Raw genomic sequence first — 144179 nt, 5'->3', positions numbered from 1 at the left:
TGGTCAAAGTAGCAGGAAGCGGCCATCCTCTAGCCGGGACGATAGTTATTATGGACCAGGCATCGATGATATCTCGTAAGTTTCAAGCTTAGTCACCTTTTTATATGAAAAATATTTGTCAAACTCTAAACGCTTTGCCGCGCGGTATTAGCCGAGCCATCTAAGGCGCAGCAGTCATGGACTGTGCGGCTGGTCCCGGCGGAGGTTCGAGTCCTCCCTCGGGCATGGGTGTGTGTGTTTGTACTTAGGATAATTCAGGTCAAGTAGTGTGTAAGCTTAGGGACTGATGACCTTAGCAGTTAAGTCCCAAGAGATTTCAAACACATTAGAACATTTCTTAAACGCTTTTTTCTCAAAATTTTATTTTGCGGCGTGGTTGTCGCCTACACGCTACAGCTTTAATCCTGTTTTAATGAATTGTGGGATCGCTTGAAGCAACTGAATTCTCTTTATTTCATTGTAGCCATTTCTTCACGCTGATGTTTAGTACTTTTTCGGCCAAAAAAGAGGGATCCAAAAAGTGTCCATTGCTTTCAAATATCTGCAACTTCGCCATTCTTTTTTTTTTTTTTCAAATCTCTACAGTGAACTAAAATTACATCTGTAAGGATCAGGGGCGCATGTTAATTTCATGTTTCAGATAACAACAACCGGAGTTAAAGCGACAAACGTCGATCTGCCTCCTTTCAGAGCTGCCACGGAAAAGTCCCAGCTACACAGTAGCGAAACTAATACTTTTCAATAAAAACTAGCAATAAAAACTTCAATGTATGCTTTATTCATTGCAGCAAACCCCATTGGTCTACTACAGTGTTTTTCAACCTTTTTGAATACGCGACCCCTTTCAAAGTAAAAATGTTCTTCGACCCCTAGAACCATAATAAATGTATGTCAGAGATTTCAAAGGCAGCGTATGTAATTTTCTTTCTATTGATACTAAACTGATCGAGAAATCAGGTACAATGTGGAAAAAGGTCGCAGTGCTCTGTGGGCAGAGATATAATTTTATTCTTGGCCGCAGTAGAGGCCTGGGGGTGAGAAAAGGTCAGCAGGGCCACAGTCATGCGTTTACGGTCATTATAATCAGTTGTCCGGGTACGCCTTCGAGTACAGACGTGATTATTGTCTTCGTGCTTCGTTTTGAGCGAGCATGAAATGTACAAGTTTCTTAAAAGATCTGTGCAGCCCTCCAAGTCTGGTGCAAGTGACAGTGGAGGTAGCGAATCAAAATCGAAAAAAAATAGAGCTTACGACGACAGTTATCTGAAGTATGGTTTTACTGTCATAACAATAAACTTCAATGTGTAATTTGCTGCGAAGTATTGTCACTTGAGAGAATGCAACCATCAAAGCTTCTGTGTCACCTCCCAATCAAATATTCCAAGGAAGCTGATAAAGGGTTGGATTTCTTCGAAAGGAAACTGAAAACATTTAACCAGCACCAAACTACTATGATTCAGATAATAAAATAGTATGTTTTTTATTTATTTTACAGTAGTAAAGTTTCTAATTTTAATTCATTTTTCTGATTTAGCAATATTTTTTATCTCATTTTAGGTATCCAGTGTCAACGAGAAAGGCTACTAGCTAGCTACCGAGTCGCATTCCGAGTGGCTAAAGCAGGGAAGCCGCATACTTATGCGGAGAATCTTATTTTGCCAGCAGCCCTGGATATGGTTGAAATCGTATCAGGCAAGCAAGAGGGAAACAATCTAAAAAGCATACCACTGTCTAATAATACCACTGAACGCAGAAAAAACGATATGGCCGGTGACATTCGATGAATCTATTGAAGTTTCACATTGTGCTCAATTTACAGTATTTGTGCTCTTTGAAGTAGATGAGAGTGTCATGGATGACATTCTATTTTGCAAAGCACTCCCTGCGATCACTACTGGCCAGTGTTTGTGTGACATGTTTTTAGAAAGCACTCGCAACAACGAGACTGATTGGACAAAATGTATCTCCATTTGTAGTGATGGTGCTAAAGCTATGGCTGGCAGTAAAAGTGGGCCCGTCGCGACATTGAAATCAGTAATGCCAAATCTTTCTTGGACGCACTGCTTTCTTCATCGACAAGCTCTGGCAGCCATGACTTTAACTTCTGATTTAAAACATGTGTCAAAAGATGTGATCAAAGTTGTAAATTGTATTGAAGGTAAAGGGTAGCCAACTCGACTGTTTGGGATCGTTTGTGAAGACATGATTTCTATGCATCAAAATCTCCTTTATCACAGATAGGTCAGGTGGCTTTCTGAAGGAAAGGTATTGACATGAACTCTGGAACTAAAAGATGAATTCTCAATGTTCTTACAAGATTCTAAATTTGGAAATGCAAATTACTTTTGTGACCCTGTTTGGCTATTAAAATAAGCATTTTCACGGATCTTTCTAACCGTCTAAATATTTTAAAGAAAAGCCTCCAAGGGAAAGAAGAAAACATTTTAACAGCTAAGGATAAAATCAAAGGATTCCTCTCAAAACTTAGTTTGTGGTCAATGTTTTTACAAAAGATGATGTTTATGACTTTCCCTTGTATTCAGACGATTGTCGAAGAAATTGCAATGGACCAGTCTGTGGTACTGATTTCTCACATTCCTTTCAAGACACAAAGCTTGCATAATTTGGAAGAGAAACTTTCAAGTTACTTTCCAGAGCTAACTTTGACGCTGATAACGGTCATACATGGGTACTAAACCCTTTTTCAGATATGTCAGTAGAACTGGTTGATCTGAGCACAATGACGAAAGAAACAGTTGTAAATCTAGCAGCTGACAGGATGCTTAAAATGGAATTTAATTCGAGGAACACTGACGTCAACTGAATGAAGAGAAAAGAAGATTATTCACAGCTGGCAAAGCAAGCTTTGATATTGTTAGTGCCATTAGCCACTTCCTATGTTTCTGAATTAGCGTTATCTTCAATGGTGAACATAGAAATTAAGAAGAGACGTAGACTTCATCTAGAAAATGATTTGGTGATTTGTGTCTCAAAAATAGAACCACGATTTGACAAATTATTAATAAATAAACAGGAACAGCCTCATGGAAATTGTATTTTTACTGTAGTCAAGGACTAATAACCCTTGCTTACTTTCATCTGATTAAGTAGCACCTGTGGCAGATATCGCTGGTGATTCCCTGTGAATAAAAACTGTTCAAAACAAAAAAATCTTGATAAGTGTCAAGTATGATTTTTTATAATACAGATGAGAGACATTAGTCATCAGGCATCAAACTGCGGTTGTGCCAATAAAGAGCTGTGCATTTCCCTATAATCTCTGGATTGTACCATTGTTGTTATCGACTTTACTGTTGATGGTATGGCTTATGCGAGAAAGAAATAACAATCAAATAACAGAAAACGCGGAGGGAAAAAGAGCGTAATGTTTAACATCAGTGTTATGATTATGATTATTATTATTATTATTACGACAAACAAAATACATTAGACGCTCCGACAAAGACAATGCAGCCGACAATGCAGTATTCAGCTGTACTGTTAGCGACACCTCTCGTATTGCAATCATTGTATCCGATACCTCCGCTTGGGTCTCCTCGACGATGTTGCCAAATTCTCTGTGACAGTGTTGCAAGCAAGATTCATGTTACTTCATGGCCTTGAAATACTTCTACATGAATTACATTTTAGATATGGCGTCATTAACCAGCACGAATTCAATAAAGCTGTGCATTAACCAATACATAGACAGATTGCGGTATATTGATAATTTTTACTTATGGACCGTCTGACAGCAACTGAATAAAACACAATTTTAGTGCCATACGCGTTTCGCCTTTATTTTCTGCAAGACATCATCAGTGGCAGGTTGCGTGGACAATTTCTTACATATTACGATCCTGTAGCATTTTTGGTGTTGTTCTTCTTCTTATGAATGCCAATTTGCGGTTTCTTTCCCGCATTCCACAGCACTATGAACTGAACGCTTGTTTCAATGCAATGTTTTGGTTTCTGTTGCCGACTGTCAAAGATGTCAACATAGGCGGCAGATGTTTCATTCAGCTAGCCGTATTCTGCGTTTATGACTCATTTTGAAAAGAAGATAAAAACAAATGTCTTTAGATGCCTTCTTGTAAAAATCGATGTACCTTATATAAATTGTTTTAGTATTTTTCTTGAATGGAATGCATTATCCTTTTTGATGGTGAATTCCAACAGAAAAAAGTCTTGCATTACGAGTGTTTCGCAATGCAGGTAAGACTCAGAACTGAATTATCCTCGTTAAACAAGGTCCCACTCTTTAGTCAATTTGTAAACAAGAAGATCTTTTTTTGAATTTCTCACATTTACTTACTGGATCTTCTTCTTTTTACTATCGATCGGTTCCTGAAAACAGTTTTCCAGTTTTGCATTTATTTATCGTTAACACGGTGTGTTTATTATAAAATAGTCTACATTATTCTGATTTCAAAATTAATGTTGTACAAGGAATTATGTAATTTTAATAATAAATAAATACAATTTTCCATAGGCCTATGATTTGGTGTTAGAAAACTGCTACTTTTGAGATATGTAGTAGGATCGTTATTTCATTTACTTTCATTCAGTTTCAAAATTTTTATTAATTGCAAGAATATGCAGTATCTACAACAGTGGTTTGAAAAGCTCTCGGAAAGGAATAGAAAAAAAGTATTTACATCACTGAAACTTTTTTAATTTATAATGTAGTCTCCTTGTAGATTAATGCACTTGGTCCAACGATGTTCCAGTGCCTCGATCACATCTCGAAAATGAGTTTCATCCAGACCTGCAAAATAGTTGTCAACCCCGGCTATCACTTCTTCGTTTGAAGTGAATCTTCGTCTACCAAGAAAAATTTTCAGTTTTGCGAAGAGAAGGAAGTCTGACGGAGCTACATCAGGCAAATAAGACGAGTGTGGCAACAATTAGTTCGTGTAATTTTGCCATGGCCACGGCACATGTGTGCGGGCGCACTTTGTGTTGATGGAAGATGACGTTCTTCCTTGTTAAACCTGGCCCTTTTTCATGTATCCTCTGTTGCAATTTGTCCAGGGGGTTAGCATAGTAATCTCCAGTAATTGTTTTTCCAGATGGGAGATAGTCTACAAACAGAATCCCCTTCGCTTCCAACTTACGTCATGACCTTTCTCGCCAAAGGAATTATCCTTGCTTTCTTTGGTGGCGGAGAATCAGCGTGTTTCCAGTGCTGTGACTGTTGATTTGTCTCTGGGGTATTGCATAGGGGTATTGTAGAGCACCTAAGTTTCATCTGTGGCCACAATCCGGTGCAAAAAATCTTATTCATTTCTCCTAAAACCGGCGAAACATTGTTCCGATATGTCCATTCCCATGCGTCTTTGATCAAGCGTCAAAAGTCACGGCACCCATCTCATTTCTAATTCCACAGTTAAAATGTAATATACCATTTTATATGACATCTGGCAAGCACGAGCGTGAGTAGTTACACGCACTTTCAATCGGCGATCCTCCATGAACATTTTGTGCTCTTTCGCAACGATTTCTGGAGTAGTGACACATCTTGACCGACCACTGCGCGGATCATCTAAGCTGGCCCAACGTCATTTAAATGCGTTTGTCCACTAGACAACAGTTGAATATGAAGGATGAGAGTCCCCGATTGTGTTATGGAAATCGGCACGAATGTCCTTTGCTTTTATACCTTTCTTTACGAAGTACTTGATCACTGCTCAAGTCTCGATTATTTCCATCTTCGCACATCACCGCCGTGAACTACAACAGAGTCACGCCACAGCCACGGCCCTATTTCTAGAGCACCGGCGTGGCACGTGTGTGCGGGCAACAGTCCAATGAATATTACGTGAACAACTCGTTTAGCTAGCGCTGACTTCTCTTGGTGATTCCGAGAACTTCTCAAACAACCCTCGTATATTTACAAATGATGATACTAATTTTTTGTTAGATATTTTTCAACTCTTTTATAAAGCGCTATCAAAAAAACAATGATTCACTTCACGTCAGTCACCACAATTAACTACATGAAAGAAATGAGAAATTAACCAAGTGACCATCAACTACGATATTTTGGGAATCCCGATGAAGCCACAGAACTAGGAAAATAGAAACAACGTCAACATGCAGTGTGCGAATTAAAGTCTGAGTTGATCTCAGGCATTCTACATCCGCTCAGTACAAATTGCTGTACTTCGTGCCTTTTCTCAGTGCTGCCAATCCTAGCGATCTATTGTTTGGTTCGAAGCTTGTTACTGAAATGCATTCTGGTAACAGTGGTGCCAAATCTTGCAAGTGAGCTGTGTGCGTATTGTTGCAGCCATTTTGTATCGCATTTTTACATGAGCATCTTATAAATGCGCTTTCATAAACTGTTCTCGTTCCTAGTTCCATTCCGCAGAAGTGAGAAGAGACAGATGTCGTGTCGTTGTTCACTGCTGCAAGTGTTTGCGTATTTGAACTCTTCAACAGGTTTAAATTAAATTTGTATTCATTATTATAAACAAGTACTAGATCTGAACTTGAGCAAATATGCAAGGTGCTTTCACAAAACCTTGTCACTTCCGTTTGACGTTTATACCATAGCAGATGATCGTCATTAAACATACATTATCAGTCATGCTGCAACTGCTCTCTCCTGCTACCTCGATCCACTGAGCAAGTATTTGAGACCCCCTCCCCCCAAGGGGTCGCGACCTACAGGTAGAAAACACTGGTCTACTACATTGAAGTACGGAGAAAAAAAATTCCGAATTTGAGCAACATTTTCGTGCGTCACCCTGTCGTTCCCTTTTAAGCTTATAATCTGCAACAGCAATTCCCATGACTCCTTTTCACCAGTCCGATTTTCTTCTGCTGGTTTATCGATAATGTGGCTGACAAAATCCCGAAAGCTTTCGCTATTTCCCTTTTTTTTCAGTCCATATTGCAGGACTTCAACAATCTGCTTCTTTATTCTTCTGTAAAGCTTATGTATTTTCTGTAGTAAGTTAAGAATTGTTCAGAAATGGAGGAGTGACGGGAGGAGATGACTGACAAAACAATTCGAATTAGCGCTTGGTAGCCACTGACTTACAATGATAGAGTATTTGCAGGCGGACTGTCACGACAGTCACTTCGAATTACAGAGTGTAATTCTTCGATTCAGTGGCGTTTTCAAAGACACCAGAAAACCAGTATCATGCATGGAGAAATTCGATTTATCGAGGTTCGAACCAGTTAGAGTGGCTGTATTTCATATGCGTAAAAACGTTAAGCTTGTTCATCAGGTACTCCAATTCTAAGCATTAATAAGGCAAGCAGTTCTCCACATCTGTACCAACATAACAACAAATTTCTAGTCTGCTACTGGCAGTCATCACAGTCAGAGAGAAGAAACGAAGTTGACATAATAAGCACTTGGAAGTCTTCAAACCTCTCAGTCAGTTGCAACACAAAAACAAAACTATGACTGGCCAGTATATGTTCGTTCAATGGTGGCTCATTTCACTACTCATCTCAAAGGCAGGAGTAATTACGAGGAACATATTTTGATTCCAATGATAAATAGGTGCAGAGAAAAGTATTTCATCACGGTAAACGAAGCTGGAAAGCTGGGGAATGTATGAAACTCGAAGAAATTGAAACATGAAATCTATTTGTCGTTTAGTTGACTACGTAAGAAAAAGGGAAATTCTGTCTGCAGCCTAATTTCGCAATTCCATATTTGAATGTGCACCCTCGCAACATTGTAAGTTGTTTAAAACGGTTAGTTTGGAAAGTGGTTTGGCTCCACTGCAAATTGTATAATGGAACTGCATGCAGCTAGTGAAACCACGCAGGTTGTTCATTGCTCCTATCTTAATAACATAAATAATTACTTCAAGTTGCTAAGTTAATTTAAATACTTTGCTATTCATTTAGATAATGAAAACACTCTCTTATGTTGAAATTATACACCGAAAACAGCAGGTTTTTGATTTGGGCAACGACTATTAATATCCAGAGGTTACCAAAAATTAAATTGCCCACATTTGTTTCTGACAACAGCTGTTACTGTACAAGTAGCCAGCGCAAGAGACAAAAGGCGAGCCCCTGCTTTGGCAGAGAGTAATTCTTATCAATGTGGAGCTCTGTTTATTACCTTTGCATTAGAGCTAGTTGCGATTTGACACCCCAAAAGTAATGTATTGAGTGCTGATCGTGTCCGCAATTTATACAGGATGTAAAAAAAATGTACAGCACAGATTGCTGGACAAATTCCTCACACGCAGACGAAGCATTATATTACATGAATATGGATGTGGAAATGCTTTGTTTACATGCAACAACTTATTTTCTCCAACTAATTGAACGTGGGTAACTCGCAAGTACAGAACCATTGGAACGTGCAAATTGTAGTTACGTTGTGAACCGACAGTGATTTGTTTTACCTGTCCATGTTACAATGCAACGTGCGTCATTGGTTGGTTATAGGTAACATCAACTGTTCCAGCCATCAGTACGAGCGTTGTAAACACACTGGGTATTACGAAGAGTTAATTACAGACTTGGCTTGTGCAATGGCGGACTACACAAACGCAGAGGTGGCAGATGTCCATTAGATGTATGGATTAGCTGACGGCAATGGCGTTCGGGCTCAACGTTTCTACCGGAAGATATTTCCAGGTCGAAGATGCCCCGACAGGGGAATGTTTGAAGCCATTGATGGTCGACTTAGGGAACTCGGGGCATTTAAGTCTGATACTCGGAACCGGGGACGGCCTGGAAGGACGAGGACACCGCAACGGAGCCGGCAGTTCTTCACGCAGTTGACGACGACCCCAGCGTCAGTACAAGACACGCAGATGCAACACTGAATGGTGACCACATGACTGTCAGGCAGGCAGCTGGGTTTCTGCACGGGTACCCTTCTGCGAATAGTTTACTCGTCAACAATAATTTTAATGTAAGAGTGGTGTTCACATATTAGGCATCGTTTCAACGACATCAGATGGTATATTTTCAGAATCGGCATGTGTGGGCAGACGTCAATCTTCACGCAACTCTTGAAGCAAGTTATTAACAAAGTTTTTCTATCAACGTTTGGGACGGCATTGTTGGTGACTGCTGGGACGTCACTTTCTTCCACCACGCTCAACGGACAAAGTTATCAGAATTTCGTAGAGCATGTTTTACCTGATCTCTTAGCAGATGTGCCTTTAGCTGTGCGGCAAAACATGTGCTTCATGCACGTTGGAGCACCTACTCATTTTAGCATTAATGTCAGTCGACTCCTAAATAACGTATTCGGTGACGGATGGATAGGTAGAGGTGGCCCAGTTGCTTGGCCTCCACGCACTCCAGACCTAATCCCAATGGACTTTTATTGATGGGGGCCTTTGAAAGCTCTTTTGTATGGAACCCCAGTAAACGATGTTCAGGGTCTTCGTGTCCATGTGATGGAAGGCAGCGAAACTTTACGCAATGGTCCAGGGATACATCAGTGCATCCGAGATTTACGACAATGGCGGTTTGATTCATGTATCAATACCCACGGAGGCATATTGAACAACTTCTTTCAGAAAAAGTTGCATGGGGTATGCTGGCGCGTTCTGTTCGTGAGAGTTTCCCATGATTAATAAGTTGGAAAAAATGAGTTGTAACATGAAAACAATATGTTTCTGGACCCATGTCCATATCACGCAATTTCTTCGTCTACGTGTGAGGAATGTGTCCTGCAACTTGCGCCGTAAACTTTTGTTACGCCCTCTATAGGAATTCTTTTTTGTCTTCGAAATACCTTGTAGTGAGGATCCCGACGCGTTTCCTTGTAAATAAGATTTTTTTTTTCTTTTTGCGGTAATGACGAACGGAACGTCATAAACGTCACACACTGAAGTTAATGGGAGCAAACGACGTATCCAGCTACGCCTCAACGGGCAGCCACTGACAGATACATTTCTGAGGGTTGAGGTATTCTAATTCTGATACTGAGGTTTCCACTTTTCACTGAAAACAGATTTTTATGCTTGCCAATAATCACTCTCCAACGAGATCGCATGATACGCTTTTCTTCTTGAGAGTTCTCACGTGGTCAGCTGGAGTTTGCACAATATACTGCTCTGCGATCGTCCCTCCTTTCCTGTGGAAAAGTTTCGATGGACATTATAATCATTCTCGCTGTTCCACGAAGAAGATACAAAATTGAAAGGTAATGTTACCACAGAAACAGTCCAATGAAATTTAAGTCACTACTGTTACGTTATTGTCTGAGCTACATTTACTGTTTGCGTTTTAACATAAATTTTATTTCGCATTTATTGTTTGTAGGTACCGTACCACTTAGGTGTTGCAGTTTCTCATATGCAGGCATTTAGAGTAACTTTTGTTAACGATTAAACATATAACACTATTTCTGCAATTTTTGTTTTCTACAACAGTAAGACTAAAAACGAAGCCGGCCGCGGTGGTCTCGCGGTTCTAGGCGCGCAGTCCGGAACCGTGCGACTGCTGCGGTCGCAGGTTCGAATCCTGCCTCGGGCATGGATGTGTGTGATGTCCTTAGGTTAGTTAGGTTTAAGTAGTTCTAAGTTCTAGGGGACTGATGACCACAGCTGTTAAGTCCCATAGTGCTCAGAGCCACTTGAACCATTTGAAAAACGAACTTTGAAATCCGGCAGTGTGGTACCTCTTGAAAGACGTAAGTATGAAGCACCCCAAAATCTACATACAGTCTCGGTAAAATATGAAATACCATGCGTAAAACCAAATAGCCAGACATTTCCGAAACATGACACATTTTTCTTCTTTTCTTTTTTTTGCTAACAATGTGGCTTTCAGGCCTATCGCAGTTGAACACAGCGAGATTATGCGAAAAAGCGAGGCTAGTACATAGTGTCAATTTTTGGTGAAACTTGTATTTTGTGTTCCCTGAAAAATGAGACGAGATAGAAATGTTGTGATTAAAACCTGAACACTGTACTCCCAGAATATGTTCGTAGAAGTTCCTGCTAATGGCTCTAACAATACTTTTTTCCCATTTACTCCGTTACCTGGTGGCGGGTTCCGTTGTTATGGTTTCTCGAAGTATCTACAACAATTACGAGCTTGCAAGATGGTGCCGGTAATTACGTCAGAGTACTTTCCTGCTCACTTCAGACAAGCGACCAGCGAGTCTCATCATAAGCGTGGTCATTTCGCACTACACGTTAGGGAACGTAAACATATACTTTTCCAGCACCCATCAATACGTAATGAAACAGTTTCAGTCCGCAGCACCACATAAATTTCATTTTTCATTTGGCAGTTGCATGAGTTTACGTTAAAATCATTTATTGCGTTCCACAACATTTTCTTTTCAGATGGGAAACGCAATTGTACAGCGCTGCACCGCTCACCGTGAAACGCCAAGCTACCCAGCTATTTGTTTCTTTCAGCTGTGCGCTCCAGTATCGATTCTCATTATCAATTTCAGATACTCATAGCAAAACATCCTGTTTAGCTGACAATTTCTTATGTAAAAGTATGAGGAAACGTACAGTGAATTCGGTGGTACTGTAAATTTCAAATAGGAAGTCAACCTTACAAAAAGAAAAAAATAACTTACAAACTCTCGACGTTAGGAAATAACCAATATTCGATGACGGTTCAGTTAATACTGTTCTAGTTACTACGTTTTCGTTGGCATCAAGTTCTCTAGACGCACGTAAAGATTTTCTAGCTCTTCTCATGCATTGTATATCAGAGACAAATTTCCTCTTTAATGTACTGCTATATTTACAGTTTTCCATCAAACTGTGTAGATTTTTCAGCAAAACGGTACGATGTAAGGACACTAGCTACAGTAACACCTTATCCCCTTTTTAATAGGTTCTCAATTGCACAGAAAAAGGAATCGACAGTTTGCACCTAGTGGATGTCTCTAAGGACTACGATTCCAAGGTTTTTAAGTCAGGGCCTTTATTAATGAAAAGGACGACACTTCTTTTTTAAAAAAAATTGTGCGTTCCACACTAGTAGTGTTAGGTCTGAAATTGTCACACAAACTGTACATTAGAGTCTCAGTAACTCTCAATTATTTGGCTGAATGTAGAATATTTTATGATGAAATTGGACCCTCATAAGGTAAACGCATTTTATTTCACTCATTTCATGTACTTTTTCAATCAATATCTGCAGTAATACATCAAAAATTCGAGACTAAGTAAAAAGTGCCTTAGAAGCTTTGCAATGATAAAACTTGAAAGTGATCCGGATCTAAAGACACTATTTCAGTTTAATTATATGAAGATCCCATCATTTAATAAAATGCACATATTACACAAACGTTTTGAGGTGTACTCAATAATTCATAAATCGATTCATTCATTAGTACCACACTCTTGGAATATGGACTGCAATGTTATAGGCAACTGGCTGGCCTCTTCTATTGGGGACAGCTGTGTTTCAACAATGACCATTCTTACTGCGAAGCATTGTATTTTATTCATCGCTGTCTGAAATTCGGCAGACAGATGAGTTTATCCATTCTCCATATCTGCTGCAGGAATATCAGCTTCAGAATCACTTTCATCAAGAAAGCCACCTACGTCAATTTACGATTGATTTCTTCTAACAATGCTTCCTGCTTAACATCTTCCATTAGTTAAATGTCGTTCCTACGTGCCATTTTGGCACAAATATACTTTACAATCGGTGACAAAATAGCTACACGATGTGTCCTCCACGGTTACAGTGAAACCTCACAAACTATTTCTGACAAACTGATTCAGCAACAATGTCTCATAATTTCGAAAATTCGTCCTCTACTACATTTCATTCAATTGTGAATTTGCATTGGTGGCGACAGGCCGTGTGTTTGCAGCGGCACATAAACTACAGAAGATAAAGAAAAAAAAAACTATTGGGTCAGAGTGACCCTGGTGTTCACTTCTAGAGTTAAAAGTAGATGTAAGGTTTAAAATAATTACAAGCGCATCAGCTCAAAGAAAAATGTAATGCATGTCTGGTTTTAGTTGACAATTTCAGTCACACTGTTGAATCATTTAATGCAGTACTACTCGTCCTAACAAATTTTCTGTTTATTCAACTTTTCACATGTCCCTCTATAGAATAACCCTCTTTGTTTCCACTACTCACGTAATCGTCACGCTGTTCCTATTTCACCTCAGTTTCGAAGCATCCATTCTTGATGATTTTTGTTTAGTTTACCTACAGGTCACTTTTTTCTTCAGTTAGAAAACGTATCCATCTATTCCGAAGATATTATGACTCAACGCAGCTAATAAATGTACCATATAAAAAATTCAACGCAATAGCCACACAGTTCACTGTGCGGTGCTAACGTAAAAAACTACAGATCTGCTCTAGAAATCTTTGTTACATACATAAAATAATAGCCGGTAAAAAGAAATATAATGACAATATTTTTATCGTACTGTCACCCCACACTGGCACCAACCTTCAAACAATGAACGGGACTTTGATATTAATAATGTACCTCTTGTAAAGGCTTCTTTTAAGCGTCAGTACAGTAATACTACACGCGTTTGTAATTTAAAATATTTCTCGTCGTTAAATAATCAGAAGCGTATGTTCGTAACATGAGAGAAACAAATGAAAGAAAATTTAGCAAAATGTTTAAAATAATCAATTCATCAGAATTAATATCACGAAATTTAAAAAAATCGTGCCGCACAGAATCGAAATCCTTCTTTTTAATCCCCATCGACGCGCAAGTCGCCGAAGTGGTGTCAAATCGAAAGACTTGCACCAGGCGAGCGGTCTACCCGACGGGAGCCCTCGTCACACGCCATTATTATGGATGTATGTACGGAATAAACAGTAAGAAAGGCAGATTAAAACCGAGCTGTTACAAAGCCATTGGCAGTTCGTGAAAATTCCAAGATTTTAAAGCACCAAAAGGAAACACGATACCTTGTGAGTGCCATATAGATTGGAAAAATATTTTCAGGCGTCATGTTTTCACAGAAGACATCTTATCTCTTTTCCAGCTATTGAGTGTAACATTATTCATCGAGAGTACTGGACGAGGTAAGTGTGAGGAGTAACTGGATCTCCTACAGGATGAAAGATACGGAGAACAGTGTACGGGTCTGTAGAGCATAAAAAGGGTTAAACATTTTACTATTCTTCCGCTCCATACTTAGCATGGTGCACAGAGCTGTAGAGCCGAGAGCTCACGACGTAATTGCCGAGATTTTAACCGGGAAGCGTGAATCAGACGAGAAACGATTACCCTGCGTTACTCTCTCAATAAAGCAAATGAACAATTTTCTTTCCCCTTTACTGTTCCACAGCCGCAGCCCTTCAGAGTCCCAACAGCTCGGCACTGCCGCGACGGACTTCTCTTCCCTTTTAGCCTCTTCCCTCGCCCGCCCCCCTCCTCCCCCCTTTCGTTATTACGCGCCGCGTAAGACACAAACAGCGGATTAGGAGACGCAGAGAGAAGGATAACATTTTTGTGAGCGCTGTGAGTAAATGAAGTCGTGTTGTTTTTAAGTCAGAAATGAAAGAAAGAGGAGAAAATAAGAAGGGTTAGGGGTTGGAAGGGACGGTGTGGGGTGTGACAAGCAGAGACGGGTGCAGGAAGGGGCTGGAAGGCTAGGGCTCGGTTCTCCAGTCTAATCCCAAGCTGCTAAAGGGTGCCGTCGAGAAACACTGCACCAAGTGCGCATCTGCAGGCGCCGGGGATGGAACCGGCGAGTCCAGTGGATCCTCTAGCTCCGGCTGGCATCTCACTCTGTGTTGGATTCTGTCAGTTGTTGTTACGACATGTATTTCAAATTTCATCACTATCATCAGCAGCGCTACCGACTTTTGGATGTATTTCTGTCTTCAGTTATACGTTTGTAATGTGTTCATATCATTTACGTTTTTGTTCCGGCATATCGACAAGTGCCGGCACCAAGACGAAGATCGCAAGAGCAAAGAAGGCGGTGAGGCGACGTCGGCCAATAGCCAGCTGACAAAGACCGCACCGCGACAGCAGCGTCCTCTAGCCGAAGGGAATATAAGCGCCTCTCCTGCCAGCCTCGGCCGGACAGTATTAGCACAGCACTAAGACAGCATTATGACAGCAGTGACGTGTGATCCACATCAATTGCTTTCATGGACCTTGTATACAGGAAAGGACTTTGTTAGCATGCCGCCCATCGCTTGCGACACCGTTGTAAATTCAAAGTTAAATACTGTCAGTCTTCTTTTGTAATAAAACTGTTAATGTTATCTGCTTGAACTGTTGTATACCATTCCGAAAAAACGCACTATCTTTTAGGCACTCTAAACGCGATGAGTGGTCAGGACCCCACATTTGGCGACAAGGTCTTCCAACCAAACTCTGCGACTACCGGCAACGGAATTTCTTTTTCTTCATTTTTTTTTGGGCGGCTCCCAAATTCATTGTTTTGCAGGGGCGCTCATTTGTTTTAAGTTTCTTGGCGTTTTACCGGGACGCTCTTTGTTTTCAGTATCTGGTCGTTTTTGCTAATCAATGTTTTCAGGTGGGCGTTGCAGAAAATTTCTTTCCTTGCTAGTCTTGTCTGTTTGTTGCATTTGTATCTTCCTACATGATCAACCCACCTGTCCCACCCCTGCTCAGGCGCCACAGACGCCAGCGTTAGATGCCACACAGATAATGCAGATGTTTCAGTTCCAGACGCAATAGATCACCAAGTGTCTCCATACGGTGCAACAGCTACTGACCCACGCTGCGCGCCCGACAGAACGAGCACTACCTACTACGTCTGCTATACCGCCTTCTCGACCGTTTCGTGAACAAGGAGAGGAATGGCTAGAGTGGTTGTCCCAATTTGACGCCCACATACTAGCTCACAATGTACCAGGTACTGTGAAACTTCCATATCTGTTATCAACGGTAGGAAGTGCAGCATTCGTATTTAGTCAGAAGGTAACGCCAATCCGAGTGAGCTTAGTTATGATCAGGTGGTGCAAACTCAAACAAACTATTATGATCCACAAGTGAGTGTGGTAGCAACTCGGCACACTCACAAAACTCTACTCACAAGGCCCATGTCACTAATGCAATATATTCAAAGTCTGCAACGGGTATTAGCAAAACTAGCAAGCGTGCACTTTCTTCAGTGATACGGCAATTGAAGAAACGTTTTGTTCATTTACTCATCTGTGGGAAACTTGTGAAATTTTAGTTGGACATGGGTGCCTCTGTCACATTGCTAAATCGTCGCGATGTGAACTGTTAGGCTCCATACTCCTGGCTAAATCTAGCACGCAATTTTACAGCTTATAATGGACAAGACATTCCCGTTCTCGGAACATATACTTTGCCTGATATGTTGCTCGCCTAGGCGAACAGTGACTTTTACAGTGCTACAATCCCACGTATGAGAACATATTTGGTCTTGATTCATTTGATTTGTTTTGGTGTAACATTCAGGGCAACAAATTGTTAGTGTCTGCATTCCATGCAAAAGACAGTGTAGCCAGCTTGCAAAAAGAATTCCCAGAACTCTTTTCTGAAGGTTTAGGCAAAGCTAATCATTTTGTTGCACATGATAAACAGTTATTCAGTCTGTATATTGAGAAAGCAGTAAAGGAAACAAAAGAAAAATTTGGAGTAGGAATTAAAAATCCATGGAGAACAAATAAAAACTTTGAGGTTTGCCGATGACATTGTAATTCAGTCAGAGACAACAAAGGACCAACAAGAGCAGTTGAACGGAATGGACAGTATCATGAAATGAGGATATAAGATGAACATCAACAAAAGCAAAACGAGGATAATGGAATGTAGTCGAATTAAATTGGGTGATGCTGAAGGAATTAGATTACGAAATGAGACGCTTAAAGTAGTAAATGAGTTTTGATATTTGGGGAGCAAAATAACTGATGATGGTTGAAGTAGAGACGATATAAAATGTAGACTGGCAATGGCAAGGAAAGCGTTTCTGAAGAAGAAAAATGTGTTAACAGCGAATATAGATTTAAATGTCAGGAAGTCGTTTGTGAAAGTATTTGTTTGGATTGTGGCGTGTGGAAGTGAAACATGGACAATAAATAGTTTAGACAAGAAGAGAATAGAAGCTTTCGAAATGTGGTGCTACAGAAGGATGATGAAGATTAGATGGGTAGACCACATAACTAATGAGGAGGTATTGCATAGTATTGGGGAGAAGAGAAATTTGTGAAATTTGCAGCACAACTTGGCTAGAAGAAGGGATCGGTTGGTAGGACATGTTCTGAGGCATCAAGAGATCACCAGTTTAGTATTGGAGGGCAGCGTGGAGGGCAAAAATTGTAGAGGGAGGCCAAGAGATGAATACACTAAGCAGATTCAGAAGGATGTAGGTTTCGGTAGGTAATGGGAGATGAAGCAGCTTGATCAGGATAGAGTAGCATGGAGAGCTGCATCAAACCAGTCTCTGGACTGAAGACCACAACAACAATACGCTGAAAGACAATGCTCAACCAAAATTTTGCCGGGCCATAACTGTTCCTATTGCATTACGGGACAAAGTCGCTGCTGAACTTAAAGAATTGCTAGATAGCAAGATAACGGAGTTATTGCGTCCATATTAGCTAGTCAGTGGGTAAGTCCACTGGTTTTGCTCCCCAAACCTTCAGGTCTAATTCTCCTATGTCTTGACTTTAAGTCTACAGTCAACCCTCAAACTGTGGGTGACATTTATCCATAGCCACGCCCAGAGGATCTCATGGACAAATCAGGCGCTGAACGCTATTTTTCAAAAATTGATTGCGCGAGGCTTATCTTCAAATACCGCTCTAGGAAGAATCTCAAAAAGTGTGTGTAGTAAATACCCATTTGGGCTGGTTTAAATATTTGCATTTCCTTTTGGGAGTGCTTCCGCACCCGCCATTTTCCAGCGGTATTTGGAACAGCTGACTGCACAAGTGCCAAACTTTTCAAACTATTTGGACGATATTGTCGAGCGGGTTGTACACCTGAAGAACAAATTGCAAATTTGTGTGCTTTGTTTAGTGTGTTGTCTGATGCAGGACTACAGTGTAGACCGGAAAGGTGCGATTTTTTTAAACCTGAGTTACAGTATCTTGGTCATGTCATAAGCATTCAGGGTGTACATCTTCTTCAGAAGCAGTTGTTAGCCATGCGCAATTTGCCAGTTCCTTGCAATGTCACAGAATTGCATTCAGTTTTAGAGAAAACGAACTATTATATTTTATTCATACCGAATGCTGCACAAATCGCACCTCCATTGCATCGCTTGTGTCTCAAGAATGTCCTCTTTGTTTGGACAGTTGAGTGCCAAGTATATTTTCAAAAACTTAATGATGCATTGCTCAGTGATCGATGCTTAGTTCACTGTGATCCTGACAAACCATTTGTGTTGCAAGTCGATGCTTCCTCTTACGAAATCGGTGCAGTGCTTTCACACATAATTGGTGATATCGACAGGCCTGTTGATTTGGCTTCAAAAGTATTGTCCAAAGCTCATTGTAACTGTTCACAAATTGAAAAGAGGCTTTGGCTATTGTGTATGGTGTCACCAAATTCCACCAGCACCTTTTGTGGCAGAAAATTCTACTTAATAACGGGTCACAAGCCTTTGAAGTCCTTGTTTCATCCGACGAAACCGGTTCCTGTACGAACTGTCCAAAAATTGCAATGATGGGCTTTCTTGTTGTTTCAATACCAGTACGAGATTCTGTATCATCCGAAAGCTTAACATGTTAATGCAGACGCGTTTTGACGTCTTCCGATAGGCACTGATACTTACTCCGAATCTTCTGCTGCGTCTTGTTGTCACATCGATGCTCAGGAATCTGAATTGCTTTAGTCTTTTCGGCTGAACTGTAAGAAAATTGCACAGACCACGGACGCTGATCCAGATTTGGACGTTTTTCTAGCATAGTAAAGCACATCTTGGCCTCGTTCCTTGAATAGCATACAGGAACCTATAGTGCTCCGATACTTTGCCAGTCGGCATAGCCACCCTGTACAGAAAGGTGTGATTCTTGTTCAAATGACAGTGGAGAGTCACGTGTGTTGATCCCTAAATCTTTGCAACAAGAAGTGTTGCAGTTACTTCACCGAGGACAACGGGGGAGGGGGGGGGGGGGAATTGTTCGTAGAAACAGTTAGCTTGTTCAAATGACAGTGGACATTCACGTGTGCTGATCCCTAAATCTTTGCAAAAAGAAGTGTTGCAGTTACTTCACCGAGGACACGGGGAGGGGGGGGGGGGGGGTTGTTCGTAGAAACAGTTAGCGCGTCGACGCTGTACTTGGCAGGGCATGGACGCCCAAATAGAACAGGTGACGCCACCGTATCACGCATGTGTGAAAAATCAGTCTGCTCCACCACAAAAATTCTTTGCTTGGCCTAAGTCGCAATAACCACGGCAACGTGTGCACATGGACTTTGCGGGACCCTTTTGGAACCCTCACTGACTATTTGTGGTTGACTCATACAAGTAGCGCACCGTTCAATCCACAGTCAAACGGCGAAGTGGAACGTTTTGTCAGAACATTCAAGCAGCAGAAGCCAATCTTCGCTCCTCACACAACGGGGATCAAGCATTGTAACTGTTTCTCGCCTCGTGTCTTTCGCACCCACGAGATGGACCATCGCCGGTGGAATTGCTTCACGGGCGCCGCCATCGGACACTGCTCCACTTGTTTCACCCTCCTCAGCATCCGGCGCCGAAGGGAGGTCGCAAGTGTCGCTACGTGCCGCCTGATATTGTGTTTTATAGGATTTTTAGCGGCAGCAGACGGTGGGGGCGAGACGAGATAGTCCGTCAACTTGGCGCTTGTCAATATCTTCTTTCAGGTATCGATGGCTTGCAGCACCGACAACAAAATCAACTCCACCACTGTCAAGTACTCGATGATCTTTCAGTCTCTCGTCCCCCAGATTCACGGATCCAGAGGACAGCGCGGCCACAGCAGCCACCAGAGGGTGTTACCACGATACCGCGGGACAACCCCATGGAGACAGAGCCTTCGCCTCCTCTGTCTCCTCTCGCCCTACCGATGGAGTTGGACTCGCCCGCACCGCAGCAATTGCCGCCTTCTTCATCTGGTCCATGGCATCAGCAAGTGAACGCATACCCTTCTGGTTGTTTTCAGGAGGACGTTTCCGCCAGAGCGCACGCCGGATGGTGGGGTACGACCGGAAGCTTGATGTCAACTGCAGTCACAGCCCGACGTTGCCCTCTCCCCCCTCCCCCTGTCACCGTGGTCGCACTCTATACACGACGACGTTCCATCTCCTTGGGGAGGGGGGGGGGAAGGGGAGGAGGGAGGAATGTTCCGGTGTATCGACAAGCGCCGGCACGAAGACGAAGATCGGAAGTGCAAAGAAGGCGGTGAGACGACGTCGGCCAATAGCCTGCTGACAACGATCGCACCACGACAGGAGCGCCCTCTAGCAGAAGAGAATATGGCTGGACAGTATTAGCACTACTAAGAGAGCACTACGACAGCAGTGACGTGTGACCTATATCAATTGCTTGTTCAATAATGTCAGTCTTCTTTTGGAATGAAGACTATTAATGTTATTTGCTTGAATTGTTGTATAGCATCCCGAGAACATAGCATCCTTTAGGCACCCTATATGCGATGGGTGGGCAGGATCCCTCAGTTTTTGTATGTCATGAATGTGAACATCAGATAGAGAGCAAGTTATTTACTATATAACAATTTTTGGTCTTCTCGTGACACAGTCTTTGCCTCTGTGCAGTCTGGTACATTGTTAGTTTCAGTGTGATACGTTATGGACGTATTTCTAAGTGCTGTGTGGACTGTTAGATGAATAATGGGGAGTAAGGATGAATACCATATACATATTGAAACGTGAAAGGAATATACACTGAAGAACAAAAGAAACTGGCACACGTGCCTAATATCGTGTAGGGCCCTGCGAGCACGCAGAATTGCCAAATCTCTAGTAATGTCTGAATTAGTACTGGAGCGAACTCACACCATGAATCCTGCAAGGTTGTCCATAAATCCGTAAGAATACGAGGGGCTGGAGATCTGTTCTGAACAGCACGTTGCGAAGCATCCCAGATACGCTGAATAATGTTCATATCTGGGGAGTTTGGTTGTAAGCGGAAGTGTTTAAAGTGAGAGGAGTGTTCCTGGAGCCACTCTGTAGTAATTTTGGACATGTGGGATGTCACATTGTCCTGATGGAATTGCCCAAGTCCGTCGTAATTCACAATGGACATGAATGGATACGGGTGATCAGACAGGATGCTTACGTACGCATCACCTGTCATAGTCGTATCTATACGCATCAGGGGTCCTGTATCACTCTAATAGCACACGCCCCACACCGTTAAAGAGCCTCCATCAGCTTCAATAGCCCCTGCTGACATGTAGGTTCTATGGAATCATGAGGTTGTCTCCATACCCGTACACTTCCATCCACTCGTTGCAATTTGAAACGAGACTCGTCCGACTAGGCAACACGTTTCCAGCTAACAACAGTCTGATGTCGGTGTTGACTGACCCAATCGAGGTTTTTGGCTGGCGCTGAGCACTATGGGACTCAACTGCTGAGGTCATTAGTCCCCTAGAACTTAGAACTAGTTAAACCTAACTAACCTAAGGACATCACACACATCCATGCCCGAGGCAGGATTCGAACCTGCGACCGTAGCGGTCTCGCGGTTCCAGACTGCAGCGCCAGAACCGCGCGGCCACTTCGGCCGGCCCAATCGAGGTGTAAAGCTTTGTGTCGTGCAGTCATCAGCGGTACACGAGTGAGTCTTCTGCTCCGAATCCCCATATCGATGATGTTTCGTTCAATGGTTTGCACGCTGACACTTGTTGATGGCCCAGTACTGAAAACTACAGCAATTTGCTGAAAGGTTTCACTTCAGACATTTTGTCACGTTGAACGATTCTCTTCAGTCGTCGTTGGTTTCACTCTTGCAGGATCTTTTCCCGGCCGCAGCGATGTTGGAGATTATATGTTTTACCGGATTCCTGAATTTCATTGTATGCTCGTGAAATAGTTGTACACGAAAGTCCCCACTTCATCACTTCATCGGATATGCTGTGTCCCATCGCTCTTGCGCCGACTATAACACCACTTTCAAACTCATTGAAATCTTGATAACCTGCCACTGTACCAGAGGTAACCAGTCTAACAACTGCACCAGATCCTTTTTGTCTTATATAGATGTTGCCGACCGCAGCGTCGTATTCTGCCTGTTTACTTATTTCCGTATTTGAATTCGCATGCCTATACTAGTTTCTTTGGTACGTCTTTGTATATTTTGAAAAATTTTGTTACTATTATTATTTGAAGAGAAGAAGTTTGAGGTCAGAACGCAGCATTGTGAAACTAGGAATGATTATAGTCAGCTAGTTAACTTGCTCAGAGCCGAGGGAAGGGCTCCTGACTTCCTAAGTCATGCATTAGCAAAACAATTAATTAAGCTGTTTGGCCTTTATAGAAAATGTTAACATATTACTCTCTTTAAATCATTCTTCACTTTGTTAAGCGTAGTATTGTTCAGACCAAAGTTATGTGTGAAGATTACGCGAAGTTTTACTCTGTCTTTTTGAATATATATTTGATTGTAAAATCGTTGTCTGGGCATATCATTTGACAGGAATAGTTAGTCTCTCCGCCGCACTGCTTGTCATTATGCATTACCAAATGCCACAGTTTGAATATGTATTTAGAAACAGAGATCTAGATTAGGCGCTGCCTGCTTGCTGTTGGCGTTTGTGCATTCGATAACTCTGCAACGACGTTGCCAAGATGCGAGGAAAGTGGAAATTTTAATTAGGTACAGATAATTCTTTTACTTCAGTTGCGCACTTAATACAAAGTCATGCTGGTATCAGATCAGTTACTGTTCAGTTCATATTACGTCCTGTAAAAGCTGTGCAGAATTTCAGATAGAAACAAATCCTGAGAGCAGCCTACTCATTATATAACCAAAAATAATCCTGAATCGACAACCAGCTGTCATGAGAGGCGGACGAACACATATAAAAGGAGGCGAGAAGAATTTTGTCAATAGAGAAGCAGTAACAGCAGGCTGCGTCGATCAGGAGAGATATGTGACTTCGCACGTTAACAAGTCAATGGATGTCACCTCAGTGACGAATCCATCACGGACGTTTTAAGCCCTCTAGAGCTGCCCAATTCGACTGCTGATTATGTAACTGTGAAATGGAAAAAAGAATGAACAACAAAAACTAGACCTCATGTACTGGCGAACAGTAGTCGTCGAACATTGAGGAGGCTGGTTCTACAAAATCCCATGAAGTCAGCGGAAGGAATCAGTCGTGAGTTCCAGAATGCTACCATCATTGCAGATAGCACAGTCTCTGTGCCTAGACTGGGAAACACAATATACTACAATGGCCGAGCATCATCGTATAAGCTACGAATTTCTGTAGTCAATGCAGTACGACTCTTTGGGTGGCGTAAAGAGCTACGTCACTGGACAGTCGATTAATGGAAACGAGTGATTCGGATTGATGAATTACGTGATACCCTGTGGCAATCCGATGTAAGTATTTGGGTTGGGCGAACACCCAGAGAACGTTAGCTGCCTTAACGAGTAGTGCCAACAGTGAAGTACGGAGAAGGCGGCGTTGCGGAATTGTGTTTTCTGTTTCGTGGTTAGGATGTGGTCCCCTTATTGCGCTTAATAAAACGCTAAATCAAGAAGGATATGGACACATGAACACGTTTTATAGGCACTGTGTAATGCAGACACAGTTCAAAGACAATGAATGTGCCCACAGTGGTTTGTGAACATTCTTGAAATGGACATGTGTGTTCAGAGTCCCGACGTGAGCCCAGAGCAGCACCTTTGCGATGGGCTAAAATGTTGACCTCGAGCCAGACCACAGCGTTCAACACGCAACCTTCCCTGGTTTCGGTTCTTGAGGATGAATGAGTGCCATTCCTCCGCAGATATTCAAACACTTCATAGAAAGTTACCCCAGCAGATGACGATCCGTTATATTGGCGAGGAAAGGACACACTCCCATGCTAATGCTCACCCGTAGATGTCTGGTTACTCTGATCATGTAGCATATGTATGCACGTTGTTTCCGCGGAAACGCTGTCTACGCACCTTCCAATAGGTTACTGTCTTGTCATTTAAGTAGCTTCTGGGATTTAGCAAACAGTCCCTTGGCCCAAGGTCCATCTACTTGCGCCGGCCACCGTGGCCGAGCGCTTCTAAGCGCTTCAGTCCGGAACCGCGCTGCTGCTACGGTCGCAGGTTCGAATCCTGCCTCGGGCATGGATGTGTGTGATGTCCTTAGGCTAGTTAGATTTAAGTAGTTCTAAGACTAGGGGACTGATGACCCCAGATGTTAAGCCCCATAGTGCATAGAGCCATTTGAACCATATGAACTTGTGCCGTCGACTTCCAGTTTATTTTCGTTATGGTCATATGAGGAGAAAGCGGGGGAATAGCGAGCACTAATGTAAAAAGTATTGTTTTGGAACATTAATAATATTAACCTAAAACCAACTGTACTTAAGATTGCTGTGTATTCTCTACCTTTACTATACTAAATCAGTTTACACGTACAAAACAGTACAATGACGTTTAACTGCAAATATTACAAAAATGCAACCGGACGCGGTAGTCCATCCCATGAGACAATTATCCGTAGTGTAAGTAGGCTGTTTATGTTTTCTCTATGTAAGTAGGCTGTTTATGTTTTCTTATTGGCAACGTTACAAGTAGGCTGTTTATGTTTTCTTATTGGCAACGTTATGTAGCGCTCAATATGAAAATCACTGGCTGTGCTGTGTGCAGTCTGTGGCTAGTTTGCATTGTTGTCTGCCATTGTAGTGTTGGGCAGCGGCAGCTGGCTGTGAACAGCGCGTAGCGTTGCGCAGTTGGAGGTGAGCCGCCAGCAGTGGTGGATGTGTGGAGAGAGATGGCGGAGTTTTGTAATTTGTCATGAACTGCTATATTTATATATGATGATATCAAGGTAAATACATTGTTTGTTCTCTATTAATATCTTTCATTTGCTAACTATCCCTATCAGTTGTTAGTGCCTTCCATAGTTTGAATCTTTTATTTAGCTGGCAGTAGTGGCGCTCGCTGTATTGCAGTAGCTTGAGCAGCGAAGATTTTTGTGAGGTAAGAGATTTGTGAAAGGTATAGTTTAATGTTAGTCAGGGCCATTCTTTTGTAGGGAATTTTGAAAGTCAGATTGCGTTGCGCTAAAAATATTGTGTGTCAGTTTAAGCACAGTCATATATAAAATTGTTCAAAGGGAAGTTTCATATGGCGACCCTGCCAGGATACCTCACTGGAATCTTCTGATTTTTTGTTGTAGTTTGTGTAATTAGTGTAGATTTTGTTTATTGCTAGCGCGTAATTGTAGAGAAAATCTCCTTTGTAGTTGCAGACTTTCATTGTTGTACAGTAAAACAGTTGTGGCATGCATGTAGAGATATTATTTTCAGTGCTATGTTAATGTGTTCTCTTATTTTTGATCTTCAAACTGTGTTTTTCTGTGTTGTCGTGTGAAATACTGTGACAATAATGGCGTGTGAAAAACGTAATACTAGGCTCCAAAGTAAACTGAGAAATGACAGTGAAAATGAAAGCAGTGTGTTAGCGCCGCAGAGTAATGAATTAACTAATGTTCAAAGTAGTAATTTGGTAATTGCGCATAGGGAAATGGAGCGGGCGGCAAACAATGGTGTAGACAGTGAAACAGGTAGTGAACAGGGAAGCGTTATCGATCGACTGGTCGGCAACAGCTCGCCTCAGGAATCGCGAATGACAGAACACAATATCGCAAATACTGTAGATTCAGGTTTTGGGTCATCACCGTTTTCTCAAATAAGTCAAGACACATTTTCTGCTTGTCAAAACGTGAATGTTGCCGGTGCAAATGCACTGCCGAAAAGCGTAGAGAAACAGATTCCAGACACTAATACATTATTATTGCAATTAATGCAACAAATGGAACAAAATCAGAGACAAATGGGACAAAATCTTAAAAAGTTAGACACAATGGAACAACACCAGAGACAAACACAGCAACAGTTAGACACAATGGAACAACACCAGCGACAAACACAGCAACAGTTAGACGCAATGGAACAAAATCTTCACACCACGCTTGAACAAACACGTGAAGATTTAACTACTGAGTTACATAACATTGAATCGAAATGTCAAAAAGTCTGTAATGACGTAAAAACACAAATTTGTGAGCATTTTCAACCTATTTTTTCGCAGCATGAAAATGTATTACAGAATCACGAAGCAGCCATAAAAGAACTGCAAACCATTGTTCATGAAAATCACGACACCTTGCAAGCTAAAATTGACTCAGTTGCATCTACCGATTCGGTTACGCAACTTGCAAAAACTCAGGAAAACTTAAAGGACACAGTAGATACTCTGAAACTTGGTTCAGAAAAACATACAGAGGAAATAATTTCACTATCGGATAAAGTAGTTGAACTTTCAGATCAGTTCACTAACTTATCTACAAAGGTAGATGATGATCTGAATGACACAAGACCTGTAGCCTTCACTGACACTGAAGAGTGCGAACAAATTAGGAAATTCAAACAAAATCAGAATCAGATTAATACGCAACACCAAAGAGAAATCCGGGAAGTACAAGATCAGCTGACACAGTTAATACAAGAATTACGTATTTCAGAGGATACTCGCGCCCCAATACGGGAAGAGGGACACAGAAATACGGAACAGCCACAAAATAATAACACAGGGCATTTCGGAAGTTATGAAAGAAATTGGCAATGTGCACCGAATTTTGAGATGGAACGGCCGACACGACCTAACAATGACCGATATGCGACTCGCCGACATGATGATTTTGACTATAAGCTGTTCATTACTACACGTAAATTCAAAACATTTAAGAATTCTGGCAACGACATTCATCCACAAGCATGGCTCCATCAATTCTCTCATTGTTTTCCTCCCAACTGGTCATTGGAGCACAGATTAGAATTTATGTGTGGCTACTTAGAGAATGAACCAGCTGTAAGAATGCGATCGGTCATTCACGATTGCCACAGTGAAGGAGAATTTTACCATGCCTTCCTCTCAGCATATTGGTCTCAAGCCACACAAGACCGCGTAAAACATGGCATCATAATGATGAAACATTTCGAACAATCTGAATTCTCCAGTCTTATGAAATATTTTGAAGACATGTTGCACAAGAATCAGTACCTGTCAAACCCATACAGCCCCTCAGAACTTATCCGCATTTGCTTAATCAAATTACCTGAACATTTACGACATATTATTTTGGCAGGACGTTGCAAAGACGACATTGAAGCTTTTCAGGGACTGTTACAAGAACTGGAAAGTGACACTGACAATCGCGGAACACAGGAGCACAACAATTACAGATCACATCAGTCGCAATTCCGCGATGAAAGAAATAATAACTGGACGCGACAAGGCTATTCTCACAACACAAATCGTGACCGAAACAGACACCACCCGTATTACAACCGTTGGCAGAGTAGTAATAATTACAGGGAAAGATCACCTCTCCGCGGTAGTGACTATCACAGAGACAATAAGAGAAACAGACAATATGGGAACCAAAATAAATACTATCAAGGGAGACAGAATAACTTCAGACGCAACAGTTCGGCGCACAGTTACGATTCAGGGAGAAACTCTCCACCACGTGACGGACAAGGAAGAAACTACGGAATCTACCGACATGACGACAGACGATATATTCGTAACGACAGACCTGAATTGCATCAGAACTGGCGGGATTCAAACAGGGCAGGGCCCTCTCGGCAAGGCGAATTTGTGGAAGTTAGGCCTCCTAATCCCAATAACGGCGCGCGCCAACAAAGAGACAGACAATGACTCGCACAGCAGGCAGCCGCGTGCGCCCGCTGGCTCCGAGAAAAATAACATAAGACGCTAGCCTTGAGAAAAATTTTGGCATTCTTTACCGATGTATACAACATAATTGCGTTGAAGTTGAAACTCTGCGTACTAGGAAGAGTAAAGGTTTACACCACATTTCACATGTAAAACCGTTTATTGAAAGATAATCTGGTTTTTAACTTTGTCTTTGCCATATAACTTTTCACTTTACATTACTAGTATGCTGTGTTAGACTTAAGAAACTGCTAACATACAACAATGTTTGAAGTGAAATATCCAGTCAAGAACCAAGAGAACTTATTTAAACAGAAATTACGAATGCATTGTTATAATGAACAGACGACACAGTGTTGTTATTTGTACATTCTTGCTTGTTAGTTGCACGATTACGTAACGACTATCAGGCTTACATACTTAGAACATTTACCAGTACTGCTAATGAGATTTTAATGCAACATTTTGGTTACCTGAAAATACATTCTGTATTTAAAGTACTTTCTGTGAGATACCAGATGACACAGTGGTTAGTTTATGGGACAGCTACACAATTTATATCACGACGTTACTAATGTGTGACAATTTACATTGTTGCTTTTGCAGTGTATCTGTTTTATATCTGCACAGTTTTCTGAATTCTTCTAGGAAGAAAAACATGTTTTAGTAGTAACTTTTGTGGTATAGCAACAATGAGACAGCCTTTTCCGTAGCACAACAATACGTTACAGCACAGTAATTTCTTCATCACGCCAATAAGCATAATAACTACGATATCTATACGCAAAGCATTTCACTTTTGTGTATTATGAGGTAAGTACATTGCCTTCTGCAGAACTTAGCTTTCGGAGGACAATAACTACGACACTTCCACAGAGATTATCTTACAACAAGATGCACATTTAGCGCTGCAGGACACTTATTTCAGTGATTAATGTTGTACTTAAAACATTTATTTTTAAAGATTTTTGAATTACAAAGAAAGTTTGCAGTGATACATTTCATTCCATTGCTGTAATCTGTAACACCTGAGGGTATAATTACATTAATCCTCAGGGGGGTACACGCTTACTTTGTGTACCATGTGTGTGGCAACCACAAGGAACCCTAGCTAATATGGTATTTGCTTATACAACTTTACACATCGGTACCATATTTCTCTAACACACAAATTACACAGCTATCTGATCATTTAACTGAGAGATAAACATGTTTTTTACTACATCAGTGACAGATGTTTACGCAATTACACCGTTGGATAACTTCACACTTATGAAACTGTATTTTGTCTGTACTTTGTAAACTGTTCATATTTTTTCGGAATCATTGTGATACTATGAGAGCTTTGAATGATGTATTTGGTATGAGATCATGATTTTTAAAGTACGTTTGAGGCAGCTGACACTTTTGACATGAGCAGAGAATTATTTTAGGCTTAGAAATTATTGGAGGAAGTTACGACGATTTTGAGATTTGACTGAAGTGTTATGATGTTATTATTACGACGACGATGTGTATTATGTTGTTGAGGAATGTTTATTATGCTACGTATTTCTCATGATGAAATATTGAAGAAGTGTCGACGAACATGTATATGTATAATGAGGTAAGGAATAATGAGTAGTGTTTAGGGACTCTGATTTATGAAAAGGATGTTGGAAACCAAGAAACGTACTTTAAGAGTTATGAAATGTGTGTACATGTGTGAATCATGTGTGAATGTATCACAATGCCACTGAAAATTTTTTTGGACACTGTTATATTCATAGGATTTTGTTTCTACACATTTGCAAAGTAAATTCTCGACCTGTGAAATTTTGTATATATGACTGTCACTGTAGCGGAAACTGCTGTCGTAAATATTTCCGTACGAAAGTTAAGTGACCACCTGCACATAATGCGTCGTGGGCACCCAGGTGTGTCAGACGCCTGGAGAACAAGCCATTAGTGTGAGTGCCTCGTCAGAAGCACAGGTAGAAAAAAAAAGAAAGGGAAGGCCATTGTCCGCGCTACTGACATCTCCTTGTTGAAAGCATACTGTGGAGCTCGTAATTTATGATATTTACTGAAATGCCTAATGAAACGATGAGAAACATTTCACAGCTATTGCCTTGCTAGTTAGGAAAAATGCCATATGGCTTGCTTTATGTATTTATTTACACATTTTGTTTAATATCAAGTTTCTAGCTGCACTGCAGCATTGGTTAAAACAAAATTTTATAGATGTACTAATATAAATATTTTCTGTCTACAGATCGAGTATATAATAATTTTTTTCAAAAAAATGAGGGAGCACAAAGCGACATTTACCTTCACAGGAACTGCATTCATGATTTTCTTTTCAAGTACTTGGTAATTTCTTTTGTAGAATAAATTGTGATGCATCACTCTAGTGTTAAGATGTGACATAGGTATTAGACATGGCCATTTTTAGTGTAATATTTTTTTCTGCTTGAGCTATGTCATGTTTTGATATAAGTTATTACATTTGCTGCTGCTAGCTTTGCCAATCTGTATTTTTTGTCATTGCTGCTTGTGTTAATTGTTTTGTGCTGCTGCATTGCCTCGTCCCTTAGTTTAGCATCTGAGCTCAGTAGATTTAAGTTAGCTTAAGATGGGGTAGGCTATATGAGAGAACGAGATGTGATGAATTGGAAGAAATCCATTGAGAAGCTATAAGAAAATGGTTTGGCCAAAAAAAGTATTTTGAAAGAGGATATGAGTAAAAAAAGTAGGGTTTAGGGACAACAGGTTTATGTAGGATTTTCTTGGAAATAAATAATGAGGTAAGAAATATGTGAACATATAAATACAGAAAGCATGCTTTGATAGGATTTTTTTAGTGGAAACAAATTTTGAAATAAGACGAAAGATCTATGGAATGAAGTTTTAGGTTGGACTGCAGTACCAAATGTTACACTGAAAACAAACCCTGTCCTTTCCTATTGGTGTTATCCCACTATGAGTTTGTGTACCCTTGTATATTTGTTTTCTTCCTGTCTCTGTGTACTGTTTCATAGAATTTTTTTTCTCTTCTAATACTAAGCTATATTCACTATGAGGAGGAATACTGTTATCCTCAAATATAAGTTGCATTAATAATATGTTATTTTCTTTGTGAAGTTGTTTACAATTCTGTTCTGTTTCAATGTTCATGTGTGAAATTAATGTTTCGAAAACTATTCTCATTATTTTATGTATGTACTTATGTCACTATTTTTGTAACACTGATGTATATGTTTATTTCTATTCTTTTGTAAAGCCTGTACTACAGATGTTATCTGTATTATTATGTTTTTAATGATGTATTTTGTACCTTTGTTATTGTATTTTTATGTTATCAAATTGTAATTGTTACCAGTTCTTCCAATTAAGTTACATTTCACTGCACACGTTTCTGTTGGTCATAGTATATGGACAATATGTGAGAAGTAGGGACTGTTAGTGTTTGCACGTGTGTTAATAACTCAGCAAGGGACTGGATAACAGCATTGCTGGTTCTAAGGACAATTTCAAAAACTTTGTGAGTGCACAAGTGGTGGTTTATGGACTTGCTATATTATCCGCAAGACTCTTCAATGGTGATTGTGCACCTGCACAGTCACAACAGATGGCTGCTGGCTATCTCTACAAGGACTACAGTGGGTCTACATCTTTGATGATCCATCAGTATCCTTATTTCTACAAGGACTGCAGTGGGTCTGCACCTCTGATGGCCCACCAAACCCGTAATCTCTACCAGGACTACAGTGGGTCTGCTCTGTGATGACTTACCTACCAATACTCTTCAAAACTTCGAATGACTCTGCTGTGGGTTTGCTCCATTGTGGCCCATTACCTGTCAGCATGTCAAGAGCCAGCACTGTCTTTCCGTTGGAAGGACAACACTACTTCTTCAAGACTGCATGGAAATCCACTACTTCTGTGTGCATTGTCTTTTACTGCTCAGACTTTGAGAAAAGAAACGGCAGTTTCACTGTGATGAATGATCAAGACTGTCTTTATAGACTGTGAGAAAATTTGAGCTTTTGACCAACATAATATCAATAAGTGTGTGCATTTGATTTCTTTGTTATTGTAATTACGATGGTGAAAAATTTTAACAAATATGTATTGGCCACTGCCCAAAAATATTTTGTAAAATTTTTTGTGGGGAGCATGGGGGCTATGTAAGTAGGCTGTTTATGTTTTCTCTATGTAAGTAGGCTGTTTATGTTTTCTTATTGGCAACGTTACAAGTAGGCTGTTTATGTTTTCTTATTGGCAACGTTATGTAGCGCTCAATATGAAAATCACTGGCTGTGCTGTGTGCAGTCTGTGGCTAGTTTGCATTGTTGTCTGCCATTGTAGTGTTGGGCAGCGGCAGCTGGCTGTGAACAGCGCGTAGCGTTGCGCAGTTGGAGGTGAGCCGCCAGCAGTGGTGGATGTGTGGAGAGAGATGGCGGAGTTTTGTAATTTGTCATGAACTGCTATATTTATATATGATGATATCAAGGTAAATACATTGTTTGTTCTCTATTAATATCTTTCATTTGCTAACTATCCCTATCAGTTGTTAGTGCCTTCCATAGTTTGAATCTTTTATTTAGCTGGCAGTAGTGGCGCTCGCTGTATTGCAGTAGCTTGAGCAGCGAAGATTTTTGTGAGGTAAGAGATTTGTGAAAGGTATAGTTTAATGTTAGTCAGGGCCATTCTTTTGTAGGGAATTTTGAAAGTCAGATTGCGTTGCGCTAAAAATATTGTGTGTCAGTTTAAGCACAGTCATATATAAAATTGTTCAAAGGGAAGTTTCAGTAGTGGTTGGGGAATTATGCGATTGAGAAGGGACGTTTAAATATACATGAGTAATAATATCACGACAACTATCCTGGGAGTTGCTCTTAGGAAATTAGGATACTGAAAACTAGTTAAACAGTAGCACGGGGTGTTTTCATTTTCACATTTCAACAATTTTTAAAATGTTCTTTTCTTGTATAAGCAGTTATCTCAAACATAGTGTTACGTAGTCTTCCCCAGCGCAAACGGAAAACCGAACACACCTGTAGCGAAATTCTTTGTCCTTATCTACTTTTCCATGTATGCAACATAAGTCGCTACATTATTTCTTAAGTGTAGGTGGTGATTTCAATATGCCAGTAAAACAGATGTAGTAAGCACCGTCGTCATCAGATATATTGGATACATCCGATACCACAATTGACTACTGTTTGCCTATAACTTTTGGCTTTCTTTTACTTCTTTTGTGGCTGCTCAGTAGAGCAACGACATACTGCTTTCCCCCTTTTGCTCTTCACGAAGTCGGTCTGTAGCGACTGGAGCAGGCATGGCACCCTTAGTGTCGTCGCATCTGTGGTCACAGTGGACAGAAATGGGGAACGTAATGCCGACCACTGTTTCCGTATCAGCCAACAAGCTCTGCTCACCTGCTAATCATCTGTCCCTGGACTGGTTGACACATCGTTATCAAAGTTTATGATGTAACTAAATAAAACGTGACACTGGGAAAGCTACACATCAGTAATAACCAATAATTCAAATTAACTCTGAATGTATTGATCAATTAGACACAAATGTGAGACAGTCCAATCACAACCCTAAGTGATCTAGAAGCAGCCTCTTTGCTGTAGGACAAGTTATGTCGTAGAAGCTACATCAATACACAATGGATAGTAAACAAGAATGAGTCCAGTCCCGAGAAAGAACGAGAATTGCACAATGAGGCGAATACACAAACAGGGAAGATGTTAGCCACGAATTCCGAAATACTGTCACAGAGACATGGTAACAACAAACCAGTACCGCGTTTCTATTAATGGAATAGAGATGCCACACGTTCATGATGAAGAGGACTTCAATGCATAGTTAACAACCAACATAATTACTGCGACTGCTCACAAGGTAACGGAAGAAAATGCATGTCTGTAAGAATGCTGGTAACTTCTGCACTACTACTTTCGACAGAGTGAAGGCATCCAGGGTCCTGCAGCCAACATGGCAAGACTGTGTAGGTGCAACGGTTGCTGCTGCCTCAGGCTGGTGGGTTGGCATAGCCCCTTGAGGCACAACTAGAGACACCTGTCCTGGCGCCAATTCTCTGAACGTGGGAGGAATTCCTGTCCCTCCGTGACGGACCGGCTAAAACTTAAATTCTAACGAAACGAGTGTAATGCTTGCGGATTTTCGTCGTCTCGCATATTTTATAAATTAATTAAATAGTGAATGGAATCGATGGTTCTCCGTGCAAGTAAGCCATCAACTGAGTCTTTTGAATAGAAAAAATAAGTCTTATTACATAAAATATTTTATTCAGCTTAAAGACTTTTTAATTAATTTGCAGTCGAACCCGTCATTACTATCAGAGTGATCGGAATTTTCCAGACAGCTCAGGGCAGGCGTACAAATATATGCGAATATTTTTTGATCGTGCTCATATCGCATACGAGACTGGATAGGATATTCAGTTTTACTGTTTTTCAGATAAGCATTATAGCTCTAACCTTCATCGTACACACAAATGTATCGAACAATTCACTGCATAGATTAAACTGCAAGTCAAAGGTTTTCATTAATTATGATATTACAGAGGATGACACGGTGCTCCACTTTCCTCAACGTTCGTTTCAGAAGAACCGAAAAGTTGTCGGGAGTCTCCAGAGGGAGTCAAATAAAACCTCAGGTTTGAGGTTTACCATCTTTCTCACTGCATTACATCTACTGGATACTCTGCAAATTACATCTAAGTGACTGGCAGAGGGTTCATCGAACCACCTTCACAATTCCCTATTATTCCAATCTCATATAACGCGCGGAAAGAACGAACACCTATATCTTTCTGTACGAGCTCTGATTTTCCTTATTTTATCATGGTGATCGTTTCTCCCTATGTAGGTCGGTGTCAAGAAAATATTTTCGCATTCGGAGGAGAAAGTTTGTGATTGGAATTTCGTGAGAAGATTCCGTCGCAAAGAAAAACGCTTTTTTATTAATGATGTTCAGCCCAAATCCCGTATCATGTCAGTGACACTCTCTCCAATATTTCGCAATAACACAAAACATGCTGCCCTTCTTTGGACTTTTTCGATGTACTCCGTCAATCCTATTAGGTGGTTGAAGACAGATCTTTAGCTATAGGTGAAGAAATACGAAGCTTGAACAGCATTTTCGTCGTTTTTAATTACATGCATGTGGATCTATCAGTTAACTGTAAATGTAAGGTGGAAGCTGGCTTGTGGGAGAGCTAAACCTTGAAACGCTGAATTAATTTTATTCTTTGGTAACACAAAGTGCGGTAAGACTCAATTTTCTTTAATGCTTTTATATATATTCCAGACAAATCCGAGATTTTAGGAAAGTGTATTACAGTCGTTGGTTTACTTGTCCAGGTGCTGTTTACGACAGACTAAAGTCTTTTCGTAGTGTAGAAAAATTCATTCGGTTGCTATTAATTTATTTAGTAACCCATATCGTGTATAATAGTGTTAGTAATTTCGGAGGAAAGTAAATAACAATGCATATACAACGATATTGTAACAAAAAATGGATAAAGAAGATGAAAAACCTAGCCCAGCTATAAAAAGAAATGAAGTGATACATGGAATAATGTAAGATCGTTTTCTAACAATTGTATGATTTGTATTTACTGAAAGAATATGCCGAAGATTAGCTCATATTGCTGATTTTGACGCTACTAGTCGAGGCAATGAGTAATACTGGATTACCTTGTACTCCAATGACATAGATAGTATGTTCAGTAGTGGTAGGTTTCGTGGCGACCACATCTAGGTAGCGTAGCATGGCGCACAACGAAGCAGACGAGTTCTCACAAAGCTCACATTGTAATGTGAATCAACCTGCAGCTTCGAGCTCAACACATTCTATTGTATCCTAATAACCACCGCAACTTTATCAGTAACGTAACACCTGGTTTTTCAGTGATATGATGTAAACTGTTCTTTAACAGCCGGGATCGTCAATTAATTTCGTTTGGAAGACTAAAATTGCTTTTATTTGCGTCTTCTGACCGATTAGTCTGTAAGGTTCTGCACTGTTTCAGAGACACTAGAAAATTTTAATACCCTATACAGTGACAACATTCTCCTATTTTGTATAGCAGGATATACATGCTCAGTTCAGCATTATTTTCTTTCAGTACAAATGTATTACAGCTTGCTATTCTTAGCTCCATTTAAAAATGTCTCTTTATCCCTAATTCTCTAATGGATGTCGTAATTCATGTGGCATACAGTGAAACGGACGTACGAGTCAGAACTTCCTCTGTTTAAATTATAATTATCGTTATTCAGAATGGAGTGCGTACGGCTTTACATTTGTGACAACGTTAAGTCTGGCGAGCTCATCACTAATGTAGATTTAATAGGACCACATGCACGCGTCAACAGCTCATGTAATTTGTCAACAAACAGCCCGGCGTTATTAATTAACTGCCTCCTCGTCCTCTCTCATGCATCCGTCTTCACTAGATGTGTGAAGCATGGCTTTCGTAAGACATAGCCAGTGGAGATCTGTCGCATTGCACATCGATTACCCTTTTTGCTTCCATAACACCCTAGTTTCGTTTTATTTGTATGGCATCTGCATTTAAGCCACACAAAGCTCCGTACGTTATGTGACAAGTCATATCCTTTTACAAGTTCGGATTTTTTAAATGGGCAAGACTAACGGCTATTTGCACATATCCGTGTAAGGCTAAGTGTTAACAATTTTATCACAATGCTTGTATGCCAGATGTACCTGGGAGAAAGAAAAATGTTCCGTGAAAGGTCCTGATATGTTCCTTAATTTTTTTAGGAAATACTGCCAAAATTTTTACACTCACGGCCTTCTGGTTCGTGAATATCTACTTATTTGTGTACTTTTTAATAATGTGTTCTACGGCTATGAGTTCCATTTTGGTATCAATATGCTTATTCTTGCTTGCCGAAGTCGTTAGTACGATATCTGCAGAACAGTCAGGTAGCTGAAGTACTTCTTGAGCTCAGTCCCTTACAAAGCAGCAAGTGAACTATAATTTGGTTACAGTTTAAGTGAATGGAAGTACAAAATTTATTTCTGCAGGCATACAGAAAATGATTACGATTGTTGTTCAATGAATATAAAACGTAATTTAAAAAAGGCTTTAATTTAGGAACTAATCTTTTGTAATAAGCACTATGACCTAAGAAAATATTAATGTTATTGATCTCAGTCTGTTTTTCAGGTATCAGAAATGTGCACGAAAAGTACCACTTCCTCTTTAAAATGAAAATGTGTCGTAGATACAGGCTCGTTAGGTCATAAGTCATTTAATTTTATTGTGTATGAACGTGTTGGAAAACATGTTGTGCTCCAAATCCGAAATGGATAGGGAAATCAGTACCAAACCAATAACTGGAAAATGTGCATATATGAAATATATTTTGATACAAACCGAAAGATTAGAGAAACCGAGCATTTACCAGTCTAACTACTCTATAAAGCAGTCCCCCATGAACCAAGGACATTGCCGTCCGTGTGAAGGCTTGTATGTCTCAGCGATACAGACAGTCGTACCGTAGAAGCAACCACAACTGAGGAATATCTGTTGAGAGGCCAGACAGACGTGTGGCTTCTGAAGAGGGTCAACGGCCTTTTCAGTAGTTACAGCAGCAACAGTCTGGATGATTGACTGATGTGGCCTTGTAACATCAACCAAAAAAGCCTCACTGTTCTGGTACTGTGAACGGCTGAAAGCAAGGGGAAACGACAGCCGTAATTTACCCCGAGATCATGCAGCTCTATTGGATGGTTAAATTGTGATAGAATCCTCTTGAGTAAATATTCCGTAGGCCAAATAGTCCCCATTCCGGTCTCCGGGTGGAGAAAACGTCAGAAGAAATAAAACTGCCATTCTACGGATCGGAGCGTGGAATGTTGGAACCCTTAATTGGGCGATTGGGCTAGAATGTTTAAAAAGGGAAACGGATTGGTTGAAGTTTAGATATAGTGGTAATTAGTTAAGTTCGATGGAGGACGAACAGGACTTCTAGTCGGGTGAATACAGGGTTATAAACGAAGTCAAACTGGGGCAATGCAGGAGTGAGTTTAATAAAAAGAAAATAGAAATGTAAGTTACTATGAGCATTATAGTGAACGCCTTATATTAGCCAAACCAGACACAAACTCCACACATACCACAGCAGTACAACCTTAAATGCCAACTGGCTCCGCAGATGATGAAGAGATTGAAGAAACGTGCGATGAGATGACAGAAATTATTGAGATAGTTAAAGATGGAAAAAATTTAATTGTGTTGGGGGACTGGAACTCGATAGTAGGAAAAGGAAGAAAGGCAAAAACAGTAGGTAAATATGGACTAGAGAAAAAGAATTAAAGAGGCAGCCGCCTGGTAGAATTTTGCACAGAGCATAACTTAGTTTCAGAATCATAAAAGAAGGTTGTATACTAGGAAGAAACCTGGAGATACCGGAAGATTTCAGATTTATTGTATAATGGGTAGACACAAATTTAGGGACCAGATTTGAGATTGTAAGACGTTTCCAGGGGCAGCTGTGGACTCTGACCAAAGTTTCTTTGTTATGAACTGTTGATTAAAACAGAATAAATTGGAAAATGGTAGGAAATTAAGGAAATGGGACATGGATAAGTTGAATGAAACGGAGGTTCTTGAGAGCTTCAGAGGGAGCACTAGGCAACAGTTGATTGTAACAGGAGAAAGGGATACATTAAAAAACAAATGTGTAGCTTTGAGAGACTGAGTAGTGAAGACAGCAGAGGATCAAACAGGCAAAAGCCAAGGCCTAGTAGGAATCCTTGAATAACCTAACAAACATTGAATTTAACTGATGAAAGGAGAAAAGGTAAAAATGCAGCAAAAGAAACACGGGAAATGGAATACAAACGTTTAAAAAAATGAGGGTGACAGGAAGTGCAAAATCACTAACAGGAATGGCTAGAGAACAAATGTAAGGACTCAGAAGCATATTTCATTAGGGCAACGATAGATACCACCTACAGAAAAATTAAAGGGGGCTTTGGGGAAAAGAGAAGCAGCTGTATCTACATCTACATCTACATCTACATGATTACTCTGCAATTCACATTTAAGTGCTTGGCAGAGGGTTCATCGAATCACAATCATACTGTCTCCCAATTATTCCACTCCCGAACAGCGCGCGGGAAAAACGAACACCTAAACCTTTCTGTTCGAGCTCTGATTTCTCTTATTTTATTTTGATGATCATTCCTACCTATGTAGGTTGGGCTCAACAAAATATTTTTGCATTCGTAAGAGAAAGTTGGTGACTGAAATATCGTAAATAGATCTCGCCGCGACGAAAAACGTCTTTGCTTTAATGACTTCCAGCCAAACTCGCGTGTCATTTCTGCCACACTCTCTCCCCTATTACGTGATAATACAAAACGCTCTGCCCTTTTTTGCACCCTTTCGATGTCCTCTGTCAATCCCACCTGGTAAGGATCAAACACCGCGCAGCAATACTCTAACAGAGGACGAACGAGTGTAGTGTAAGCTGTCTCTTTAATGGACTTGTTGCATCTCCTTAGTGTCCTGCCAATGAAACGCAACCTTTGGCTCGCCTTCCCCAAAATATTACCTATGTGGTCCTTCCAACTGAAGTTGTTCGTAATTTTTACACCCAGGTACTTAGTTGAATTGACAGCCTTGAGAATTGCACTATTTATCGAGTAATCGAATTCCAACTGATTTCTTTTGGAACTCATCTGGATCACCTCACACTAATCATTATTTAGCGACAACTGCCACCTGGCACACCATACAGCAATCTTTTCTAAATCGCTTTGCAACTGCTACTGGTCTTCGGATGACCTTAGTGGACGGTAAATTACAGCATCATCTGCCAACAACCCAAGAGAACTGCTCAGATTGTCACACAGGTCATTTATATAATTCAGGATCAGCAGAGGTCCCAGGACGCTTCAGTGGGGAACACCTGATATCACTTCAGTTTTACTCGATGATTTGCCGTCTATTACTACGAACTGCGACCTTCCTGACAGGAAATCACGAATCCAGTCGCACAACTGAGACGATACTCCATAGCCCCGCAGATTGATTAGAAGTCGCTTGTGAGTAACGGTGTCAAAAGCTTTCCGGAAATCTACAAATACGGAATCAACTTGAGATCCCCTGTCGATAGCGGCCATTACTTTGTGCGAATAAAGAGCTAGCTGCGTTGCACAAGAACGATGTTTTCTGAAACCATGCTGATTACGTGTCAATAGATCGTTCCCTTCGAGGTGATTCATAATGTTTGAATACAGTATGTGCTCCAAAACCCTAGACGTCAATGATATATGTCTGTAGTTCGATGGATTACTCCTACTACCCTTCTTAAACACTGGTGCAACCTTCGCAATCTTCCAATCTGCAGATACAGATCTATCGGTGAGCGAGCGGTTGTATATGATTGCTAAGTAGGGAGCTATTGTATCAGCGTAATCTGAAAGAAACCTAATCGATATACAATCTGGACCTGAAGACTTGCCCGTATCAAGCGATTTGAGTTGCTTCGCAACCCCTAAGGTATCTACTTTTAAGAAACTCATGCTAGCAGCTGTTCGTGTTTCAAATTCTGGAATATTCCATTCGTCTTCCCTGGTGAAGGAATTTCGGAAAACTGCGTTCAATAACTCCGCTTTAGCGGCACAGTCATCGGTAACAGTACCATCGGCGCTGCGCAGCGAAGGTATTGACTGCGTCTTGCCGCTTTTGTACTTTACATACGACCAGAATTTCTTCGGATTTTCTACCAAATTTCGAGACAATGTTTCGTTGTGGAACCTATTAAAGGCATCTCGCATTGAAGTCCGTGCCAAATTTCGCGCGTCTGTAAATTTTAGCCAATCTTCGGGATTTCGCGTTCTTCTGAACTTCGCATGCTTTTTCCGTTGCCTCTGCAACAGCGTTCGGACCTGTTTTGAGTACCATGGGGGATCAGTTCCATCTCTTACCAATTTATGAGGTATGAATCTCTCAATTGCTGTTGCTACTATATCTTTTAATTTGAGCCACATCTCGTCTACATTTGCATAGTCAGTTCGGAAGGAATGGAGAGTGTCTCTCAGGAAGGCTTCTAGTGACACTTTATCCGCTTTTTTAAATAAAATTATTTTGCGTTTGTTTCTGGTGGATTTGGAAGAAACGGTATTGAGCCTAGCTACAACGACCTTGTGATCACTAATCCCTGTATCAGTCATGATGTTCTCTATTAGCTCTGGATTGTTTGTGGCTAAGAGGTCAAGTGTGTTTTCGCAACCATTTATAATTCGCGTGAGTTCGTGGACTAATTGCACGAAATAATTTTCGGAGAAAGCATTTAGGACAATCTCGGAAAATGTTTTCTGCCTACCACCGGTTTTGAACAAGAATTTTTGCCTACATATCGAGGGAAGGTTGAAGTCCCCACCAACTATAACCGTATGAGTGGGGTATTTATTTGTTATGAGACTCAAATTTTCTCTGAACTGCCCGCATCTCGTGGTCGTGCGGTAGCGTTCTCGCTTCCCACGCCCGGGTTCCCGGGTTCGATTCCCGGCGGGGTCAGGGATTTTCTCTGCCTCGTGATGGCTGGGTGTTGTGTGATGTCCTTAGGCTAGTTAGGTTTAAGTAGTTCTAAGTTCTAGGGGACTGATGACCATAGATGTTAAGTCCCATAGTGCTCGGAGCCATTTGAACCATTTTTTTTTTCTCTGAACTGTTCAGCAACTATATCATCGGAGTCTGGGGGTGGGTACAAGGAGCCAATTATTAACTTAGTTCGGCTGTTAAGTATAACTTCCACCCATACGAATTCGCACGGAGTATCTACTTCGACTTCACTACAAGATAAACCACTACTGACTGACACAAACACTCCACCACCAATTTTGCCTAATCAATTTTTCCTGAAAACCGTCTGAGACTTCGTAAAAATGTCTGCAGAACTTATTTCAGGCTTTAGCCAGCTTTCTGTACCTATAACGATTTCAGCTTCTGTGCTTTCTATTAGCGCTTGAAGCTCAGGGACTTTCCCAGAACAACTACAACAATTTACAACTACAATCTCGACTGTTCCTTGATCCAAGCACGTCCTGTATTTACCATGCACCCTTTGAGATTGCAGCCCACCCCGTACATTTCCGAGGCCTTCTAACCTAAAAAAACCACCCAGCCCACGCCACACGGCCTCCGCTAACCGTGTAGCCGCCAGCTGAGTGTAGTGAACTCCTGACCTATTCAGCGGAACCCGAAACCCCACCACCCTACGGCGCAAGTCAAGGAATCTGCAACCAAGACGGTCGCAAAACCGTCTGAGCCTCTGATTCAGATCCTCCACCCGGCTCTGCACCAAAGGTCCGCAGTTGGTTCTGTCAACGATGCTGCAGATGGTGAGCTCCGTCTTCATCTCGTAAACAAGACGGGCAGCCTTCACCAAATCAGATAGCCGCTGGATCAAGAGAGAATTTCCTCAGATCCAAAGCGACACACGTCATTAGTGCCGATATGTGCCACCACCTGCAGCTGGCTGCACCCTATGCTCTTCATGGCATCCGGAATGACCCTTTCCACATCGGGAATGACTCCACCCGGAATCCACATGGAGTGCACACTGGATGTCTTCCCCTCCTTAGCCGCCATGTCCCTAAGGGGCCCCATTACGCGCCTGACATTGGAGCTCCCAAAATCCAATTAGCCCACCCTCTGCGATTGCCCGGACCTTGAAGGCTGAGAATCATCCTCTGAAACAGGGCAGGCTGCTGCATCTGGCTCAGCCAGAGACAGCACCTGAAACCTGTTTGTCAGACGCACCGGGGAGGCTTTCTGATCACCCTCCAAGGACGTCTTTCGCTGCCTGCCACGCCTTGGAACGACCTCCCAATCAACCACAGGGGAGGGCTCAGCCCCACTGCGGGCAGCAACCGGGGCAACCGCAGCAGCAGACCGATCTGGGGACAGACGGGACGAGGTTGACATCTCCGTGATACCCAAGTCCGGCTTCCCACAGTGGTGCCCATTGGCAACAGCCTCAAGCTACACGACCGAAGTCTGCGCTGCCTGCAGCTGTGAGCGAAGGGATGCCAACTCAGCCCTCCTCCGAACACAGCAATCACAGTCCCTGTCCATTCTAACCGCTGTTGAACAACAGTTACTGAAACATGAGTCCGTGCCTAGATAACGCAAGCGAAACACACAGAGAATGTATGAACTAACGTGTGCAAATGCCTAACGACTGCGCTACAATCTGACTGAATTTACGATTACAGTAACTAAAACTCGAAATTACACCTCCTATACGAAACTATGTAACAAATAAGTGAGCTAGGAGTTGTAACACCATAGCTCCAATGCTGTACTGATTTATTTGGCCTTTTGTTTTGGTTTAATGTTATAACGTTGAGTTTCTGTAAATGTTGTTTGATTGAATAGATAACAGAAAATTGTATACTCCTTTCTTTGTTAAAACTTTGATGTCATGGTTGATTCTGTGCAATGTAGTATATCTGTCATTTAAATTCTTTGTCCCATTTGGAGGGAACAAAACTTACTATATATAATTGTAATTTCTGTGTGAATAATTTTTTGTAGAAATGTCAATACGTGCCGATCTTCTGTTTTATTTAACGCATTTGGTTGCCGTTATGTAACCTGCTGATCCTCACTTAGGGTTCTTAGTTATTCTGTACGTAAAAGTTGTTGTGGTTCCCCTGAGGAACGGAACTGTGTAGCGCGCGCAAATTGTGCTTGGCCTAGGTAGAAAAGGTGGAATTGAGAGTCAGTCGGGGTCGAGCTACCAAACTGTGCACTGCCATGTAAAAATTGCATATTGTGCAGGTTCCAAGAGAGGCTTTTTCTGCTACTTTCCAATGCCTCGGATGGATGGATAAATAGATGGAACGATTCTGGAATTGGTATTCATCATCGCCACCAAGAAGGCCCAGAGTCCAGCAATTCCACCTGCGAATCCACCTACCAACATTTGCCACCACGTTGCACAATCGCTGTAACGGAATACTATAATGATGTACAGTGAAGGATCAGCTTACTGGATGTTTTAGTGTTCACAAATATAAGGTAACTTATAACTGAATTTATGAACCCACCTTGATTTTTTCCCTATCACAACACCTCTCAGGTTTTTCCCTATCTGAACTATGATTACCGAATGTCCTATTTCACGGAAATAATGAACGCCTCAAAGTTAGACGTTTAATTACATAATGTTGTTTGATCTTTGATGAGAAGGAAATATTCTGGTTTACTGTGGATTTAGTGAAATTGTGGGAAGCAGTAAATGTAGTTTTGTGAAGCTTCAAAGTCACCTATTTAATCATTTACTTGAGGGTAGAAGACTGTGGTAATAAAAACAATTTGCTATTTCTTTTATAAATTAGAGTTCTTAAAATTGAGGCTTACAAAGTTTTGCTTAGTTAATGATCATAGTGCTACCTGTAGTAAATTTTAAAAGGTGAGTCAGTTTGTTGCAAATTTGTCAACATTGTGTTTCACTGTAGTAAAAGTGGAAAACTGCAATAGTAAAAAATTATATGTTCATGGTTGCTAAGTGTTTGTCTCTCTTGCGTATTGGAGGTGCATATTAATAGTATAACAGGATCCACAGTTTGTCTATTGTGCTAATGCGAGGTAACAAGTAATGGGAGGACCACTATTTATGAAAACCATAATTTCCTTATTCAAAAGACAGTGAGAAGCAACCGGTTAGTGGATTACAATTAACTTTCATTTTAAATAGTAAAGTATTTAACTGAGAGAGACTTAACCTATGTCCAATTTATGATCCAGCAGTGAATGTTAATAGTAATGTTATAAAGACCATTCAGTTTGAACAAGTCCTGAAAGTAATAGTGTGTTTCGGTATCTGTTATATTTTTGCCAATAGTTCGTGCTGCTCTAGCTGTTAGCTTCAATCTTACTGTAAACATATGTATGTGTCGGAGTTCATTGCACTCGTGTGTGACAAAGTATAGGTTGTGTATATCCGTTTAAGTTATTCATATATACTTACTTAAACGAGAACGTTAATCTTTCTCTTGCCTAATTAGCCTGGCGACCGTTTTCCTGATCCTTTAAATAGTGTAGCTAGGCGAAAATATTGTTTGTTACTGTTCGAATATTTACGTAATTCTGACTTTCATTTCCGATAAGCCATTTCCATTAGGTACAACACGGTCAACCTATCAAAATTCCTCTCAGAAGGTAACACTGCTCTGTTGCTTTATACCATAATTGTTTTAACCAGATAGTTTCACGACCTGCCTCCTACTTTAAGGTTATGGTATAACAGTAGCAGACGGTAGTGTTATAGCGTATACGACTTGCTGCTGACAGCTGCTTATCCAACGGCGGCAGGGGGCATACTGGCTGTGACCAACCGACACTGGCCGTTCAAAACAAAAAAAAAAGTATGAATATCAAGAGCTCACGTGAGAAGCCAGTCCTAAGGGAAGAAGGGAAAGCTGAATGGTGGAAGGAATGTGTAGAGGGTCCATACAAGGGAGATGAACTTGAAAGCAAAATTATAGAAAGAAAAATGTACGTAGATGAAAATGAGATGGGAGATATGATACAGTGAGATGAATTGGACAGAACTCTCAAAGTTCTAAGTTCAAACCAGAAACCGGTCGTAGACGATATTCTGTCTGAACTACTGATAGCCTTGCGAGAGCCAGCAGTGATAAAACTCTTCCATTTGCTGTGCAAGATGAATAAGACAGGCGAGATAACCCCAGACTTCAAGAAGAATGTAATAACTCCGATTTCAAAGAAACCAGTAGCAAAGTGGCGAGAAAATTACTGACCTATCATTTTAATAAGTAATGGTTGGAGAATACAAGCACGAATTCCTTACAGAAGAATGGAAAAACAGGTAGAAGCAGACATCGAGGAAGATCAGTTCGGATTCCGGAGAAATGTAGGAACAGGTGAGACAATACCGACCTTACGTCGTATCTTAGAAGATAGGTTAAAGAAAGACAAACCTACGTTTGCAGGATTTGGAGACTTAGAGAAAGCGTTTGCTAATGTTCACTGGAATACTCTCTTTGAAATTCTGAAGGTAGCACGATTAAAATACAGGCAGAGAAAGGCTGTTTACAAATTGTGAAGTAACCAGACGGCAGTTATAAGAGTCAAGGGGCATGAAAAGTAGGTTGTAGTTGAAAATGAAGTGAGACAACGTTGTAACCTATCCCCGATGTTATTCTATCTGTACATTGAACAAGCAGTACAGGAAACCAGGGAAAGATTTGGAGTAGGAATTGAAGTTCAGGTAGCAGAAATAAAAACTTCGATATTTGCCGATGACATTGTAATTCTGTCAGAGAGAGCAAAAGACTTGGAAGAACAGATGAACGGAATGGACAGTGTCCTTAAAGGAGGATATAAGATGAATATTAACGAAAGAAAAACTGGGACAATGGAATGTAGTCGAATTAAATCAGGTGATGCTAAGGAAACCAGCTTAGGAAGCGAGACACTTAAAGTAGTAGATGGGTATTGCTAGTTGGGCAGCAAAATAACTGTTGATGGCCGAAGTAGAGAGGATATAAAATGTAAACTGGCAATAGCAAGAAAAGCATTTCTGAAGAAGGGGAATGTATTAACGTCGAGCATAGGTTGAAGCGATAGAGCCTTCTCTGGAAGTATTTGTATGGGATGTAGCCATGTATGGAAGTGAGACATGGATTTTAAACAGTTTAGACAGGAAGAGAGTATAAGCTTTCGAAATGTGGTGCTACAGAAGAATGCTGAAGATTAGACGGGTCGATCAAGTAACTAACGAGAAGTACTGTAAAAAACTGAGGAGTAAAGAAATGTGTTGCACAACTGGACCAAAAAAAGGGATCAGTTGAAGGAACACATTCTGAAACATCAGTGGGTCACCAATTTAGTATTAGGGGGAAGCGGGAGGGAGGGATCGTAGAGGGAGACCTAGAAATGAATACAGTAAGCAGATTCGGAAGTCCAGAGTTGTATCGAACCAGTCCTAGGACTAAAGACCACAACAACAAAAACAACACTATAAAGCTGAACTTATCTAGGCTACAGTGAAAAGTACGTCCTGCATATGACGTAAGAAATTATTTACAAGTAATTGGCCGCTGCCCAACGGCAGGAATCATCCCAGCGATTGCCTGAAAGAGTTTAAGAAAAGTAAACGAACCTAAATCAGTATGGATGGGTGAAGACTGGAGCTTCTACCCTCCAAGTAGAAGGTAACTCAAACAAACTATGTTACCTCATTCATTTTATCGCTAGCACCCAACACTGGTTTTCAAATAAATTATTTAACAATTTAAAAGGTTAAAGCTAAACTGTTCAAATCAAATTGTGATTCACTCAAAAGTTTGTATTTATTCGAACAATTCATTAATCTGCCTTTGATAATTGATTATATTATTTTTGAGAATGGCTGCAGCAAGGAAATGGGCCAGTAATTTTTTATATCTTCTACATTGCCTTTCTCTAGTTGAAATGCACAGTTGCCTATTTTAAGTACTCTACAGATTTCCCTTCTGTGAAGGATTTTTTTTGTTATGTTTGCCAAGGAAGCTTGTAACTATGTATGAATTGTTTCAATACACATTTTGGTACTTCTTCGAAGCCTACTGAGCTTTCACTTTTTTGTACAGTTCTACTGACTTCACACTCTGTGGTTGGGGGTTACATCATTGTACTTCGTGCATAATTATTTACATATGTTTTATTTGCAAAAAACTGTATCATATCAGCACAGATGTGAATATAAAGACAAACTGACTCTCAGTCTTAAAAATAACTTGTAAGAAGTATCCTAACAACTTCTTTCCTGAAAAACACAAATAAAATTCATATAGTTAAATTGAGCTGTGTATGTGGAGACCATCAAAAGAAAATAGTTATGAATGGCAAAACGTTCGACGCAAAAACTAAACCAATTTTCAAGGACATCACCCATTATTTTTCGCTGATAAATAATGTTATGTTATATCACATACAGCTGTAAATAACTTCAAGCGATATTCATCACTGAGAGAGGGATGATTTAGTTTGTGTCACTAAGATATCTTTCTTCAGGATTGACTGTGGCTTTCAAACGCCTTTTGGCGAGGCATTTACTGATGGTGGAATGAGAATCGTGGGCAAGAGTTATTAGACTGCACATTACTTCTATAATGAGAACATCGATATTTTTATGTGAGTAATATCGTTCCTTGAGAAAATGTTTACGTATATTTTTTTGTGGAGACGATGATAATCATGATTTATCGCCGTAGCTGTTTGTCATGGTTAAGACTGTTAGTTTCACTTCAACAATAGACCTTCCTGAATAATCTATTTTCATGCAATTCTAAAATCATAATTAGGGCCGACGATGACTATGGACGTAATATTGATACATAATTACAGTTTTTGGCTTGTAATCGTAGCGCCTAATAATGGTTTTTTCATTGTGTGTAGCTGCTTGAGAATGGTCAATAGTTTGACAAAAAATAGTTTTTATAAAGAAGTAACATGCTGCTCTTTTAACAAAATTCTTATGATTAATGAAATAAGAAGGTTGTAGATAATTGTCTCCTTGAACAGCTAATACTGCATCTGTCTGAGAAACGCTGAAGGGAGCGGAAAATTCAAAATTATGGTCTAAGCTCTTAACATAAGTAACGAGTTAAACTTAAAGAGATTAAATGCTTTAAGGTGGGCGGACTACGTATTGTAAGGAATGGCGATATATCTATCTTTTTCTTGATCTGTTAAGCATCGTCGTTGTCACACTCCAGAACAGTAGACTTTAGGATGAAATTTTCCATTCCAAACGACCAGGCTTTTAGAGCTCAGGCGGACGCAGGATGTAGGCGACGAAGTCGGAGTACCGAAGAAGTGAGATCCGTATAACAAGATAGCAGACGTCGGTGGTCGTGACCGTCCCGTGGATGATGATCACATTATCTGAATTTTAATGGCCCGGAGACTGCAGATAGTCAATAAATGTAACGTGGCATTATTTAATTACTTTAAAAGGCAGCATTAGTGCTTTAATGGCCCTCCACGAGATATTGAGGGAAAAAGCCCATTAGCTGCTTAATGAGCGCAGAGAGAGTACCTCCCGGCTGGAAAGACAACGACAACGACTGTGTAAAACTGGGAAAAAACTGAGTTTCGTCAAATCTTAGCTTTTACGCTGTACCTCCGTCGTTGCCTTAGCCTTGATTCTTTAGCCAATCAAAACTTTATTGTCGTTAAATGTTTACAGTGTTAGTGCATCTTGTGTTTACATCTCCTTTCATGTATTATGCATGTTCCTTAAAATAAACAGTAACCGCCCTCCAATGCAGACAGCTCCTGTCTTTGCAGTTTGTTCTCTAGTTGTACGTTTAATTGAATAAGAACCTACTGAGAGGCAATTCCTTCCTTTTTATCTACTCAGGATCGTCGTATACTGTCCTGTTTATCATGTGGAGAGAAATGAGTGTTATTACGTTTTCCAACTCAACGTTTTGAAAGACAAGTAATAGCTATTCTTATCAACAAAAGAAAAATTTGGACACATGCGCTCTCATGAGTCTTACAGTGTTCAGTCGCAATCTACCGCCTTTCTCTCTGTACGTCGATATGTGTTCTACATTGTGGTTAGTACCACTTACATGCTGACGACGTAGACTTGTATCTACATATCTCCCGTAAGAAGATTTGTGTTGCCACAACAGCTGTGAATGTCTCTTGTTTAGTATGACGACGGGCACGTAACACTGGTCTTAAAGCAAACCCAAAGAAGACATTGGAAAATGTAGTCCCGTGCTGGTGCTTGTCAGACATCGCGTGTGTCGCTCAAGCAGGACGAGTCCTAATCTGAGTGGGAGACCTCGGTTAGCTGAGGTGGCTGATTCTGATATTAAAAAAAATACTGACGTGTAGGTGGTGGCAATGTTTTATCACTGGAGACGTTCAACTGGGCTTCCATGATACCTGTAATAGAATCGAGCTTAGTACACCTATGGCTGCACCATAAACTTTTATCCAACACAGTCAATGTGTTTTTGGACTAAAGTTCATTTTCATTGATTGCCATGATCAAATAAATGAACTGATACTAGCTGATACCTATATCATACCCACGGCTGAATATGGACTGGACCACCAGACTGATATACATTAGTTTATAACGCAGGCACAGGTATGTAGACATAAGGCATTTAATTAAGCTGTGTTGGCTTCATAGTATGGATCCTACGAAAACGCAAAACTAGAAAAACAGGCATTTGCAGTTCTTCATTACATAAATTCTCGTTTCACAATCGAAAAAATTCTGAATGTACTAATCCCTTATAGGTAAATAAACTAATTAATAAATAATATTTTTCATTTTGAGCAATACGACAAGAGACAACTGCTACCTGGTGTCTATTCTCCATAATGTGATGAGTGTAAAAGCTAAAAATTTATGTGGTTTTCATGGATATGGAATTCGAAGGTTGATGAAAATAGGTCTGAAAATATATAATTCCCCTGTGCAATGGGACATCCTCCTCTAACATTACAATTTTTATGGAAGTAGCCGATACCATGATTAATCCCAAATCTGGCTGTTTCACTGAAAGAATTTCAAAATGTATGAAAAGAAATTAAGTTGTTATAATCGATACAGTTAAAACGATTCATCTTTTAGAAATATTTGGAACTACTAAATGTCTGGCATACTTAAAATTCATATAATTAATTTCACAATCTGAAGCAAATTATTAAATTTACTTCTGGCTTAATTTACCAAATAATGATACAGAAGTTTGTTAAGTCCTCTGATTTGGAAACTGTTTGGAATACTGTAAGCACCGCAGAATGTTAGTAGTAGTGGGGATGTCTCTGATGAAAGTGAAGGTGTTTTTTAATTTTGTCTACATCATTAATGGTTTTATGAAAATGGTGATTGTGAAGTCAGTGTCGTACAGAAAAATGGGATAATAAAATGATATTCACAGCAACAAAGGAATTTCTTGAGTTATTCAGTTCAACAAGAACCTATAAAATCAAAATTTCATCCTCAAGAATGTGCCTCTAGACGCAATAACTGCAGCCAACAACAGGAAGAGAAAATAAAGATAAGTAAAAAGTTTTTCTTTGGTACATGTTCCGCCTCATGAAGCTTTCAAAAGTTTTGCACAAACAGTGAATTTTAATAGTGATGAGTGGGAGGGTAAGATTACACCCGGAAACTGTGAAAAGTTTTGCAAAACCAACTACAAGAAGAAATATAACGGCTGCAGCAGCCGATAAAACACTAATTTAACGATGTTTCCTTTTATTTTGCATAACCTTGACAGAAAATAAAAGCATTTATTATGGAGACTGTTCTACCTAGAGACTTGTGTACCTAGGAATACACGACCTTTCTTTGTCGGTACATCAGATTAATGACTGATTTTATAATCAAATGAAGTAATCCACATTAACACAGCCATAAGTAGTTCCCGCCATTTTCTACTGTTTTTATTGTTGTTACACATGACGTTGTGTGTTGCATAGCATTTGTGAATGTTTCATATTCTACACATTTACGTTCTGTATAATACGTTACAGCTATTTGCAATATGTTGTTTACACTTTAGGCACAGAATTTTATGGTGAGTAAAATTCTAAATTTTTTGAACTATTTATATAACATGTGGACATTTGAACCATACCCCGTCGGTCGTGGACTATCATCTTGTACCTTGAAGTAGAGGAACATATAGTGTTGGCCAATGAACTGAGTTTCTTTGTCTTGACAATTTAACCTGTCTTGAAATTGGAAATCTGTGTTTGTTTTCCAACAGTTTCCATTTGAAAATGTATTTAACTTGTAGCCAGTTTTTGATCATACTTCTGTTTTCCGTTACTAGTTATTGGTAGGCAGTAGAGTAAAAGACTGCAACACATAAAAATTTAATGCCGTCATTTAACGCATTAGTATTCGCGTCGAGTCAATATCACCCGAGAGTTTTTTCTTCTGTAGTTGATCTCTGATGTGGCGCGAAACAAAAGTATATTGCTATGTCATGTTGTTGTCTCTTGGGCTGAAATTAATGCTATTGTCGCTCTCACTGTTTCGTTGTTAAGTCGTGTTTCGACCCATCGCTACTACCTGTGTCGCCCCATATTCCAGCAAAGACGCGGACCACCTATGCTATTCAATACATGAAATAAGTGTACGGCATTTTTGGCCGGGAGATCCATTTTGGGATTTTCAGCAGCGTGGTGCAAGTCGTTTTACTTGACTCCTCTTTGGCGATCTGTACGTCGATGAGGATAAAATGATGAAGAGGAAACCTGTTTATTATTTATTTGCTGTTTTCTTTTATTTTGTTTTCCGTATAAAAGAAATAGCCTAATGTTGCACATGAGTTGGCATGAATATAGCACATAATACTTTAACTTATTTTTCAGGCGCTACAGTACTAACCACGGGCTATGCTGTGTAAGGGAGAAAAACCTACCTAGAATATCTTTTGAAAAGAAAAGTAATAATAACTACTAAAAGTCTATTGTCGTGTTGTTGTCTCTTGATCTGAAACTAATACTATTGTTGCTCTCAACTGTTTCGTTATCCACGCGTGTTTCAACCCATCGCAACTACCTGTGTCGCTCCATATTCCAGCAAAGAGGCCGACCACTCAAAAAATGAAATCCAGAAGGCACACACTGTTGGCATATTACAATATACAGCATTAGTACATGGATCACAAATTATGTAGTTTATAATTTTCTACTACACCACACAGCACTACCAGTACACAACACTACACTACAATTCTGTACTTTTTATTAGGACCAAGCTGGCTTATTCATTTGTCTGGGTGGTAAGGAAGTATGTAATTCTTGTCCTGCCTTTTATGCTAGGAAGGAACTAACATGTTCCCCTATTTCTGACCTTTCCCAGATTTCTTGCCATTCTCTGTCAATGCATACCCTTATTTCCTTATTCGATACGGCTCATGTGCCCGTGTTATCCTTTACTTCACCATATTCAAGCTTTTTGAGCCAATATTGTGCACTTCTCCTTCTTACAGCTACGTCTAGTGGTAGCAAGCCTAACATCGCCAGCAGCGCCTCGGTAGGTGTTGTTCTGTATGCACCTGTCAGGCGCCGGGGTATACTTGTCTGTGCTCGCCGTAGCGTCCGTGCTGTTCTCACCTTTCTGGCTCTATGAGCCCAGACGCTCGACCCGTAGCCCACACGAGCGAGTTAGATTGCCTTGTGGTACGTTCTTATTGCAGTTAGTAGTACCTGCAGACTTCTTTGGTCCATTGTTGCTACTTCATTCAAAAATCTAATGTCCCTCTATTAGACGATTTGTGCAAGTGTGCGAAAGTTCTGCTTTTCGTCGCTGTTGATTCCAAAGTACCTTTAAACTTCTTTTCTTTCAACAGGTTGGTCATTTATTCCGATTGTGGGATTTATCGAACTAGATAATGTTCCTTTCAATAACCGTTTTATGAGCTGTTATCGTTAGCCTGTTTTTTATGCATCAGCGGATTAGTCTTTTACGAACTATCCTACTGTTTTCCTCTGATTTAGCCCCTTTCTTGGCAGATACTGTAATCAGTAGACCGTCTGCACAGCCGATGCACTCTCTAGTGTTTGTCATACTGTGAAACTGGTTCAGAAATTGCTCCATGCCAACAACCGATAACTGTGGGTCACAAACAGAGCTCTGCGGGCAGTTTTAGGTGATGTCTTTCAAAGATTTTTTTCCAGCTCATTCTAATTGTACCTGCCTGTCTCTGTAGTAAGCTCCTAGACTGTTATAGAGACGTCTGGTTCAGTCCATCTGTTTCAGTTTTTTGAATAGGGCAAACCACCACATTTTATCAAACGCCCCATCTATATCAGTCACTATGTTTATAACATACTTTTCGGATGAGGTATTCACAATATTCACTGCGTGATTTATCACATCCTCTGTTGATTTACCTTTCCTGAGAACGTACTGCAGGGGGCTACTGCCTGTCTGTGGTCTCTCAGGTGGCGGCACGGAAGCTTTTCCCGCACTTTGCCTAGAGCATTTACTGAAGAAATCGGCGTGTAAGATTTCTCTTCTCTTGAGTCTTTGTCTTGCCCTCGTTTTAGTTGATAATGATATTTGACATTTTCCAGATTCCGGGCACCCGACGCTGCAAAAGACATTCGTTCAATAACACTGTTATATACGGCACAATTTGTTCCACTAGGTGAAGCAACACTTCTGCCAGTATTCTATCAGGCCCTGGTGCTTTCCTCGTCTCTAATTTCATTATTGCCAGCCTCACTTCCTCCTGGGTAAATGAAATCACAATTCTATTGTAATTACGGCGAAGACAACACACGTACATAGTCCCGAGCAGAGAAAAACCCTGAACCGACAGAGAATCGAACGTGAGGTCTCATGAGCGAAAGTAAGCAAAGTTAACAACAACACCACATCCTGCTGACTGTGTTATTCAGTATTCCAATGATTTGGAGCAACACGACGTGAGCATTCATGGATGATCACAGTCTGTCTTTTACGTACATCAACTAGTAAGTAAATTAGTTAATACCTCTTTTCTGACCAGTTGTATAAACATAATAAATATTCGCGGACGGTTTGACACATTTCATGTCGCACAAAATACAGACGGTGTGGAGATGAATGCCTTTCTTGGTCTCCTGTAATATTTACAAAGCTTCCCAACACCATTCCGAAGACATGTGGGAAATATACGGGCCTGATTTATTTCCATTTACTATGCTGTATAAGAGTCTGCTGATCTTAATTCTTTGTATTCGCTTCGGTAATAAAAGCATTAGGCATGAGAGGGAAAGGTCTGTCAGGTTAACACCTGTGTATGAACTTATCACTCCGATGCAAGACAAGTATTTTAAGCTCTCTACACTCCTGGAGAACACGAGACAGTTGACGAACAACTGATTCCATTTCGATGCTGATGTTCCTTCAGACAATGTCTCTCCAAAAGTCAAAGATGTACGGCATAAAGTTTTTTGTTACGGTAGACTCCAGAACATTTAACCTATGAATTTTGAAATGTGTGTAGGCACCCAGTCAGAAGGTCCTTTCAGAAAACGAAGCAAGCCCTCAGAAACAGTGCACGTCATATTATTCTTCTAGTATAGGTGGTACTGACAGAAATATATCTACTGGAAATTGCTACACCATGGTACCTCTTGCAAGAATTCTATTGATAAAAAGGTTGATATTTGTAGGAATATTACAAAAGAACAAACCAGTTATTATTCGATAATTTTTTCACGATAAACAAAGAACAGTAGCCTCAAGCCTACTCTGTTTTTACACTAGATGTAACATTAGTGTCCTATGTCCGAGCCAAATAGCAACCTGTTTTATTCATCTGCACCATACGTAATGATGGAAAGATCGATTAAGTTACAGGCTCTGAGACACAACCAGAAGTTACAGCCTTCTATAACAATGCAGAAGATGAAGTAGACGCTTGTGATCGGTTATAAAGTAATTATTGCGTTAGCCAAAGAACGAGAAGATGGCATTAGTAGTGTTATTTCTTTCCATTTGGAACATGTATCCGATCTGAAATGACATGTTGTTTACAAATTTAGCTCTGGTTATAAAGTTACAGGATATGAATTTCTGAAGAGTGTGGCAGAGGATTTACAAAGTGATTACATTGTTCTAAGGATGAACATTCTTATATACATGGAAATCCGCGACAAAAAAGTAAAGCTTTACCTAGTAGAGAGAGAGACCGGTGCTAGCATGCGGGGATGTGAGGAACAAGACCATCTATCACTGCCTAACGAGAGAAGATGTTGTCACATGTGCCCAAGTGCGACTGGCAGCAAGCGTTCCACAGTTGGTGTGATTTGTTCCATCCATGTATGTAAAAAGCGCGCTAAAGTGATCTAAACGTCCTGTAAAAATGATAAACAATGAACATTTTATAGTCAGTAACGTGTACAGGCATAATAATGCCTGTATCTTGAAAGGTTTCTGGAATTTCTTGTTCATAATTCAGTTACTTAGGAAGAAAGGGTGGTTAAATATCTCTGAAATACTTATTGTCATATTAAAAGGAAGAAAAACATTATTTTAAGTAATTATCTCATGGAATTATAAAGTATTGTGTTCTTCTTTGTATTTTAATGTTGGCTCAGATAGCCCGGCGCGAATATCTGCGCATTAAACCGTCACGCTACTAATTAAGATTTAGAAATGGAATAATAAAATATATTATACTTCTACTACAGGACTGACTAGATGCGAGAGCCTAAAACGTATACCATGATACGATACTCTCCCTTATTCTTGACGAGTGATAAAAGAGATTTTGCGGTAAGAGCACCACGTACTAGAAGGAAACACTGAAAATTAGGTTATACAAAATCACAGGAAAACGAAACATCTGAGATGTTTGCTTGGGAATTAGAAACCTGTTGTCTCACTTTGTACTAGCCGCTCGGTCTTAGGCGCCGGTTCGCCACCCTCCCCCCCCCCCCCCCCCCGCCCCTCCCACGTCGGAGGTTCGAGTCCTCCATTAGGCATGGGTGTGTGTATTGTCCTTAGCGTAAGTTTCTTAAAGCTAGATTAAGTAGTGTGTTAACCTACGGATCATTGACCTGAGCAGCTTGGTGCCATAGGAACTTAACATAAATTTCCAGTTTTTTCAATTTGTTCGCACTGACGAAATCATATTCCACCGAAAGAAAAGTTTACAAGGAACAAGATAAGTTAGTACGAAGGTTACAGCCAAAGTGTTGTGAATAATATATGAAATGGACAACGTAATTTCTGGAGGTTCATACTTGTAATTACATGGTTCCTCCATAAAGTGGCTAAAACACTTGGTAAACTACACTCCTGGAAATTGAAATAAGAACACCGTGAATTCATTGTCCCAGGAAGGGGAAACTTTATTGACACATTCCTGGGGTCAGATACATCACATGATCACACTGACAGAACCACAGGCACATAGACACAGGCAACAGAGCATGCACAATGTCGGCACTAGTACAGTGTATATCCACTTTTTGCAGCAATGCAGGCTGCTATACTCCCATGGAGACGGTCGTAGAGATGCTGGATGTAGTACTGTGGAACGGCTTGCCATGCCATTTCCACCTGGCGCCTCAGTTGGACCAGCGTTCGTGCTGGACGTGCAGACCGCGTGAGACGACGCTTCATCCAGTCCCAAACATGCTCAATGGGGGACAGATCCGGAGATCTTGGTGGCCAGGGTAGTTGACTTACACCTTCTAGAGCACGTTGGGTGGCACGGGATACATGCGGACGTGCATTGTCCTGTTGGAACAGCAAGTTCCCTTGCCGGTCTAGGAATGGTAGAACGATGGGTTCGATGACGGTTTGGATGTACCGTGCACTATTCAGTGTCCCCTCGACGATCACCAGTGGTGTACGGCCAGTGTAGGAGATCGCTCCCCACACCATGATGCCGGGTGTTGGCCCTGTGTGCCTCGGTCGTATGCAGTCCTGATTGTGGCGCTCACCTGCACGGCGCCAAACACGCATACGACCATCATTGGCACCAAGGCAGAAGCGACTCTCATCGCTGAAGACGACACGTCTCCATTCGTCCCTCCATTCACGCCTGTCGCGACACCACTGGAGGCGGGCTGCACGATGTTGGGGCGTGAGCGGAAGACGGCCTAACGGTGTGCGGGACCGTAGCCCAGCTTCGTGGAGACGGTTGCGAATGGTCCTCGCCGATACCCCTGGGGCAACAGTGTCCCTAATTTGCTGGGAAGTGGCGGTGCGGCCCCCTACGGCACTGCGTAGGATCCTACGGTCTTGGCGTGCATCCGTGCGTCGCTGCGGTCCGGTCCCAGGTCGACGGGCACGTGCACCTTCCGCCGACCACTGGCGACAACATCGATGTACTGTGGAGACCTCACGCCCCACGTGTTGAGCAATTCGGCGGTACGTCCACCCGGCCTCCCGCATGCCCACTATACGCCCTCGCTCAAAGTCCGTCAACTGCACATACGGTTCACGTCCACGCTGTCGCGGCATGCTACCAGTGTTAAAGACTGCGATGGAGCTCCGTATGCCACGGCAAACTGGCTGACACTGACGGCGGCGGTGCACAAATGCTGCGCAGCTAGCGCCATTCGACGGCCAACACTGCGGTTCCTGGTGTGTCCGCCGTGCCGTGCGTGTGATCATTGCTTGTACAGCCCTCTCGCAGTGTCCGGAGCAAGTATGGTGGGTCTGACACACCGGTGTCAATGTGTTCTTTTTTCCATTTCCAGGAGTGTAGTATCAAAGTAGTATATTATTGGCGACACAGTAGAATTGGTAGATTGAAAGTAATTGCTTTGAGAACTTTTTTTGTCTATTTCGTTCATCCAAAATTACCATAAATTTAACGAAATAAGTAATTATTGTAACGCCTTTGTGAAAGACTGTCACAGCGTTACCTCACATTCAGGCAACTTACGTTGTTACTGCTTCTTCAAGACAGCTGTAATATGTCCTTCAAATAGTTTATGTGCCTCCTGCGAGGAGTACTTTTCGTGCTAAACGGCACTAGACTGTGGCGCTCTACGTGATCTAAAATATGCACATCCATATACCTGGAAGGCGTTGTCGATGACTCAAATATTGTCGAGGGCTGTGAGTAATGTATCAGGAAATTAATTTTAAATTTTGGCCCCAGGCATAGAACATTAGTGTTATTGTTACTGGTGAAGAGAATAAAGACTGTAATTATCGACAGGCGTTGGCTCACTCCTTGTATTGCGTAAAGTTTGAACGTCGATGTGTCGACATCAAGTGTCTATTAGTGTTACTTTCGTCTTTAAGTGCATCTTTGATGTCAAAATAACCTTCTACACGACACAGACTGAATACTCTCGAAAGATGACGATTTTCCGAGTGATTGCCTTTAGAAATCAGTGCACTTCACTAACAAAAAATGTTGACACATGAGGGAACGAGAACCGACTTTTACGTTTTCACATTAGTTAAATTCACGATGCACCCAGTGTTGTCCATTCCAAGACGCCAGCCATCTGCCTAGTAATCTGTAATCTTAAATGTTACATGAGCGGAATATTATTACGGTGAACCAGAACACCGACAAAGGTTCAGAGGTTCTAGTAGGGAGATAAACAAGAAAAAATTATGTAGTAAACGTGGTTCTAAGAGCTATGAGCACTTGTTCAGCTTTGATACTTGTGAAACGTGTCTCTTCTAATGCAAGTTTTTTTGCATTCCGTATTTTTGGAGGAAGTAATATGTAAAAAAATTTGAAAAATGTATCTAGTAAAGATGGGCTCCAAAATGCATAGCTCCTGTTAAGTAGGGGAGGTGTTTCACAGTAACGAAGGTAAACAAGTGTTCATAACGCTTAAGGTATGCATTTTAGAGCCCATTTTTAACGGACTTTTCTTTTCTTGTTTTGGTCCATATCTCTGACCGTTTATCGGTGGGATTCACTCTGTGTACCTAATTCTGCAGGTTGGGGCAGCTGTGTGACTAGGCACCACAATATACACTCATGCTCATAAATTAAGGATAATACTAATACATGGTGAAACAACGCTCTGGTGGGTGGTTTGCGGGTTTAAATCACCTCGGGGTATGACCATGCGGTGCATTCGACCTGCAGTCGTCACACGGTGGCGCTGGCAGCAGTCTACATACACAGAGGTGAGTTGGTGCACGTCAGAGTACGGTGCAGTGAGTAAGTGTGCGGCAGACGTTTCAGACGTGGTAACGGTGACTGTTTGTTGAAAATGGCTCAAAGAACACATGCTGATGACGTTATGAGGGGTAGAATACTAGGGCGACTGTAGGCTGGTCAAACACAGCAGGTCGTAGCACGGACCCTCCGTGTGCCACAAAGTGTGATATGAAGATCATGGCAACGATTCCAGCAGACAGGAAACGTTTTCAGGCGCTACAGTACGGGACGTCCACAGTGTACAACACCACAAGAAGACCGATATCTCACCATCAGTGCCCGCAGACAGCAACGGAGTATTGCAGGTAGCCTTGCTCAGGACGTTACTGCAGCCACTGGAACAGTTATCTCGAGTCACACAATCTACAGTCGACGGAACAGACGTGGTTTATTTGTCCGGAGACCTGCAAGTTGCATTCCACTGTCGAGAACACAGTACATGGTCATTGGGACAGTGGTCCCAAGTTATGTTTACAGACGAGTCCAGGTTTAGTCTGAACAGTGATTCTCGCCGGGTTTTCATCTGGCATGGACCAGGAACCAGATACCAACCCCTTAATGTCCTTGAAAGGAACCTGTATGGAGGTCATGGTTTGATGGTGTGGGGTGGGATTAGTGCACGTACACCCCTCCATGTCTTTGACAGAGGAACTGTAACATGTCAGGTGTATCGGGACGTCATTTTGCACCAGTATGTCTGCCTTTTCAGGGTTACGGTGAGTCCCCCTTCCTCCTAATGGATGATAACGCACGGCCCCACTGAGCTACCATTGTGGAGGAGTACCTTGAAACAGAAGATACCAGGCGAATGGTGTGGCCTGCTTGTTCTCCAGACCTAAGCCCCATCGAACACGTCGACGATGCTCTCAGTCGACGTATCGCTGCACGTCTTCAAACCCCTACGACATTTCAGGAGCTCCGACAGCCACTGGTGCAGGAATGGGGGGCTATACCCCAACAGCTGCTCGACCACCTCATCCAGAGTATGACAACCCGTTGTGCGGCCTGTGAATGCGTACATGGTGATCATATCCCATACTGATGTCGGGGTACATGCGCAGAAAACAGTGGCGTTTTGTAGCACATGTGTTTCGGAACGGTTTTCTTAACTTATCACTAATACTGTGGACTTACAGATCTGTGTCGTGTGTGTTCTCTATGTGCCTACGCTCTTATCGCCAATTTTGTGTAGTGCCATGCTGAAGATATTTCACGATGCGGTTTGTGCTAAATTATTAACTACAATGTGGCAACTCTTCCATCCTCTTTTTGTCCATCTCATCCTCTCCATAATCTCTCTTTCCAACTTCTTTGCCCACAACTACCTGCCATCTCCTCCTCCTCATTCTCCCTGCCCGTCCATCTCCTCCCCATCTCTCTGCCGTACCCCACCAGCTCCCTCTGTCTGTCCTGCACCATGACCCTCCATGACCCTCCTTTCTCCCTACCCATCCCCTCCTGCCCCCTCTTTCTGTCCATTCCCTCCTCTATCCATCGCAACTTTTACCCCAGCCATGCCCATTCGTCCCACATACCACCTAAAGAAAAGGTTGATAAAGCAGGCCGATACTACTCCCACAATACACCCGTTCTGTAGTGCAGGGGCAACAATCGTTTTTAACTCTTAACATGTAGATTAACATGTAGGGTACAAGTCTATAAGGCATGCTAATACCACACCGCACACAACACACCTGTTGTGCAGGGCGGATTACATGTCAGGGGCTTAAAAACAGTGTCTTTATATATACACTGGTGTCCAAAATTAAAGCAACAACCCACTGTTTCCCCATCCTGTGTTTAATTCACGATATAATCATACAATCTGTCAACAGATGTCCATACTACCGAGTTCTGCGCAGAAGATGGTATTCTGCTCAAGGGAAGATCATTCCAACGATTACGTCAGGGCACCTATCAAACAGGATAGTGTTTCCCGTGTAGTCCCACATCCACAATCGCTGGGTACACAGTCACAGACGGTGCAGTGGGGCACAGAGAAGACACCTACCAGACTCTCTCCTGTGTAGGGCCATGGGAAGAATGGAAGCATGACAGTCGCTAACTGATTTGGCCCCATGGCTTAATGTGAATCGTCCTGTTGTTTTTCGGATGTGGCGACGGTTTATAGAGATCAAAACTGTACTCTGAAGACCAGGGTGGGCCCGACATCGTGTAACATCAGAAGGAGAGAAACGTCATTTGGCTGTAAGGGTATAACGGCATCACCTTGATTCTCAACGGTAAACGGCATATGACCTCGCAGTGTCCACTGGACGTGTTGTAACGAGGCAAACCGTGTACAGAAGGCTTTGGCAGAGCATCCTTTACTGTCGGAGACCTGCTGTATGTGTACCTCTTACGCGTCTTTACAGAAGGGAATGTCTAGAGTGGAGCTGTCAACGTGCCACCTGGACAGTCGAACTCTGGCGTTATGTTCTTTTATCAGATGAGTCCTGATGTGGTGTGGAAAGTGATTTTCGACGGATTCACATCTGGAATGCACGTGGAACGCAATGTCGGGGCCCAACCGTTGTGGACAGAGACTGATATCGAGGATGATCTCTAATGGTGTGGCCAGGGATTATGTTGACCACTCGAACACCTCTTCATGAAACTGTACGGTAAAATCAGCAAGGTTTAACGGCTGTCATGTATCGTGATGGGACCAGACGTGTGGTTGCTGCGAGGTGCTGTGGGCCCATACTTCGTATTGCTGGACGATAATGCACAACCTTATAGACCACGTGTGATTGATATTACATGCATGGAGTGGCCTGCTCACTGTCTCGATTTAAATCCTATAGAGCACGTCTGGAATTCACTAGTAACATGTGTTGCATCACGTCAGCATCCACCAATCACTCTCCAAGACTAATGATCAGCGTTGGAGGGAGAATGGGCTTTATTGCCTCACTATGAGATTGATGACTTCATTCACAGCATGCCACGTCATTTTTCAGGCCTGTATTGCTGATAGTGATGGTTACACCACATATTGAGCACATTAACAAGTTGTTGGAATGTGTGTGTAAATCTGTTAAGTAGGAAAAAACGGAGAACACTTTTGTCTACCGTTATTCGTGTTGTAGTTGTTTACATTCTGTATTATTTATACTGTTTATATCACCTGATTATACTGTTTTGAGGCAAAATAAACGCAACCTGGGAAAATCTCTGTTTCTTGCTTTAATTTTGGAGACCAGTGTATACATAAAGCTGCATGTGTGTGTAGTGTGAGCGAGTCCTGATATAGCTTTTCTCTACACTTTATCCCACATTACTACTCTCCACTTAAGATCTTCATTAATCTGGTCTGACCAGTATTCCTTGGCCGCCCAATCAGTCTTTTCCTAGTACCTCCATCTCCACATAATGATGTGGAGTTCGAGTCAGATGCCTTCATTTCACATGACCAAACCACTTCATTCTTTCCTCCATCTTAAAAGTCACCTGCAGGTCTCTACTTACATATTTGTTGCTGAGTGTTACTCTTGTTTTGTTTGCAGAGCTGTCCTAAGGAACTTCATTTCACATACCTTTGCTTGACTCTCTTCTCCCTTATTTATGACACAGGTCTCATGATTACCAGGAGATAGTTTTTGCACATGGTCTCTTTAGCTCTTAGAGGGACTCCCTTGTCTCAGACTAGGTTTCATACTTGGTGGAAGAAGCTGGATCCTATTGTTACTTCGTTCAAAATTTCTAGTTTGGCGCTTCCATAACTTGATATTACACTAGCCAGATAACTGTAACTTTTCACACATTCGACCTTCTCTCGTTCCAGTATAATGTTAGAAGGTGTGGGTTTCCTACTCATCTCGATTGCCACTATCTTGTTCCTATTCACAGTCAACTTGAATTCCTTACACTTTTGATTCCAGTCACCTCTGAACCTCCATTTCCGTCTCTCCCCAAATGGCGATGTCGTCAGTAAAAGCACTGGGAACTTCATTTTCTACTTCCTTGATTTCTTGTGATTGTTTCCATAAGTTTAATGAAGAGTAATGGAGAAAAAGAAGTGCCTTGCTGGACACCCCTCTTTGTCTTCAACCATTTTCTTATTCTTCCTCCGGCTTCTACACTGGTTTCACAACCTTCAGACAGTATCTACACATTTTGAATTAATGACTCAGGAACACTCTTTTTTCAAGCAATCCCTCATTTACCTTTTAGTACACTACCGTTCGCTTTTTCCAAATCTGGGAACTCTACTATCAGGTACTTTCCTTTTTCACAATACTCCTCCATTTACTGATGGAGGGAAAAAATGAGACCTATCATTGCCTTATTGCTTGTGAGTACATGGTGGTGTTCCTGAAATTGATTTCTAGGATTTACCTCAGTCATTTTTCTGTGGTGTTCTCCACTACCTTAAGGTAGTGTGACAGAAATCTTTTTCCTTAGTAGTTGGTGCACTTCATTTTAATTCCTTTCTTAAACAGTGGTACTATAATTACCATTTTCCAATCATCTGGCACTTTATCCTCTTTTTCACATCAGCCCCCAGAATCCGAAGAACCATTGTATTCCGTCGTTTCCAGGTGAATGAACCATATCCGCTGACAGCTCACGTATTCCTGCCGCTTTCCCACCTTTCATGGCATTTTCAGTCTGTGCCCAAAAAACTGGATCCTGTTCTTCCTCTCCTTCTATGACTTTGGTGTCACTTTCTTGTTTATTTGGCCCAATCAGCAATCTTTTTAAATGATTGTAATACATATATCAAAAAAAAGTTTTGGATCACCCCGGTACCCAGAACTCCTGAAGATAGACGTTAACTGTGGATATTGTATCACAGTTCCTTTGACTGTACAGAGATGTCACTAAACCCGCCCAAAGATCTAAACAACTGAGCAGGACCACTACCACTGCACCACTACCTCTGAAGGTCTCACTGTATAGTGATACAACATGCAGTGTGTGATTTTCATGTGCAATGAAAAGGGCGGAAATGATGTTTATGTTGATCTCTACTCTAAATTTTTTCTGTACAGGTTCCGGAGCCCTCGGAACTCAGGTGATGCAATACATTTTTTGAATATACACTCCTGGAAATGGAAAAAAGAACACATTGACACCGGTGTGTCAGACCCACCATACTTGCTCCGGACACTGCGAGAGGGCTGTACAAGCAATGATCACACGCACGGCACAGCGGACACACCAGGAACCGCGGTGTTGGCCGTCGAATAGCGCTAGCTGCGCAGCATTTGTGCACCGCCGCCGTCAGTGTCAGCCAGTTTGCCGTGGCATACGGAGCTCCATCGCAGTCTTGTAGCATGCCGCGACAGCGTGGACGTGAACCGTATGTGCAGTTGACGGACTTTGAGCGAGGGCGTATAGTGGGCATGCGGGAGGCCGGGTGGACGTACCGCCGAATTGCTCAACACGTGGGGCGTGAGGTCTCCACAGTACATCGATGTTGTCGCCAGTGGTCGGCGGAAGGTGCACGTGCCAGTCGACCTGGGACCTCGAATGGCGCTAGCTGCGCAGCATTTGTGCACCGCCGCCGTCAGTGTCAGCCAGTTTGCCGTGGCATACGGAGCTCCATCGCAGTCTTGTAGCATGCCGCGACAGCGTGGACGTGAACCCTATGTGCAGTTGACGGACTTTGAGCGAGGGCGTATAGTGGGCATGCGGGAGGCCGGGTGGACGTACCGCCGAATTGCTCAACACGTGGGGCGTGAGGTCTCCACAGTACATCGATGTTGTCGCCAGTGGTCGGCGGAAGGTGCACGTGCCAGTCGACCTGGGACCGGACCGCAGCGACGCACGGATGCACGCCAAGACCGTAGGATCCTACACAGTGCCGTAGGGGACCGCACCGCCACTTCCCAGCAAATTACGGACACTGTTGCTCCTGGGGTATCGGCGAAGACCATTCGCAACCGTCTCCATGAAGCTGGGCTACGGTCCCGCACACCGTTAGGCCGTCTTCCGCTCACGCCCCAACATCGTGCAGCCCGCCTCCAGTGGTGTCGCGACAGGCGTGAATGGAGGGACGAATGGAGACGTGTCGTCTTCAGCGATGAGAGTCGCTTCTGCCTTGGTGCCAATGATGGTCGTATGCGTGTTTGGCGCCGTGCAGGTGAGCGCCACAATCAGGACTGCATACGACCGAGGCACACAGGGCCAACACCCGGCATCATGGTGTGGGGAGCGATCCCCTACACTGGCCGTACACCACTGGTGATCGTCGAGGGGACACTGAATAGTGTACGGTACATCCAAACCGTCATCGAACCCATCGTTCTACCATTCCTAGACCGGCAAGGGAACTTGCTGTTCCAACAGGACAATGCACGTCCGCATGTATCCCGTGCCACCGAACGTGCTCTAGAAGGTGTAAGTCAACTACCCTGGCCAGCAAGATCTCCGGATCTGTCCCCCATTGAGCATGTTTGGGACTGGATGAAGCGTCGTCTCACGCGGTCTGCACGTCCAGCACGAACGCTGGTCCAACTGAGGCGCCAGGTGGAAATGGCATGGCAAGCCGTTCCACAGGACTACATCCAGCATCTCTACGATCGTCTCCATGGGAGAATAGCAGCCTGCATTGCTGCGAAAGGTGGATATACACTGTACTAGTGCCGACATTGTGCATGCTCTGTTGCCTGTGTCTATGTGCCTGTGGTTCTGTCAGTGTGATCATGTGATGTATCTGACCCCAGGAATGTGTCAATAAAGTTTCCCCTTCCTGGGACAATGAATTCACGGTGTTCTTATTTCAATTTCCAGGAGTGTATATACAGGGTCAACACAAATAAAACAGACTAACTGCAGGGACGAAATTCTGATTGAAATCGAGGAGAAAAGATCCTATGAACATGAGCCTAGAAATGAGTCGTTGCCACGTTTGATGGCGCTGATGATTGAAAGTCCTCTGACCACGTACCGTGTGTTCCTCGTTGGTTGCGGGATGTGTAATTGACGCAGCGTACTGTAAACAGCAGAATGGTCCAATATTCATATCGGGAACAAGGCGAGATTGTGTTTGTGTACAGCCAAACAGATGGAAACGTTCGAGAGGCAGCACGGCTGTAATAAAACAAGTACCCTTACAGGCACCAACCACATCACACAACACTTCAACGCTTTCTTGGCCGTTTGTGTGATCATGGGCCCTTTCAGACAGACGCACGTCAACGGAAGCGGCGTACTGTGCGTAGACCAGATTTGGAGGACCGAGTTCTATAAGATATTGAGCTGAACCCTAGGACAAGCTCCAGGCAAGAGGCCCGCCAACAAGATGTAAGCAAAAGTACGATTTTGTGTATCGCGCATGACAACCGGTACTATCCCTGTCACCTGTAACGAGGATTATCAGCTGCAGATTTCACTCTATAGAATGGACTTTTTTCGAAGGTTTTTGTATGCAATTATGGGGGTTGGGATATGACCTCCCCAATGTCCTTTCCTCCAGGACTGCAAGGTATGCAGGAGAACTTCTGTGGAGTTTGCAAGGTAGGAGATGAGCCACTGGCTGAAACAAAACTGAGAGGTGGTCACGGGAGGAATGGTGCGGGGTTCGTCCGTCTTGCTTGGATAGCACAGTCCGTAAAGCAGTTGCCGGCAAAAGACAAAGATCCCACGTTAGAAAAGGGCACGGTACACTATTATAATCTGCCAGGAAGATTCATTGTCCTGATTTCACCTCGTTAAAAGTTCTTCTCACTACGATTGTTAATACTAAGTTGATGATAGTGCTGAGAGGAGCTATAAATCTTTAATGAGTTGCCGTCAGAGCAATGAATATATGATGTTCGCCACTGATGATCGAAATTATTAGTAAATAAGATAATAGGTGAACCGTCGTAGCTTATCTGTGCTGGAGAGTGCTGCAGCAATACGATAGTGTACCTAGGAACACATGCTGTTTTCTTTTTCGATACTTCAGTTTAGTGACTGATTTTAGAATCACACGAAGGAACGTGCACCACAGACCGCGATAAGATTGTCGCCATTCAATACAGGTCCTGTAATTGTTTCACATGGCGTTATGTTTTGTGCAACAATGCTACGTACTGATAGAACCGTTTCTAAAAAATGTGGACAGATATGCAATACTTCGTCGGTCGTGCACAATCTTGTACCTTGAAACAGAAGATGCTCTTCTACCAGTGAACATGGATACTTGTATGAGGGTTGCCCAGAAAGTAATGCACGTCATTTTTTTTTCTCTACCGAAAACAATTCTACGAATGCGAAACCTTACGTATGTCTTATTTGTAGTATCATGAGTGAACACGGCAAGTCATCGCTACTTCCGATGGATAGCGTATGTGCAGGACTGTTTCAAAACGGAGTCTGTAGGCAGCTTGGGTCATTGACTTTCTTACTGCACGGAAAGAAACTGTGGTGAATATTCACAAACGCTTGTGAAAAGTCTATGGAACATCCAATGTCGACAGAACTACAGTTAGTCGCTGGGCATGGAGTGTGAGGTTTTCAGAAGGTGGTTCCGTGGAGCTCCACGATTTGCAGCGGTGGGGAGACCATCAACGGCTGTCAAAAAAAAAAACGGCTCTGAGCACTATGGGACTTAACATCTGTGGTCATCAGTCCCCTAGAACTTAGAACTAATTAAACCTAACTAACCTAAGGACATCACACACATCCATGCCCGAGGCAGGATTCGAACCTGCGACCGTAGCGGCCACGCGGTTCCAGACTGAAGCGCCTTTAACCGCACGGCCACACCGGCCGGCTCAACGGCTGTCACACCTGACGTAGACGCCTCGGATTTCCACTTGTTTGGGTCATTAAAGGACGCCTTTCGTGGAAGACATTTTCAGGACGATGAGGAAGTGAGTCACACGTTTAAGCACTGGTTCCGCAACTAAGATAAGGACTAGTACCGACAGGCCACACTCGCCCTTGTTTGGCGCTGGAGGTAGGGCATAGAACGGGATGGAGATTTCGTGGAAAAATAGTGTGTGTAGATAGAACACCATTCTTTCGTGTGTGCATTATGTTCAATAAAGAATTATTGAAGAAAAAAATGCGGTTCATTACTTTCTGGACAATCTTCGAAAATGAGCTGTTTCTTTAATTCTTAAAAATTTTACCTGTATTGATAACGGAAATTTGTATTAGTTTCCAGTAACTTCTGTTTCTAAATGTGTTCAACTTGTAGGTGGTTTTTGATAATACTTATGTTTAATTTAATTTCACTTACTGATTATTGATGTGTAGTAAACAATGTAAGAGTTAGACGAACAAATACAGTGTTGAGAAGATTTTCTCCACTGCAATGCTTTTAAATTTCATCAGAGTACTTTTTCCTAGGTACAAGACGATGTACTTGCGAATATGATTTCACACCTTGAAAAAACTTAAACTACCGGAGCTATTTCTGTAATTTCAGAAATAGACTGTAGCACATAAGTGTGAACGCCATCATTTAACAAGAAAAATACTATTCTTCTGTTATAGGGCTGGCTAGATACAACGACGTAAAAGTATACCAAGGTACTGGAACAAGACATTAAACGAAAACTTTGTTCGAGATGAGCAACTTCATGCGCTATGGCAGTGGTAATTACTAATACTGACGCCTTTATTTATCACTGAAGTATGCGATCGCTCATCAACGTGAAACAAAGTTCCGAACGCGGCTGAAACGCAACTCCACCACAGAGCGGCGCTGTATCCGCTGCGAGTGCTCTCCGGACCTGCTCGCAGTAACAGTAGGGAAAATCCTACCGTTCTGCCTGGTTAAGCTGCGTAGAAACTCGTCGAACTATGCATCGGCGTCGCTACGTATGATAGAGAATTCAATTACGAGTTCGTGAACTTGCGAACTAATTTGGCCGTAATTAGGTTGCTACGCCACAAACAATCTCGGGCGGTGGCTGGTTGCGCGGGGCGGCTGCCGCCTCTGCGGTATGCGCTATTGTCCTCGGCCGTGAGCCGGGTGGCGGGAGGCGGGGAATGGACGGATATTTCTGCCTGCAGCCGTAGTCGCTTTCCTCCGCTGTCGGCTGTCCACGCCGTTGTCCCCGACGTAACGACGCTGGCTGATAGACCGGTGATCACGAACTCTGCCTCGCATGAGGACGTCGGGTCTGAAATTGGCACAACTGCCTGCCTGTCTGTCTGTTGTGTGTCAGTTACAGAGACAGGTAGACAAAATACCTCTTACGTGTATTTGATGGTGCATCTGTGGGATATAGAAGGGCTCGCTATTGAACCCATGTTTTGTTCACCAGGTACACTTGGTGCCCAACGAAGAGGTGGCAGGAAGAGAACCCCACGCAGAAGGTGGTTGCTGTAATTGAGGTGACATTCTAACCACGAAGCAGTTACACAGGTTCGTCACACGCCTTTAAGTTCTTTTATTGGGACTACGACACAATAATGTTGGCAACACATTAACAATTACAGTGCTGTCGACGTATGTATCCGTGCAGAGGCGTCCTGCCTCCAGTTCTAACGACGTACCAGGTGACTGAATAAGAAAACCAGATTCCACTTGTTCATTATAAACAAACTATGAAAGGGTAGAAACCATTGCGCATGTAACTGCATAGAGAAAGGTTCGAAGTTTAGACACAGCTGCACTGTGGTTTGATCACAGAAACATGGCGACAGCACCACAACGGAAATCATTTTGTGTGTTGGAATTCACGCGAAGTCAATCCATTGTTTCACTGCAACGAGCATTCCGAAGTCGATTCAGTATGAAGCTGCCTCTGCACAAGCGAATTTATAACCGGCACAAAAAGTCTTGCAAGCTGTTTCCATATGCAAGGGGAAGAGCACTGGTCGGCCACCCACATCTGATGAACATATCGAGAATAGTCGAGATGCGTTCACTCGGTGCCCTGGGAAGTCCACAAGAGGGGCAGGCGAGGAACTTCAACTTCCTCAAACAACCCTGTGGGATGTTCTGAAACGAAGCCTGATGTGACGCCATACAAGTTGCAGTTACTGCAGCAATTGCATCCCGATGACCGTAACACAAGGAACGAATTTTGCGTTTCAGTTTTCCAATGTATAGCAGAGGACACTTATTTCGGACGATTCACCTTTTCGGACGAATCGCGTTTCATGTATCGGCTAACGTAAACCGCCACAGTGTAAGAATTTTAGGGTCATCAAATCCCGGCAACGTAAAATACTCACCGAAACTTATTATGTTTTGTGGACCTTTCTTTCTTGCAGAGGAAACTGTAACGAGAATTTCGTACGTGGACAACTTCACGAAGATTGCAATAATTTCATTTTTATGCATGACGACTCACAACTTCACCTTCACCTTGAGGTGGAGCGTTATGTTAAGAAGACCGTCCCACAACGTTTCATTGCTAGAGGTGTACAACAAGATCTCATTCATTGCTTTTGGTCTCCCAGGGCACCAGACCTCACACTCTGAAACTTTTTTTCTGTGAGGGTACATAAAAGTAAGAGACCTATGGCAGCTACTCTTCAAGAGCTGAGAAACCGAATTGTTGCAGCTGTCGATTCAATAAGCATGGACCCGTTGATTCGTGCGTGCAGTGGAATGGACCACCTTTTCGATATTTCTCGAATAACGCATGATGCTCATGTTGAGCATATGGTATAGTATCTGTGCGAATATAGAACTTAGAGAAGCTTCCTCCATCCAGTGACGTGTGCAATGTGTTTCTGTCGTAGTCTATCTATAATAAACAACTGCAATCTGTTCTTTGATTTTGAATCACCCTATATATAACCTGCAGGAGCGTGCCAAGAGGTGCTATAGTCGAATGAACGATCGATGGCGGTTAGCGCAAGCCGAGGTACGAAGGAGTTGCATTGTTGCCGGTTCCAAGGGATAGTTGCGATGTGTGCATACACGTGCTTTCCGCCTGAAGAAAGCGTGTATCCTGCAGATTATGTCTGTCGTTTGCTTATCTAGAACTTGTCGCTCACCACCACCATCCGAGATCGCCGTCTGCAGCAAATGGAATACAAATTCGCTAAATAAGTCTCTACGATCACTTTTAAGGCTTGCACTGGCTACAATAACCACAGCAGAGTACTCGAGTCTACTGAACACTCATTTGCTGTCGGAGAGTTCGTGACATACGTGGATAGGATAAGCCTAAACTCTCCCGAAATCCTTCGTGACTCCATATATATAAACGAGGTGTGATTGCAAAGTTTTATGAATGTATCCGCTACTGCTTACTGTTTCGGCAGGCAGGTACATAGTGGGTGGGGAATGAGTCATTGCCTTGTCTTTGAACGCTCTCTGACAGGAAACTGCGTTTCCTTTATTCAGTTCGTTGTGGCAGCTGGTTGAGTGCGCGTCTGTTAGGACTTGTGCCGGATTCTGTCAGAGTGAAAATGGAGGTAAAGATGGACCAATGAGGTTGTGGTAAATTTTGCTTTAAAACCAGGAAATCAGCTTCTGAAACTTACGAACTATTAAAAACAGCTTTTGGAGATAATTGTATGAGTCAGTCAAATGATTTTGTCTGGTTCAACAGATTTAAAAATGGCCGCGAATGATTTGAAGATGAACCACGGTACGGCCGTCCATCCACCTAAAACACGAATGAAAATATTTGAAAGTTCGATACTTAGTGCGCTATGATCGTAGCTTTCAATTAGAAAGATGGCTGATGAACTTAATTAAGTTTCTATGCATTTCAGTCAATTTCAACAGAAGATCTGGACATGCGTCAAGTGTCCGCAAAATTCATTCCAAAAGTGATGTCAAATGATCAGAGACAATACCGACTTCAAGTGTGCCAAGAACTGATTAATCGGACTAAAAATTACCCAGATTTGTTAACTAGGGTAATTACAGGTGACGAATCGTGGGCGTATGGATATGATCCTGAAAGCAAAGTGCAGTCTTCGCAATGGAAGACTCGAGGTTCACCACGGCCAAAAACAGCATGGCAACGTCGGTCGAAGGTGAAGACAATGTTGGTGATTTTTTTAGATTCTTCCGGTATTGTGCAACACGAATTTATCCCTCGAGGACAGACAATTAACCAGGAATACTACTAATGCGTCGTTGAGCGTTTGTGCGAAAAGGTGCTGAAGAAAAGGCCAACATTGTGGAAAGACAGGTGTTGGGTGCTACACTATGACAATGCTTGAGCTCATCGTGGCTCCTCCATTGTTGAATTGTTGACCAAATTCAAAACTATATTCCCCAGATTTGGCCTGTGCCTGTGCGGACTTCTACCTGTTTCCTAAACTGAAATGCTTACTGAAACGGACGCGATTTGACTCGATTGAAGACATCCAGGAAAATACGGAGAGCGTCCTTAACACACTTGAGGATAAAAATTTCCAGGAATGTTTCCAAAAATGGAAACACCGCTGGAGTCGGTGTGTTCAGTCGGAAGGGGACTATTTTGAAGCATTATAGTAGTATGTAAGTACCACCATTGTACAATTACAAGCCCATCCTTAAAACTTTTCAATCACACCTCGTACATCGTATATATACATAGAGGTTCATTTATAAAAGTGCGCTATAAAACACACGCTATACGTGGACGGTTGTCACCCAAGTCCACCTTTCTGTCTCCGTTTGCATGAAAGAAGAACAAATGCCTTTGGCAGAGTTCGCATTAACAGTAAATGCAGGCCAAACCTTGTACCCAAATTCAAAAAGGTGACACTGAATTTCGGTCAGCGGAAGTGGTATGAGAAAAGAGAAGTATGAATGCCATGCAACTGCAATGAAATCAGCTCTGGTAATAGACCGCCAAACTAATACCGAAAATTTTCAACGACATGCTACTTCGGTCAACGGAACATGTTTGTAAATCACTGAAATGGTACAAAAATTCTGTTTTCCACTCATTTTTTAAATCATTGTTGGAGATATCAGCAACCGAAATGTAACCTTAGAAAATGATTATAACTATCTAGGTCATAAGGCACATTTATTTAAATGTGATCGGTGTAGGTCATTTTATGATCATCTTCAGACCTACAGCTGTACATAATGCAGGATATGAATCGGAAGGATACATTAAAAGAGCTAAACATTACTATAAAATTACAAAACGTGGATACACACATGTTGATGGACACTGGCTGTAGAAAGAGCAGGAACTGCTGAGTGATGATAGTCAACTGCTGGAGAGAGCAGTATAATGTTTCATAAGGCCAAAGGTACAAAGACTGGGACAGTTCCACAAATGTGATGAAAGATCTTAAAAAGAATCGGTGTCCCACAGGACGGAATGATGGACAGGACTGAATTTAGACATATGGTAAAAAAACTACCGGGATTTTAAGCTGGGAGAAGAAATCAGATGATGCAGGAGACCTCTGTTAGAAGATCGGAAGAAACACTAAGTGATGGACGGAAGAGGTACTGGCAGAATAACGACCGACGGTGGCAGACGAACATGTACTCAAAATGGAAAATGATACTGACTGACGTCTCGTAGTCATCACTGGCTTAATTTGAATGTGATAGTAATAATAGTAATAATAATAATAGCAGTAGCAGTAGGAGAAATCTTCCGAAACGCGCTGTAGAAACAATAAATTAGACTACTTACAACAATATGTATTTTACATGAAATAAATGAAATATTGTTTCGTTTGCGTCCCTTGTTTCGTTTCTCTTGTTATACAGTTCAGCGAAACTCTTTAAAGTACCGTGTCGTATGGATACCAAAACTTTCATCCTTTAGCAGGATTCAGCTGTACTCTTTCGAAAGTTTGCAATCGTTATATAATTCAGTTTCGAAGCAGTTTCATTGTTATACTCAAGGATCGACATAACTGTGCATTTCTACTGTCGCAGACGGAGTATTTTAACCACAACCGTCATTTATTTCTTGAACAAGAAGCTATTAGTGTCTATCACGCATCATCTACGTACGCTCCGTTAAATGGTAGGAAATAATTGACACACAGAATCAACAGCTAGCGTTAGCTTGCTCACCAAACCACGATACAAACAATGGGTCTATTCAAATATCACGTGTGTGCGAGTAATATTTGTTTTGGCCTCTGGTTTGAGCGTAAACAGAACAGCAGCGTAGTTCAGTGTATTCAGCACGCACCTATGCTACTAACACGATCAACACCTAATGCTATGCAATGCAAATGGTATTGTGTCATTTGAATGCATGTAGGCGAAGCCAGATTGAATAGTCTGATTCAAACGAATATTGGCGAAACCAGATTGAATATTTAGTAACTAAATTCATTCTTTACACATTGGTGATGCCGCTCGTTCTGTATTTACTTAGTTACTTTAGAATGTCTAACGTTAGTTGGTTTTTAACGATGGAGGTTTAGATAAAACTGCATGAAACGCTTTTTTCTCAACACCTGTGATTCTTGATGTCACTGAAGCATCGCACCAAGAAAGGTTGCGGTGTATTACGGTACTGTGTTCCTAACCCACATGTCTTGTTAGTCTACAATCTAACATCTAACCGTAATTATTAATTTCCAGTTAAACTTTTAACACGTTTATTCCCAGAAGAGTAATTAAAGTAAAATTTGCATACTTTTCAAGAAAATCATTTTGACTGTTAAAGTGAAGATTTTCAGGCTTTTATTTATTGACAAGCTTTCATGACCGAAAATGGTAGTATAACGAAGAATAACACTTACTGCCCTGAAACTTTCCTGTATTTGTTTATCCGTATACTATCCACTGATATCGTTACAATGCTTCTTGCCATCTATTGCAGGGCTATGTAATACTGTCATCTCTCAGTAAATAAAACGTTGCACAAATGATAACAACAGTTAAAATTTGTATTGTCTCTTTGTAACCAAGTGCCACTGTCTTTATTAATATGCGATATGGTTACTGAAACAGGCCGGTTTTTCAATGCCTGCTCAGAACTAAGTCTAACGGTGAGAAAATCCAAATACTCCTCTACACTTAGGGACTCAACTAAAACCAATACGCATTTTATTACCAGCCCGAATAGTAAGGTTTGCTTCTTGTTGTAAAACCGTAGACTACATGTACGCACATACTCGCATGCATACTTTCACGCATACCGAAAGTACATCAAGCGCATGTGTTGACTTAAGTATGCGGGTATCAAAATTTAAATGTGTTTAATGTTAATTGTTAGTAATGGATGCTTTTAAAGAAGCAAATCGGGCTTTAACTGTAGATGTATAGCAGTTTATAAGACTTCTGCTTTGCCAGAATGTTTGACGTTTACGCTGTATCTCCAAAAGCAAGTGAAACTTGCTACAATCTCTATGATTCCTACTGCAAAATCTCTCCGTAAAATTTGGTTTACTTCTTCAGAATACCTCTTTTTGGTTTTTCTCTTTTTTATAACTTAACTATGACATTCACTACGGTTACTGACTGCTGTGGGTGTGACAGCATGGATAAGGATTATGTTTCGTACATTGCGGTTTGTTACTGTTTTTCTTCCATGACCAACGATATGCTCATCTGGCGTCACCGGCCAAGGTTGGATGCTGCGATATCTCTTGTCTTGTTTATAGCATGGAGGATTGCAGTGTCTGCTACAAAGGGCTTTGTTGGCGTCGAATATGAACAAATTTCGTTGAAAGTCTGTGTAGCCAAAATCTTGCTCCAGAGTGCAGTTCGTTCACAAAGTTACTGTAAATAAAAGTATTAAACGACACTGTGGGAAACCTGTGGCTGAGATTCTAGTGAAAACATAGTCTTGCATTAGTAGTGAGAATACACCCGATTACGTTCATTTGTTCGAAGCCGTGCACATTTATTTAAAATTTAACTCCACGCAAAATTCGTGTTCATAAGCTCAGAATATTTAGGTACGCAGCTTATTTGCAAACAACAGTCCGTATATACGTTGGCTCTTTCTCTAATAAGATTAAAACAACATTGTAGAACTTGTGTCCTTACATTTCTTCTACAGTAAGTATTAATTCCGCGTCCACCAGCCATTTATGTTCCTGTGCTTAACACGAACGATATCCGCCATTAAACTTTTCCTAAATATTTTCGACTCTATTCTTTTTCCTCAATATATGTTCCTATTCTACTTTTAAAATGAAAGTATATCAGCAAATATGTTGGTTTAAAGTATGTTTGACTTAAAAATAATGAATTAGATGCTGATCCATAAGTACTTTTCCATTTCATTAAAGAAATCACAATAAATTGTTTTAGATCTATAATCTATGTGTGCAAATAATAGCCTATATATGCAAACGGAAAACATCGACTAACATTTCATGACACCCACTGAAGATACCTTGCCACTACGGTGAAAAGCGTCCGGCTGCACAAGGTAAATAAAATAACTTAATGTGCAGAGTGAAAATGGAGTTTCTCTTTTGAACTACTGTAATTAATACGAAACGAATTTCGAGTAAAACAAATAGAAAACAGAGCGCAACACATAACCAGAACTGATAAGGAATCAAAAAATTGCTACAGTAGGGCAAGCCGGGACAACTTATTTATCCAACGGGCACTGAAACCCGCGGTACAGCCACGTCTGTACGGTTGTCTGCAGAGCAGGCGTAAATAATGTAACTGTAACACACTGCACAGCTACGAGGGTTGTTCGGAAAGTAAGGAACGATCGACCAGCACACCCTCATGCTTCCCCGACGGCGATGTCGTGTTTCAGCTATAATTGTCCGTGTCTCGGAGTCAAAATCGTGCGAAAATGGTTCGAGGAACATTAGAGGGACCTCTCGTTGATATCTCGGCGACCAAATTATTAAATCCTATGGAACCCATTTGCTTCTGTACCGGGTGACATTACCGCGTTCGTAAATCAGGGGCCCGTTATTTACGAGAATCAGATGACCTAGTTCCAGGCTTCTAATGCTGCATAACTCCACAAATCTGCCAGCAAATTGCCCAAGATGCTACTCCAGGCGGGTGTAAAATCAATGTGCGCAACGGAAAATACTGAACGTGAAAACCAAGATTTGGCCCTGTCTGACTACCCCTGAAGCAGATCTTAGAATTTCTTAATTGTGATATTATTACCTCCTTCTTGCTCTTTAACTTATAAATTACAACCCAAACATAAATGAATGATTAAGGGGACTAGTAACTACTAAATGATAAATGCTGTTACTGCTTATACATTTATTGTAGATTAAAATCCCTTTGTATTACAAATGTTTATATTTCCTAACTAATATTACAGATAAATTGCCCAAATCTGCCCCTTTTTATGGCTATGCGATCTAATATAAATAATGCGAGATGGCTCACATCATCTACGTACCAAACACTAGAAGATACTATTTTCAAAAATAATCTACAGTGGTATGCAACCTCAGTGGAAATAAAAACTTATGTGATCACAGATGTTTAGTCTTATAGCCCTAATAATCCCAAGCAATATCACCATGTGTACTGCAACCGGAACGTCGGAGTGACGGTTGTCGTACACGTCTGCGACGATGAAAGAACTCCGGCCACAAAATAAACACTTTCAAACACTAAGACGGTGAAAGGCAGTCCTCTGACTAGTATAATCTAATACTATCTTCTCCTCTCTGTGTTCTACGGACAGGAAACGCGAACTCCCCAGCCACAAGGACGGAATTCAGATAACATCTCTACGTTAGACAGACAGAAGAAGTTCTCTCTTTGACTGAATGCTGCGTACTCAACGACAACTCCTTACCCGGAGGCGATGTTCAGATTCGTATAAGTTCGCAATAGTAGAGTGCTTAACCTTTCTAACTATAAAATTTCCTGAGAGGAAAGACAGCAAGTCCGTCTGTACCAACAAAATATGATACTGGACGACCGTCAAACACCGCGCTCAAAACGGAAGACCTCATTCTCTCCACCAATGGCTTCCCAGCAAAGCTCGGCTCCCCTCCCTCGTAACTACAGAACACGAATCATATTCTCGCAACCACGGAATATTCTCCCTCTCTACAGATTCTTCCGAACGCCGAACAACCATATTTTAGTCGTCTGCCATCCACCGCAGAAAGTCTGTGAGGAAATACCTGTGAAAAAAAATGGAAATTAAGTCCCATGCTTCTTTACAGAGCGTAGGGGAACGATGCGGGTGACCCGCACCGCCTTACTAGGCAAGGTCCTAATGGAGGTGGTTTGTCGTTGTCTTCCTCCGACCGTAATGGGGATGAATGATGATGATGAAGACGACACAACAACACCCAGTCATCTCGAGGCAGAAAAAATCCCCGACCCCGCCGGTAATCGAACCCGTGACCCCGTGCTCGGGAAGCGAGAAGGCTACCGCGAGACCACGAGGGGCGGACGAGGAAATACCTGTACCCGTTAATTATTAATACATACAATGGCATGCTTTTCAGAGTAAATATCCTCGGAAATGACCCAGCCTGCGTGATCACCGACGTAACGCTTCCTCGTTCCACTCTTCTGCGTCCAAGATTTTCAGAGTTTCCGAAGTATTATCTGGTTGTCATTCCGGACCCACTACAACACTAGCCGGCCGCCGCCGTATTGTGCTTCAGCACTCAGGTGTCTCGACCGTCTGTTTTGGCTACTTCATGTGTCAAGCAGAACCAACACACCTGTGCAGGCTTTTCCACCCAGGGCTTGAGTTATGCCTGCCATTTCATTTCCACTGGCGTTCCAACCTCTGCTAGTACAGGCAATCATTCATTACGCCTTTTTGATAAGAAAGACACTCTGTCACCTTTCATACAATAAGCGTTAACAACTATGTACAAGGTGTACGTGACAGTGTCAGTCTTCTTTCAATATTCATATATACGATATACAACCTATCAGGTGATACATAATTGCGGTTGCAAATCATGGCAAAGTACATAGATGAGAGCCTGTAAGGTGCGAAATTATAGAATCCTTATAACTGTCGGATCGGTGATAACACAGAACCACTGATATATTTCGTTCCAGAGACGAAAAAACAAGCTATTAAGCAGGTGGTCATAATGTTTTGACCCATCAGTGAATAATGTGGATGTTTACGCGCTTCTTTTCTACCCTCACCCACCATTCCTTTGAGAGTTAGGTGGTTCTCACCTGACAGTACTTATTGCCCGACAGCAAGAGGTTTGTGTAATACGTCTGGGTGAAACCTATCCTGTGTTTTACTCGGAAATGTTGAATATATATATATATATATATATATATATATATATATATAGAGAGAGAGAGAGAGAGAGAGAGAGAGAGAGAGAGAAAAGAGACTGGAAAACTGGAGAGCATTCTCTTAAGTAAGTAAATATCAACGTTCCTAATATAAGAAGACGGGTAAAAACTTCAGGATGACACACGTGGCACCCCTGTGTTTCTTTGTGTTAGCAAATAACATTTAGGCAATTATAAATTGAAGATACTTTACTCTTATACACATATTACAAGGTCCACATGCTAGCCAATCGCTGCAGCAAAACAGGAAGGAAATTTAAAGCTTAATTTGCAGTCGACGTCTATGTCATTAGATTCGGAGTAGAAAGTCAACTCGTACGGAATAGAGACGGAAACCGGTAGTAGTCTTGTTGAAAACAATGGCTACTGAAATAATCTGAATGAAACCAATGATGAGCAAGATATCCAGGCAGCCCACTTCGACTCAAAATCAAATGCTAGACGGTCGACGTCGAGGGAACGGAAATTCAAGTACGCTGTCATATTAGGGATGGGTGAAGGAGGAATTAGCCCGTTTACCTTTCAAGCAAATAATTCCATAATTTGTCTTAAGTGATTTAGTGAAAACACGGAAAATCTAGTTTTGAAAGGCCGGTGTCGGATTTGAACCTCCGTCCTCTTGAATATAAATCCAGTGTCTCACCACTTCCCTATCACACTCACAAATAAGAAGTGGCATATATGGTACGTAGCGTGTATGGAAAGAGGGTTTATGAATGCAGTCGTCTACCAAGATGTATTTTTTACCATTAGTTTACGAACAGTACACTGTTCGGTTATTGTCTTTCGTTTTATGAATGCAAGACCGAAATAAGTTCGTTAAAACTGCATGTGACCGAATAGAGCGACAGCTTGTAAAGGAGGGTGGATGTGATACTCACCTTTTTTCCTTTGCCTCTTTCCATCTTTCTCACTTTCCTTCCCTGTGATATATGGTAGCAAGTTTCGCTGTAATCGGATCGCGCAGGCACGTTGGCCGGTGATGCTGAGCAAGCGTGAAAGAACTCTGATGGCTTAGCTGATATTTTTCTGTGGGGCAGGTGCTTTTGACGTCATACGCTAATACCGTGCTTTGACCTGAGTGAATGTGTGACGGTGTGTTGTTTTTCTGCCGTACAGGACGTGGGTCTGCCCACTGTGCCTGCACTGTAGCTAAGTTTTATGTCTGTTTTTAATTTGTTTGGTCTTCGCGCAGATTCCCATCCCTAATGCAGAGAAATAGGTGAAAGGATTGAAGGCAAATAAGTCACCAGGTTCTGATGGAATCTCAGTTAGGTTTTACAAAGACCACCCTACAACATTAGCCCCTTACTTACCTTGCGTTTACCGAGTATCTCTCACCCAGAACAGAGTCTCAAGTGACTGAAAAAAGGCGCAGGTAACGGCTTAGTATAACAAGGGTAAAAAAATGCAATCGCAAAATTAGAGACCAATATCCTTAACATCGGTTTGCTGCACAGTGATGGAACATATCCTCAGTTCGAACATAATACATTTTGCTTGAGAAAGAAAAACTTCTGTACACAAATTAGCAAGGTTTTAGAAAGTTTCGCTCATGGTGTCCTCACTTTGCCCTTTTTTCACGTGATATACTGAGAACTGTGGATGGCGAACTCCATATTCCTAGGTTTCCGTAAGACAACTGACACTTTACGACACTGCCAGCTGTTAACTGAGGCACAAGCATACGGAACATGTTTCCAGATATGTGAGTAGCTCGAAGACTTCTTAAATAACAGAACCCAGAATGTTGTTCTCGACATGTAAGTAGGCTGTTTAGGTTCTTATATTGGTAACGCCACGTAGCGCTCTGTATGAAAATCACTGGCTGTGCTGTGAGCAGTCTGTGGCTAGTTTGCATTGTTGTCTGCCATTGTAGTGTTGGGCAGCTGGATGTTGCGCAGTTGGAGGTGAGCCGCCAGCAGTGGTGGATGCGGGGAGAGAGATGGCAAAATTTTGAGAGCGGACGATCTGGACGTGTGTCCATCAGAAAGAGTAAATTTGTATTATTGGATGTCATGAACTGCTATATATATTATGACTTTGGAACACTTTTAAGGTAAATACATTATTTGTTCTCTATCAAAATCTTTCATTTGCTAACTATGCCTATCAGTAGTTAGTGCCTTCAGTAGTTTGAATCTTTTATTTAACTAGCAGTATTGGCGTTTGCTGTATTGCAGTAGTTTGAGTAACGAAGATTTTTGTGAGGTAAGTGATTTGTGAAACGTATAGGTTAATTTTGTCGGGGCCGGGGCCATTCTCTTGTAGGGATTATTGAATGTCAGATTGCGTTGCGCTAAAAAATATTGTGTGTCAGTTTAGTGTTGATCAGAATAGGTAAAGAGCGAAATGTCTGAGTGCGTTCAGTTCTGCTCAGCTGTTTGAAAATCAAATAATGTAAGAGCTTTAAGCACAGTCATGTATAATTTTTCTAAGGGAACGTCGCATATGTCGGCCCTTAGCCGAGGATACCTCACTGGAATCTTCTGATTTTTTCTTGTAGTTTGTGCAATCAGTGCAGCCTTTGTTTATTGCTAGCGCGTAATTGTAGAGAGAATTTCCTTTGTAGTTGTAGTTTTTCATTTTTGTACAGTAAAACAGTTGTGGCATGCATGTAGATTTGCACCAAGTATTTCGCAGCTGCGCTTGCAATTAACTAGATATTATTTTCAGTGCTATGTTAATGTGTGCTCTTATTTTTGCTCTTCAAATTGTGCTTTTCTGTGTTATCGTGTGGAATATTGTGACAATAATGGCGTGTGAAAAACGTAACACTAAGTTCCAAAGTAAACTGAGAAATAATAGTGACGACGAGCATAGCTTATCAGCACCACTGTGTAATGAATTAACTAATACTCAAAGTAGTAATTTGGTAATTGTGCATAGGGAACTGGAGCGGGCGGCAAATAATGGTGTAGACAATGAAACAAGTAGTGAACAGGGAAGCATTAACGATCGATCGGTCGGCAACAGCTCGCCTCAGGAATCCTAAATGACAGGACTCAATCTTGCAAATACTGTAGATTCAGGTTTTGCGTCCTCACCGTTTTCTCAAATAAGTCAAGACATATTTTCTGCTTGTCAAAATGTGAATGTTGCCGGTGCAAATGCACTGCCGAAAAGCATAGAGAAACTGATTCCAGGCACTAATACATTATTATTGCAATTAATGCAACAAATGGAACAAAATCAGAGACAATCACAGCAAAAGCTTCAAAAAGTTAGACACAATGGAACAAGAGCTTCAAAAGTTAGACTCAATGGAACATAGGCTTGAAGAAACACGTGAAGATTTAACTGCTGACTTACATAAAATCGAATCGAAATGTCAAATAGTCTGTAATGACGTAAAAACACAAATTTGTGAGCACTTCCAACCTATTTTTTTCGCGGCATGAAAATACATTACAGAATCACGAAGCAGCCATAAAAGAACTGCAAACTATTGTTCATGAAAATCATGAGACCTTGCAAGCTAAAACTGATTCAGTTGCATCTACCAATTCGGTTACGCAACTTGCAAAAACTCAGGAAAACTTAAAGGAGACAGTAGATACGATTTCAACACAAATGGACACTCTGAAATTTGGTTCAGGAAAACACACTGAGGAAATAAGTACACTATTGGAGAAAGTAGCAGAACTTTCGGATCAGTTCACTAACTTATCTGCAAAGGTAGATGACGATCTGAATGACACAAGACCTGTAGCCATCACTGACACAGAAGAGTATGAACAAATTAAGAAATTCAAACAAATTTAGAATCAAATTAATACGCAACACAAATGAGAAATCCGGGAAGTACAAGATCAGTTGGCACAAGTAATACAAAAATTACATATTTCAGGGGACAGTCGCACTCCAACACGGGAAGAGGGACTTAGAAATACGGAAAAGCCACAAAATAATAACACAGGCCATTTAGGAAATTATGAAAGAAATTGGCAAGGAGCACAGAATTTTGAGATTGAACCGCCAACACGACGTAACAATGACCGATATGCTACTCGCCGACACAATGATTTTGACTATAAGCTGTTAATTACTACACATAAATTCAAAACATTCAAGAATTATGGTAACGACATTCATCCACAAGCGTGTCTCCATCAATTCTCTCATTGTTTTCCTCCCAACTGGTCATTAGGGCACAGATTAGAATTTATGTGTGTCTACTTAGAGAATGAACCAGCTGAAAGAATGCGATCGGTCATTCATGATTGTCACAGTGAAGGATAATTTTATCATGCCTTCCTCTCAGCATATTGGTCTCAAGCTACACAAGACCGAGTAAAACATAGCATCATAATGATGAAACATTTCGAACAATCTGAATTTTCCAGTCTTGTGAAATATTTTGAAGACATGTTGCACAAGAATCAGTTCCTGTCAAACCCATACAGCCCCTCAGAACTCATCCTCATTTGCTTAATATAATTACCTGAACATTTACGACATATTATTTTGGCAGGACGTTTCAAAGACGAGATTGAAGCTTTTCAGGGACTGTTACAAGAATTGGAAATTGACACTGACAATCGCGGAAAGCGAAAACAGGAACACAACAATTACAGGTCACATCCGTCACAATTCCGAGATGAAAGAAATAACAACTGGACACGACAAGGCTATTCTCACAACGCAAATAGTGACGAAAACAGACACCTCCCATATGACAACTGTCGGCAGAATAATAGTTACAGAGAAAGATCGCACTTCCGTAGTAATGAATATGACAGAGATAACCACAGAAACGGACAATATGGGAACCAAAACAATTATTATCACGGGAGGCAGAATAACTTCAGACGCAACGGTCCACCGTGCAACGATAATTCAGGGAGAAATTCTCCACCACTTAACCGACAAGAAAGAAACAATGAGAACTACCGACATGACGACAGACGATGTAATCATTATGACAGACCTGAGCTTCACCAGAACTGGCGATATTCAAACAGGGGAGGGCCCTCTCGAAAAGGTGAATTTATAGAAGTTAGGTGTCCTAATCCTAATAACGACGCGCGCCGACAAAGAGACAGACAATGACTCGCAGCGCAGGCAGCCGCGTGCGCCGGCTGGCTCAAAGAAAAATAACATGGACGCTAACCTTGAGAAAAATTTGAGTATTCTTTACCGATGTACCATATACCACATAATAATTCCGTTGCAGTTAAAACTCTGCGTTCTAGGAAGAGAAAAGGTTTGCACCACATTTCACATGTAAAACCGTTTCTTGAATGATAATCTGCTTTTTAACGTAGTCTTTGCTATAAAATTTTTCACTTCACGTTACTGGTACTCCTTGTCTCACTTACAAATTGTTAAAATGCAACTATGTTTTAATGTGAACTATCCAGTCAAGAACCTAGGGAACTTAGACAAGTAATTATGAATGCATTGTTATAGTGAACAGACGACACAGTGCTGTTATTTGTACATTCTTGCTTGTTAGTTGCACGATTACGTAACGACTATCAGGCTTAGATACTTAGAACATATACTGGCACTGCTAATGAGATTTTAATGCAACGTTTTGGTTTACCTGAAAATACATTCTGGATTTAAAGTACTTTCTATGAGATACCAGATGACACAGTGGTTAGTTTATGTGACAGCTACACGATTTTATCACGACGCTACTAATGAGTGACCATTTACAATGTTGTTTTGTGGTGTTTCTGTTTTATATTTGCACAGTTTTTCTGAATTCTTCTGGAAAGTAAAACATGTTTTAGTAGTAACTTTTGTGGTATAGCTACAATGAGACAGCCTTTTTCGTAGCACAACAATATGTTACATTATAGTACCTTCTTGATCACGGTAAGGTACGTAATAACTACGATATCTATACGCAAAGCATTTCACTTTCGTTCATGATGAGATAAGTACATTGATTTCAGCAGAACTTTGCTTACAGAGGACGATACCTATGACACGTCCACAGAGATTATCTTACAACAAGACACACAGTTTAGCGCTACGGTACACGTATTTGAGTGATTAATTTTGTACTTAAAACATTTTATATCTATTGTCTTTCTAGTTGAGAGATTGCTTATTTTGTTTAATATCTGGTTTCCAGCTGTGTTGCAGCATTGGCTTTATAAAATAAAATTAAGTGCATTTGCTAATGTGAACACTTTCTGCCAACAGATCTATTAAATAATAATCTTATGATCCACATTCTTCGAAAAAGGAGTACTTGGAATGGAATGAACAATAAGAAGGGATTAATAACAGTAACTGCATACATAATTTTCTCTTCAGGTACTTGGTAATTTTTATGGTAGAGTAAGTTGTGGTGCACCACTTTAATTACATAGACATTTAGATGTGAATAGACATTTCCCTTATCTGGATTGTTGTCTTTAGTGTACTATTTTTTCTGCTTGAGCTTTACTATGTTTAGATATAAGTTATTGCATTTGCTGCTGATGCTTGCTAGGCATAGTGCTACTAAATTTCACTTTGTATTACTCTGTGAAGCCAGTTTTACTACTGATTTATTTTTTTGTTGCTGCTCATATTAGTTGTAATGTTGCATTTTCTCTGTTAATTTGGATTTACTGCTGCTTGCTTTGCCAATTTGCATTTTTTGTCATTGCTGTTTGTGTTAAATGTTTTGTGCTGCTGCATTGCCTCGTCCCTTAGTTTAGCATCTGAGCTCAGTAGATTTAAGTTAGCTTAAGATGGGGTAAGCTATATGAGAGAACGAGTTGTGATGCATTGGAAGAAATACATTGAGAAGCTATAAGAAAATGGTTTGGCCAAAAAAGAATTTTGAAAGAGGATGTGAACAGAATACAGAAAGCATGCTTGGATAGGATTTTTTTGGTGGAAACAAATGTTGAAACAAGACGAAAGATCTATGGAATGAAGTTTTGGGTTGCACTGCAGTACCAAATGTTACCCTGAAAACGAACCCTGTCTTTCCTTTTGTATTATTCCGCTATGTGTTTATGTATCCTTGTGTATTTGTCTTTTTCCTGTCTTTATGTGTTTAGCTAATAAGATTTATGTTGTAGAATTTTTCAAATACTATGTTATTTCCTTTGTAAAGATGTTTGGACATTATTTATTCTGTTCTGTTTTAATGATCATGTGTGAAATTAATGTTTCGAAAACTATTCTCATTATTTTGTATATTTACTTATGTCATAATTCCTGTAACACTGATGTATATGTTTATTTCTATTCTTTTGTAAAGCCTCTGTTACTACAAATGTTATGTGTACTGTTACGTTCTTTAATGATGTATTTTGTGCCTTTGTGCTTCTATTCTCATGTCGTAAATTTAAAATTGTAATTGACACCAGTTCATCAAATTAAGTAACTAGTAAGCATTCATTTCACAGCACACATTTCTGTGGGTTATAGTACATGCACAATATGTGAGAAGGTGGGACTGTTAGTGTTTGTACGTGTGTTAATAATTCAGCAAGGGACTGGTTAACAGCATTGCTAGTTCTAAGGGCAATTCCAAAAACTTCGTGAGTGCACAAGTGCACAAGTGGTGGTTATGGACTTGCTATTTTCTCCGCAAGACTCTTCGATGGTGATTGTGCACCTGCACAGTCGCAATAGATGGCTGCTGGCCATCTCTACAAGGATGATAATGGGTCTGCATCTTTGATGGCCCACCAATAACATTATCTCTACAAGGACTATAATGGGTCTGCATCTTTGATGTCCCACCAGTACCATTATCCCTACAAGGACTACAGCGGGTCTGCATCTTTGATGACCTACCAGTACCATTATTTCTACTGGGACTGCAGTGAGTCTGCACATCTGGTGGCCAACCAATACCATACTCCCTACCAGGACTACAGTGGGTCTGCTCTGTGATGACCTACCTACCAATATTCTTCAAGACTTCGAGTGACTCTGCGGTGGGTTTGCTCTGTTGTGGCCCATTACCTGTCTGCATGTCAAGAGTCAGCACTGTCTTTCCGTTGGAAGGACAACACAACTTCTTCAAGACTGCATGGAAATCCACTACTTCCGTGTGCATTTTCTTTTACTGCGGAGACTTTGAGAAAAACACTGCAATTTTACTGTGATGAACGATCAGGACTGTCTTTATAGACTGTGAAGAAATTTTAGCTTTTGACCAACATTGTATCAATAAGTGTGTGCATTTGATTTCTTTGTTATTGTAATTATAAATAATTTTTTCAGATCCGTATTGGCCACTGCCCAAAACAATTTGTAAAATTTTTTGTGGGGAGCATGGGGGCTATGTAAGTAGGCTGTTTAAGTTCTTATATTGGTAACGCCACGTAGCGCTCTGTATGAAAATCCCTGGCTGTGCAGTGTGCAGTCTGTGGCTAGTTTGCATTGTTGTCTGCCATTGTAGTGTTGGGCAGCTGGATGTTAACAGCGCGTAGCGTTGCGCAGTTGGAGGTGAGCCGCCAGCCGTGGTGGATATGGGGAGAGAGATGGCAGAATTTTGAGAGTGGACGATCTGGACGTGTGTCCATCAGAAAGAGTAAATTTGTATTATTGGATGTCATGAACTGCTATATATATTGTGACTTTGGAACACTTTTAAGGTAAATACATTGTTTGTTCTCTATCAAAATCTTTCATTTACTAACTATGCCCATCAGTAGTTAGTGCCTCCAGTAGTTTGAATCTTTTATTTAGCTAGCAGTATTGGCGCTCGCTGTATTGCAGTAGTTTGCGTAACGAAGATTTTTGTGAGGTAAGTGATTTGTGAAACATATAAGTTAATTTAGTCAGGGCCATTCTCTTGTAAGGATTATTGAAAGTCAGATTGTGTTGCGCTAAAAAATATTGTGTGTCAGTTTAGTGTTAATCAGAATAGGTAAACAGCGAAATGTCTGAGTGCGTTCGGTTCTGCTCAGCTGTTTGAAAGTCAAATAATGTAAGAGCTTTAAGCACAGTCATGTATAATCTTTCTGAGGGGACGTTTCAGACGCCGAATGCTCGTCAGACACACGGGTAACGAAGGAGTATCCTAGAGAAGTGTAATATGACCGCTGTTATTTTCGATGTACGTAAACGACCTGGCTGACAGGGCAAGCGGCTGTCTGCAGCTGATTGCCGATGATGCTGTGGTGTACAAGAAGGTTTCATCGTTGAGTGGCTGGAGGGTCACGCAAGACCAAATTTCTAGTTGGTATGATGAATGGCAGCTAGCCCTAGATGAAGAAAAATTTAAGTTAATGGAGATGTGTGGGAAAAACAAATTCATAGTGTTCGAATACAGCATTTGTATTGAGCTGCTTGAGACAATAACGTCAATTAAATATCTATATGTGAAGTTGTAAAGCAGTATAAAATTGAATGAGCATGTAAGAACTGCAGTAGAGAAGGCGAGAGAGAAATTTTGGAAAGTGACGTTCAGCTGTAAACGAGACCGCGTTTAGAACACTGAAGCAACCTATTCTTGAATACCGCTCGAGTGTTTGGGACCCGCAACAGGTTGGATGAGGACATCGGAGCTATGCAGAGGCGGACTGCTAAATTTGTTACCAGTAGGTACGGATAAAAAACATTTATTAAGTAGATGCTTCAAGATTTCAAATGGAAATTACTGGAGGGAAGACGGCGTTCTTTTCGACGAGCACTACTGAGAAAATTTAGAGAACCTATTATATGAATGTGTGGTGTCTGTTCTTCCGGGCATATCCGAAAGAAAAGACACCACACAGAATCCGCAGCTGTGATATATAATACGTAAATTGGTGGTAGAGGGGTTGGTGGGCGGGGGGGGGGGGGGGGAATGAAAGGAGAGGGAAGGGATTAAGGCATTATTAGTGTCAGCTGTATTGGGACATCACGCGGAATAAGCGGCGACGAGTAAAAATGCGCCCCAGAATGGTGTTCGAACTCAGAATCTTCTGCTGACCAGGCAGGTGCTTTAACCACTATTTTTATTACTGTCGCCTTACCATTTTCTCCGTCTCAGCCATTTTTTATTTTTTGAAAATAATGACAAAGCAAATAAAAACCTCATGTGCTCTAAAATAAAATGACGGTCTTCTTCATAATTTAAAAAAATTGTTGAAAACATAAATAAGTATACTTTTTCAACATCAGTTTTGTTTTCAGATCATATATCAACCAATATTTTTTTATTTGTTCAGATCACATAGGATACCCTCCACGCGAAAAATAATGATGTGTAATTACCATCGATAACAAAAAATCATATAGGGAATCAAATAAAACGTCTTCCTGGCAGAACAAACAAAATGGCATCCGCGTCCCACCACCTGCGCGTAGACGAGCTCTGAATCCTAAGGAAGTCAGGCATGATCCAGGCACGTCTTCGTGAAGAATATTACGTTTTGCAGTACATTGGACCGAGTCCTGGTAGTACAAAATCACACCGAAATCACCTTCTCGTACCTGGGACATCCCAGCTGCAGGGGGGGATCGAAGAAGGCACTACCTAAAAAGTTGGCATAGTACTAACGGTATCGTGGATGGTGCGTGAGGAAGGTAAAGTGATCTTGCAGGAGCATCCAAAAATCAAAAACACTCTTCTCGCCGTCATGGAACAAATAGGAGATCGAGAGGCCTTATATCCAGATTACAGCGTTGGTCTTCGTACTTGGGAAATGAGTCTCATCTGGGAACAGAAGCGATCTGGGTGTATAATGGCACGGGGAGCCATACGTAGAAGAAAGGCAAGCACCTTCTAAATCAGCTGCCACACCTCTGCAGAAGATCCACACATCAGTCGATCTTCCACCGTATCAAGTGTGTGACAACGAGGGCACAGCGGATAATCTGTCATTTTTATGGTATGTAGATAAAGTTGTGTCGAGTATTTTCCATCAAGGGCTAGATACCAGGTCGCACGAGCACTCGTGTCGAGGAGAACATGGTGCACAGAACGCCAAACCACAGGCCATGCGATCGTAGGATATGTTTCATCATTAGGCGGTAAACATCAAGTGCCGTAGCGTTCCTGTTGTTAGGCATGTCGGTGTGGACATAATTGTATTCGATGAAAAAGGTCCTGACCTGGGAGAGAGAGGAAGATATAAGGGCTAATGCAAAGGCTGCCACTCGAGAGGGAGGGGCCAGTTCGTCAATCAGGCTTCCCGATAATCTGGTTCGGTGGGTGGTGGGTCCACTATTTAATCATCGTAGTGACATAAAGTGCAGCTGCTCTCGCTTTGACGTTGACAAGGCCGAGGCCGCATTCTTGAGGAGGAAGTGTCAGCGAGGCGTAGCGGACTTTAAAGATCCGCGCTTACAAAGTAGCCGAACGCCGCCTGGAGTCTGTGTGCCATTAAAAAAATATTGATATGATATATGATCTGAAAACAAAACTGATGTTGAAAAAGTATACTTATTTATGTTTTCAGCAAATATTTCTTTTTAATTGCCTTTGGTATCGGTAAAATCTGTGCTAAATGGTGTAGTCGCGCGACTAGATGAGTGTTAACGAAATCCACCCATTGTAACATATCCAATGCTCTCAGTAGGTTGCCACGAACGTTCGTGCGGCTAGCTTGAAGCAGACGTTCATAGTTAAACGAGATCGTGCGCTGTATATTACGTGATCATCAAATATCTGAGGTTGTACACTAATGGCAATTGAGCCACACTCTCTGCTGGAAGACCTCTACCGACGAACAGTTCACACGGGTGCCCGCAACAGTCCCGTACTGATTGATCCATGCCAGTGCCTCTCGTACTTCATTCTCCGATAGAATCAAGAACACCACGTCATCTGCATAGGCGCGGCAGATGAAAGCATGCTCCCTCAGTGTGATCCCTGTCAACCGGTTCCTCAAACCGTGTAACAGTGGCTCAAGGGCGATGGCGTAAAGGACCATCGAAGGCGGTCATCCTTGATGGCCTAAACACATGATATTGATAGGGCCCGCCACACGTCCATTGACCAGCTCTCGCGACGTGGCACCTCGGAGGAGCCGCAAGACGATGTGTATAAGTGTTTGGGGGAAGGCCACCCGTCGGACTACATCTTCTGGAAAGTCGTGACTCACTCTGTCAAAGGAGTGATCGAAGTTCACTGTCACTAAGGCACCGCAACTGCGGCAGGTCTTGGCCAAGGTTTTGACGTCATGGTAATCGCTGAGTGCCGTCTGAATGTCACTGTCACCACCAAAGCACGTTTGATCCAGAGAAATGACTTGCGGGATGACGCGCCGAAGGCGAGCGGCAAGAATACGGGTGAAAATCTAAAAGTCACAATTTAACATTGTCAGCGGCCGATAATGTCCAACTCCGTGACCTCTCGATGGCTTGGAGACCGGGATAAACAGGCCTTCTAAGAATTCGGGTGGGAGGGGAAGGTCAGAATTCATCAGTTCTTCATACATCGCAGTCCAGCGTGAGCCCATGATGTCGTGGAATGTGCGGTAAAACTCCAGCGGAAACCCGTCGGGACCTGGGACTTTGTTCGCCGCTCCCTTATTAAGAACATCAGCTACGTCATCAGCCGTAATTGTCACTGTGAGCATCTCCGCAGCAGCGCCGCCAAGGGTACTTGTCAAGGAACGGAGGACATCAGTTGTTACCGCCATCTTCTGGTCCTCTGCTGCATAGAACTGTTTGTAGTTATCCACAAAGGCGTTTACGATATCATTCTCGGACGTCAATCGGCGACCGTCTGGCATGTCGAGGGCGCTGACCAGCTTTCCCAGACACCGCTGCTTCTCTCGGATAATATGATGCATGGACGGGGTTTCTCCTAATACACAATCGTGACATCTTGAGCGTAATATTGCGCCTTCAAGGCGGTGACGCATAAGAGAAATTATCTTCCCCTTGATCTGTTGAATTTCAGCCCGTCGTTGAACAGAGGGGACATGGTTTAAGAGTTCGCGGAGAATTGTGAAATAGTATTCCATGGTATGTAGTTGCCACAGCATTTTGTCGCGACCGTAATTCATCAGCGAACGAGGTTAAGCAGGCTTGATATAGTTAAGTCACCACCGGAGTGTTGAAGGATACGCTGGAAGGCGTCTCACACAGTTTTTCCACGTCGTCTCTACGACCTGCCTGCATTTCGGATCCTTCAGATGGGCGAAATTCAGCTTCCACAGGCCTCAACCGCGCCACACTTTCTGCCTCTGGAGCGAAACAGTGCAAATGTGGGCGGTATGGTCGGAGAAGGTGGTAGGCGTCAAGAGTGGCACTTACAATTATTTGGGAAACGCAGACACGGTCCAGGCGACTTTCTGAATGGCTAGTGACGAAAGTATATCCAGGTCGATCACCACGCACCCGGTCCCAAGTATCGGTGTGGTTCAGTTGATGCACGAGCAGTTCTTGGCATGTGGTGAAATTGGGGTGTTGGTTCTTCTGGAATAACACAAAACTGAAGTTGCCGCCAAGAATAATATGGTCGTAGCGGCCCACAAATAAGGGAGCGACCTGTTCTGAGTAGAATCACGACCGTCCCCGTCGCTTGGCCGTGACAGAGTGAGCTTAAACATTGATGACTCGGACACCGTGGAAAGTCACAGCAAGACCCTAGCCGATGGTACGTAAATCACGTCGCCTACCGCAATGCCTTCCGTTAAAAGAATAGCCGTCCCACTGTTACCGTCAGCACACGGCGTGAGGTAAGAAACATAGCCATAGATATTCGGAAATGTCGCTAGACGAACTTCCTGCAGAAGGGCAACATCGACGCCCTCAACATATCACGAAGCAGTTGTAGTTTTACAGGGGCCCAATGGTGTTTACACTGATGGAACCAATCCTGTAAGCTTGTCGCGGAACTGGGACTGCTGGGACGCTCATGGAGGCACGAAGAGCAGCAGCTAACAGGAAAGTTGTCCCAGCAGGCTGCACATCCCCATTTAGTAACTTTGTCGATTAGCAGTCGTGGGCTGGAGCAGCAGTATTCACTGCCGTCACAACGGGGGATGTTCCGTAGTCTACATCGTCAGGCCACGCAAACGTGCGTGGGTGATGTGCATCCCCTTAGAAAAATTTATGAATAACTGTGCTGGAAAACCCTTCGTTATTTGTTTTTTGAACAGATGAGCAAAACTGAACGTGCTCAGACATTTCTCTCTTTACTTATTCTGATCATCAATAAACTGACACATAATATTGTAGCGCAGCGCAATCTGACTTTCAATAATCCCTGCAAAAGAATGACCGTGACTAACAATAAACGAATCACGTACCTCACTAAAATCTTTGCTACTCGAACTACTGCAATACAGCGAGCACCGATACTGTCAGCTAAATAAAAGATTCTAACTACGGAAGGCACTAACTGCTGATAGGCATAGTCAGCAAATGAAAGGTTTTGATAGAGAACAAACAATAGATTTACCTCAATAATGTTCAAATGTCGGCCACACGTCCAGATCGTCCGCTCTCAAAATTCTGATATCTCTATCCCCACATCCAACACTGCTCGCAGCTCACCTCCAACTCTGCAACGCTACGTGCTGTTCACATCCAACTGCCAAACACTACAATAGCGAATATTCCAACAATGCCAACCAGCCAGTGATTTTCATACAGAACGCTATGTGGCGTTACCAACATAAAAACCTAAAGAGCCTACTTACATAGCCCCATGGTCCCCACAAAAAATTTTATAAATTGTTTTGGGCACTGGCCAATAAATATTTGTTAAAATTTTTTTTGTATTCACGCTAAAAAATATATCAAATGCACACACTTATCGATACAACGTTGGTCAAATGCAAAAATTTTCTCACAGTCCATAAAGACAGTCCTGATCATTCATCACAGTTGTAACTGAAGTTTTTATTTCTCAAAGTCTGAGCAGTAAAAGAAAATGTACACGGAAGTAGTGGATTTCCATGCAGTCTTGAAGAAGTGGTGTTGTCCTTCCAAAGTAAAGACAGTGCTAGATCTTGACATGCAGACAGGCAATGGGCCACAGGGTCGCCAAATGAAACAACCCCTTAGAACATCATAGGCGCTTGCCGACCTGGCAGTGAGCAAAAGCACGTTTAGTCATTGGCAGAGGCGCCTCTCAACGTCGGAATAAGGTAGCGCAAACCTGTCCGATCTCCCCCTTGCCGACCGGTCGCACAAAGCTGTCACTCCTGCAATTTCACGTTCGTCTCCATAAAAATGCAATCGCAGTTCTCCTTCTCCATGAGAACGCAATGCGTTGCACGAGTGTGCACACTCGAGAGGAGATCAAAAAACTTCATTGTGCTGTTCTCCGTCATCTACCCTACAGCCCCATTCCATCTGTTTGGCCCGATGAAGGATGTACTCCACGGGAAGCAATACGTGTATGGTGGGGAGTTTATAGATGCAGCAAGAAAATTTTCGAAATTTGTGGTAAGTTCCGAGGGGACCAAACTGCTGAGGTCATCGGTCCCTAGGCTTACACACTACGTAATCTAACTTAAGCTAAGTTACGCTAAGGACAAGACACACACACCCTTGCCCGAGGGAGGATTCGAACCTTCGGCGCGGGGAACCGCACCAGTCGCCCCAGACGGCGCGGCTACAGCGCGCGGCGATGCAGCAGGACGTTGGCTCCGATGTCAACCAGAAAAGTTGTACCATGCGGACATACTGGCCATCCCATAAAGGTTGCGTAAGGCCGTGACCTTGAACAGAGATAGTACCAAAAATAGGATTTTGTAGCGAAAAGAGTGAGAATAATATGGTGTACTGGAATCCTGAATGAAACTAATCTACTTTCAGAAAATAAACGTGTAACACTATTTAATACCCCCTGTATATTAACAACTACTCGTCCATATGCTTTTCATACGCGTCGATCCTTATGTGACATCTGGTGACTGAAAACCGTATTAGAATGCAAATCACTCCATTCAACAGATCTCTAAGTGCATATCGAAAACATTTTCTTAGACAACGCACGCTCCGCATTCCATCATGCACATATGATTACCCCTAATGTTTTCTGTGGTTTTACAAACCGTAGGATACAGTGGTTCTCCCTTGTCGTCAACTACCAAGGATAAAATAACTAGCGCTCTGGGATGTTTCTGCAGTGTCATTTCTTATAGTTAGCACTCCAGTCTTAGCTGCTGGGCCGGCCGCGGTGGCCATGCGGTTCTAGGCGCTGTAGTCCGGAACCGCGCGACTGCTACGGTCGCAGGTTCGAGTCCTGTCTCGGGCATGGATGTGTGTGATGTTCTTGGGTTTATTGGGTTTGGGTAGTTCTAAGTTCTAGGGTACTGATGACCTCAGATGTTAAGTCCCATAGTGCTCAGAGCCATTTGAACCATTTCTTTCAGCTGCTGGTGATTAATCCTGCTTGTATGGCTGTGGTCCGCGAAATTTTTCGGTTCCAGGCGTTTCGTCCAGAGCTGTGCTGGATATCTTCGAAGGCGCTCATGGCGATGTTGAATCTTGCCTACTGAGCGACTCACGAAGTTTTTCCCTTAATTCCTTTTTTTCCCAGTTACATTCAGTACCTTCCCAGTAGCTATTCCATCTACCTACTTAATCTGCAGCATTCCTTTATAGCGTCACGTTTCGAATGCTTGTGTTACATTCTCGTTCGAAACGCTTATCGTCCACGTTTCGCTGCCGTAGGTCTACAGTCCAGACAAAAACTTCCACATTACACTTAAATTTATGTAAGATAATAAGAAATTAAACTTTTTCAGGTACGTTTATAGTGCTACTGCTGGAATGAATTTTATATCCTCTCTACGATCGTTAGTTACTTTGCTTACTACTTTTAACATCTCATTATCAAATTTAATTCCCTCAACATCGCTTAATTTAATTCTACTATATTCCATTACACTTATTTTACGTTTGTTGATATTCATCTTACAAGACACTATCCATTTCGTTCAATTGTTCTTCCAAGTCCTTGCCGTCTCTGACTTAATTACAATATCGTTAGCAAACCAGGTTTTATTTCGTCTATATCAACATGGTGCAGAGAATGAGAGGTCGAAGAAGAAATTGAACTTCATTTATGTTACTTAAAATATTTTATTTCTGGATAGAGAAGTGTGTGTTGGTATTATCACATATTAAATTCTTTATTTATTCAATGTAAACACTCTTTGTAGTAATAATTGTGGAGCTATGTAGCACACTGTATCTTATCATTATCAAATACCTTTTATAAAATGAAAGACAGCGCTTTGGATAGCTCAGTGCCGTTAATAGACAGGGAACTGGGATGGAGTGTTGGTACGGCTCACGGTTTTTACTTACCACTAATTTCCAGAAAACTGCATATCAGACTATGAAGTTGAAATACGGTATCTCCCTTCTCCTCGCATTGGACGTTGTTTCCTTAGAATGTCCATAATTTCTTGACACTCTTATAAGAAAGAAAAGTGAATAATGGAATAATTGTAGCTCTTTATCGCTTCGATATCAGAGGAATTGTCTAACCACGATATTTCTTTTTTTTTTTGAGGGGGGGGGGGGGGGGGTATGAAGTAGTGTTCTACTGCAACCGTTCACAGCTAAAGAACTAAGAAAATTCTCCTCTACTTAATTTAGGGGAAATGGTCTGATGTGGCCGTCCACTTAGTCTCACCTCAGCGATTAACGAAGTACATGAGGTACGACGTATGGTACTTGTGTTCCCCTAGGTGAACTTTTTCATGGCAAGTTCTGAAGGGCCAGGAGCGGGAACGACATTTTTAACAGCTTTCCCTCTTGACCTCTGATCCCCACACCCTTCTTGCAGCTTTCCTACCTTTGTATCACTCTGAGGCCGCAACTAAGCCAATAACTGTTCCTCTCGCTACTACACGACTTCCAGGGCTTCACCCGCTCTCGCCACCACTCCTTAACACTGCCTCTTTCACGCCCTCCGCTTACGGTGCGCAAGGTAGGAAGCTCTGCTGCCGTTCGTTATTCCTGATCCATTGACTGAAACCCCTATCAGGCATTATTCATTTTTTCTCCCTTTCGTTCGTTAGCGCAAGGTAACGCCCCCTTGTTCTCAAGCAAAAGTCGAGGGGGAAAGGAAAACCTAAGGCGGATGCAGTGCTGAACTAAGGAGCTCGTGGGATTTGATGAGGCATGAAAGTATGTATCGCCATTAATGTCTCTGAGTCATGATTAATATAAACAACTATAGCACATTGCATTTTGGAGAAAATAGCGTTTTGTTGTTATCTGGATAACAGTTGCTCAGGAGATACTAGTTCTCTCAGATCACGTAATTTACAGGAATAGTAAATGCGCTTTTGTCTGCTTTGTTGTTTGGTATTTAAATTGAAGATAGTACGGAGCGTTTTAACTACATTTATAAAATGTTGGTGCAACACTAAACAGGTTTTCACCGGACGAACCCAGCTATACGCACGAACTAAACACAATTCACCAGATAGCCAAAAGGTTGGATACAACACACACATAATAAACAAATTGAACAAGAAATTAAGGACAAAAGAAATTAAGCAAGAACCAACCACGAATAAATTAGTAGCCGCAACAAAGAGCCAGGCACATCAACCCATGACAAACACAGAGTACACAGGAAACCAGGAACACCTTGCAAGAATCAGACCATGCCACATACTGACATACAGAACAAAAGGTTCCACAGGGTGGAGAACGCTCTGAAGAAACAACGGCTGGAAATAGTATTCCGCGAAAAAACACAGTACAGAAAAATCTAAATACTGAGAACACCTCCACAGCCAAATTTCCAAAGATGGAATCTATCACTTAACCTGTACTTAATGCCAATCTGTCTACATAGATCAAACCAGCAGAAATTTTAAACAAGGTATTCTGAACACCTCAAGGCCTTACAGAGTGACAGTAAACACTCCACTTTTGCAGATCATCTCGCACAGGAAAACCACAACCCAAACAACATTGAGAATCCTCAGAGAGAGAAACAGTGCCTATCGAAAACTTGCGATAAAGGAGAACTACCACATAATGATAAAAAAGTATGAAAATACTTGCAGCAAAGCCAGCCGGGGTGGCCGAGCGTTTGTAGGCGCTGCAGACTGGAACCGCGCGACCGCTATGGTCGCAGGTTGGAATCCTGCCTCGGGCTAACTTAGGTTAGTTAGGTTTAAGTAGTTCTAAGTTCTAGGGGACTGATGACGGCAGAAGTTAAGTTCCATACTGCTCAGAGCCATTTGAACCATTTTTCAACTTGCAGCGAAACAGTGTTTGAAACACTAACCGTATTATACAAAGACACTTTCCCATAGAAAACATAACTTTTATGTCTCTATTTAATTGTATTGCTCATTATCTGTATGTTTTATTGAGTTTTTGTGTATATCTTTGTTTAAACATTTGTAAGAAGTGTAAAATGATGCGCACTGCCATAAGCTAAATAAATACAATAAATAAATAGAAAATATACTATTCAAACATCCTCAAACATATAAAAATCTTCTTTTCAGCCACCTCCCTCCTGCTTTCCAGTTCTCTCACACTCCGTATCTCACTCTATTCCCCCCCTCTCTCTCTATGTCATTCACCGGAAACACACACACACACACACACACACACACACACACACAAACACACACACACACACACACACACACACACACACACACATGCGTGCTCCGCCTGGAGACACACTACAATAGTTTTCACCAAACATTCAAAATGAGCGCCACACTGAACATAAATAAAACAATGCGCAAGTAAGCGTTGATATTGTGAGTATGCGACTCTATGAGGAGGCCATGTGTTAGCTCAAATCCCGTTATGTGAAAATACGTGTGAGAAAAAGTGAGAGTGAAATATAAAAAATGACGTGGAAAACAATGCATACAGTCGCAGTAGGAAAAGAAAACCCAACAAAAATGCACAAGTGGACGGGAAATATACGACAGTGACATACAAAAAAACCATTCAGGAAAACTATTTCACATATAAGCACATTTCTTCACTACTATGTCAATCACATGCTATTAAAACAAAAAAGGGCTTAAAAACAAACTGATCTGTAAAAATTCGCTTACACAAGTTACGTAATAACAGGTGAGCAATCTGAACGAATTCGCCTGAACAGAATCCTCAAGATATAGTTTTTAAACCTAAAATAGAAAAAAAAATATTAATTTTGTATGATGTTCCTCAGAAATCAATGGAGACCCACAGGTGATGACACACAAGTGTCAAAACATTTCTGGTTAAATGAAAAATAAATACATTGTGTTTATCAAAAGGCGGAATTTTAAGAACCTCAAACGTAATTCGAAAACGGAAGAAAAAGTCAAAAACTTCCAGTCCTAGTAAGCTGACCATTGTCACACTTTGGAATCTGTAAATTTCTGTTTATAGCAGGGCGATTACCTGTAAGTCACTATACCACGTGTTTCAGTAAAAGTGTACATTACGGCAGATGATGAATATGTAAATACGAAACCTGCTATGGTGATTTTTCAGCAGCGTGAACCAAACCCAAATTGTGGCTTGCTACTGTACATTATAGAGTGTCCATTCCATTCAAGAGGCCGTCTAAGCCTCTTCAATTTTTTTCTAGAAATCTGATGACTGTTATCTTTCCTTCTAATATTCTTACAGCTCATCGGAGACATTGTTTCCTCGGAGTTAAACTGGAATCAGATTTATAAATACATATCTGTGCCGTGCGCCTGCTTTTAATGTAGCGTAATTCCCGCGGATATGGAATCCCTCTGGCCGCAAGAGCGCATGGAGCTTTAATGTCACCGGTAGAGGGCAGGTCGGAGGAGAAGGTAGATAAGGGCTGCGGCGACCTGGAGAAAAGGAGAAGAGCGCAAGTGAGGCGGCGTGTTGTTGTGGCCAAGGGTATGCCATGGCCCGTTGGCAAGAGTGGTGCTTTTACTCACTGCGGGTTTGGCGGAGCCGAATGTAGGTCACAGCCGTGGACATTGTTCGTAAATGCCTCTTCGGCAGGAAGCACAGTATTCGGCGAGTCCTCTGCTATTGAAGTTGCAAGCAATTTGTGTCCATTGTGGTGCCGAGTTGGAGTCCGGTGTGACCTTTGCAAGTACTGGACGCGATGGTATCTGCTGGATGGTACCCGTGGGTTTCCAACTGCGAGTAACCTTCGTAATATCTTTCTCTCAGCGCTCTCTAAGCATGCGTTTGTCAATGGGTGCGGGATTTTACGAGAAATCACGGTGAGCATCCGATTAGTGTGCACGTCACTTCGTGTCGCGTGGTGGCTATTTTGACTCCGTACCTTGGTTGCACGTTGTTTTATATATATATATATATAGGGTGTTACAAAAAGGTACGGCCAAACCTTCAGGAAACATTCCTCACACACAAATAAAGAAAAGATGTTATGTGGACATGTGACCGGAAACGCTTAATTTCCATGTCAGAGCTCATTTTAGTTTCGTCAGTATGTACTGTACTTCCTCGATTCACCACCATGATTTCATACGGGATACTCTACCTGTGCTGCTAGAACATTTGCCTTTACAAGTACGACACAACATGTGGTTCATGTACGATGGAGCTCCTGCACATTTCAGTCGAAGTGTTCGTATGCTTCTCAACAACAGATTCGGTGACCGATAGATTGGTAGAGGCGGACCAATTCCATGGCTTCCACATTCTCCTGACCTCAACCGTCTTGACTTTCATTTATGGGGGCATTTGAAAGCTCTTGTCTACGCAAACCCGGTACCAAATGTAGAGACTCTTCGTACTCGTATTGTGGAAGGCTGTGGTACAATACGCCATTCTCCAGGGCTGCATCAGCGCATCAGGGATTCCATGCGACGGAGGGTGGATGCATGTATCCCCGCTAACGGAGGACATTTTGAACATTTCCTTTAACAAAGTGTTTGAAGTCACGCTGGTACGTTCTGTTGCTTTGTGTTTCCATTCCATGATTAATGTGATTTGAACAGAAGTAATAAAATGAGCTCTAACATGGAAAGTAAGCGTTTCCAGGCACATGTCCACATAACATATTTTCTTTCTTTGTGTGTGAGGAATGTTTCCTGAAAGTTTGGCCGTACCTATTTGTAACACCCTATATATATATATATATATATATATATATATATATATATATATATATATATTCCGTGTGGGGTTGTTGGTACCCCCATCGGGCGCCTCCCCGGGTGGCGGATAGTGGAAAGCTTCCTAGATATAGGTGGTACTGGGGAAATGAAATACCCAGGGCAGACCAAAAACCAATAAACCCAGTGGTGTCTGTTCAGCATCTGGCGGCCGGTGGTCAGCGTCTGTTCCTCTAGTTGAGGCGGCTGCACAAAATCTTCTCGAACTCAAAAATCGAGTCGTATACCTGTGGTCTCAACAGAGATCACCACAAAAACTAAAATTCAACTTGAACGCACGATGGAAAAGACGACCACAGAGTCACTACCCCAGGCACCAGTCGACAGACTGGATTCACCTGATCATCGGATTCTGGGGGATCAGGGACACCATGCGGAGAAGAATCGGAGCTTCTCATAAACTCGTCACACTCTCAAAACGAAACGTAAAAATTTTATTGGTACAATTAATGTGAACACCCTCACTAAAACAGGCAAATTAAAGCAACTCACCAACGCAATGGGAAAATTTAACATGAAAATCACTGCACTGCGAGAGACAAGATTCACAGATGAAGGACACTTTAACACAGAGAATTACAGGATCTACAAGGGCAAACCTGCCATAAAAGTAAGAGACAAACTACCACTTTTCGGAACAGGATTCGCCATACACACTTCCGTACTCGACTCAGTTATTGACTTCACGTCTCCCAATGAAAGAGTCTCCCTGTTATCAGTAAAATCAGCTAATAAAACATACACTCTGATCAATGTGCACGCCCCCACAAATCACCACAATAAAATCTACCCTGAAACAATTTCTGGGAAACACTAGAAGAAACAACAAATAAAGTACCTAGGCACCATGTGAAAATCTTAGTAGGCGATTTTAATGCACAATTAGGGAAGGAAAAAAAATTCAGCGATACCACTGGACCCCACACCAAACACAGACGTACCAACAAGAATGGTGAAAAACTAATCGACTTCTGCAGAAACTTTGGACTTAAAATAATGAGTACCCAGTTTCAAAAACCTGCACATAAATTAACCACATGGAGATCACCCAGTCTTAGACAGGGTGAATACCAAATAGACCATGTCGCAATTTCCAAAGAAAACATAAAAGAAATTCAAAACATCAGAACCCGCAAAGGTGTCTTTGAATCAGATCATCATCATCTCCAAATAAAAACAAAATTCCAACCCAACAGAATGCTAAAAAGGCCACCCAAAAGTACCAAACCAGATCCGGAATATCTGCAACTGAACAAAGAAAAAATCATCATGCAAATTAATCAGGAAAAATCAACAGACTGGAAGAAACTAACAGAGAAAATTCAGGAAGCCCTCAAATTAGGACAACCCCCTCGCAACAAGAAACATCGCTGGTGGAATGCAACCTGTGATGAGGCAGTTGACAACCGAATAACAGCATGGAAAAAATTTAACAGTCACAAAACTGAAGAAAACTGGGAGAACTTTCTTAAAACCCAAAAACAGACCTCAAAAATAATTAGAAAAGAAAAACGGGGATGTGACAACAACAGACTTTCTAAAATCCAGCAGGATTTCATCAAAAATAATACGAGAAATTTTTATAAGACTTTCAGAGAAAACTTACAGGGATACCAAGCGCCTAGCTTGTGCTTCAAGAAACCCGATGGCTCTTTGGAAACCAACACGAAAAATAACTGCAAAACCTTAGCCCAATATTTCAGTTCCCTCCTCAACTGCGAACCACCCCAAGAAAAACTTCTCTTCTCCAGTATTCACACACCCAGACTCACATGCCCCGGATCTTGAAGAAATTATGGAGATAGTCAAGCAGCTGAAAAGTAATAAAGCACCAGGAGAATATGGGATCATTGCCGAGTTCTGGAAACTAAACGATCCTATACTTATGCAGAAATTACACCATATAATATCAGGCATATGGATAACGGAGCAGATACCAGAGGACTGGAAATGCGCTCTAATTCACCCGCTACACAAAAAGGGCGACAAAACAGACATGAACAATTACAGAGGAATTTCCCTGCTCCCAGTCACTTACAAAATCCTTTCCAAAGCGCTTTTAAACAGGATAGAATCCCAAGCAGATACACTAATTGGTGAATACCAGGCCGGATTCAGAAAAGGACGGTCATGTGCGGAACAGATCTGGTGCTTAAAGACAATATTACAAGTGAGGAAATGCAGAAACACAGTAGTTACATTCATCGACTTCAGGAAAGCATATGATTCAGTGGACCGTGGAACCCTCTTTAAAATCATGGAAGAATTTGGGATCGACCGAAAGACACTAAAAATCACAGAACAGACACAGGAACAACGGCCAAAGTGAAATTCATGGGCGAAGTATCAGAACCCTTCGAAATCAAATCTGGAGTCCGACAGGGGCACGGACTATCCCCAATCCTTTTCAATATTGTTCTAGAAAAGATAATCAGGGAATGGGAACCTCACGTAAAGGGTATCCAAATTGGTATCAAGAAAGAGAACCGAATTAAAGTCAAGTGCCTTGCTTTCGCTGACGATATTGCAATTATCACCAATAACAGAACAGAAGCGATTCAAGCAGTGGAAAAACTACATGAAATTTCACAAAAAACCGGACTACAGATATCTTATGAAAAAACCCAATAAATGGAAAGGCAGCCAGAAAATAAATCCCCTTTAATAACAAAATATGGTAAAATTGCACAAGTCTGCCATTTTAAATACCTCGATGAAACTATACAGTCCTCAGGATTAAACCGAATTGCCAATGAACAAAAAATCACCAAGCTCCAGAAAGCCTACAAGCTAACATGGACGCATTACAACAAGAAGTGCATTTCGACAGACGCAAAATTAAGGCACTATACAACAGTGATTCTTCCAGAAGCAATCTATTCAGCTGAAACAATGGTGATTGATGGTTATTCTAAAATTAAGGAAATAGAAAAGCAAGAAAGAAAAATTCTCAGGAAGATTTACGGTCCAATCAACAAAAATGGCATTTGGATGAAAAGACCACAAAACGAGCTCTATAGAAATATCAACATAGTAACAGATGAAATCAGAAAGCGCGGAGCCAAATTTTATACACACATCTACAGGATGGAAGACTCCAGAACAGCAAAGAAATTATTCAATATTATAACAAGGAGTAAATGTGGCACGGAATGGCTGAAAGAAGTCCAGAGGGATCTACAGCAGATAAACATAAAAAATCTCGAAGATCGCACCGAGTGCCGGCATTAAATCACAAGTGTGAAGTTTGGGGAAAGAACATCGCGTCAGCCTGGTAAAAAATGGACAGAGGAACGGAAGAAGGAGCATTCTGAGAGGATGAGGAGGTTTTGGGAAGCAAAGAAGAAAAACATCCGAAGATGAAATCATGAATTCAAGTTCAATCGCTCATATATATATATATATATATATGTGTGTGTGTGTGTGTGTGTGTGTGTGTGTGTGCGTGTGTGTGTGTGTGTGTGTGTGTGTGTTATTTATGAAGGTGTGCCGGGTACTACCTGAGTTCAGTTCTGTAAATGTGTGTGGGCTTGTGGCTGCCGCTATTCCAAATTGATTTTAATATCTAGGGGTATAGAACGCAGATGCAATTCTTCTGATTTACGAATTGTACTTTATAGTCAGTGAAAATTTTTTAATCTACCTCTCTTATTTCTGAAGCATGTTTGTAGTTACCTGTTGGCTAGTATCGCGAACTCGAGCTGTTTACTAAATTTTTGGATCTACCAAAAAAACTAAAGAAAAATTTTATGCCTCAGTAGTCAAGTCAAAGTTTTCTGCATGATTTTCGTTCTTTTCTGCATTTGTGATAAGTTTAATTTTTACTAGATAATTAATTAATCTTTGTGTTACAGGATAGGTGATGGTATCTCTTGTTAACTGTGGTCTAGTTCAAGATGGCTGTGTACCATGACTGAAATTTTTAAAGAAGGTTTCTAGTACTGTGGTTGCGGCAACGGCCGTCCTGTGTTAGTAGAAGAGGAGGAATTATTGCTACTGGAATTGCCTCTGCCACCGCCTCTATCATCATATATTTGAACCGCATTTGCCAGTCATTTTGGCTACTTCGAAGGCAATGGCGTTTTGATAATTAGTGGCAATAACCGATGGTTGTTATTTGTGACATACTCATTTCATCATATGTTTTGCTGTTTGTAATGTAAATGTATTTATCTTCGTGTAAGATTCTTTACTAAAAGAAAGTGATTTTATACTGTTGCCGTTTTGAGGTGTTTGCTATCAGCTGTGCTATTGAAACTTAGTCTTTTCAGTTCTTCAGCTAATTTTTTAAGGCTACTCTTGGATTTTTCCTTTTTAAAAATAAAATCGTTAGTGTTTTTAGTAACGTTAATAAATTCATTATGTCTCAGTACCTTTCCACTCAACACCAGCTCCCTACCGCATTTCAATGGTTTCAATGTTATCTATGGCCCTGCGTATTTAGGCCTCTTTCGTATTGGGCTTTTGTTGCACGTTTGACGTGGTACAGTCATCTTAGAAAGGTATCCTGCTTCTCTCAGAACTTTTTATTTTCGTGAACCAAAATGACTGGTCAATTTTCCTTTGTATATTACTCCGGAGATTAGTTCATGAGGACAACATCTTCGATTGGTCGGCCCATAGTTCTCACATTCACTTGTCTCTGCCTTCTTCTGTAATGCGATATTGAAACCCAATAGGAAGCTGGTGGTACATGACTGCATTTCATGAGCTTCTGACACGGACTCAAACAGCTTTTTAATTCCTTTTCCGTCTGTTAGCAGCAGTAATCTCGAAATGGTTTCGTAGACTTCTTTGTTCAGCCTCTGATTATTCTTTGCTCTGTCACACGCTGAACATGTAACTCTGTCTCTTATTTATCCCATATTAACGTCCGTTTGTGTTTCCGTTTTGCTTTGGAATAGATCGTCTCCATATTAAAGACTTTGATTAGATGCTGAAATTTTTTCTGCACTTAGAAAGAGACGACACATCCGCACCTCGAAGGCAATTATGTACAGTCACTCGGAACTAGTGTAAACTTTTTGCTACTGTCATTTCCTTCTCGTTTTCCTTGTATTTCTCTTGTATGCGTCCTCGTTTAGTCTGTTCGCATTTCCAGTACATAAAATAAATAATACTGTCGTATTACTGAATATCATCGTTAAGCTAGAACATTTTCTGTGTTAATTACGAAATTAGGCCTTTTGCATGCGCTGTAACAACGATGTTCTCTCCTCTCTTCGTTGTTTCCTAGTGTGTTGCATCCCGGTATCTTCGTGTGAACACCTCTCAGTTATTTCATTTTGGCCATTGCTCACTACCTTACACACTTTCCGAATCATCTCATAATGAACAAAGCTTTCACTATTTCACTTAACCGCATACACCTTGTTCTTCGTACTCTTGAATTTCAGACCATCTTTAATCAGTACAGTACAAATTTATGATCTACGTCCAAACTGAAGTACATTATGGTTTCCGTGATAGTTTTCTATATCTTTGTGTGACCATGATACAATCAAATTAGTAACTTGGCGCTTGCAATTATCTTTGAATCAAACGATCTTCTATTGTGCTTCAGAGAAGTGTGTTCCCTAATTCTTTATTATTTGCCGTAGAGTTTCGAATGTATCCCTGTAGAAACTTGACTGGTTTTGACTTCTGTTGCGTTGCACACAATATCTCAGTCTGTTTCCTAATATTTCTGCTTATAACGATGAGAGTGTCTACTAGCGATATTGCTATCACTCAACAATAATCGTCGTATCACAAATCTCATGCGTTGTTCCATTTTCTCAGCTAATCTGTACAACTTTTAATTTTATCACGGTTTTCTGATTGCACTTCCCTCCTAAAAACTGAAGCTTATGGCATTCACCAAGTTGGTTTGTAAGCGTTAGTTCTATTCCATTCCACTTGTGACAATCTGCTATCGAGCAAACGAGGTAGTAGTTCACTTTCGGAAAATCAGCAGACAGAATTACCCTCATGGGAAGGTTTTAGAATACTACACTGCCGTTCTACGTGTAACACAAACGCGTCATTTTGTGACACGAGATGACACTGACCTTACTTCGTAACTGTGTGAATAGCCTACATCAAGTTCTTTTGATAACCGTGATAACTGGTTGCCGTCAAATTGGAACATTTTTAGGCCTACAATTAGACTAATAGTTAACCCCTAACATCTAAGCTATCCCAGGAAAACATGAAAGAGGTATATAAGTGTCTGTACGAGGCTACCTGAAACACAGGAGAGCAGGTTGTAACATTTGCTACATCTGAGAACTCTTCAACAGCTCAGCGATTATTTATGACAGTGGACAGAACTTGCTGTTACCATCTCTGTGGCTTAGTAGCATTAAATCGTGTGTGTAGTGATGTGTGCATTTTTGTTATTGATACATTCAGTACAAAAGATAACGTACCAAGAAAATTTATTAAGGACTACGGGATTTTATTAAACGTGATGATACCGATTTGCAGCACGCTTGCTTGGTTATCGAGACTGCGTAAGATGCCTGTGTCACTAACATTGTACACTAACGTGTTTCGTTATAACAGAAGGACGATAGCGACTTAAAATAAGATGCAGACGCATAAAGTTATATAAATTATGAAAGCTTGCGACATAATTACTGTAGCGTCATGATGATGATGATGATAACATTTGCATTGTGAGGCGCTCAACTGCTCGGTTATCAGCGCCCGCTGTAGCGTCATGGAGATCGATGCTGGTTGATATCGCTATAGAGGGCACACTTGACAGGTACCAGAAGCTTACTATGTTGTCGCTTGCTCAGTTGCAGGTATGTCTCCCATCGCCATCGCTACCATAAGCACAAGCGCACCTCGCGTCGCGATAAATACGACTTTCGTAACAGAGTGCTCTAAGGCAAAGGTCGCTTTATTATCAGCGCCAAAAATAATAACCACAAATGTTGGTAATAACTGGAGCTGTGCTTCAACACTACACGATCTGCTCGAGCAGTTTACATCACAGTTCGAGTTATCTCAGGTTCTACTCAAGACTTCGATCGCCTCGCGACCTAGCGACTTCTGCTGGTACTATCTCCACGATGTTCCTTAGTGTTGTTAACGTACTATGCATTTTAATGGTAAAATTATCTGCGAAATACAGACCGCAACACCCTCTAAGGGGCAGGTCATATGCAGAAAAAAGAGTCAATAAATAAATAAAACATTGCAAATCACCCTTATCAGGTAGGAGTGATGGAAGAGATAGAGAAGACCCAAAGAAGAAAGGCGCGTTTCGTCAAGGGATCGTTCAGTCGGCGCAAGAGCGTTACAGAGGTATTCAGCAAATTCCAGTGACAGACGCTACAAGAGAGGCGTTGTGCATCACGGAGAGGATTACTCTTGACTTATCGACAGAGTGTTTTCAGGGAAGAGTTGGACCACGTACTACTTCATCCAACATAAGTCTCACGAAATGACCACTACGAAAAATTTCTAGAAGTTAGAGGCAATGACGAGATTTACATAATTATCCTTCCTACGTGCCATTCGCGAAAAAAGGGATTTGTTAGTGATTCCAGAAGTACCTTCCACCACACTTCGTCAGGTGGCTTGCGGAGTACTGATGTCGAAGTAGAATTGAGTCCAGTTCTCGAACTTTCGCTCGTCCCGCGATCTACTGACAAATGATGATACTATCTTCACGACAGCTTTGGCAGCTGTAATTTATTATCACTATCGCAATTAGATTTATTACAGCAATCATTCTTAAATAAATTTCCACCTCGTTGCATCTGAATGCTATACCATCTTGTTCGTAGTCTTATTGTAAAATCTTGTAACTTTATAGCCCGTTATTCTAAACAAGAATTAAAATGCTCAGTTTCAATCCACTCGATAAATCATTATTGTCTGTAAACCACACTAATATTATAAACGAGAAAGTAACTATGTTTGGTACGTATTCACAACTAAAGCGCAGAACCGATTTTGATGAAATGGGGTGCGAGGATAGCCCAAACTCTGACGAAGAAATACGGCTGCTTTAGAACGTAAAAAAACAAAACACTAGAAAAACAAATCATGCTGTAAGAGTGTGATACAGGGATGCAGACGGGCGCTAAGCAGACGTCGGTGGCTCGAACCGTTTATAAGTCACTAGCTGAGTACCCTGCGTTGCCCCGAGTACGTGTTCTGTCCATTTGCTCCTTGCCTTTCTGCCCATCTCCTCTTCCCTCCTCCAACTCCAACGCTTCATGTTCACTCTCTTTGTCCATTAACTCCTCCCTCCTCTCTCTGATCATTTCCCCTCATCCTCTTCCCTGTCCATTTCCTACGCCCTCTCCGTCTTTCCGTCTACTCCTCCCCCACTCTCTTCCTCTTCCTCTCTCTGCCTCTGTCCACCTCTTCCTCCCTTTGCCTGTCCATTTCCTCTTCACCACTTCCCTTTCCACGTTACCACGCTCACCCTAGTAGGACGCTGATGGTTCTAGCCCCCAAAGTATTTCTTTCTAGATTGTAAGTAATATGTGTACCAAATTTGACTCAAATCGTTCCAGGGGTTTAGGGTGAGGTTTTTGCCACTGCCTTTTCCCACGAACGCACATGTCAGATATATTTCACATATGTTTAACATATTTTAAACGTATTTTTACACATATTTCACCTGTATCTCTAGCGAATTTCCCCCAGTAGTTCCAATTTCAATCAGCTCAACGTTTATGATGTCGTATATTGTGATTCATTTGCTGTACAATGATAAAACTTTTCTGCTACATGAAAACTATTGCCTCAACCTTCGTTAATTGGGTTTGGATTTAAATGTTTTATTAAAGCTAACGCAGAAATAATCCTTAGAATGTGATCCTTAATTACCAATATTCACTTTTCCACATAATCACCAGCCAGTTGGATACATTGCTGCCAATGATGATCAATTTTTCTGAAGCGGTCATGGCAGAAGTTGACACTCTGCTTCCGCAACCACAGTCTCACAGTTCTCTAAAAGTCTTCATCATAAGCATAATGATGTCGCCGCAGATCGTCTTTCACTATCGGGAACAGATGAAAGTCACCCGGTGCTAAATCTGGACTGTATGGAGGATGCCGTACGGTGATGAGAGTCAGTCTCTGAAGTTCTTCTGTAGTGGCACGTGAAGTGTGCGGTTTGGCATTGTCATGCTGCAGGAAAGCATTTCCCTTTTCCTTTCAGACCCTTGTTAGCCGTCTTTTCAGAGTTTTTTGCGGTATGATGTAACGCTCTGAATTTATTGTTGTTCCATGATCAAGGAAATCAACATTGATAACGCCATCTGCCTCCCAGCACACTGTGGCCATGATTTTTCCAGCTGGGGACTGAGTCTTGAATTTCTTTTTCTGGGGCGAGTCTTTGTGTCGATATTCCATATACTGACGTTTCGTCTCCGAGTCGTGATGGTGTACACACGTTATGTCTCCTGTCAGTTGAATGGAGAAAGGGGTCACCTTCATTCTCGTAACCCGAGCGGAGTTCCTAGCAAATCTCAAGCCTGCGCGCTTTCGTTTCAGGAGTCAGTATCCGGGGTACCCATCGTGCACAGATCTTCCGATTGCAAAGTAAAGATGTTACCCATACGTTCTTGTAAGATGCCGATTGTGCTTGCAGTGTCTCTCTGAGTGTTACGACGATCGTCCTTAATCAATCTGTCAACATTTAGCTTGTGAAACTCTGTGGTTGCTGTCACAGGACGTCCAACTCTTTGCTCGTCACGCATGTCGGATATTCTCATCTCAACATCTTTAAACTTACTCGCCCAACGACGCACCCTACTCACATAAACACAACCACTATAAACTGGCTTTATTCTCTAATGAATCCCCTCTGTGGTGACGCCTTCAGCTGCCAAGAATTCAATGACTGCACGTTGCTTAAATCGTATTGACCGATCGTCTGCGCAGGGTTCCATGCTTTACACTGTAACTGCACAACCGTTCAATGCTAAGGCTTCCCACCAACTACAGCTGTAGAGAAGAGGCTACGTAAAAAGCGAGTATCTGCCGCATACCAATGCTGCCAACTGTTGAAAAGTTACGAAGGTGGAGGTATTACTTTTAAGTCAAACCTCGTATAAATACTGTTTGCAAAATGTGTCGCGAATACAGTTGGCGATACAGAAGTAACAAATTAAAACGCTATGCTTCATGTGGTAGTTTTACCGCATGAGCAGCGAAAATGAAGTGAACGATAACTTTCCTTTCATCATTTTGTGAGGGTCTTCCGCGAGATAAAGTTTCGTACACTTCTGAGATAATTTGAGTAGTTTAACGTAAGTCAGTAAGTGCTCTCATCATCAAACTCTGGAAGCCTAAAGTGTCGGCATTCCTCCTTTTTAACACCCGACCCCTTTGGTAGGTAGGTGGTCCTTACCCCCATAGCGATTATTTCGACACAGTAAGTGTTACGTGTACTAAGTTTGGTTGAAATCGGTCCAGAGGTTTAGGCGCAGATGTGGATCAGGTTTGTGAAATTTGAAAAATTGCTACACCACTTGGCTAGGTTGGAAAATTTTTTACGAAGTAATATTGTGGAGATACAAATCTGACGGTCAGCCAGAGAGTAGCATTTAAATCTATTACGTCGGGAAACCTTAAGAAAAGTATTATTAATATTATTTGTTCTACGATAAGTCTCATGAGCGTTTCTGATGTAGCGCATAGTTCTAAGAGAGCACAAGATGGAAAGTTACTCAAACCCAACAAGTGTCGGGGTGGTCACCAGCCCACTGGAAGTTAGATGCTGACTTGTCATGCGGCCTTAAGAGCTAGAGTGACATTAGAACAGTCACAAGTCCGTCGCGTTTCTTATTGCTTCTGACACGCTTCAACACTCACAAAGAAGGCGTCATTCAGATATTCAACGAGAAACAGAGACGTAGTAGTGCTTTTACGTGTAGAACTTGGGAGAGCCTTTAGGGAGGTTGCTTCTGCTTATGATTCATTAACTGACTAAGTTAATCATCCATTAGTCGTCTTAGGGAGAATGAATCAAAACTGTAGACACTGTAATGAGTTGAAACGGAAGAAAGAAACGGCTGGTATATGCTGCTTAGGTGGCAAAATATCTTTCATTACTAGATGAGCCAGATGAACTTGAAACACGCCCAGGAGTACAAATGGGTGGGGTACTTTTAAACTGATTTCACTCCTGGACCGTGCGTCCTGTCCTCACCACGTACCTGATAATCCCGCAGCGGTCGTACTGCTCTGCTCCACACTGCTGCTGGCTTGCCTGAAATTACATGTCGAAATATGCAAGCGAACAAGGGGAGCCACTCAACGTTAAGCACAACACTGTTCTACGTCTGGTAAGAACATCTATATTCTGAGACGATATGGAAATCACTGGTTGCACTGTTTACACTATAAATCGTAAATGTTTATCCCAACTCACAGTCTTGATGATTATCTGTCCACTTGGACTAGCGTGCGCGCACCGAACACGGCGCGGATGATTGTTGATGATGCGGAAGCCGAATGGTCGCACTGCAGTTCTTACGCTCGTCACGCATACACAGATATTTGGTACCATTAATCCTTGACACTAGTAATGATATTTTAACACTGTTCACAAGGTTAAATTTACATTTCACAGTTCTCAGTTGTACGAGCGTGCGCGTAACCGTCGCGGCGGGGCTGATTGTTGATAATGCGAAAACGCGATGATCGAACGCACGTCCTCACGCTCGCTACAAGACACTGGCACTTGTCTGCACTCTTTTATGGTAACTAATTTTTACTGATTCACATCAGTTCATTCTGGGAGACCGAACACGGCGCGGATGACTGTACTGTACGGTTATTTTTAAATTACTTCTTGATGCATTTTCCTCTAAACCATTTGCACATTTATCACTCTACTGCAGTGGCACTTGTAGCAACACTTCAACTTCCATACTAACAACGCCTCTCATATGCAGAGCTACACACTACACATCAGTTCCGTGTCCCGTGCTCGACTCTACAGGCGCGGCTGCCCGCAAAGAAACTCCGCAACCAAGCCAGCGATATGACAGTACGCTTACCTTCCTGCACGAAAAAGTTTTCGAATTGTCGAAGAGAATATCGAAATCTAGATGATTCCCTACTGCAGGGGGTTAAAGAGATGGTGTAAGGAGAGAGGAGTATACTGCCCCATCCCACGGGCATAGACTGCTTGCCACATTGTGGACCAGACGTGAGTTACACATAATCATGAACACATAAAGAACAGTTGTCAAACATGCAGAATTTTACATAATAATAGAAACCTACCTACAGTGAAACCTGTATAGCAAAACACAGTTACAATACAGTGGACAGTGGATAAACAAAGAGTTCATACAATAAGACACAAGAATATTAAGTCCCTGAGATCGAAAAGTTTACAAATACACAAGGTTAGCTATGATACACAGGTGGCTAAAAGAAAGCGATAAAAAATGTAGAAAATCAGAAGCCGTTTACTGCTACTCCCGGTAGACAATATCATTGGTGACACAATTAGGCAAAACCTAGAGAACCTTCATCAGCAATAGGCCGTCAAAATCACAGAAAAATTACTTCACTGTTCACAACACTGCATCACAAGGGAGCGGTGGGGACTGACTGTAGCGTCGATTCTGCGCCCACCGGCAGATGTGCAGTATAGTCGTTAGCTCGCCACTCTCGCCTCGCGGTAATCCGTCCATTGGCGTACAGGGAACAGGATAATGATGCTCTCAGTGTTGTCCTAGCAAAGCGTATCCAACTTACTCATAGTGTGTTCCTACTACAGTAAACATTCCAATGTTCCATATGACATAGAATAAAAAAAACATACGCTAACAAGAAGAAAAATATATGGATGTTCACTAAGTTACATTTAATTACAAAGTGAAAGGTACAAAAAATAATAGCAATCATAAAGCAGGAGTAGTAAGAAACTTCTAAATGAAAACTTTCGGATAGCACAACCTATAGACACTAGACACGAATGATCACTCAAACCATATCACTGCGTGGGTAAAAAGAAATGTAATATATATGATCTAGATTAAACAGATAGAAAGCGAAAACAAAACAAAAAAATGATATTGCAGGTGATGGGAAGACACCCTAGTTAAATCTCACTCGATTATAGTGTCCTCATAAAACCTCATAATAACCAGAAATTTATTTCAGTACTTAAGGACAACACCAAAACCAGAGTTATTGTGCGGTTCGGCCCCTGGTGGACCCTCCAGGGAACGTCTCACACCAGAATAGTGTAACCCCAGTGTTTGCGTGGTAGAGTAATAGTGTATAACACTCCCCGTCTGCTAACTACTGTACCATAACCTCTATGCTAAAAGCAGGTTGTAACATAAAACAATTTTGTAAAAGCAACTATGGCACAAAGCAACAGAGCAGTGTTACCCTCTGAGAGGAATTTTGTTAGTTTGACCGTGTCGTTCCTAACGGAGGTGGCTTATCGGAAATGAGTCAAAATTACGTAAAAATTGGAATAGTAACAAACAAAATTTTGCCTAGCTATATTGTTTACAGAATAAGGGAAACGGTCGCCAGCCTAATTAGGCAAGAGAAAGAATAACGTTCTCGTTTATGAAAGTAGGTAAAGTAACTATAACGGACAAACACAACCTAGACTAGGTCACACGCGAGTGCAATGAACTCTGACACACATATGCTTTAAGATTGAACTAACAACTGGGGCAGCACCAAAAACTATTTGCAAAATTATAACACATACAGAAAAAACACTATCACTTTCAAGGTGAGTGGTCTTTATACTGTTAATATGCACACAATAGAGCCAAACACTTGGCATACATGAGAATGTATGTATACTACAACGAAACACAATGTTGACAAAATTGCAAGAAACTGACTCACCTTTTTGAATTTACCACAGACAACAACGTGATCATTTACTTTATAAGACTCAGCCTAAAGTTAGAAGTTGGTAACAGCACTTTAAATAGCAGTTTCAATGGAAAAATTATTATTGGACAAATTGTTTTAACTCACTCTGTTACCACAATAGCTTTAAATATCCTTATACTAAGTTCAAGAGGTTTTAATTAGCATAACATTGGTCATAAAAGTTCTTTCAGTAGGGACACTCGGTGATTACTTTAGTTCAAACGGAAAGGTACCTGAGAGGTGTTATGATGAGGAGTAAAATCAAGGTAAGTAAATAAATTACGATATAAATTACCTTATATTTCAGCACACTAACAAATCCATTAGGCTGATCCTTCACTGTACATCAATATAGTATTACGTTACAGTGATTGCGCAATGTGGTGGCAACTGCATGTTGGTAGGTGGAATTGCAGGTAGAATTGCCGGACTTTATCGTATCTTCATGGCGATGATTCATACAAATTCCAGAATAGTTCCAGCTATTTATCCACCCATCCGAGGCATTGGAAAGAAGCAGTAAAAGCCTCTCTCTGAATCAGCATGATATGCACCTTTACATTGACAGTGCACAGACTGGTAGCTCCTTTCCGAATGGTGGCTCGTCTCCGACTGCTGCTCGTCTCCGACTGACTATCAGTTCCACCTTTTCCACCTATGCCAACCACTATTTGCGCGTGCTACGCATTTCCGTTCCAGAGGGGAACCACTACACCATTTACATACAAACTAACTAAGAACCCTAAGTGAGGATCAGCAGTTTACATAACAGCAACCAAATACATTAAATAAAACAAAACATTTTCACATATTGACACTTCTACAAAAATTATTCACACAAAATTACAATCATATACAGTAAGTATTGTTCCCTCCAAATGGGTCAAAGCATTTAAACGAGAGATATGTTACACAGCATACAATCAAATCATGACATCAAAGTTTGACAAAGAAAAGAGTACACAATTTTATGTTATCGATTCAAACACATTTACAAAAGATCAACAACGTGACATTAAATAAAGCAAAATAAATCCATACAGCATAGGAGCTGTGGTGTTACAAGTGGTGTACGCGTGAAGAACTTGTTTGCGCAGCAATCGCCGACATATCGTAGCTGAGGCGGAATAAGGGGAACTAGCCCGCATTTGACCTCGACACTAATCCACCGGGCAGATTCGTTCCGGGGACCGGCGCTCCTTCCCGCCCGGAAAGCCGTGCATTAGACCGCATGGCCAACCGGGCGGGCATAAAAGTCCATACATCCATACATATTGTGTGACAACTATTCCAAATTTGCTCGCCCTGCTAGCCGCGCGATCTAATGCGCTGCCTCCCTAGCGGGAAGGCGGGCGTCCCCGGCACGAATACTTCTCCCGGGGGATTAGTGTCGAGGTCCGATGTGCCGGCCAGCTTGTGGATGGTTTTTAAGGAGGTTTTCCATCTGCCTCGGCTTATTCCGCCTCAGTTACACTGTGTCGGGGATAGCTGCGCAAACATTGTCTCCACGTGCGGGTTCACCATCAATAGTCTACCACGCAAACAATTGGGCTTACACTCGTCTGGTAGAGACGTTTCCGGGAGGGGGAGGGGGGGGGGGAGGGGCACAGGTGGCCGAACCGCTCAATAACCCTGGTTTTGGTGTGTGGCGGTGGTGGGGTGGGTGGACTGCTGTGGCCTGTTATGGGGGTGAGACCGACTGAAGGCTACGGGGGAACGAAGCCTCTCTGTTGTTCTTAGGTCCCCGGTTTAAGACATAACTGCAGATTTAATAAAATGCACTGAGTGCCTGTGGAGTTAGGATGTAATAGAATCTCCTCCAGTGTTTCTCTAAACTGTCAAGCTTTTATCTGAATTACAGTTCTTATTGTGGCTACCTCATGGGTTTGCACGTACCGTTCGCACACGTTGCGCGCGAGTCAAATTCCAATTCAGCTTTCGTATAGTCTCGATACTATGTTAGGTGCTACGGCGTATCGGGATATGTGGAGACAGTTCAAAACTGACTATCGTTTGCCCAACCGAGGTATTGAATTTTTGATGTAAATAATAAAATAAGGGCTACGATTAATTGACTATGCTTGTTTAGAGTTGTTTTCAGTTCGTTCTTCAAATCTGCGTAAATTAAAGTTCCTTCGAACAGGTTTAGGAGGCTATGTTTAAGTTCATAACGCAGAATAGTTAGATACTATTTCTACATTTCTATCAGAACATAGCAATTGTTGTTCAGTAAGTGCAATGAAAAAGTCTTCTTGTTGTGTTGCGTGCGTGAATGTTCCTTGTGGTATGCTCGAGAAACTGTTTACTTTTTGTCTTTCATGTTGTTTATCACAGATTCCGAAGGTGACTCTGTATTTCGTTATACTATTATCAAATATGTTGCAATATTCTGAAGTTCACCTCTTGCGTCGTACTATAACCAGTTTTTACATCACATTTCCGAAACTAGCTTACAACTCTCTCCGATGTGTTACCAATGAGTCATCGTGACGAATTTTCTTCTCTGGTGTTCTTACTTGGTTTTTTGATGATCTCAGACAGTACACCTGTTTAACAATAATTTTTAGATTAGTGACAATAATTTGCTGATGCTGTGTGCTGTAAGACAGCTATTTCCTCCGTAACTTCGGACTCAGGCAAAGGAGTTTTTGACGTCGTGTTTACGAGATGCCTGAAAATCATAGTTTTTGTAGTCACGGTGAGACGATTATGGGTTATTAATAGTGAAATCGCACAGTATTGTCACAACTAACTTGGGAAGCATATACCCAGTCAATGATCCACGTTGCTCATCTTTCACAAATCCGTGGCAAGTTACATAAGTATCCGTACGTGAAACAGATGATACTCTAGTACGATATGATTTGGAAGCCTGAGGGAGAAAACGTGGTTCGATGTTTTACGAGCTTTCTAAATACCATTCGAGAGCAGCGGGTAGCGAGTAGCGTAATTAACGCAATCGGCTTAGGAGCTAGACTACAAAAGTTCACGTAATGCATTCGGGTCTCGTGTTTGTATTTCTAATTTTCCACCAAACACTAGCATCTCTACAATAGATTTAGCTTCTTTGATAATGAATGTCAATAACACTGATAATCATAGTGGAACAATCGAGATGCGGAGTGACAGAGATATAACAAGAAGTTATAAAGAAATGAATATTTATTTGTCGATACGTTCATTTGTGTATCGTAGTACTCACACAGTATCGCACCTGCTTCGATTAATGTAAGCTGTAATTGTTTGATATCGGAATTTCAACGGTAAACGAGATGTGTTCTATGTTCCACTTCTTTCACTTAAGCCGGCCGAAGTGGCCGTGCGGTTAAAGGCGCTGCAGTCTGGAGCCGCAAGACCGCAACGGTCGCAGGTTCGACTCCTGCCTCGGGCATGGAAGTTTGTGATGTCCTTAGGTTAGTTAGGTTTAACTAGTTCTAAGTTCTAGGGGACTAATGACCTCAGCAGTTGAGTCCCATAGTGCTCAGAGCCATTTGAACCATTTTTGAACCTTTCACTTAAGGCCGCGCGAGGCAGTCGAGCAGGCCTTGGGCGTCTTGTCATGGTCCGCGCGGCTCCTTCCGTCTAAGGTTCGAGTCCTCCCTCGGGCATGGGTGTGTATTGTCAAAAAAAAAATGGTTCAAATGGCTCTGAGCACTATGGGACTTAACATCTATGGTCATCAGGCCCCTAGAACTCACAACTACTTAAACCTAACTAACCTAAGGACATCACACAACACCCAGCCATCACGAGGCAGAGAAAATCCCTGACCCCGCCGGGAATCGAACACGGGTTCCCGGGCGCGGGAAGCGAGAACGCTACCGCACGACCACGAGCTGCGGGCGGGAGTGTATTGTCCTTAGCGTTAGTTAGCTTAAGTTGGATTAAGTAGTGCGTAAGCTTAGGGACCGACGATCTCAGCATTTTGGTCCCGTAAGACCTTACCCCAAATTTCCAAAAATTTTATTTAACTTAATCCAATGTAAAACATGATTGCGTTGCCGATAGTGAGTTGCTTAATGATACATGGAGTTCAATGAAAACACTTATCTCTCTTTTATTACACATGTTTTTTTTTATCTCTGATTTAAACAATGTTACTACGCATTATTATTTAGCAGTGTCTGCTGGTATTGAACTACTCCCTACTTCAAACTTTGGTTATTTTGGTAAGACCCTCAGGCTTAAGCGCATTTTATTAAATCATGTGGCTCTATTCATCTTTACGTTTGTCATTTTGACTTTAAGATACGTATTAAGGTCTCTAAGGGCACTACATGGCACAAATTGTATAGGAAGGAGACATTTTGCTACAGGATAATGGTCTTGTTTTAGATTATGCGAGCAAAACAGTCTAAATCACGCTTCTTATTTAACTGTGACGATCAGTTTCATCCGAATTAGGTCATCTTCACATATAAAACTTGAATACTGAATAGCACAACCATTAATTGTTTCCTATTGTGATCAGTGAAACGTGATAGATAAATACAATTAAGGGCCGAAGAAACTGGTATAGGCATGAGCATTCAAATACAGAAATATATAAACAGGGAGAATACGGCGCTGCGGTCGGCAACGCCTATATAACACAACAAGCGTATCGCGCAGTCGTCAGATCGGTTATTGCTGCAGGTTGTCAAGATTTAAGTGAGTTTGCACGTCGTGCTATAGTCGGCGCACGAGCGTAGGGAAACGGAATGTCCGAGGTAACGATGAAGTGGGGATCCTCCCGTATGGCCGTATCACGAGTGTGCCGTAAATATCAGGAATCCTATAAATAATCAAATCTCCAACATCGCTGCGGCCGGGAAAAGATCCTGCAAAGCGGCACCAACGACAACTGAAGACAATCGTTCATCGTGACAGAAGTGCAGCCCCTCCGCAAATTGCTGCAGATTTCGATGTTACGCCATCAACAAATGTTAGCGCGCCAACCATTCAACGAAGCATCATCGATACAGGCTTTCGGAACCGAGGGCCCGCTCGTGTACCCCTGATGACAACAAAGCTTTACGTCTCGCCTGGGCCCGGCAACACCGACATTGGATTGTTGGTGACTGCAAACATGTTGTCTGGTCGGACGAGTCTCGTTTCAGATTGTATCGATCTGATGGACGTGTACGGGTATGGAGACAACCTCATGAATCCATGGACCCTGAATGTCGGCAGGGCACTGTTCAAGCTGGTGGAACCTCTGTAGTGGTGTGGGACGTGTGCAGCTGGAGTGATATGATACCCACGATACGTCTAGAAACGACTTATATGAACATGTCCGAAAGAACAGACACCATTGATGACCTGCAGCTGTCTAGAACGAAATTAGAATTATGTCACTACCGTCAGCTGCTGACGGGCGTTGATATACAGTGTGGTCCATTGATAGCGACCGAGCCAAATATCTCACAAAGAACGAAACTCGTCTAGCTTGAAGTGGGAAACCAGATGGCGCTATGGTTGGTCCGCTAGATGGCGCTGCCATAGGTCAAACGGATATCTACTGCGTTTTTTTCAAATAGTAGCCCCCACTTTCATTACATATTCGTATAGTACGTAAAGAAATATAATGTTTTAGTTGGACCACTTTCTTCGCTTTTTGATAGATGGCGCTGCAATAGTCACAAACGTATAAGTACGTGGTATCACGTAACATTCCGCCAGTACGGACGGTATTTGCTTCGTGATACATTACCCGTGTTAAAATGGACCGTTTACCAATTGCGGAAAAGGTCGATATCGTGTTGATGTCTGGCTATTGTGATCAAAATGCCCAACGGGCGTGTGCTATGTATGTTGCTCGGTATCCTGGACGACATCATCCAAGTGTCCGGACCGTTCGCCGGATAGTTACGTTATTTAAGGAAACAGGAAGTGTTTAGCCACATGTGAAACGTCAACCACGACTTGCAACAAATGATGATGCCCAAGTAGATGTTTTAGCTGCTGTCGCGGCTAATCCGCACACCAGTAGCAGACAAACTGCACGAGAATCGGGAATCTCAGAAACGTCGGTGTTGAGAATGCTACATCAACATCTATTGCACCCGTACCATATTTCTATGCACCAGGACTTGCATGGCGACGACTTTGAACGTCGTGTACAGTTCTGCCACTGGGCACAAGAGAAATTACGGGACGATGACAGATTTTTTGCACACGTTCTATTTAGCGACGAAGCGTCGTTCGCCAACAGCGGTAACGTAAACCGGCATAATATGCACTATTGGGCAACGGAAAACCCACGATGGCTAAAACAATAGGAACATCAGAGACCTTGGCGGGTTAATGTATGGTGCGGCATTATGGGAGGAAGGACATTTGGCCCCAATTTTATCGATGGCAGTCTTAATGGTGCAATACATGCTGATTTCTTATGTAATGTTCTACCGATATTACTACAAGATATTCCACTGCATGACAGAATGGCGATGTAGTTCCCACCTGATGGATGTCCGGCACATAACTCGCGTGCGGTTGAAGCGGTATTGAATAGGATATTTCATGACAAGTGGATTGGTCGTCGAAACACCATACCATGGCCAGCACGTTCACCGGATCTGACGTCCCCGGATTTCTTTCTGTGGGGAAAGTTGAAGGATATTTGCTATCGTGATCCACAGACAACGCCTGACAACATGCGTCAGCGCATTGTCAGTACATGTGAGAACATTACAGAAGGTGAACTACTCGCTGTTGAGAGGAATGTCGTTACACGTATTATCAAATGCATCGAGGTTGACGGACGTCATTTTGAGCGTTTATTGCATTAATGTGGTATTTACAGGTAATCACCCTGTAACAGCATGTGTTCTCAGCATTGATAAGTTCACAAAGGTAGATGTATCACATTGGAACAACCAAAATAAAATGTTCAAACGTACCTACGTTCTGTATTTTAATTTAAAAAACCTTCCTGTTACCAGCTGTTCGTCTAAAATTGTGAGCCATATGTTTGTGACTATTACACGAATATGTAATAAAAATTGGGGGATCATATTTTTTAAAAAAACGCAGTTGATGGCCGTTTGGCCTATGGCAGCGCCATCTAGCGGGCCAACCATAGCGCCATCAGGTTTCCCACTTCAAGCTAGACAAGTTTCGTTCATTGTAGTTAATTCGTTTGACGCTTATTTCGTGAGACATTTGGCCCGGTCATGATCAATGGAACACCCTGTATATCGACTGGGACAGGTGTAAATGTGTGCCCCGACCGCGACTCGAACCCGGGATCTCCTACTTACATGACAGCCGCCCTATCCATGAGCCACCGAGGGCACAGAGGATAGAGCGACTGCAGGGACTATCTCGCGCACTCTTCCCGCGAGACCCACATTCTCACCTTGTATGTCCACTCACTACATTCGTAGTGGCCCATCCCAACACGCTCATTACTCGTGGAAGACATTCTTACCAAGTCCCGTAAGAATTCGGGGAATATGGGTGCATCCGCACAGAAGAAGAAGGTCATGGCTGGAATTGCCAGAACTATATACTTATATGAGCATGGTGTATGTTCTTTCGAACATGTCCGAAAGGACGGGGCACACATTTTCACTTGTTCCCGTTGATATATATCAACGCCTATCAGCAGGTGACGGTATTGATATCATTCTAATTTAGTTGTAGATGCGACGGTGATAGGTGACATGTACGTAAGCATCCTGTCTAATTACCTGCATCCATTCATATCCGCTGTGCATTCCGACAGACTTGGGCAATTCCAGCAGTTCAAAGTGACACTCCACACGGCCAGAATTGCTGCAGAGTGAGTGAATGAACCTCGCCTGAGTTTAAACAGTTCTGCTGGCTATCAAACTTCCCAGACATGAACATTGTTGAGCATATCTTTGATGCCTTGCATCGTGGTATTCCGAAGAGATTTCCACACCCTCGTACTCTTACAGATTTATGGATAGTCCTGTAGGATTCATGCTGTCATTTCCCTGCAACAGTACTTCAGACATTAGTCGAGTCCATGCCACGTCTTGTTGCGGCACTTCTGAGTGCTAGTGGAGGCCCTACACGATTTATATAATTAGCTCATAACAGTCATCATTCTACTAATCATGTTTCCATTTCTCTTGAAGAGGGATACTTACTTCTTCCGTCCCAGTAATGTCTTTTTGAAGTTTTCTCAAAATTTACGTATTATTTTTTCTAACTGCATTTTGTAATCATTTTATCCACATCAGTTATGTATTTCAAACTTTCTGGATTGGTATTTTATTAATTAGAAACTACCTTTTCCTCGTGTCTCTGTCCGATACCGATATCGGATATTTCTTCAGAGTCAATATTCGAAACAGCTACCGCTAGATCAAACGGTAATGTGCTAGCACGCGTTAGCTACTTCAGCAGCTTTAGTGGTAAAAGTTCTCAGCTAGCTGGAGCAAAGGAACTTGTACAGATAGTTGGGAAACACCCGTTTATTTTTTTTTTTTTAACTTAACTTATAAGTAAAGCTATGACACACGTTGTAGCGTCCCCGTATCTTCTGAAGGGATAACGTCCTCTGTAATGACATTTCCACCCCCGTGGGGATTTTGGAATATACCTAAATTCACGTAGAAGTTTCTCCACTGAGCGTGTTCGGCATTAGGGAGCTGGGATAAGCATAAAACGGTTACATGGTTTTGCTCTTGAGGTCTTGAGGTCCTCGCCTAGGACGTCAGCAGCTATTCGCGTGCTGAGAATGAATGTTAAGTAGATTAGCAGTCTCCACAATTCGACTGTAGAATCAACGGTACGGAAATGAGACTAGTAGAAATTTCCAGTCGAGATGAGGTGGTCACGAAATGTTTGAAACAGAGATAACGAAAGCGAATGCGATGCGGGATAAGAGAGAAAGTGTGTGCCGAACGACGTCGAGGTATAATGCGTGTCAAGGCCAGAGAATAAGCAAAAATTCTCCACAGAAGCATTGGAACGGTTGTTTACTTTCCTCATGAAGCAAGATGGTGATGAATTTTGGTACTGGTGATGCGCCAAAATAAAATTAAACTGCAAAGATCGATCAAACCAAAATTATTTTTAAAGGCTTCCTTTTCAGTAACGATAACTGACGTAGAATATCAAGAAAACTACAAAATTAATGTGTTCGTTATCAGCACCCCATTATTATTGCTTTACCAACAGGGGCCAACATTTCATTAGGACACCTACCAGAGGTGTCCTCTAGCTGATAAACAGTTTATGTGGGCATTGACTGAAATAAGTTGGCGAAAAGTAAAGCACCCACTAATGCTCTCTGTTAACGGCGTGGCTAATTCGAACAACGATTTTTCTTTGTTATTCAGTATGAAAATTGTTAGGAGAGTGTAAAATCACGTCGACTTTCACGTGAAGTCCGCTGAAAAGCCGCACACAAAGAAGTAATAACTAGAAGTTAAATTTGCCTCAGTACATATAAGTAAGACACATATTACACACTTGAGCCATGACGTTAAGTCCACCGTACCAGTTTGGAAAAGCAGAATAGTCATATAAATATTTACGAGACGTATTCGGAAAGTAAGGTCTGATTAGACGCGAAATGGAAACCACTATGAAAATCCGATGCAACTTTGCACAGATACGTTGGGCAGTGTCTTCAGTGTGATTGTCAATCACTTCACGTCGCTTTCTTCAGTTCAGAGCACAAAGTGATCACGTAGAAATGCCTGTAACAAGAGTGTCTCCCGCCCAATATGAGAATCTGATTTCTCCTGAAGCTATGCAGCCCACATAACGTAAATTTTATATGTTTCTTTCTTCATGACAATTCTCAGCCCCATTCTGCAGGGGCGATGAAGACGCTCCTGCATCAGTTTCGATGGGAAGTCTTTGATCACCCACAATACTGCACTTAATTTGCTCCCTCCGTTGTTCATCTCGATTGACATGAACCGCTGGCTACGAAGACAACATTTTGCCACAAACAACGAAAGGCAGACCAACGTAGCGAATTAGCGGAGAACACAGGCGGCTGCTTTATGTAACGAGTGTACTGGAAATTTTTTACAGGGCCACAACAGATGTCTAAGTTGGAGCGCCAACTATTTAGAGAGGTAGCTAGAAAAAAATAATTTTTCATTTACTAAAACATAAAATATGTAATGTAGCACCAGTCATCTTTTTAAAACCAACCAAAAATCCTGACGTACAAAAAATTCGTCTTTATCCAAACAAAAATTTAAATTTTCAAAATATTTCGTGTTTAGAAATATACTTTTTATTCTCCTCTCATTAAAATGAGTATTCAATGAACATCTCTGGAGTAGACATTCAGGAGGTTGAGAAGCAAATAAGATATTAAATTTTGAACTCAAGGACAGGTATATTGAACTTTATTCAGAAAGCGGCACATTAGTCTTGTATACTTCAACATTTGACTAAATCGTTTTTAAGTTACATGTTACACAATGGTAACTATATGCAAAGGTAACTTATAATACGTCAAGATTACTGTATGAAATGAACGTGAGCCTTATAGTACAAATTAATGGCTCTCTAGTACTTAAAAACTGCTACGTTTTGTTGGTTGTGTTGGACTGATAATTCTTATCAAATCCAAACAAGGATAAAATACCTTTTTGCTGTCGCCATTTACCGTAGACTTTGTCTTCATCGTACCGTTCACTTTAGCAACCTCATCACTCAACTCAGTCGCAATTCTGGAATATCCTTCTTCGTCATATACAACTGTAGCATACTGCCCAGCTGCCAATTTATTTTTCAACATTTTCCGATGCTGGACATCATCTTGAACATTCGAGAAAATGTCAGAATAACCACCACTGTGTCTTCGTGTTGGTGTTACTTCGGCCTGGCCTAAAGTAATCCAATATTTTGCAAAAATCTGCTCCAATGTATAGGAGTGCTAAACACTGAGCCGGCCGAAGTGGCCGTGCGGTTAAAGGCGCTGCAGTCTGGAACCGCAAGACCGCTACGGTCGCAGGTTCGAATTCTGCCTCGGGCATGGATGTATGTGATGTCCTTAGGTTAGTTAGGTTTAACTAGTTCTACGTTCTAGGGGACTAATGACCTAAGCAGTTGAGTCCCATAGTGCTCAGAGCCATTTAAACACTGAATGTTGCACAAATTACAATTTCGCAAATTATTAGCTAATATTGACAGACTACAAAATGACTCCCATTTTATTTTTAGCTTAATTGATGTGAACCCTCCAGGCAGAAATTATTGGGGTATAATTGTTGTTAAAGTGTTTATGATCAACACAGAGTCTAGTGGTGACAATGTATTAGTTCATGGAACTCACAACTTTCTAGATTGTTGTTCACACATTCTATATGCATACTGCCTTGTTTACACCATGCTATTGATGTAGTTTTAGCGGGAAAAACTTGAAACTTTTTCCTGTCAAAGTTGCCAGCAAAGGGCCAAAGTTACTCCAGCTTTCTTGTCTCTCAAAATGTCAAAAACCATAGACATAACTCATGCGTAGTCTAAATGATCGGGAAAGTTTGTACATACAATCACTGAAACACTGAGGCTCAGTGACAACTTCGTATCACTACTGTAACTACCAGAGACTTGTCAGTAAGTTGTCTCACATTAACTGAAACGAGACAGAACTCGGAGAGCTAGCGAAAACATTCATATAACTGACATTTTGTTGTTGTTTATGAGGGAAGAGACCAAACAGCGAGGTTATCGGTCCCTTCGGATTAGGGAAGGACGGAGAAGGAAGTCGGCCGTGCCCTTTCAAAGGAACCATCCCGGCATTTGCCTGGAGTGATTCAGGGAAATCACGGAAAACCTTAATCAGGATGGCCGGGCGGGGGATTGAACCGTCGTCCTCCCGAATGCGAGTCCAGTGTACTAACCACTGCGCCACTTCGCTCGGTATAACCGACAGGGCCACAGAGACTAGTTACTTTCGGATGATTCATTCGACCAAGAATAGAGGTATAAAATATATACAGAGAGCGCCGCCATATTTTGTAACGTCAGGTACACCGAACATTTCAGCTAGACAGAATGAACAGGTGCTGGAATAGCACATACTTTTCTTTATCGAAATGTAAATTAAAACTACAGTATTTTTTATCATTAACGTGGTCAGTGTATGTGCAGTGTATATTTGTACCGCAGTGATACAGTTGGAAGGTCATACTATAATTGATACCACCATATTATCGCGTGTAACATTTAGTATACTTAACTGTCGTGTTTACTAAATTTCTACATCGTACTTTCTGGATCTTCATGGGCATTTGTAATGTCAGGCAAACGACTGTATTAAAGTATGCAGCTCTACTGTATTTAGTGCATCTGAGTGTACCAACAATACAACTCTTTGTCCACAGTAAAATTACGTGTTAAACGGGCACATGAACTCTGCACGTGTATAAACTCTAATTAAACTGTTCTTTATTTTTTTGTACAGAATGCCTTTGAAAAACAACGAGCTAACACTACAGTGGGTAACAAACAAAGGCGGGAACAAGTGGCAGCCTACTCGGTAGTGTTATATACGCCCCTCTCATATTAGGTCTTTTCCGAAAAACAAAAATCCTAACAAAAAGAGAGCTGAAACATGAAAGTCGTATCTTCCATTACATCTGCTGAAAGAACCACAAAAAGCATGACACTAGACCAAAAAACTCTTGGTCGTATATCTGGAATTGTCCTCAACAGCAACGATAATTCTTAAGCCTTTGAATCGTATGTTTAATGACTGTATACGACTACTCTCGTCTGGTTTATTTCTGCTTAAATATATTTCTTTGATAGACATACACAAGGCAGAACTTCCTAGACTGACACTCGCTCGCTAAAATGTTTGATCGCGCTAAATTTTATTCAAGTTAAAGGAGTAATATCAGAAGTAGTGGTTACAATGAAAATCGCCATGATCTATAGGGTAAGACACATTGCTAATTATACCAATGCGCCTGTTCACATTAAATTCACCACAATAATTCAATAGCATGCAAATCGCAAAAATCACACTTTAGATGCCATAGCAACGAAATAACACATTTCGAATTTGGGAATTATCGCTCGAAAGTCGCCGTGTGGGCAACAAATAAAAAGAGAATCGTGACTGGCAGTAGCAATTGTTGCTGTGTGACAAACAAAACCATATGATTCCGTCCTAGCATACGATAAGATTGCTTAAAACGTCAAAAAGCATGGAGGCTAAGTTTCCAATTGACTTAAAATATGCCGGCGCCTTGTCCAATCTGCCTTGTGTATATAGATCGTTGGCAAAAAACTGAATGGACGACAAAGCAACGACTGTTAAAAAGACGAAAGAGTGTTAGAAACACTTGATTTTCCCATCACTATACAGGGCCGGCGGCCGCTGGATGTGTGCCTGGTTTCGTATTTTCTTCATTTACCAGCTTTCTTACACAGTGTGGACATTAGTAAAACCGATATGTTCCAGAGACGGATTCCTGACTGAAAATGGAGAAAGAAAGAATCTATGAAAATGTGTTCGGAAGTGGACGGTGAGCGTGCAAGAATACCAAATCGTTTCGGAACACATTAAATAGGCGAATCACATCTAAGTCACAAGAGATTTTCAAAATGGCCTCCAGGGAATGCAATGCATGCGTTCACATCTCGCATCATGGATTGCCAGACTCTTTCGCACGTTCCTGCCTCATTCCTTATAACGTCACATGGTCGTAAACACGCTGTTGAACGTTCTGCATTCGTGGCAGGTGACTTGCATAGCAACGGCTGTCGTGCAGGATACACGTAATCGTACTGTGGCTTACACATACGTTGGCGGGGTACTTGCCTGGAGCTTGCACTAGGATTCGTCTCAATATTTGTTACGGCGTAAAGTCAGCGCCGGCACGACAATAGGGAACGACAGGGAAGAGAAGGCTGTGAGAAGTCAGCCAATCGCACGCTGACCGACCTCCGATCCAGGATGACAACGCGACAGCAGCGGCCCCTAGGAGAAGGAGACTGGTGGCACCCTACTTCGATAGCAGCTTCAATGTTAGCCACTTCCTTAGTAGTCTCTACGTAGCACAGAGTTATGGCTGTCTATTCTGAAGAAGACTTATTATTTTGTATGCGCCCTTTGCTTGCAACTCTTATACCATTGTTAAGTATTGTAATTATCTTTTGGTAATAAAGCACATTAATACGAGTTGTTTGATTGTTTGCCTAGCGAACCGAGTATGCACAACAATATCCCGTAAACTTAATCAAATCAAATGGTTCAAATGGCTCTGAGAACTATGGGACTTAACATCTATGGTCATCAGTCCCCTAGAACTTAGAACTACTTAAACCTAACTAACCTAAGGACAGCACACAACACCCAGCCATCACGAGGCAGAGAAAATCCCCGACCCCGCCGGGAATCGAACCCGGGAACCTAAACTTAATCGTCCAATTTGGTATCCGTACAGCCCACCGCCTCCCTGCTTGTTCGTCTGTCTGAAAGGAAGCACCCATGATTACGTAAACGTCCAAAATGGGTTTGAAATGTCGTGTGATGTGATTGATGTCTGTGAGCGAACTTGTTTTGGTATAGCAGCACTGCCACTCGACCGTTTCTGTCGGCCTGACCGTAAACAAACACCATCTCGGCTTGCTCACGACATGAATACCGGACCATTCTGCTGCTTTCAGTACGTTGCGTCAATCGCACAGACTGCAACACATCAGGAACACACGGCACATGATCAGAGGAACTTCCAGTCGTCAGCGCCATTTACCCTGGCAACGATGCACTTCCAGACACATGTTCATTGGACTTTTTTCCTCCATTTCCAGTCAGAAATCCGTTCCTGCAGTTTGTCGGGTTTACTAACGTTCACCCTGTATACGACACGACACTGTGGCAAGAAGCTACGCGGCGATGCTCAAATGTTATTGGCCTTAGCTCCTCTCCCTAATAAGGAAGCTGCTACCGGCTGCACTCCTAGAGTCGCATGGATCATCCTAGAAGCCACCTATTGGTTCAGCAGCCCCTCCGCGTCTTCTGCACCTCACAGTTCTTTCCGCCGGCAGAGGTACGAGCGCTCCAGAGGGGCGGGCCTGTGGGCTCAAACGATAGCTGGCTGACGCGTTCGATATCCCCTGCAACGGCAGCCTACCGCGGCGCGAGCTACGACTCGCTCGTAACTGCTGACAGAATCTTTGCATTTCTGCTGCCGCATCCGATTCCTCCTTCCGAGACTCCTTTCCACTCCCCCGTTTTCCCTCTCCCGTTTTTCCAGGCGCAAATCAAATCATAGATATGAGAAAGAGAGGGAAGGAAGGAAAGAGAGAGAGGAATATGAGGAATAAAATGTCAGAGCGAAGCAGGAGGAGGAGGAGCAGAGGTGGCGGAGAAAGCTTCTTCCGCGCGGTTTGCCCGCCTGGAATGTCTCAATCTAGGCGGCGCCGCTCGGCGCGGCCGGTTCGGCAGGCGGCGGGCGGCAGGTTGGCCACCACAGCGGGCCTTTACCCCCCCCAAATCCCCCGCCTCTTCAATTCGGGGCGCCGCCCCTGCCGCCGCTGATTCTCACGGCGCTCCGCCACGCACCAGCCGCCCTCTCCAGTTGGCGGTCCTCCCCCACTCCTCCTTCATCTGCTTACCTCTCCTCTCTTTTCCCCTCTTCACCCCCTAACCCCCCCAACGCACAGCGGCGTCGCACTCACTTTAAAATTCCTCATTTCCTGCGCCGCGCCGAACAGCGACCGGCATCAGTGCAGGCACCCGTCTAGGCGGGCAGTCGACCGAATATCGATGTTCCTACTCGCACGGGAAAAGGCTCTTCTTCTTCTTCCTCATCGTCTTTTTTTTACCGCTTTTTGTCGCCTCCTTCGGACTGGAGACGCCAGCAATTTTCATCAAAGTGCCACCTTGTGTGAGTTAGTCATCACTGCCGATCCGAAAATCAACCAGATTCCGCCGGAAGAATTTAGAAATTAGGGTTCGTGTTTTTGTGTCAGTTAGGTAATAAGCTGAGAAATTGTCATTTGTATAAAATTCAATTTAGGTAACGTATTTAACACTTATGTAAAATGGTGGAGGTACCTAGAAAAGTTCTTTATCACTAAAGATGGAATAACGAACGTCAGTGGCCGAATTTTGACTTGTTCTACGCACCTACCTCACGCATTCTCCGACAGCCAATCAGCGTCTAGCAGCGCTCTGAGTGCTTTGCCATGAATGTAGTAGCCAATGCGAGCATTAAACGTTATCAATATCTGCACCATACTCTGCAAGCCACCTAATGGTGTGTGGCGGAGGGCACTTTCGGCACCACTAACTGATCCCTCCAACCCTGTTCCACTCGCGAATAGTGCGTGGGAAGAATGATTGTTGGTAATCCTCTGTACTGGCTCTAATTTCTAGAATTTTCTCCTCGTGGTCAATACGCGAGATGTATGTGGGGGTAACCAATGTGTTGTCTGACTCCTCCTGAGAAGTGCTGCACCAGAGTTTCAATACTAAATCTCTCCGTGATGCACAACGCCTCTCTTGAAACATCTGCCAGTGGAGTTCGTGTAGCATCTCCGTGACGCTCTCTCGGCAGCTAAACGATCGCGTGACGAAACGAGCGGCTCCTGTTTAGATCTTCTCTATCTGCTCTGTCAGTCCTATCTGATAGGGATCCCAGATAGATGAACAATACTCAAAAACCGGGCGAACAAGCGCTATATAAGCAACTTCTTTCGTGGATGACTTCAATTTCTTTCGATGAATCTGAGTCTGCTGTCTGCTTTTCCCACTATCTGTATTATAAGGTCATTCAAAATTGGTTTAAATGGCTCTGAGCACTATGGGACTTAACTACTGTGGTCATCAGTCCCCTAGAACTTAGAACTACTTAAACCTAACTAACCTAAGGACATCACACACATCCATGCCCGAGGCAGGATTCGAACCTGCGACCGTAGCAGTCGCGCGGTTTAAGGTCATTCCACATAAGGTCACATTGGATAGTTACGCCTAGAAATTTTACGGCAGACGCTGTCTCCAGATGTTTGTCATCAATAGTGTAATTGTACAGCAGTGGATTTCTTTTCCTATGTATGTGTAATATGTTACATTTATTTACGTTCAGGGTCAACTGCCAGAGTCTGCACCATTCATCAATTCTCTGCAGGTCGTTCTGCCAATTCCTACTATCCTCTGCCGTTGCTACTTTCGAATAAACAACTGCATTATCTGCGAATAGTCTTAAAGAGCATCCGACGCTTTTTACTAGATAATTTTTATATATTGTAAACAGCCTGTGGTACTACGGATATTACCTTTTCATCTATCGATTTAGTTCCGTTAAGAGCGACGTGTTCAGTTCTATCTGCTAGAAAGTCTTGAATCCAATCGTAGGTGTCCTCCGATTCTCCGTAAACTCGTAGTTTTTTCACTATACTTAAATGCTGGACGGTGTCACATCGTAGAGAGTTGTTTAGTGAATTTGTATTCCACTTATGGCGTGTTGTCATCGCAGATGGTGGTGATAAGTGATTAATGCTGCATAAACAAGCGAGGGACATAATTTTCAGGATATTTGCTTTGTTCAAGCTGTAAGCAAGGGCATGCGCGCGCCGCAGATGTCGTTGGAAATTGTCAACAATGCAATCCGCGTCCGTGCCCCGACAAGCGCGAACCGTCATCGCCCGTGGATCGGATTATGGTCATGTCACGCGCTCATTCAGTACTGCAGGGCGGCAATGTCCACCCGAAGAAGCAATTTCGTAGTTTTACTGTACATTTCTCTCTTTTGTGGGGCCTAATCAAAAACCAGGACCCGATTGCTCATACAGTGTTTAAATTTTGGAATCCTCAACTATGGTGTGCAAAAGCAGGGTCATCCAGTGGTAGAAAAAGGCGAAGATGGGGTTTGAATTACAGACCCAATTTTTAACACGATCTTTTAAGAGACTTGACAAATGTAAAGGAAAAATTTTTGAAGGTCAAATGTAACAACGACTAGTACAAATTTAGTGCAGAGAAAATACCTGAACAAATTTTAATGTCATTACCCAACAGAATGGTTTTAAATTGCAGACCACAATTTTACATGGTACCTTCAAAAAGGTGACAGATTTGAAACAATACTTTTATAAGGTCAAATGTAACAATGAATACCACCAACTTAGTAACGGAAAAAATGTCTAAACAAATTTAAATGTCTGGACTAACAGAATGGTTTTGGAATTACAAGACAAAATGTAATACATTCATCTGAGAAAGCTGACAATTTTAAGCGACAGAGGGGCCAGCAAACGGCCCAGCTGACTGACGAAATCTTGATACAGAAAGGACACCGCACCAAAAGGTATCCGAACCAAAAGATAGAAACACGCGAACTCTGAAATGATTTAGGCCCACGCGAACTCGAGAAGAAAAACTTAACTTAAACAACAGTCACCGTGCAGTAGAGCTGCTTCACACAGGGTAACGCATAGACTGCACAAACAGTGGCTGATCCATCAGGCAACAGCAGGGTGCTCGTAAAATAAGCGTCATGCGACAAGATGCCTAGAAACACCAACAGGTCAATTAGTACAATAACAAACTTTCAGCAAATAGCTGCCTGAACAAGCAATCCAGAATAGGTTACAACACCCTGCAAGTGGCGATTAACAGATTAAATTAAGAATTTCAAGAATGGAACGATTTAAACACTGCCGAGAATCCAAGAATAAGTATACTAGCCAAGCTACACAACATAGTTTAAGTGATTTTCTAACAACAATCTTGAATCGTGGTTCTATTAACGATATGACGGTCAGATACCAGTACAATGTGGCTCGCAAACCCAATCAGACTCTAAGATTGAGGTGAAGAATCTCGCCTTACAACACATAAGGGTGTCAACAATGGAATTTTCATACCTTTCCGGCTGTTCACCCGGTATACTAATAGATCTGACTAGATCAGCATCTAATCAAAATATATTAGAAAATGTACCACCAAAGCTGTATTTTGAGAATGTCTTTAGTCTATCAAACGACTAGCTCCGACGGCACATTATCGCCATCCTCAGGCCCCATCATTGCCTACAGTGTATTTCATTTACTCGGCGCATTTGCTGTGGGACTCTTGTTACCAGCAGTCGTGGGCTAGATTTCATCATCGACACCGTGTTCTCTCCAGTGAAATCACATATACCTAACGCGCCCACAGACAGAACAACTCAAGATCTCTGGCGTTCTCCAAGGAATTATTATGGGCCTCTGTTGTTCCTGATCTACATAAATGAATTAGGAGACAATCAGATCAGTCCTCTTAGATTGTTTCCAGATGGCGCTGTCACTTACCGTCACATGAAAAGTCATCAGATGATCAAAACGAAATGCAGAGTGATTTAGACAAGATATCAGTATGGTGCAAATAGTGGCAGTTGACTCTAAACCATGAAAAGTGTGAAGTCATACACATGAACACTAAAAACTATCCACTAAATTTCTGAAGGCTGTAAACTCAATTAAATGCTTAGGGATTACAATTGCGAACGACTTAAATTGGAACGATCACACAGATAATGTTCTCGGAAGCCAAACCAACAACTGCAATTTATTGGCATAACACTTAGGTAACGCAATTGGTCTTCGAAAGAGAGGGCTTACACTACGCTTGTTCGCCCTCTTTCGGAGTACTGCTGTACGGCGTGGGAGCCCTGTCAGATAGGACTGACGGAGGAAATCTAAAATGTTCAAAGAAGGGCAGCTCCTTCTCTATTATCGCGAAATACGGGAGAGAGTGCTACAGATATGATTAGTGAAACTAAACATTTTCGATTTATAGGTGTTCAGATAGATAGCAAACTATCATGGAAAGTCACGTATGGGATCTTGTTCAAAGTCTTACTGCTGCCATTTTTACTAATCGAACGGTATCTGAAGTAAGTGATCGTTCACACGAAAGTTAGTCTACTTTGCTCACTTTCATTCCCTTATATCGTACGGTATTATATTTTGGGGTAACTCTTCCCATTCTCAAAGCATATTTTTGGCTCAGAAACGCGCAGTTATGGCAATAAGTGATTGTAGACCCCTTTTCACTAGTCTGGGTATTCTGACATTGGTCTCTCAATATATACACTATGCGATCAAAATTATCCGGACACCGGGCTGAAAATGACTTAAAAGTTTGTGTCGCCCTCCATCGCTAATGCTGCAGTTCAGTATGGTGTTGGCCCACCCTTAGCCTTGATGACAAGTTCCACTCTCGCAGCCATACATTCAAGCAGGTGCTGGAAGATTTCTTGGCGGATGGGAGCCCATTCTTCACGGAGTTCTGCACTGAGGAGAGGTATCGATGTTGGTCGGTGAGGCCTGGCACGAAGTCGGCGCTCCAAACATCCGAGAGGTGTTCTATAGGATTCAGGTCAGGACTCCATGCAGGCCAGTCCAATACAGGGATGTTATTGTCGCATAACCACTCCGCCACAGGCGGATCGTGTTGAAAGATGCAATCGCAATCCTCGAACTGCTTTTCAACAGTGGGAAGTAAGAAGGTGCTTAAAAGATCAACACAGGCCTTTGTTGTGCTAGTGCCACGAAAAATAACTCCATGAAAAACGCGACCACACCATAACACCACCACCTCCAAATTTTACTGTTGGCACTACACACGATGGCAGATGACGTTCACCGGGCATTCGCCATACCCACACCCTGCCATCGTGTACCGTGATTCGTCACTCTACACAACGTTTTTCCACTGTTCGATCGTCCAATGTTTACGCTCCTTACACCTGGCGAGGCGTCTTTTGGCATTTACCTGCGTGATGTGTGGCTTATGAGCAGCCGCTCGACCATGAAATCTAAGTTTTCTCACCTCTCGCCTAACTTCCATTGTACTTGCAGTGAATTCTGATGCAGTTTGGAACTCCCTTGCGATGGTCTGGATCGATGTCTGCCTATTACAAATTACGATCCTCTCCAACGGTCGGTGGTCTCTGTCAGTCAACAGACGAGGTCAGGCTGTACACTTTTGTGCTGTACGTGTCCCTTCACGTTTCCACTTCACTATCACATCGGAAACAGTGGACCTAAGGATGTTTAGGAGTGTACAAATCTCGCACACCGACATATGACACCCAATCACCTGACCACGCTCGAAATCTGTCAGTTCCGCGGAGCACCCAATTCTGCACTATAACGATGTCTAATGACTACTGAGGACGCTGATATGGAGTACCTGGCAGTAGAAGGCAGCACAATGCACATAGTATTAAAAACGTGTGTTCTGGGGGATGTCTGGATACTTTTGATCACATAGTGTATGTTCTTTACTGTCGTTTCTTGATAACAACACCAGCTTATTCCCAAAAATTAGCAGCTTCCACTCAGTTCATACTAAGCAGAAATCCAATCTGCATTTGGATCGCACTATCTTGACTCTTCCGCAGAAAGGATGCAGTATACTGCAGCATCCATTTTGAATAATGTACCTCAATAATTAAAAAATCTTAGCAGTAATCCACGCGCCTTCAAAACATCACCGATTTACGGCGTAACGATAAGCGAAGGCACGAAGACGAAGACCGCAAGGGCAGAGAAGGCTGTGAGGCGACGTCAGCCAATAGTATGCTGACGAGGACCGCACCACGACAGGAGCGGCCACTAGCCGAAGAGAATACAAGCGCCGCTCCTGCCAGCCTCGGCTGGACAGTATGAGTCACGGACAGTAGTAGACTGGCACTAGCTGGACCTTTATTAGTCATCCATAGGCCCTTGAGTGATAACTTAAATCAGGGGTCTCCAAACGTTTTAGTCCGCGGACCACAATGAATGCTCCACGAAGTCATAAGGGCCAAGATCTACCTAGTAGGATTAAAGCACCATAGCACTCCGTGATCACCGTAATGTAAGGCTGAAAGAAAGATGAAATCGCAAAAATCTAGGATTGTGGGAATAGCTAGAACTGAAACGAACTACGATTTTCATTTAATTACATAATTTTGATTGGTGGACGTACCTGACCGAAATTCTGGCGTATTTTATTCTGGCGAATTTCACCGACAAAAAAGTATGTCAATGCACATTCTTCACGAAAGCGTCCTGCAAAGTTAACGAACTCTCAAAATCATTGTTAGCAACAGTATTACTACAAGACGTAATAGAGGTAGAGCATGTCAACGCATTTTTATTACAAGCGGCGCAACAATAAGTTTAGTTATATAGTCTTGTAGCGAGTAGCATAGTCAATGTCGCGGTATATTGGTCGCGATAGGCCTCAAAACTCAATTGTTGCCGGTATAGGTACCACCTCAAATATTTGGCGGGCCGGATACCGGGGATGTCCGGCCAGTTAACGCGGGCCGGTTTGCCAGCCCTCGCGAGCCGGTTTCGGCCCGCGGGCCGTAGTTTGGAGACCCCTGACTTAAATGGTTATCTGCATGTCGCCCATCGCTTGCACAACTTTTTCGAAATCGAAGTTACGTATTGTCAAGCTGCTTTATTGTAATAAAAACAATTAATGTGCTTTGCTTGAATTGTTGTACAGCTGTCCGAGAAAGCAGCATTCTTTAGGCACCGTATAAGAGACGAGTGGGCAGGACTCCACAACTGATGAGTTTCCTCATGGATCAATCCTTCTATTCTGTCGAGGAGTTCATTAAAAAATGAAGCTGATTCCTGTGTTATATTGTTGATTGATCTTACATGAACTTAGGGCTTCTCTCTTTTTGGGTTCACAAACATTTTATTTTATCTGTTATTATTGTCATGTTGTAAATTCATGTACTGACACGTTCCATGGCCTTGGAGGTTTGCTTCTCAATTTGGTCCTGCGGCACTAGACGGGTAAATAAAATAAAATAATATGACACACGAACTGAATTGGCATTCATTGAAAGAAAGGCCTTTTTCGCTGAGACAGGACCTTGTCATGAAATTTCAAACACCAAATTTCTCCCAGAGTATGTAAATATTTCACTGACGCCCACCTACATAGAGACAAATGATCGTCGCAATAAAATAAGACAAATCAGAGCTCGCACAGAAAGATTTAAGTGTTCATTTTTCTTGCTCGGTGATCGAGAGTGGAACGGTAAAGAAATAGCTTCAAGGTAGTTCGCTGAACCCTCTGCCAGCCGCTTAATCGTGAACTGCAAGATAATTGTGTAGATGAAGATGTAGATGTGGATGACATTGTTAATCTTTTTACACCTCGCTACTTTTTATCACCAGATTTCTATGAGAAAAATTCTGCGATATAAATCTTCTACAGGTGTAACAGGAAATCATGGAGTAAAAGTACTTAGAATGTAGGTGTTTCTATTCTCTTTTCGGAGCCATTAAATGGCCTTTCAACTTGAAGTGTACGTCAATCTGTTGCAAACTTGCGCCACATTGCTAAGACGCAATGCGACGCTTGTGCGTTAGACTTTACAAAGGTTTAAAAATGTATCATACCAAAGAAAATTTAATACTATTGGAAAGTCTATCCAGTATTAATATGAAAAAATAACATTTTTACCTGCCACAGAGCTTAAAAATGGACGGATATCCACGAAAAAGTCTGATGCTCGCAAAGAAATACTTTTTCTTGATGACAAAATTATTAGAAGATGCAAGACCAAATGTATTACTGTAAAAATATCAGATTATAAATTTGATTTGTTTTACATACGCTTTGTCACTTTTACACCGGGGGAAAAGTAATGGATTACAAAATGCATGCAAGAAATGAATCAAAGACTACGAGAAAGAACAATTAACACATTATTGGGTGCTGTCTGCATCTCTGTTGGTGAATTTTTTAAATGTTAAGTTCGCACTCAGTGTGGTGGTAGTGGTGTGTTGGGGCTTATGGGCGCTCAACATCGGGGTCATCAGCGCCCTGACACACATTAAAAGAGACGAATGTGGACAGATCTAAGAAAACTAAAGCACACACTCAAACAAAGCAGGAAAAGAAGGAAAATGGTACCTAAGAAAGTAAAACCTACGGAAAGGGGAAACATAGCAACAAGAATGTCACAGGAAATTGTTATTGGCTGGCCACTTACATAAAATATGGGCGAGCTTGTCACACAGTGAGAAAATTAAAATCCTCTCCCTAAAATCTTTGTACAAACATTTGACAGGGCACAGAACGTTAAAACTTTAACCACATTCGTCCGAGTGTTGCCTAAAAGAGATGGCAGGTCAGCTGGAAAGTCAGCCACGACCCACTCAGAAGGATTTGCATTAGGACACATTCGTAGACACATGAACTCACTGTTGTCAACATTCATAGATTACTAGATTTATCCAGAACAGTAACGAGGTATTTCATGTCCTCCGTACATGTCGGAACCACCTTGTGGACCACATGCCTCACACAACCTCAGAGAAATTAACGTCGTCACGCTAGGCGATCTTGCCGAATACCTCTGGACCGTATCTGGAACGGTTTAGTGCACCTCCCGTTACTGAATAACTATGGGTGGAATATCACGTTAGAGCCACATCATTTAGCAAGTACTCAACAGCATTTTTTAAATAAGAAGAGTAAACATTTTTTTCCAGAATGTCTGCATTTTTCCCATTCAGTGTTCCGTCAACGAAATAAGTGCCGGGTAGGTGCTGACCCATTGTGCCACACCACACATTCTCATTCCATTGTGGTAGGTTGAACATCTCATAATGCCAACGTGGATTTTCCGTTGAGAAATAGGTCTCGTTTACGAAATTTATATCCGCATGATTTCTGAATGTGACCTCATCGTCAAATAACACTATCTGCACTCGCGAGATGAAGGGGTGGAGAAGAGTTTGAACCTCTTTAGCTCAGATGAACTTTGCATGAGAACGAGACATGCGCTCGACCCTCTCCTTGTCTACCACCTAATTTATTATGCGCACAATGGTAACGGAATGAAATGATGGTGGACCCTGCTAATTGGTAAAATAAGGAGTACACACTCATAATAATTTAATAAAAATCGTGATCTACTCAGAAAAAAAGAGAACTTTATCGTAATAAACAACAGGAAATGGAATTCTGCATATATCTACGAAATGATATGGCGATTAAATATTACAATTAGATTTATTATACATCAGAATACAAATGCACATGATTATCGACACACACAGTAGATTAAAGGGTATACTGAAATATTATGAGAATAAGAGTTGGCTCGAGAACAAGTGGGTCCTACTCTCTGTGATGCAATAGATTGACGATGACTGGAGGTCCTAATGAATCAAATATTAATCTTCCGACTATATAGCAGTATCGCAATTAGTAGTGAGAGCTCAAATGGGATCACATGGAGAAACAAGCAAGGTGGACTTGCAGCAACGTAAGCAAGCGTGCTGCTGAGGGATTCAGTATTAAATTGATAAGGTCCTACAATGCCGGAGCCGCAAAATACTGTACCAGTACTGAAATCTGCAGCACGTCGCCGGTAGGCAGCGTCCTGATGATGTAGGTGCAGACTTCGAACGACCAAGTCGCAAGACCGTCCGACTCCGAGGAACATCCCCAATTCACTACCCGAGCGACGCAAGAGCGAAGCCAACATTGTTCTACTCCCTACTCTCCTCGAAAAACCGCGAATCAGTATTCAGGTCTCATTCCAAAATTCCCCCGCACCGTCTCAAAACATCATTCGCGACAATAGCGACCATTCCCTCCGATTTCGAGCAGGGCTTTCTGACGTCAACTAGCCTCAGTTTAAGTTGACCAATCGTGCCTCTGCTATTCAGCTGAGGGCACTGAACTTGCCGTTTGACCGGCTATGAAAACAACCTGGCCAGACCACCAGCCATCCAGTGCCAGACAGACGCACTCAGCAGGGCACAGTTCGCAAGTTTTCTCCAAATCAAGAGGACAATGCAGTCAGTCGGTGCTACGAATCTTTGTTCCGGACGCTCCGGAACGTGTAACGTGTCAGGCAAATCCAACACCTTCCATGAAAACCCTGCCATGATAAGCAAATCCAGTAGTATGTCACATAGCTCCGAATAAATCGTGACATTAAATTAACCAAAGTAATACGAGTAACGAGTGAGCAAATGGAATACCACAGACTAACACAAGATTGCCTAAATCCATGTCATACCTCCCCACCGTGAGACAGACGCAGTTCCGAGGGGAGAAACGAGAACGCCGAGAGCAGAACCGTGTTAAGTTAGAAGGCCCTACGATAAGGGACGGACACCCACGTCGCCAGCTAACCGTTAGGACCACCCCCCAGCCCATGTTAAAAGCTAGAGCCTTAGCATGAGACTTTTTCGCGTCTCTGTTACGTCAGGACCACCGCCCAGCCCATGTTAAAAGCTAGAGCCCTCCAGAAGAACAGTATAGATCTTACGATAACACAAAAAGGGCCACACCACCCGCAAGTTTTAGCGTGAGACTTTTTCGCGTCTCTGTTACGTTGCAAACTTTAAAAACATTGCCCCACCACGAAAAGTATAACGTTTCTCATTGGATAGACAGAATTTTTGTAGGCGGAGCTTAAGGTTAACATTGAGACCCTGATTGGTCAGATGAAAACACAGCCAGATAGTTTTTTTAAAGCAACTTCGATAAAAAGTAGTAAGGAGGAGTTAGGAGAGAGTTGCTTCCGAGACGGCGAGGTGAGCGGAGCTGCGCCGGCCGTCGCCCCCTGACGAACACCGACAGGGTAATGAACGCACGCGATGCCGCATTTTTGAGCGCATAAGGCTTCACTCAGAACTGCAGAAGTCTCATCTGTTACATCCCCTTTTTATGTAATACTAGTGTCGATCGTCAATTGAAGCTCATGGTATTCACATTTGCTACGTAAGTTAAAATCTGAAACGCGATGATTTTTCTGTTATGTAGTTATTGAGAAGCCACATCAGCCACTGTAATTTACGAAAAGTTAGATAAGTAATTAAAGATAATTGAGGGTCACTGTGGACCATTTTGATAGTTTTCTCTCTTGTGAAACTTAATTTAAACCTAGATTATAAATGTGATATGGCATAGGTCATCCTTTGATCCATTGTAGAACTTGGAAACCCACTCAGGGAATATTCGTTCACATTTTTGTTGAACGCAGTTGGTTTTTACCATCCTGTATTAAAACATTTCCTTTTATCAATAGTGCAATTTATGAACAATGTTTTGTGAGTAGAATAAAATTTCCAATGGTAAACTTAATTGCTTTTTCGACGTTATTTTACCAGCTAACTAACAGCGTGGAGGGTAAAAATCGTAGAGGGAGACCAAGAGATGAATACACTAAGCAGATTCAGAAGGATGTAGGTTGCAGTAGGTACTGGGAGATAAAAAAGCTTGCACAGGATAGAGTAGCATGGAGAGCTGTATCAAACCAGTCTCAGGACTGAAGACCACAACAACAACAACAACTAAAAATAGGAAAGCTTTGAACCCCTTCCACTAAGTTTAGTTAGTATTAAGATTCCTTTACAGGGAGTGCAGTGGAGCTGACGCTGAAATCATTAAGTATTTGGTTACATCATCGCTAGTCTCACTGAACTCTTCTGGATTCTACATGTGATGTGTGGTCTGGCGTCTCCTTACCAGCAACAGGTCCCAGGTTCAAACTAGTCAATTCCCTAAAAAACACGCTCAGAGCGTCGTTGGGCGAAAGTGGCAGGGAGACACAATATAGAACAAACAGACACCACGCAGAATGTTAGAAACGGTAAACACATAAACTGCTGCGACACTCAGGCGTCTCGCAGGTCGTTTCGCCCTGCATACAATAGGCGAAACTCGACCGACGTTATGTCGTTCCGCCAGGCGCTTTAGCTTATTGTACGAACCCCTCAGAATTCAGGGAATTGCAGCACCCAACCGGAAATGCAGTGTGCAGCGACCGCTGACGCTCGCCTCGCACAAGCCACCCAGCGAAGTAAAACTACATGTTTAGGGATCGAGTTAAAAGTATTTTTTGAGCTCTCAGTACAAATACTCTCACTACAGTAACCTTATTTGGTCTGTTACTACCGTGCAATGACATAGAAAATTAATAAAATTGATAAAAATGAGAGGCAGAATGCAAAAGAGGGCACGGAACCTCTCACACTAAATTAGCCTTGCTGGAGAATCAACTAACAGTATTTAGAACGAAAGTGCCTATAAATAGCTCTTGACATAGAGCGGATGCTATTTACGAGGGGCATTCAATAAGTGGTGCATCATATTTTTTCTTCTGAAAGATAGTTGGTTTTATTGAGGATTCTCCATTCTCTTGGCTACACAACACTATTTTTCATCGTAATCTACGTTCAATCGACCTCCTTACGCCACCTTACTGGGAGGCATTGTATGACCACTTAGTAACACTTCGTCGGTCTACATCACAGCCAACGTCTTGCTGCATCGATAACCTCACCATTATCCCCATATTGCTTCCCAGTTAGTGCTGCCTTTGTTAAGCCAAACAGATGGGAAGTTGCGAGATCTGGGCTGTAGAGTGGATGATGCAGAACAGTCGAATGAAGTTTTAGGAGCTCTTCTGGGGTGCACGAATTGAGTGTGGCCTTGCGTTGTCACAGAGAAGAATCGTTGCACCGTAAAGCAGAAATCAAACAGAAATGACTGTCTCCATTACTCTGCCGGACCAGAATGCGGCTTTGAACTTCTTCTTCGGAGAAGATGTGGCGACGCGCCACTCCATGGATTGCCACTTCGTTTTCATTTCGAAGTGATGAAAGCATGTTTCACCGCCTGTGCCGATGTTCGACAAGAAATTGTCGCGATCAACCACGTAACGCGGAAGCAATTCCGCACGGATGGCCCATCGTTGCTCCCTACGATCTTCTGTTGGGCGGCGACGAACCCAGTGGGCACATACCTCTGCGTACCCCAATTGG

This window comes from Schistocerca piceifrons, chromosome 6 (genome assembly GCF_021461385.2).
Source record: "Schistocerca piceifrons isolate TAMUIC-IGC-003096 chromosome 6, iqSchPice1.1, whole genome shotgun sequence".
NCBI lineage: Eukaryota > Metazoa > Arthropoda > Insecta > Orthoptera > Acrididae > Schistocerca > Schistocerca piceifrons.
The sequence above is the reverse complement of the archived record's forward strand: the minus strand, read 5'-3'. Positions refer to the sequence as shown.